The 116349-nt window shown below is 43.9% G+C and overlaps 1 protein-coding gene across 8 annotated transcripts; it reads right to left on the bottom strand.

Annotated features, from left to right (window-relative positions):
- Nucleotides 1-2707: 2707 nt before the first annotated feature.
- On the bottom strand, nucleotides 2708-96383 carry zmiz1a (zinc finger, MIZ-type containing 1a). Of its 8 annotated transcripts, none has more exons than XM_035531657.1 (25): nucleotides 96251-96383; nucleotides 72500-72618; nucleotides 60995-61069; nucleotides 34189-34308; nucleotides 29410-29523; nucleotides 25742-25847; nucleotides 16854-16889; nucleotides 10030-10165; nucleotides 9190-9304; nucleotides 8851-9068; nucleotides 8254-8449; nucleotides 7853-8143; nucleotides 7482-7664; nucleotides 7322-7390; nucleotides 7029-7197; nucleotides 6498-6639; nucleotides 6167-6377; nucleotides 5832-5937; nucleotides 5527-5687; nucleotides 5151-5218; nucleotides 4983-5051; nucleotides 4567-4817; nucleotides 4148-4314; nucleotides 3408-3668; nucleotides 2708-3054 (listed from the first exon to the last, which is right to left on the bottom strand). In XM_035531657.1, the coding sequence occupies exons 4-25, from the start codon at nucleotides 34255-34257 to the stop codon at nucleotides 2947-2949; spliced, it is 3246 nt and encodes a 1081-aa protein (XP_035387550.1). In that variant the 5' UTR covers nucleotides 34258-34308; nucleotides 60995-61069; nucleotides 72500-72618; nucleotides 96251-96383; the 3' UTR covers nucleotides 2708-2946. The 8 variants fall into 8 exon arrangements, with proteins under 8 accessions (XP_035387550.1, XP_035387552.1, XP_035387551.1 ...); XM_035531659.1 differs by having other exon boundaries at nucleotides 4573-4817; XM_035531658.1 differs by having other exon boundaries at nucleotides 7322-7387.
- Nucleotides 96384-116349: the final 19966 nt, after the last annotated feature.

Below are 116349 nucleotides of genomic sequence, written 5' to 3'. Positions count from 1 at the left end.
CATTATCTTTTTTAGCACCTTATATAGTACACAGGTAATGGAGCAATACACATAAGCTAAATATTACACAAAGGTAAAACAAATGTGTCTCTTCCCCCACCCCCACCCCCACCCCCCAATTCCCCTGATAAAGGGGGTTGAAAATATTTTACATAACTGAAGAAAAAAAAATGGCGAGAAGTTCCACAGACGCTAACAAACACAGATTCATTTTTACCCAATTCGAGTCTGATAGGAGGATGCAAGCTTTACAAATTCTAAATACACAATGCACATTCCCCTGGGGAAAATGAATACATTTCTGTTAACGGTTCTCTATTTGTCATTTACATATGTACATGCATCCCTTATGTCCCCTTCTCCCTGCTCCCTTCAACACCACTTCCTATCATGACCTGTGGCTGAGTAGGGGACAGGCCACGTCCACATCTTTTCACTGTAACCAGCTCCTCTGCTTACACTATCTCCTCAGTGACTGTACAGCTACAGTAAGTGACAGGTATAAAACATGGACTAAGCTCAACTTGCAGTGTGGCCCAAGTGTAAGTAGAGATTTCAACTCAGTTCACCTGTAGAAGTCTACAAAGTGGGAACAAAGATGTGGCAGTGCATTAGTTTAACAACAATAACCAAAAAAAAAAAAAAAAAAAAACACCAACAAAAAAAAAAAAGGAAACTACAAAGCAACTGGAGATATAGGTTAATCCACATGTTCCTGTTTGGAAGGACTTAAAATGTGTCAGTGACAAACACAGTATATGTACATAACTGAACACTAAAAAGGTCTGTAATACAAAATAAATTAAAGTTTTTAAAAGGGGGTAAATATGCATTCAAAAATATATTGCAAATGGTAATCAATTAAAAACTCAAACAAATAATCATAATCATATTGTTCCAGCACAAACTAAAATATTCTGAAAACAATGAGAACAATTTTGATTATTACCAGAGGGTTATAAATTACAGACAGACATGGGGAGCAATGAATATTATTTTTCAGTTATTACTATATTGAATAGTACGTTACATAATATAACTGTTAAACAGTCATCTGATTATATTTAGTGTGATGTGTTAAGTGATTTCTTTCAGGATGAGGCAAGCTGTTGGGCCCATTTTGTAAGTACATGGATCAATTTCTTAGACTCCTTTTGTAGGTTAAACCTTTTTGCACTGAGGTTTAAGTGTGCAGTTAAATAATTTTTTCTGAAGGTTTAGAGCCAACGAAATAATTACATATACATGTTCATGAACACAGACAAGTAACATCTAGAAGCAAGGACCTTCCTGTAAATGTCACTGAATCATACAATACCATACTGTAAATATATTGTCATGTTAATGCAATGATGGAAAAGAAGATGTCACATGTTTAACCATCATGGAATCTGGACATTACTTTGCTAGAATGTTACCTTGATTTGGGCCACCTCCTCCAATCACTACACAGAACTTTGGTAATACATGGCCATTTTGCAATAAACGCACATACATTGTACATTTAGAGAGTTACAACAACATGGGAAAAACAGTAATCATACCATGAACAATATATTGTGCATAACAAACATAGTTCTTTTACATGACCATAGCTCATGTTGGAAATGTTGACTAAAATAAAACAGAGGAACACATCTGAAAGCACTGATAAAAATAATTTTAAAAAGTCAGTCTACACTTGGTTTCCTCAATAAAACTAGTAGGGGTGATTGGCACAACTGCACATTAAACATACTGTATGCAGTCTTGTAGTGAGGGGCCAAAGACATAAGAAGCCTGGGAGAGGCTACACTCATGCATTAACTGTGAAAGACCCCCAGAAGACACAACTGATGGAAGGGTCGGATGTTACAACCCTCATCTTTCAAAAGTAACTGCAATCTTATTTTACAAAATGTATTGCCTAGGCCATTGAGTTTAATCCCACAGCACTCTGAGATGGAGAGACTTCTGATGGAGGCACAGTGCTGGCTTTTGATGCACATTATCACATGAACAATAGTAACATTTGCTGTTCCTATCCAAAAATCAAAATAACATTTATAAAAAATGAAAAAGAATTGTCACAATGCTCTCTGGGACTTGTTTTGCTTTTTGAATATTATATTCATGAGTATTTATGATGGACCAAACGGGAGTGATGATACAACATGATGTGCAGAGCTGAGGGGCTTCTTAGGAAGGGACCCATGATCACATGGTCCACATATGAGGGGCTAAGGGGTTCAGAGGCCCAGTCTTTGAGATGGGAGTACCAGATCACTGTGATGCTAATCCTCTCCAGGGCTGTGATGAGAGCATTCATCCCTTTGATGTTTCCTTTGCAGTCTTCTTGTTGCAGTTTGACAAATTGTGCTTTTTCCAAGGGACTCTGACAACCGCTGCGGACATCCAGTGGAGAACACTAGTCGGGGATTTGGGAAGTCTTGGTGGTAAAGCTTGGAAGAACAAACTTCAAAGAGCTTGTGGGCACACACAAGCCAGTACAGGAAGATTTTTTTTTCCTATTCAGGTCTTGCTTTTCACGAAAGAAAAAAATCTGATTAAAAAAATGCTACAACACTTTCCTAGTGAGCACACATACAGTTCTTCTGTGTGACACACACACACACACACACACACACACACTTTTATATATATATATATATATATATATATATATATATATATATATATATATATATATATATATTTCATATGAACTGATTATAGCTGCACAGTTTTTCATATTAGTATCGAAAGGTATCACTGTAGTGCCAACCAACATGGCTACCTTACATGGGTGGAAAAGGATGTTCATAAAAGAGTGAGATATTTACACAAGAAAAGAGGCAGGAGAAACAGTGTTGCGTGCTTGAAAAGCACTGAATTGGTGCTCAGGGTACATCTTGACTCCTAACGGCCAAACACATCAGTGCCTCTGGTAAAGGTGGATTAGGACAGTCAGTTGTTCTCAAACAGCGAGAGCAGATCATCATTGCTGTTGCTCGGGAGGTCAGGAGGGTCTAAATATGACAGTAACTCATCTGGGTTTGCCAGCTCTGGTAGCAGCTGCAGAGGACAAGACATACATTAGAAAGCAGGAAGGTAATGGACATGTGTCACGTCTACCGGTTTCTCGTGCATGAAGTAACAGCACATACTCTTCAGGTCTGTAGAGTTCATATTTAGTTTACATACACACCTACAGGCTATCCTTTACCGTCACGCTGCATTTGCTCCTTCCAAATGAACTGAAATCTAACTTCACCTTATATTTTCTTCCTTTTTCCCTTTGTTTGAAGTGAGCAAAGCATGTAAGCCGATCATGACTTGTTCCCAGCAACAATGTTCCCAGCATGCAACGTCATACAGAGCAGAGAGATGAGTAAAGCAGAAGTGCATTATGTGATGTGAGTACTCACGTCCAGAGAGGGCTCGGGCATGTCTGCCGGTCCCTGGCTGCCCACCTGGCCCTCGCCAGCAGGGTTGAAGGTCATGTCGCTGTGTGGGTGGCTGTTGGGGCCAGGTTGCTGCTGTGTGGGCGGGGCTTGGCGTGGGGGCTGGGAGGATGGGGGGCCACTGTGATGTAATGGCTGTGCTGATTGGCTGTTGGGGTGGGGGGATGCGTGCATGCCTTGTTGCATGGAAGCATGGGACTGCTCAGCACTCACTGGATGGGGCATCTAAAGGGGGAGGAGAGAGAGTGGCAGTGAGGTGCTGTGCATGGGTGGAGCATGGGCCAGCGCCCAGGTGACAGCCAGAACACCCATACCATTCAGAGTGTTGCAAGTGCCATGCAGATGACCTAAAAGCATAAAACTACACTCTGGGAGGCACAGCCTCCACAGTTTTAATGAAGACTTTACCAATTTCCATCTTCAAAAATGCCCTAGATATGAACATTCCCCCATATAAATGAGAAAATGGCAAAAGAAAGATTTGTAGGTTTCTAGGTTTCTAAAGAAAACTCCAAAGAGCCTGCTGTTGGAAGGTAAAACGTGTACAGACAACGTAGTGGAAGGGTTTGGTTCACTGTTCATGTTTGAATTAAAAACACAGATGCTGAATGTCTAATGTAAACACTGCAGAAATGAGAGCAGTGAGGTTCCAGATGGCTGGCTGAAGCAGACTTCTGAAGTGGCTCCAGGTTTCTGTCTCTTACCGAATCGGGCATGCCATGGCCGAGGGCTTTGTCTGGCCCCATAAGGCTGTTGGGCACGTCCGGTGGGTGGGAGAGCTGCGGCCCGTGCATGAAGTCATTCATGGGAGCTCCTCCACCAGTGTTACCATGGGGAAAGTCAAAGTTTCCATGGCCCTGGTAACTGTTGCCTGGCAGATATAAAGAGAGAAGAGCAATAAAAAGCCATGCCCTGAGGACAAGCCAGCCAGGAGGATGGAGAGAACAGAGAGGTGCTCGGGTCAGCCATTTAAAAGCCCACAAGCATAAGTCTATATGACTGTTAAGACTAAGAATCAAAGAGCTGAACTAGGCAGAGCCAAATAAGAGAATCTTGTAAAACATTTAAAGCCATTTCCCTCAGGCAGGCGAAGTGGCAGGCCGGAGCTGGCCAGGCTGCTGACCTCTACCTTGGCCTCCGTACTCGCCGCTGTTCCCTGCATGCTGGGGAGGGATGGAGGTGTAGGGCGAGGGACCTGGTCCGAGCTGCGCGATCATGTCCATCACGTTGGGCATGATCATCTGACTGGGACTCATTGTCTTAAAGCGCTTGGCCAGAGGACCATCCGGGTCCTCCTTTATGAGCAGATCTGACTTTATGGGCACCGGCCGCCAGCTACACGTGGGGTCAATGGTGACCTCTTCGAACTCTGAACTAAAGAGGAACATCAACACATTTGTGCCATGTGAGAACATGAACAAAACAAACAGAAACATGGAGAGAAGATGGTGGTTCTGAGGCTAAATACTTTCTATGGGTGGGCGCTACTCAGTACTAAATGAGTCAGTCCTCAAGGTTGTTTATTTGGCCCATACGTACTTTTGGATGGCATTGAGAATTCCCCACATGTACTGGTCCACTTCCAGACCCTCCAATAATGCGGTTTTACTGGGGACAGAGAAAGCTGTATGAAAGCATGTCTACAAGGAAAAAAACACCCACTCAGACCAGCACTCAGAAAAAGTATGGTTGAGGATTACAACATACTTGCATACAGGACATCGCCACGTTCCTCTCTCACAGTTCAGCTGCAAATAGGACTCCAGGTCAAAACACTGTGAAACATTCAGCATAAGCATGAGGGAAACATACAGGACACAGAAATGAGCTCTGATGTGAGGAGTAAAAGATCATAGCAAAACATCAAACTAAGTGCTTATAAAGAACCTCTGGGGAAAATAAAATGATAAGAAATGGGAGGTTTTGTACAAGCCTATATATTTTTTGGCAGATGATATTTTGATGTCATGTTTTTCTCAATTTTTTTTACTTAAGTCAGAACACCTTAGAACCCTAATTCCCCTCACATTCAGGTGTTTTGACCTGTTTGACATGTTTCTGAGCTGTTCAGTCTCTGGCCCACCTGTACGTGTTTGCAGTCATGACCTCGGGCAGGAAGCTGGATCCGCCGGAATGTGATGGGACACTTGAGGGACACTTTGATGGCCGTCTGCTCCACGCCATCCTCCCCGTTCAGTGGGGCATTCCCAGAAGATGCTGCCACACTGCTGAAGTTTCGCTTTACTGTGCACAGAGATGATGAGTCAGACAGCAGTGGGCCAAAGGAAAGAAGGGCATGGACGAGCTAAGCGTCCGGATCTAACTGGGTATGGGAATTAGCCCAGGAGGGCAGTGAGCATACAGTGGCATGGTGGAGGGCGCTCTTACTTTTGGTGATGCAGTGTTCTGCGGGTAGGAGTCTCTTCTTGAGCAGGCCCTGCAGAACAGACCTCACCGACGGCCTGTGCACCAGCTGCAGCACGAACAAGTGTGACTGCAACGAGAGCAGATCCTGGGTTAAGGCCAACGATGATGGGGTAACAACGTGTCCGCTGATGGCTTTTCCCATGGAATGCTGGGACAGCGATGCGGAGGGCACATGCAGAACTGCAGCCTACCACATGGCTGTTCGCTGTTAGTGTTAGTATCGCATGTTTTGCCAGAGAGATCCCAGGCTGCTATTAAACATGTGTGTCTGTTAGCATTGGTGCAGAGGGACTTACACAGCAGCAGGCTGTGACTGTGATCTGGATGGTGTTCCTCCCCGGCTGACACACATGCTTCAGGTGCAGGGGTTTGTGGGAGGTCTTGTTATCACCCCTCTCGATGGTGAGCGGAGTGGCATTGACGCTGACCTGCACCGACGCCGGCCAGTTGGTGTTCATCTGCCGGTCCTCGTGGTGGTAGCACTTAAACTGAAGCTCCAGGTCTGACCTGCCATGGCCAACAGCAGTCACCTGGTTAGCATGCTAGCACATGAGCTCTGTTATCATACCACACCTCTGTTATCACACCATGCTAGAAGTAATGTTGTGCAGTATGTGGGATACACACCGCCACATGAGGGTCTGGTGGACGGAGGGCCGCAGATGGAAGACATGGTTACTGACAGCCAGGTTGTGTTCCAGGCGGAAAGGCTCCAGCACCACGCCGTCCCGCACGGGAAAGGTCAACCGCAGTTCCTCGTTGGGGTTAGCTAAAGGCAACACAAGCTTTTAGCTCATGTGGCATTAGCACACTCAGCGTTAGCTCACACGGTGTTAGCAGACAGAGAGTTAGCAGATGGAGCATTTGCTCATATGGTGTTAGGACACACAGAATTAGCATTTAGAACTTTGCTTTCAGGGTCACATGGTTTCAACCCTCCCAGTGAAATGTATGCATTATGAATGCACTGTGAATGGATAATGAAAAATGAATGCTGTAAGATAAATGTGCAGTGGGATTTTCCCCCACCTAACCTGAAGGTGTTGAGAGGATCAAAGAGTTCTGTAATGTTCACTGCTCACAGACTGACTGGGTTCTTAATAAAAACACTAGTAGTAGGATGGAACAGATTTGCAGTGCTGCATCTGGGGCACTTACCGGGTGGTGGAGGTAGGGACGTCATGTTTGGTTTCATATCAGGAGGAAATGGCGGCTTGACGTCTTGGTTGGGAGATAGGTATGGAGGGATACTACTTCCTGGAGTCATGGGTGGTGTGGGGTTCCCAGGAACTGGCGAGTGAGGATAGTTCACAACCTGCCGCGGAGGCTATGAATAGGAAGAAAAGACATCTGTATTACACGTTACATAATGAACAGATCATGCCCTGACTCATCATTCAATGAATAACAAGAGGCATAATAAGATAATGTTAATAAGTGGGACTACCTACCCCATTGCCTTGATTGTAGGCATAACCACCTGCAGAGAAATTGCTGTTTTGACCATTAAATGGCTCCTGCTGGTGAAACAGAGTAAGACATTCAGTTTTGCAGTCTGAAGTATTAAATTGGTTTCTGATTTAATGAGCTCTTGAAATCTTGTAGTAGTACCTTGTAGTACTGGCCCATGGGCACCCCTGAAGGGGGATACTGGCCGGAGCCCTGCTGGCCTGGCATCCTTTGTGCCGGGTAGTTGGGTGAGGGCAGGGCTCTGGATGCATTTGGGTTAGGATACTGTCCTTGCTGGTTGGGAAACTGTCCATTTGGTCCAAACTGCTGACCCCCATAGTTAGGCTGAACAGAGAGGTTGTACCAAATGAATGAAAAAGCTAAAACACAATCAAATAGAAATATGAAGCTGGTGGAAAGTTATTCAGATGCAATAGCAATAACAAAATGCAAATAATGCCAGAGATATGTGTACTGTCAGTGATGACAGTAACAACTAACCCTAATCTTGCTGACTGAGAGTCAGTTCTCACCTCTCCAGGATAAGGTCTCTTGGTGCCTGGCATGGGCATGGATTGGGGCCTGGGCCCTGGATAGCCCTGCTGGGGCATTCTCTGGCCATGGCCCCCAAAGGGACCCATCCCTGGAGCTCGGGGCTGGTTCAAGCCCATGGGTGGGCCGCTGAGGTTGGAGCTGTTTATGCTCCCACCCATTCCGCCCGGGTTCATTCCGCCTGCCATGGCAGGCGGGCCACGGGGTCCGGGCTGATTCATGAACTGGTTGTTATAGCCCTGCGTGGGTCCCATCTGAAATGAGGAGCACATCTAGAATAGAGAGCAAGAGGTGATTAGTGGACAATGGAGCAGATGGATTTGACAGCGCTGTTGCGGTGCGGCTGGGGGGAGGGGGTTGGCAGGCAGCTGGCGTCACCCACCTGCCCGTACTGGTTCATGTCCTTGTTGGTCTCCTGCAGCGCGGCTACAGTGGCCGTGGCAGTGGCCGTTGCTGTGGCGGCGGCGGCAGCGACGGCAGCTGCAGCAGCTGCAGCGGCAGGCTGGGTGAAGTCCGATGGCGGCCGGGTGTGGGGGGGCATGCCTATTCCACCTGGAGCATTCGGACCACCTGGGTAACTGTAAATCCGCAAAGCAACATCATCATCCCTCAAGTTACTGGCAGCTCAAACAGTAAATATTTGCAACATTTTGGAATGCCTCCTTTTAGACTGAAAACAACTACAGCTGACGTCACTGAATCTGCATTTTGGGTCATTTATTTTCTTGACCGTTATTCTCTCTTTGTCTGCTTGGCACAATGTGAAGGTGATATCATCTCTTTTGAGAAAACTCCTGGAAGACTAACTTCCCTGAGCTAAGTGTTTGCTTGGCATTATAATCATATATCAAATATCACTAATGGACACATTGCCCAAGCTTATTGAATTTCTCAGGGAATCAAGCATGGAAAGGCCCCACACTTCGTCTAGTATCTTCCCATCAGTGTTTCTGCGACTGACTGGGATGTGCTCGTTCACCTGCCACTGAAACCTGCAGTTCCAGGATGCCCTGTTCGCCCATACATGCCCTGCTGCATGTAGGCCTGGTTGGAGCCCCCTTTGCCTGAAAACTGCTGTTGTTGTCCGGGGAACTGAGGGGAGTTGATCCCTTGGTTGCTGGCTGATATGCCCGACCCTATTCCATTGCCTCCAGGGTTCATAGGGTTGTTGGTGTTGGCCATGGGGTTACCCAAAACCTGATTTAAAGGCAACAGCATTTACAAATCCTTCAGCTGTCTGTGTTCCTAATAGTGCCACAGAAGCATTCCAAAGGGAATGTTTAATGTATAAGTGCATGTTTTTTCTTGTCTGCCTCACCTGACTTTGTGATGTATTGGTAACCCCCCACACCGTTGTCACCACTGACAATGAGCCGGGAGCCTGGTTGGTATTTTGTTGCCAGGGAACAGTGTCATATGGAAAGGACCCATCACTGCAAAAAATGACCAATGACATCACATCAGCAACCTGGCGTACAAATCCCATACTGTATTCAAAATGTCTGAGGAAGGAAATTAATATCCAAGCTCCATAAAGTGGGGTCTGGAGCATTATGGGGTGGCTACACAGAGGTTTGCTGACTCTGAGGAAGAATTCTCTCCTGAATAGAGCACATTGTTTCCCATAGAACCGAAGCTGTAGGATTCGCCAGGGAAACTTCCCAGGCAACCAATCAGAGCCCAGGCCTGAGCCCTGAGTACAGAATGTTCTATTAAACATAACTCTGTGGAGCCAGTGCTTCTCTCTGGCTTGGACCCCCCAGAGACCCTTTCTTCCCTCTACTAACAAACAACTCTAAAGCCTCAAGTCCTTAATACAGAGAAAAGTTTAAACGAAGATTTCAAATATTTTTTCTGTGACTCAGAGACTTGAAGTCATAGGCTATGGCTATCAAAGATATCTTGCAGCAATGTAATGGTTACACAGCTCGGCAGGTGAGATTTGGATCACTGGCATCTTAGACAAACCTGGTGCAAGAAACCTGGTTAGCAGCCTGGTGAAATGGGTGGCCATTACAGTGTACTCTATCAGGATGGCTCATCTTGGACAAGAATTGGAGCTAGAGAGGCAACAGGGTGAGAGTGGCGGTTTGCGTAGGGCTTGACATGGTGTCAGGCAGGGTCAGACGGTGCTTTTGTCTGGCCTGTGCGCATTGACCTGTGGGAGAGCGCTGGCTTCATGGAGTTCATGGGCGCCTGCATGGGCACCTTGCCCTGGGGCTCACTCTGCCGATTCTTCTGGTGCCGCAGCAGGAGCAGCCGGCCCAGCTCCTCACACCACGATGACAGTAGAGCTACAGAGAGAGAGAGAGAGAGAGAGAGAGAGAGTGGGGGGGAGACAGGTATAAAGAGATAAAGAGAAAGACAGAGAGAGAGGGAGACAGATAGAATGGGAAGCTGACATTAATCTATTCTGCCAGGTCTCAGGAAATAGCTGAAATGCAAACTAATATAACACCACAGTCCTATTATAAACCTTGATAAAAAAAAAAGTTTACCATTTTAAAATGTTTTTTATTTTAATTTTTTTATATAGTATTTACAAAACTAAGAAAAATACTGAAACATAAAAAAATGATGTTACAAAATTGCAAGGAAGGGGTGATATATGAGACAAGCACAGCCATGCCAAGACAACTGCAAAGAAATCAATTAAAATACAATGAACATCAGAGCCATCTTTTACTAACGAGGACAAGCCTTCTCAAAACCTCAATCTGCAGTTTCAGCCTTTACCACTGGAGGGCACTGCAGTCCTGTATTTCCACAAACAGGGCCATGGCACCATGCCTCTCTCAAGATCATATCATTTTCATCTGCAGTGAATTGTAAGCAGTGATCCTACTACAAAGGGGTGCTCTTCCCTTCTCATGCTGGGTGGATGAAAAGGGGAAGAAAGAAGAAAAGCGAGGGATGAGAGATGGGAATCAGTGGTGAGGATGGTGCATCGTGGGTGCAATGAGCCGTGGCAGTACTCTGGTCCGGGTGGGGTGTGTGGTGGGAGTGGAGCTGAACCTCTTGCCATGGCAATTGAACAAATTCAGAATGGCAGGTGCTGGCATGGAGCCAGGTCTGCCTCCTCTGACCAACCCCATCCTAACCCCACGCTTCCATACCTCACACTCCACTAAGTGCCCCTCTAGCTTTCAAGAATGGTTTCTGGTCTCCTTCTCTCTCAGAATGCTCACACACAGAGACAGACAGACAGACGCACACACAGACAAACACACACACACACACAAACACAAGTCGAGAGGGTGAGAGAAAGAAAACATAAGATACACATTCTCTCTAGCACTGTACCACACAACTAGAGGATGAACAAAAGCCAGGAACTGCTGCATTGATGCTGTCTCACTCCCCATCAAACAGATTCTGCAAGGGACCATATAAAATATTCCCTTTAACACAAAATGAGTTCATCCTTTGGAACAATACCCTTCTTTTTTCCTGAGACCCCTCTACAGAGACAGCAGAGAGAGAATAAATGCCCTGTGCGCTTTTGTCAACACAGGGGGTGGTGTTAAAGGAGTCTTTTTCTCCTTGTCTGGGAGACTGCAGCTCTGACGTGAGTGGCTGAGTGCTCACTCTCTCTCCCTCTCCCCTCTCTGTCTCTGTCTCCCTCTCCCTCTCATGCAGAGACAGACGTCTGCCTTTCCTCCCTGTATCGATCAGCCAGTAATGACTAATAAGACTGCTCAGCTGTCTCCAGTGCCCTTAGTGCTTGGGGAATGTAAACGAGCAAATACACGGCTGACAAGCAGAGAGAAGCATGCGCACAGAGCACATTTTCACCTCCATCTCAGCTTTATCACACACGGGGCTGCCTTTCAACTGATGAAGAGACACTACACACACACACACACACACACACACACACACACACACACACACACACACACACACACAGAGAGAGAGAGAGAGAGTGAGAATGTGTATTAACAAAGGTTGCATGTGTATTAACATCATTGTAGAGCACCTTTATTCATTATATTTCAGGTGATTCTCATTATTCGTTGTTCCAATAGTGCCTGACTCACTCTCTCCAGGTTCAAACACTCAATTACAGTGAGAACATGTACATGTACACATATCAAAGGGCTCTGCTTGAAAGGGAGCAGTGCTCACCACATGACAGGCGTGAAAGCCATCCCAGCAGGTTTGGAGCAAGAGGCTGGAATCACCCACCTACTTAAATGAGAATTATTCCACCCTGCCATTACAGAGAGCTTATCTCCCTGCTAAATCACCACCTCTGCATGCTGGCAACTGCTATTTTCTCACAAAAGACCAACTTAGAACTCATATGACAGGTTACAGCCAGCCACTGCCTGCCAATTCCCCTGTGCAGTCCCCTGCCTAGCATGCCTCCTACACCTAACAAAGACTGGAGTACTACTGGCTGCAATTCAACTCATGCATTCACAACAACCCACTCTCGGGTTAATCAGCCCAGTGCTTTTCGTCAGCAAGCAGCAACACCCTCTCCTATTTGAATAAAGCTTCTATTTTCCCTACGAAACAGAGTCTGTTTCTCCTCAAACCTCCTCCAGTGGGCTTTCATTTGCACTGTGCTGCTACCGTGACAATGGCACAACCTGGTAAGTCTTGCATTAAGCAGATCTCTCACAAAGCATGCCTGTTTTCACCTCCATTTGTTCCTCATCCCTCTTTCCTCTCCTCTCCTCTCCTGGCACTCCCCTCTCCCTCCCTCTCTCTGCCACACACACCTGTTCCAGTGCGAGCTGGGGCATGAAGTGTTCGCTGGCAGCGGGTTGTGTGGCTCTTCACTAGCCTGTGAGTGCTACTCTTTGCTGGCTCCGTGACAGGGCACCAGCCCATTCCTTCTGCGGCGTAACGGTTACTTGCGCGAGCACCACAGCATTCTGCAGCGTGGCGGTGGAACTCTGGGATGGCGGGGGCTGGCACGCCCGAGCCTGCTCCAGCCAGAGACAGGCGCAGCGGGGGTGGATGGAGCAGACACGGAGCAGAGGGCTCACTGGGCCCAGCGCATGCTATGCAGACGCGGTCACTGAGCCTCTACTAACACCCAGTCCCACTGCAGCCATCAGCATGAGCTTCTGCTATGCTAAACTACTGCTGAGAAAACCTTCTACCTGCATATTCAGAAAACCAAAGGAAAATAGCATTGTGCCACAATTAGATCCATAGCACACAGGCAGTAGAAACTGGCCAATACCAATTTAAATTTTTCATTACAATATTTTAATGATCATCAACACACATGCATGTACAATTTTAAGTGGTGCAAAAAATTTAACATTTAGAAGGCGGCACACAGACATTATGGGTGTACACATATGAATGTTTGCCGCAACACACTTATCATTTAATGAGCCCTCACGGTTCTTAATGAGTGAGCAAAAGGTTTTACTTTCAAGGCAATGGACTTTTGTATTCACTAAACTAATGAGAAAAACCTGATCAAGAGCAAAACTCTACAGACATAATCCTCAACCCGAAGCCATTTCCGACATGAATGCCTGAAATGTTTTCAGCATTACTACATAGGCAAAATATTAACAACATGAACAATTAATGCCTTTAATTTCATTTTAGTTCCAAAATATAGTTCAGAGTACTTCACATATAATAGATTAAACATCAAATATTTTGACAACAAATTGATCAATTTGACACTGTCTCTTCATGATACGTCTTCAGAATCACGCTCCGTTGTTCCTACAGGTGCAGGGCAGGACCAGATTTGCGCGCCAAGCCTAGCTTGCGCTCTCCACCCACCCAGCATAGCCCGCCATGGAACCAGACGCCGCCGGCTCGCCAGCCCACTCCCCTGTGCTCGCCCTCTGCCCAGCTAAGAGGCTCTGCGCCGTGGCTTAGCGGGCTGATGGCTGTCCATCCCTCCCGTTGGCCGGGGTAAATCCCCCCAACAAGCGCGTCCGCAGAGGTCCGGGTCACCCTGGTTACACAAATCGCTTCCAAATCTGCCCAAAGTATGTGCGCCTCCTCTGGGCCTGCAGGCTGTTCAGCTCCACCCCTGCCAGCACGACGTGGCTGCCCCGCCTGCCACCACAGACGCTCCCTTGTAGCGTGCTTGCCACCCGCTTCGGAGCTTTTTCACTACGATGTGGCCTTTCCGTCACTAATAAAACAGACGCGACAACAAACGCACAGTGGCGCAGCAGAAAAGGGGCCAAAAAGAACAAAGCCATCAAAGTACAGGACTCCAGTTGCCTCTAATCACAGTCTGGCCATATCAGATAGCAAACTTCCCCCTGGCCCAGAAACCCAGCCCTGCACGCCAAACCCAGCTGAGCACCTTGGCCTTGGCCTGTGCTTATTCACTGAATGCACTCACTGAATTGGGTACCAAGAGCAGAGAGCTTTATAAAGTGATAAGGCTTTGGCTAGCTACCCTGCAAGCAGTTCCATCACCAGGTAGGTAGGCCAACCTGCAAGTTACTTTGTAAGTTCATACCATAAATAGCATTCGGGGTAAAGTTCACACATCACACAAATGGGTGTGTTTATACTCTTTTGCATTCACTAAATAAATGAAAGCAGCCTGGATTTTCTAATTAACGCAAAGTTTCTCCTGAGACACACAATATGCATTACAATGCCAGACTTGACTTTTCTACACAGCCCAAACTGACATATTCTGACATTCAAAACAACGAGCATATTCTCAAATCCTTCTCCAGAAATGTGCGTCTCTCTCTCTCTTCCATCCCTCCCCCCTCCCTTTCTCTCTCTCTCCTGGTGAAGAAGTGCTCATCCAGACAGCTGCCTTACTGTTGAGTGTTTAAAGGTTGCTGCTGAGCACATCCTGCTCCCTCATCATATGAAGCCAGCCACAGTGAGGCTGCTCTCACTCCCTTTCGCCCCACCGTCCTGCCCTCCCAACTCTTGCCCCTTCTCATTCCCCCACTACAATGAAATCACTCCAGTTCTTCACACCCACATGTCCTGCTAATGGATTAAATCCCATAAAACATTCATCAATAATATGATGGAAATGTTCTCACATAAAGACGGCTTCCATTATGTTGGGGTGCTGTTTTCACCCAGCTGTGATTAGAGTAATATACTGAGCTGCTGACTTTTTGTGACTCATAAGTAAAGCAGGTCAGTACACACAGTTTAGTTTGTGTAAATAAACAGCAGAAGACTTGAGAGCAGGATTCAGTTCACAAAATAATCTGAAAGATCCTTTTTAGATTTTTAAAATAGTATGTGTGCCTATTTTGGAAAACTCACCCTGAAATCCCTGAAACTTCAAAACTTAGCAGTCTGTTAATACAGGTTTTGTAATCCCTGGAAGCCCATACTAAGAGTGCGCGATTTGGCTAAATAATTGTATAAATATTCTAGTTAAAATCTTAAACATGTTTTGGTGGTTTAGTATTAGTATTTAGTATAGTATTTGTGCTATTCCAAATCTTTAAATCTAATTTTAAATGTTTTCAATGTTAAAATTTAAAATCTCATCTACGGAAACTACTATCACATAAGCCATTTCAGATAGCAATGTTAATTTTAATACAGCCTTCCAGAGAGAGGTGCCAGGAGCCGTGCAGCACAGTAACTCGCTTGGACACTTGGTGGTTTGTTGAAGGCTTGTTTAGATGCAAAAACCTGACTTACAGACACCAATTGCAATCCCATTGAGCAGTCTAACTACTGTGGTGAATTACTGGTAAAATACTGTACCAATGCCAAATACTTAACAGCGTCGGAGGCCAGAGCTGTTGCCATGATGCACCTCAGCACCTCATGGGCCTGTTCCGTGAGCTCTGACTCACAATAGCAGTGTCTGCTGGCCGTCCAGGCTGGCTGTAGAAGAGCCAGGCGGCAGAGCTCAGGCAGGCCTCCATGTGCGATGTTGCAGGGGAAGGCTGCTCCCAGGGACACACTGCTATTACCTAATGACAGTGTGCAGGACCTGCGTTAGCAGAAAAGCCTACATACTAATCAAGGGCAGGGCTTGTGCTGAGTGCAGGCTGCACATGCGCCACACAACCTATTCACCTCAGGCGGAGACTGGGGGGGGGTCATACAGTAGCCTCCTCTACACACAATGATAGAACAGCTCCTGCCAGAACTGCCCAGCAGCAAGCAACACTCTCATTCCCAAACCCACCCACCACCACCCCCATCACACACACACACACACACACACACACACACACACACACATACACACGGGAAAGTGCCTGATGGCTTCTTAGAGTTCAAAGTTTTAAACAAACATGCGATTCAGAATTTGGTGGACATGGGGGCTGTTTAGTTCCTAACCTGAACAGAAGAAATGCCCTGGCTGGTGCCAGCAACAGATATTGTTATATTAGCTGTGCTAACATCCTTACAGTACAGCCATAGTGATGGGCTTTCTTTCTGAGTGCATGGGGGGAATCAGTTTGATACCAGTTGATTTGACACAGAACACAGTACAGATTGCATTACTGCTACATCAGCTAGTACAGTGGGAGTGAACAGTTAGGATGGAATAAGACTCTCAGAAACAAAGGCATTACCCAGCGCATGAACATAACACGCCAGCTTCGGAAGTGACGCACAAATGAATGGAGGCGTTGCTTAAATGTACGCGCTAATAAGTAACACTGTAATAAAATAAACAGACAATCCCTTATGACTGGTCCTAAAAAGCGCTTTATAAAAGTGTCATATTGGGTGAGTGACGAGAGCCTCTCGAAAACATGATAAAATCATAATTGCGCAGCACATGCTTCTGTGACACAGGTATGGACGCCTATAGAGCAGCCAATGAGCCACAAAAACACCCCTGCAAGAGGGGCAAGCACAGCGAGCATGGGCACTGACTCAGGTCCTGAGACTGCTCACAGATGAAGGAAACAAAGACAGAAACAGAATGAATGTCCGGGGTGACAATGGCAGGAGAGAGAAGGGGAGCGGTAGGAAGGACTCTCCACTGGATGTGTCACACAAGCCAAATGATGCTAGAACACAGAAGAGTACCTGAGTCACTTTGACATCTCCTGCAGGTGTTGGTTTCTGTAGGGTTCAAATTCAACATTTTACTCAGGGGGGCAAAGCAGCGTCAACACAACAATGCAGCATTAAGAAGAACGCAGTTCACTGATGAGTGAATCGCTGAGGCATCGATGGCCCTTGTGCACAGCGAGGAAGCCCTAGGCAGTTTTATGGGGAAATACCAAGTTTGGTTCTGCCAGAGCTACTAAAACAGATCAAAATTTACTGAAATATTCCAGGTTGCTTGCACATTTGTCATATATTCTAAACATTGCCACAAATATGAATGGTTGTGAAAATTTTCAAACACAGTCTGTCTGCTATATCAGTATATTTACTGCATGTAATAATAGTACTGAACAATAGGACACAACCCCTTCAAAAATCGTTCTCAGTTCTCAAAATGAATACCAGCAGAGAAGCACCAGGGGCTTTTGGCCCTCACTTCAAAAGCTACTCTGATAAATGCAAAAGGTTTGCACTTCCTGTGTATGTAATACACATATTGCTCTCTTTGTAACATTTGGAAAACCTTTCTGAGCCACTTTATTTTTTAATATACAATATTTCCAACACACAGAACTACAATAATTTACAGTAAGATAATGTGCCAGTGTATTATGCAAATGCATGATTACTTAGAGTACCTCACAATGTAAATCAAATGTTTTCAAATGATAAAATGCAACATAGATTTTTTTTATTCATGTATAGAGTTCAATTGCTGTTATTTTCAAACTTTTGAACATAAAATGGCGTCCAAGTACAAGAGGTTAAGGATCAAGCATTACTCTTTGATCCAAAGAAGAATGAAACATGGAGGGTGCTGCCATTCTGCAAAATAAGGCATGAGACCCATGAGACCCTTGTATCTGTTCCAGGGTCTCTGCCAAAGCTGCCAAACAGCCAAAGCTGACTTGACCTGTGCTCAAACAGCCATGAAAAAAAAATTAAAAATCAGCTTTTCTTTGGCTCCAGAAACCCAGTGTTGAATATGGTCCATCTAAGAACCGAGAGAAACCCAATCTGCAATTGAGAGCTGGTCTGCAAGTGCAAGCTCTAAAAGATCAGCGCTATTAACCGCACCTTGCTAAGGAGGAAGCTTCGCTTGCAAACAGCAGGATCCTGATTACAGAAAACCACACTTCATTTCACCGTTCTGTCTGCTAATATCCAAACCTGCACTCTGTGCATTAATGTGAGTAAAGCAGCAGAGGAACACATTCACTTCTTCACTGAACAGGTTATGACCCTTGTAGTCTTGCATGCAAATTATATAACTGTTTCTGTGAATTACAGTTGCGCTTTGCTACCAAAGCCTCGACAGTAGCCCAGGCTTCTATACATGTCGCAGAAGGACTCTGGACAGTGCAGTGCTACTGGCGGGCCTGGGTGTGCGAAAGAGGGCCATGTTTTGGCTTCACCGCTGTCTCTCTCTGCATGCAGTGGAGAGTGGAATGACAACCCTGGCCAGTATGAGCCAGACTGGGCCTGCTTCAGCATGTGGTGTAGAATCTGAGATCAATCACATCATATCCCCTTCAGAATGAACACTGCCTCCCAAAAAAAGAGAAGGCCCTTATTCTTAGGGTGTAATATAATTTAAGCATATATCATTCACTAACACCATCCTTACTGTTACACTGTCACACATAAATAACACACTTTGTCCATAACACACTCCTTAGTACTGATATCACAACAAAGGAGACATTTGCCGGTGCTGTTATTGTAGCTCAGACAGTGAGGGGAGGGGTACTGGACCCAGGCCATTGTGATGCTAATGGCTGCCCTCCATACTCCCTGTTACAAATCGAACTTTCAGGACAGGAGTTGTACGGTTTATGCCTCTCCACATTCAGTTACCTCCACAGGGTTTGCATATTTCAATCTTCCAATTTCCAAGAGGCTTTGAACATGCTGGGATTCTCTGGCTAGCTGAAACAGAACATCATTTAGTCATGTGAAGACCTCAAAGCACAGCAACATACTGATAAGGTGGCTTCCCTAACCTTTGCCTTTTTTGGGAACTAGCTGTAAATATCTATTCTTTCAACTCTGATCCTTTCAAAGTAGACTAAAAAACACGGTCTTCTGTACTTTGAAGGAGCTTGCACCGGACTTGTGCTGAGGATAACAGACATCATCTTTGCCAGGTCCATTATAGAATACATAAACTACAAAACCCCCTCTTTCAAAACACAAACAGTCAACGCTCCACAAATGTCTCATCCTTTTCACAGACAGTGGCATGGAAACAGCAAACAGCCTTCAAACACTGGTCCTCCAGCTCTCGATAAGTGCCGACAGTTTGCCTTCTGCCGCGCCTACACAGAGGCAGCCCCTGTGCCCATTAGTGAGTGGAGCTGTGTGGCTGGGCCATGAGAAGCTGCACTGCTGCTCTCTGTGGAGCTTGGTGAGTAGTACCGTGCTGCCTTGTGGGCCCTGTCAAACGGCTGAAGGACTAGCACAAAAAAAAGGCCTCAAGTAGGTCAGCTCTTGCTAAGTCCTGGAGATAATCAAGCCCATTCGGACCCTCTGAGAGTGTGTGTGTGTTTGTGCGCGCGCATGTGTGTGTGTGTGATGTGGGTGGGTGTGTGTCGGCAGGAAGTAGGTCAAACGTAGTCAGCTGTTACAGCTCTATCATGTTCAGCACGAAGAGCTTCAGTCACGCTTTCCGAGTTCGCTTACATTAGTTAAAGGCGCAGCAGGGGAGCCCCCCGCCGGCCCTACCAAGCCCACGGCTGCCTGATGAGAGGCTACGGTCAACAGATCTCTGCAGCCCACGCGGATACCACCCTGCCAGCCGCCCGCTCCAGAGGGAGCTGAGCAACTACGCACACAGATGCACACGCGCACGCGCACACACAGGCACGCCTCTCTTCAGACACTACTGACACGCACTCAGCTACAAACGGACTCACCAATGGCCGAGCGTCGTCTCCACGCGTCTCATCCCATTCTCCTCACTGCTCGGAGAGATGGGGCTCGAGCGACTGGAAAGCAACTCCTGAGAAATCTTCAGGCTTTCTGGTCTCTCCCTGTCCTTCCCTCCCCGTCTCTCCCGCCCCACACCCCCTCCACCACAGCTCTGTCTCTCCCTCTCCCTCTCTCTCTTCCTCTCTCTTTCGTGTTTGTCTGTTTCTCAGGGCACCATGACTCTGTTTTCTCTCTCCTTTGCCTGTCCAGCGACTGCATGATACACATCAATTATTCAGCAGCGCTCTGGATTTCCACGGCAAAGCCAATCACAGATGGAGCTGTGTGCTAATGGGCTCCTGCTGTACCTGCCGCTGGCTCCTGTGGGCTCCAAGCAGCTGGCCCTCGGGGAATCAGGTTAAGCCCTTCAAAACTTCACACATGCTCATACACACACAGCACTCTCACTGAGACACACATACATACAGCATACAGACACACCAACATGGCTGGGAGAGTGACCGCATGCCTGTAATTCATCTGCAGTGCAAAGCCACAAATGAACAGGAAACTCTCTCTGGTTTCAAACGGGTTAAAAGGAAGCGAGAGAGAAGGGGGGAGGAAGAGAGAGAGAGAGAGAGAGAGAGAGAGAGAGAGAGAGAGAGAGAGAGAAAAGCAAGACCTATCTCACCTTGGATGTATGGTGGTATAATTGATGTCCCCAGTCTCTGTCTAGTGATCCATCACACCTTTGCCTAATGCCCCAATCACACAAAGAAGGACAGACAGGCACATACATGAATGTGGACAAGCACAGTCACACTTGCTTGTATGCGGGTGCACACACACACAAACACACACACACCGTGTGCCACAGCCACTTTGCCAGAAGGGAGGAAGGGGGAAATATGCAGCCGGCTCACATTTCAAACTTGCAAAGGGGGGTGGTGCCTAACGTGGCAGACAGTCTGGTACTTGGCCCATGGCCAAAGCATCCAGAGAGAGAGAGAGAGAGAGAGAGAGAGAGTCGCATAGAGAAAAAAAATCCAGACCAACAAACTCTAATCAATTCAGTCAAAGCCATGTTTGAAACGAGTGATCACTGTTATCAAAGCAGGGAAATCCTGCCCATTGCTGAAGCTAATTGGTCGGCTCTTCTGCGACTGCGCCTGACACTGGTGACTGAATCCACCAAAACGTGCAGGCTAATTAAGGCCAGGCCTGTGTGGCTGGCTCACTGAACACCGTCATCGGCATATCAGAGCAGGGTAATGGGAAAATTGTTCGTTTTTAACACAAGTGCCTATCATGACAACAGACTCCAGTAACACTGCTAATTACTTCCATCTAAAGTGTTAAATTTTGGAAACAGATCCAGCTCCACATCGGGCTGTCAATAGTTTGTCTCCATTAATGTATTAATAAGTAGCTGAATGGCTGTTGACTCTACATCAGCACCTTTGTTCTTTAAAAGCAGTGTCTCAGAAGTGGTTTTTGCTTTCCACAGTTAACCATCCTGTATCTAGCATTGCCATGATTATCACTGTCATCATATTAGGAACAATTAATTTGTTTAAACAACCACAGAGACTTACAGTGTAGCTGCTAGCGCCAGTGGCTGGCTAGCCACCATGCCCAGCGCTCCGTGACCAGATTCGACAGGTACGACAGAGACCTTCAGTATCGCCTCTCCGGAGGGTGAAACAACTCAGCGAGATGAAAGAACACGACAAGGCTCTAAGCTCTGTTACAGAGGGGAAGGAGCTGAAGCTGCCTCATACAGGAACTGGTGGCTTCCTCTCACTCTTACTGCAAAGCAATGAGTCACAGCCGGTCGCCACCACCACGGCACCTACAGCCCGCTGTTGTTCGTGGACGCAAAGCGCTCGCCCAATTCTCCTCATGCCACCCAGGTTACCCACGAAGCTTTTGATCACGGTAATGCTCAGTGGAGAATTTCGGTTGACCATCACGTGACACAACCAAAGACACAAATGCCTTTTTTTCTCCCCTTTTTCTTTTACAGAGTGTTTCAATAGGTACATATAGCCTACAATATAGCGACTGTACTCCATCTGAACTGTTGCCGAGTGATTTCATCAGCTTTAGACAAGTGCTGGAGACTGTGTCAAAACTGTGGTCTGGCCTCGGGCAAAAGTAGCCCTGTTCATTAATTCAGACTGCTGCCTCTCCTACTGCAGCACAATGACTGCAGGGCTTGATTAACACCAGTGATGCAGCCTTACTAATTACGTATCATTAGAGGTCAAACATGCATGGACAGAAACTGAGACAGTGGATTCTGATGCAGTAAATGGGGAGTGCATGGTTTGTGGTGTGTGGGTACGTGTGTGTGTGTGTGTGTGTGTGTGTGTGTGAGACTGCGTGTGGTGGGAGGTCTCTGGACTTGGGTTTCCTGTGTATTTGCACTCATGTCTGCTCTGTAATCTGCGTGTGAACATGACATGTGAATTACTGCAGGGCCCGGCAACGCGATCCGTCACCAGCAGCACGGCGGAACGGTTGCTCTCCTGACATCGCCTTCCAGCCGGCCTGATTTATTGGCACGCTGACAGACCTCCTGTGCCGGGCAGGAGCAATCTTTACGTTTGCATGGGAGGAGGCAGGCGTGCCTCACGACACAGGCTCCACCGCCACCCTCCTTTGTGCAAAGCATAGCTGAACAGCCCATGACTGCGGCAACCTGAAAGACCGGCTCTGTCTGTGCCGGATGCAACTCCTCGCTGTGGACCAAGAGGACTGAGAGGCTGAAGAGCTGTGCGGCTGAAACGCAGCGGGGCTCGGCAAGGCGTGGGCGGCGTCACTCTTGGAAATGGCTTCTACACGTAAGACAACATGGCAGCTCCTGCTCCGTAACCGAGGGCAGCGCACACTCAAAAAAGCACCGGGCTGATGTAGGGAGTAAAATCACAAGATGAACCAGATCCATCTTCTCCCCACTGGGGAGTCTTTGCAAGCAGTCAACACATCATTTAGAAGCCCAAGCCCCCTCACCACAGCACCTCTCAGCAGCCTCTCCAGTTGATCTGTGTGTGTTGTGTGATGGAGCTGACAGTGAGGCAATATGGTGGCAGTAGTGCGAATGACAAAGGAGCACCATTATTCACCAAAAACAGGGCAAAATTCTTTACTTGTCTTACTACACTCACACACACACTTCTCTTATGAGCGCCCAAGTAAAGGGGCTCATGCCGTTCATCTGTTAAATTTTGAAACCAAATGTGCCGTGAAGGAACTAAAGAGAAGCATTGGGCAATGTGAGTGGGTGAAGGCTGCAGACACTTTACACACGCACTGAATATGTAAACAAAGAATTGTTCCATTTCCAGTTGCAAGAGCTGTCTGTGCCTCATGCCAAAACTAGTCAAAGCCATTTAACAGACACTTGGACAGCGGTGCACCTTGCAATTAGCCTGTCGAAACACCTCACAAAAAAGCAACAAAAAATATAAAAAAAACAAAAAACAAAAAACAATGGAGTACTATCTCTGCACGAGCATGCAAGCAGAAACGGGTCTTGTGGAGATGCTTTTTGTATGGAAATGTGTAAACAATGGCAGGCCATCTGAATGGGGGTGTATGAATGAGAGACACATGCTGCCAGACAAACACATTAGCTGTCACTCTCCATCCTAATGTGCTTTCTATTAAATGTCAGCATGACATGCTCTAAGGGAAGAACAAGCTGTTGATCTAAGACAGCTGACTGCTACCACTGACAACATAATGTTCAAATGAAAACAACCATGGTGGTAAAATATGTACATTTTACAGATATAAATGCACTTTAGATGGGGAAATAATTAAACAACTCATTGGTTTGTAAGAAAAACTGCAGTGGAAGTGTAGAATACACATAAATACTAGCATGAAAGAGAAGAGCGGCTTCTGACTAAACAATTATCTTATTGGCTTGCCAGTGGGGTGCCTACCACAGCCTGGGTAAGAAGTCTGCCTGTAGCATGTAAGATGTGTGGCTCAGACTCCAGAGGCGCACACACACACACCCACACACAGTAGATAGACAGATACTGTAATCACATATTAATATGGGAGGATAATCCTACTGATGGAGAGGTCAGCATCACATCCTGCCTGTACCTGACATACTATCCTTTGCCCATACTCAAACACACACACACACACACACACACACACACCTTGAAGATCAGCTTTCGATAGGAAATTATAGGCTTGCGTGATTTGCACTGATAACATCTTTCTTATGTGTGAATGATTGTCTGTTCACTATGCGAATGGATATTTCACTTTGGGTACTGCCAAGTGTGAAAATGACAAACGTCACCTAAGAATCCCCCCCCCCCCCCCCCCCCCCCCCAACTTTCTGGGGAATGACAAAGAGCAGAGATTAGAAGTATATATAGTGAAGTGACGTTGTACATCTCCTCAGGCAAAGTGCTGGGATGCTTTGAGGACTTTCACAAGCGAGCTACTTTTGGCGAGCTAGGGTGGTGTCATGTACAGGGGGTGGGGTGGAGCAGCACGTGGCTGTGTGTCTGATGGGGGCATTGATCGCACAGCTACTCAGAGCTCCGGTGACTGGTGTCGGGTAGCCGACCCTCTGTCGCCATCCTGCCTGTCACCGGCTTTCTGCTGGTGCAGCAATTTCTCACCAGAGCCCTATCCCAACATGCAATGAGTGTTTGTGTGTGTGCGCGTGTGTGTGTGTGTGTGTGTGTGTGTGTGTGTGGGAGGGAGGGAGAGAGACAAATAAAGAGGTAGACAGAGAGAGACAAGCAGCAAACAAGGAAGAAAGTGAGAGAGGAGAGTAGGAGATGAAGCCAGGCACAGAAGGAGCGGGTGTTTATGAGTGTTTGCCATCGTCATCTCACTGTCTGGCGCGGCAGACGCCCTTGTGACAGAGCTAAGATAGATGTCTCTATGATAGCCTGAAAGGAGGGAACCCACAGCCATATTGGTTTCTAAACCATTTCTTTATGTCCACACTTCAGAATGCTGTCAATGCTTAGGGACTCTCTTTTTGAGGTCACAAAGACATCATGCGCCAAGGACTTGAAAGTGAGCCACACAGCTTCCCACAACGTAAGGAGGTACCGGAGTACCATCCATGTGAGTGAATATCAAACGCTCCCTCCCCCTGTGCACTGGGCTGTTTACCATCCACAGGAAAAGCAAGAGCCAATCGCTTCTTCTGGGTGCCTCCCACTGTCCAGACGTAACCGCGGTTAATCTGCACAGCTCTAAAACATCCGTTTATCTTCATCCCCAACAGCTTGCCATGTCGGGCCTTTTCCAAATGAAGTGTAGACACTCACAGCAGACAAACATACAAACACAGACACACACACACAGCCCTCAGTTCAAGCACTCCATGGCTATCTATCTCTGTTGCGCTGTTCGCGGTTCACTTTGACAAATGTACAAGACCAGGACACTTCAGGAGAGCTGCAGATGGGCCGAGCAGCCCCAGACCTCAGCCAGAGCTGCTCACAAATGGCCTCTGCTCTCTTTCACGGATTTACACAGCATCTAGGACACGAACCTCGATGACGATTAGAGTTATTCATTTTCTTTCTTTCTCCCCCCCCTTCGCATGCATGCACGGTCATGCTGAGAACCATACTGGTAAAGGTGGCAGTGCAGAAAGCCTCAGAGAGTTACAACATCCTCCTATAGAAACATGAGTGAGTGGTGATGTGATCTATCAAATTGAACAAACAAAAACAAAAAGCACTACTGCATGCATGGATAAGCCGGCTGGTTGCACGAGGCAACGATTCCCAGGATTCCTGCCAACCAGTGTGCATGTGAAAGGTAGAGGTACTGCAGGAGGACCTGCTCCCAAGCAGACCACTCCTGCTGCACTGCACTGCATGGTGGGGGAGGAGGAGGAGGAGGAGGAGGAGGAGGAATAGGGGGACCATTGGAGGGAACCTGAGCAGACGCCTCACCTGCCGATTTTGGGGTGAACTTGTCCCGGTTGGCAGCGCACACAGCCAGGAGCCGGTAACCCAGGTCCAGGTCGAACCCTTGCTGAGCAGCGACACGGCTTACAACCTGCAGGGAAAAACCAGGACTTGTCGTTAAATCCAGTTCAGTGTCTGCTTGTGTGTGTGTGTGTGTGTGTGTGTGTGAACGACTGTGTGCATCTTTCTGGATGTGTGGATGTACGAGAAAAAGAAAAAGCAAGCTCTTCTGTGAGTAAGAACTCCACTCAGCAGAGGAGAATAAATGCACACAAGATTGTCCCGCTGCCATCCTGAGGGGTGCTGTTCTGAACTCTTCTAAACTCACTCCTGCAGCTGCTGAAGTTCTCCCTCGACATGACAAATGTGCAATTAAGCTCTCCTGAAATGCCACTCTAGACCCCTCTGAGAGCCAGGAGCGTGTTAGCATCACATCCTCCATGCCACTCCTATATCCCTCATGCACAAAATCTCTCTACAAGCCACCTGTAGTAGAGAAATCGTCCCCTTCTAACGCAATCATATGAAATATTTATCTCTTTGCATGAATAATGTATTGTGAACGGAAGCAGCCCCCTCCTCTTATGTGATACAGTGTTACGGCTGCGTTGATATTCGCATGGCAGGACCGATGGAGTTCCCCTGGGCATACGGTAGACTACTGCACCAAAGGCCTTGTCTGTTCTCTGTGTGTTCTGGTCTGCTGAGACCTGAGCCTAGGCTTGGGACACCAAACTCCAGCTTCACAGCCCTTTCAGTGCATGCCTTGATCTGTAGCACACACACGCAAAAAAGCTCAAAGTAAGGACCACAAAAGTTAGGGTGCAATATGAAAAACCTAGTGCAGACAACACTCAGTCAAAGACAGTTCTCTAACCAAGACTTTAAAAGACACAATCTTTTATCACTGACTGCTACAGTGCATGACTCTGAGCTCCTGTGGTTTCAGCTTCCATTTCTAAAATATACACTGCTGTTAGTTTGACACTGCGGCAGAAAGACAGAGCCAGAGTTAGTGGCTTTCTACCCTGTAAATTCTAGAAATACACAGACAAACAAACCTGCCATTGATCAGCAGTATTCCACTACCTGGCCTATCAGTTAAAAGACGGCGTCTCTCACAGAGACCACAGATAACATATGGTAAATCATACACTGCTGGATCAGTTATGCAGTAGAATAAATCACTTATTAACTCGACTCAGCTGAACCCTTTGCTTCCTATTGCATTTTATTTTTTTATTTCAGTGTTTGATTTTCAAAGAAAAACAAGGGAAAAAAGGCACCTCCAGTGCTGGAAACCCAGTTTGATTTTTGATTTTTTTTTGAAGTGACAAGCTAACCTGTATGAACAGCTTTTTATTTGTTGTTTAATAATCAAACTCTACACTGATGGCTTAACAAGTTTTTGAGATCTGATGAATAGCATTTCTTATAATGAAAACCCAGAGATTTTTTTATCCTGCAGTTTGCAGGGTTTCTGGGCTAGCAGAAATGTCAAGTCTCTGCCAAACTTTAATTTCCCTTCTGCAAGTGCAGCTGCCAAGCGTATGAACCAGGCACAGAGCCACTCAGACTAGCGCACATTCAAAGGGGATTTAGAAATGTTCCCTCTCTTAAGCCTTTCCTCAGAATCGCAATTCTCAGTCCGATGGCCCAAAAATATTAGTTGATTCAACAGCAAAATTTCACGTGAGCGAACCCAGCACGTGCCAGTCTACTGTTGTGGCATCTCGCTGCAAGGAGAGAGGCATGGCAGTGCTGGCACAAACAGCGTCAGCAGAGGAAGAGGAGCACGAAGACAAAACACCCCTCACATTCCCTTTAAGAATGCAAGAGGCAAAGGAACGCAACCAATCACTGGGCCCGCAGTGCCGTGGATATGCGCAGGCTGACAAGCAAAGTCTGTGAAGGAGCACGCACCCAGCTAGCTGTCGCTGGTGCAGCCCCCGACAGGCTGCATGTGTCATTTATCATTTGGCAGAGTGCTGAGGGGGAGAGTATGTGGTGGGGAGACGCTGGAGGCGCGGCCCACGTGCTGGGAGCGGGAACGGCGGTGGTGGGGGGTGGGAGCGTACTACCTGCTGCCTGAGGGGTGCTCGTGTAAGACACATTCACATCTGTCAGGAGACATTCTTATCGGCTCCTCACCTTCATCTCCCCATCGCCACAGCCAGGGCTTGGGGAGGGGGCGGAGGCAAGGGAAGGGTGTAGCCACGGTCCCCACTAATGCTCTAGTTCTGGGCAAGCAGACCTCCACATACGCACGAACAAATCCAATGGGCCGTATGAAAATAACGAATGCACGAACTGCACACACACTGTACGGTGAACACATGAACTGCATAGCCATTAATTTAGCCCAGCCACAGATTAAACAGAGTCAGTGCTATCGGCAAGATATACCCGCAGCCGCACATGTATGGCCAACTGTGTGAGGTGCAGCATCACTGGGAAAATGGCTCCTGGAGCTCTGTGCTATGGGTGGTCTTGTCACAAGATCAAAGGCTAAGGGAGCTTCTTCCTCTACTTCAGGTTCACACTTGTTGTGACACTCGCTTGCAATCTCTGCTGTCATCTTCATTGTTCACTTAGCCTTTGATGACACATGATGCAGTCACTACAGCTATGCATGAAATTCCAACCTTTATGTGGTTCTGCTCTATGGGGTTTTCTGGATGTGCCTCACTGTTACTGCAAATATTGAAACAGGGATGTGGAAGACCTAGGAAATGGAATTGTTCTCTACACAAACCATTGGTAGAAAAATTTACTGTAATTAATTAAATGGCAAAAGGCCATATCAGAGGGTTAAGAATGTGGCTGGATTCTTAGGGGTTTAATCTGGGTTTTAAGGGCTTTAAGGCCTTATTTAAAGAATAATGATTATGTTGTTGTTTACTCAATGCTCTTTCAGTTTGCCATTAAGGCCTATAATCTCTCACCATAAGCTGAAGATTCACTGACGGTATTTCCTACAGCTGCTCAGACAAAAAAAAAGAAGACTTTGTTCAATCACTAAACGCAGCTGTTGATAAGACATTCATTTTCCAGTACAGTGTTCAGTAAATCATTATCTGAAGAATTGAGATTGATCACAGACAGAGTGGAAACTTCCCTGCTGGAAATCAATGGGAGGGATGGCCTTACAGGCGTGCAAAATGCCTGCTCTGGAGGCCAGGGTGCGGCTGGAGGTGCTAGGCACTGGCCTCCTGCCATAATCGATGAGGAGCAGCAGCAATCGGTCGGAGGGCTGACTGCTGTTCTGTGACCTGTGCTTAAGTACCAATGTCTTATCAGAGCAAAGGGGAGAGGGACAGAGTGAGAGGTAGACCAAAGTGTGTGTGTGTGTGTGTGTGAGTGAGACAGAGAGAGAGAGAGGAGGATTTTTGTGAGGGTGTCTCAATGAAATGAGGGGCAGTAGGAAAAAAAAAACAGGAACTGAGAAAAAGAAAAAAGCCAGATGGGAGAGACAGAAAGAGAGTGTTAGTGAGAGAGACAGAGTGAGCAAGAGATAGAGTGTTAGCGAGAGAGAGAGAGAGAGAGAGAGAGAGAGAGAGCTAGACAGACGGGGATGTGAAGCATGGCTTCTGCTTTAACCTCCATCACTGGCCCCTGATAGGGGGACAGGAGGGAAACAGCTGCTGTCTTACCGTCAGACATCCCATCAGGCTCTGCTCAAAGGGCCTCTGGAAGGCCCTCGGGTCACCACACCAGTCGAGCAGCTCTGTAGCCGCTGTCTGAAAATTGGCCGGGTTCTGTAAGTGCTGTTGGGGGAAAAGAGAAAGCAATGTAGTTCAGAAAACACATAATTCAAATTTGTGCACATTACAAAATGATCACACTATGAAACCACCCTCGTACAAAAACTGGAGAAGGACCTTTTTCAGTTTTGATTCTGGCTTTATATGTAGATATACTAATGAGATACAAAAAGAAAAAAAAAATACATCACTATTTTATTCAAGGTTAAAAATTTGGTTTTCTTCTGGCTTTTTCTGTCATTGTAGATCAATGTGTTCTCAAAGAGACAGAAACTTTAATTCTTGATTTATTACACTGAATTATGACAAGCAAACATCGGAAAATTCAGTATACAACTGGGTCTTTGCACATCTGTTCAGATATGAGGGCAGAGACATATCTCTCCAAACCAATGTCAACCAATATCAGCACACAATGAATGTTGTCCATACCATTAGCTCAAAAGTAACAGCAGACACGAGAGTGAATTCAACCACTCCCTAGCAGTTCACCCCTGTTCACCAGGTCTTTCCTGCCAAATCTGCTCTTCATGGAAAGATGACAATATGAGGCTTTACAGCATTCTAGAATGAAAGGTCTTTGAAGTAAGGAGCAGCTATCATTTCCGAGACCGCTAAGAGCCTCTGCTCCTCCTGCCTTGTCTTTGCTCAACCTCTCCTGCATCTCTGCGATCCTGTCAGGAACCCATCACTAAACCCAAGGCCTCCTGGCCTGAGAGCAGCTGTGAATTCGGGGACACCCCCCAACCCCCAACTCCATCCCCCAGTTAACAAAGAGCTCAATGCACTTCTAGGCCTCCTCACACCACCCCAGTGGGTCCTAATCCGTCCCCCTCATCATCTTTTGTCCTCTAAGATGTAACAGATCCTCAACACTGAAAGCAGTAGCCAAGCGGGCTGGCAAACAAAGAGCATGCAAGTGGGAAGCTCCGCGGCAGGGCTAAATAACGAGAGGACTTATTCTCTTTTTCTCTGATTTTTATTGAGCCCTGAAATTGTTTATCCCCCCCCCGGCCCCCTCTGCGTTTCCCCTCCCCTACCAGGTTGCTGCTCACACGACTTGATGAGTATAAACAAGCGAATGAGCCGCCCACCAGAGCTCTCGCGTGAAAGACTGGCCTGCCGCTGCTCGGCTACGACGGGAGGGGAGACCAAGCATGGCCTGAAGACTGCCATTATGCTTGGTGACAGGCACCTCCTCTTCCCGGCTCACAGCGAGGAAGCCGCATTGTCTCGGGGGGGGCAGCAGAGGTCGCCATTTGAATGAGCGGCTTTGGTGTCCACTGACAAAGCGCTCGTGTGACAAAAGGTCTGTGTCTGCTGTGACACAGCCTCACTGAGTAAATCCTGCCCCACATACGGCGCTGTGCGGGACGGCAACACTCTCCTCCTGCCACAAAGCTGGCAGAGAAGAAATTGCATTTTTGAGGCGAGTAATTCTTTGATTTACTGGCTATTCTGCGACGTAATGTGTAAGCGAGCGAGATGGGGGAGGGAACGCATGGTGAGGCAGAAGACAGAGAGGAGAGGGAAAGGGTGTGTGCGAAAGAGAGAGAAACATAATTCAGGCTTGCTGATGTGATGGCGGTCACATTATACTGAGAGCCAGGGAAGCGGCATTGTTGGCACGGTTACAGCACAGGTGCTCCAAGAGCCCTGGCTAAACCTCAGCGCTCCACCTTTCCCACACCATGCCGCCGCTGTCCAAACACGACGTCTCCCCTGCAGGGCGACTCTTCGCCCAGCTGTTTGTCACATCTGAAGTGTAGCACCTCACGCCGTTTCTCCTGTGTCACGATCCACCGCAGCAAACGTGCTTTTACCCGTGGCCCAATAAGACACATCGCCCAGCAGCTCTCTCTGACAGATGGCAAAACTCAGTGTGCTCTGGAATACATATCTGCAGGCATCTCTAATCTGATGAGAAGCTTCTATCATCACCCGCTCTGTGCACCTCCCAGAGAAGGCACTCATCTTGTCACTCGAGCACATGAACCACGCACATCTGCCACCTCCAATAGCAGCACCACACATTTGTATTCCTGTGGCATGAGAATAGTAATTCATTGCTGCTCCAGAACATCAGAAAGGCTTTCTAATTAAAATGGACCTGCCCTGACATGCTCCCCTAATGTTTCCCTAATCATTTCCAATCATTGAAATTCCTTCATATGGTTTTGAAGGTGAACAGGCCAAACTGTATGCTGTGATAGTCCAATTTACTATTTCTCAACATATGTGATGCGTCCCAGGGAGACCAGTGAAATGGGGAATGGAAGTTTGCTCTATGAAACACCTTATTGGGGGCCAGCAGAAGTAATGGTGAGCCTGGCCTAGCTGCTGGAGAATTGCAGATGGGATTTGATACTGTGAATGCAACTATAAGGCTATAAGCTGTGGAGCTGATTGTGACGCAAGGCATATTCAGCAAGAAAGATCTCCTCTCAGGTGACTGACACCACACTCTGCCGGGCGTGCAGGTTTAAGCTCGGACCACACAGCCAGTGAGGAGGAAGTGTAGGAATGTGGTACGAAGGCCTGTGAAAAGGAAACTCAGAGGAGAAAGCGAGAGGCTTGATGCACATACACAGGGAAAGTCGAGGCCATACTATCCCCAGTGTGAGAAAAACAGCAACACAGAGTAGACGATTAGAGACTGGAGTATGGAGAACACTGCAGAGCAAATGCAAAGCAGCAGCTAAAGATTTATTACAGACAGTAAGGAATTTGTTCATATGAATTTCCAATGAGTCAAACACCCTTGAGATGCTTCATACCAGAAATGCCACTTTCTAAACAATGCAACCAAATCACTTGCTGCTTAATCTCATTGATTTCTTGCAGTCAGATACCTCGATGATGTTCAGAAGGAACTCCCTTCCCTTTTGTGTTTTAAAAAATCAATGCCAGTATTGATACTCTTTTGTTCCTAAATCCACAACCCTGACTTTAATTGACCAGTTGCCAAAGTATTTCAAAAATTTTTTTTTTACATTCTTTTAGTGTATATGTATCTCTTCACACCATCACACTATAAAATCACACTATAAATTTCCAGCTAAAATTCACAGCTAGCTGCCTCAGAACTGACTCTGAACAGGAGAGGGACAAGAGAAATGATGAGGTTCAAGTGACAGGGAAGTGTCTTCAAAAGCAACCTCGCAGTGATTAGATGCCCTTGTGCCCAGGATCACACTGTACCTGTGCACTGCTGCATAGGGTCAGAGGCAACAAAACACAGCACAAGGCCCTAGACCTCACCCCCCTTCTGAAATCAAAACACAGCACAAGGCCCTAGACCTCACCCCCCTTCTGAAATCAAAACACAGCACAGGGCCCTAGACCTCACCCCCCTTCTGAAATCAAAACACAGCACAAGGCCCTAGACCTCACCCCCCTTCTGAAATCAAAACACAGCACAAGGCCCTAGACCTCACCCCCCTTCTGAAATCAAAACACAGCACAAGGCCCTAGACCTCACCCCCCTTCTGAAATCAAAACACAGCACAAGGCCCTAGACCTCACCCCCCTTCTGAAATCAAAACACAGCACAGGGCCCTAGACTCCACTCCCATTCTGAAACAAAACACAACACAGGGCCCTAGACATCATCCCCCTTCTTAAATCAAAACGTGGCATGCAAATGCATTCAGCCACTAAGCTATACTGCCTGTCAGGCCTGATACACTACAAGCTCGCCACACCTCAAATGTGCCATTTCAATTTGATTAACAAGCTTCAATCGATTGCGTTTTGTCTTTAGGGTTAATCAGCCAATCTGGCGTGCATAATAAATAAAGTCATGTCATTTGTTATGAATTAGGTGAGCAAAACGCTTCTGCTGAAGTGCATAAATGTGGCAGGTATGTGTGGTGGGAGCAGGGGAAACAAAAGGCAGAAGAAGAGCGTGAATGTCTGCGCTACCATACACACACACACACACACACACACACACAGAGTCATGTGCTACTCTTCCAAAAAGCTTTCAAGATACACAAGCAGTCACACCCATGCACCTAACAAACTGAAAGGCAATTAACAATGTCTAGAATCTTAAAATCTAGCCGTGGGTCATCAGCACCTGTGTGCTTTCAGTATGTGGCATGTGTGTGCATTCTCAGTAGAAGGTCTAGCGCTGATTCAACAGTGCTGAATCAACTTGTACGTTGCACCTCTGTGTCTACATGCTTGTCTCTTTGCACGTATACTCGTCACTACAACAGTCAAGCAAAGTGTTATGTAGGCGTGTGCACAGGGGCCCACGGGAATACCCAGGAGGGCAGCAGGAGTCAGGGCTCAGGCTTTCAGTCCCGTCCCCGCTCCGCAACCCGATCCGTACACAGCCAATGGGAAGGCTTGCCCAACACCATTTAAGGCAGGCCAAAGCACGGTCCCGAGCGGGTCAAGCAGGAGCGAACGCTCAGCTAGTGCCTGCACAAGAGTGCCTCTGCTCCAGCTATATTTGTAGGAGGGCTTTAAGATTGCAGTACAAGAGACCAGCACCGATGAGTGTTGCGCACTGCTGTTTAGACAGGACTCGAGGCTGCAGTGAGCCGTCGTCACTGCACAGGTAGCCCTTTGCAGCTGGTGAGCTCACTGGAGCTACATGTAGGATGTTGTGTAACTGAGACGTGGTTGTGAAAAATGGCTGTTGGAGTTGGGGCTCACCTGTTTGATGCACAGCAGTCGGTCATTGGTCTGCTGTATGTGCCTGTCCATTGAAGGAATAGAGTTCATCTTGATTGCTGTCTCTTTCTCTCTACCTGGAAGCCATTAAAGTTCTTCTCTCTGAGAAACAAACAAAGAGAGGAGTGTGTCAGAGAGAAAGAGAGAGAGAGAGAGAGAGAGAGAGAGAGAGATTGAGCACTTCAGAACAGAGCGGTGAACTCTTTACTGCCTCAACAAGGCCCTGAAAGACAACGAGTGTTCCAGGGACTCTTTTTCCTCTTTCCCCCTTCGAGGATAAGACTTTGACATGTCTCATCCATCATTTCACCTGGCCAGAACATGAGAGCGCATGTGAGGCCGCACTGATGCAGGGGACACTGCAGGAGTTATGACAAAAATGGTGTGTTTATGTAAATTTACACACACACACACACACACACACACACACACACACACACACACAAACACACACACAAAACCACACACAACCACATACAGCACACATTGCCAGTTCTACTGGAGACAGGCCGTATCAGCACAGGATCAGTTGAAAGGGAACAGAGTCACCTTACTGTTTGCATAGCTCAGAAGTTAGGTCATCATGGTTTACTAGGCTGCAGCCCTCTGTCACAGATACGCCAATCACACATCCTTAAAGTCAAGCCCAGAGCTGTGCAGAAATGCATGCGCTCACCTGCACCATCTAAACACACACACCGCCGGACTGGGGGTATGCATCGGAGCATCAAGGGAGTGCGTTCAACACAACAAAGCCTCTCATCAGCATGTCTATTACATGCTGTTAAAGGTATCATGCCTTACAATCATGGTCATCAGTTTTGCCTTGATGGATAATTTACAACTACATGCAGCAATGAATAAATCCCAAGCCCCTGGCTTATGCTGTAACTCATGTACCCGTGGTAGCGTCTGGGTGGGGGGCAGAGGCAGTCACGCATGCCGATTAATAGGTGCTGAGTGCGGGAGGCAGGACTTCACCCCTCATCTGCCCAATTTATCGCCATCACTCCCACAAATGGGGCCGTCAGAACAGGCCGGGGTGGAGAGAATGCCCCAGCATGCAACACACGCTCCCTGATGAAGCTCGTTTCACACACCTCCATCGAGTGGGGAGCAGCCAATCAGGGCACTCGGTGTGTGCTGGAATGCACGGTATTTAAGGCTGTTAAGGAGAAATGGCTATCACTGTCCCGATGCACTCATTAATGAACAAGCAGACTTATAAGGTAATGTAGAATGCCCCTGCTGTATTACAGTGGTTCTTTAATAGTCTAGCAGGTCACGCAAAAGCAAAATAAACTCTACATTTGTTCTGGATTCTCAGCATTTGCTGCAGCTTGATAAATGTAGCTGAGTTAACCTAAAAGCACCAAAAGCCAAGCTGGCATTTAAAGCCAGCCCAGTCAGCTCCTTTCCGGGCCAGCGAGGCTGCAGGGACACAAAGTCACCAGCAGGTGTCTCCCTCCCACACTGCAGTGGCGCCACAGATCCGCCGCGTGCTGCTTTAAGCCTTTACAAGTGCTACAAATCCTCTGCTCCAGCCCACTGACAGGACCCTCTCAAACGCGCACCTTGCCCGCCTGACCTTGCGGCGATTGATTCACTACTGCCCAACGACCCCTGCTGCCTCTCTCGCCCCCAGCGAACAGTCCAGGCTGCCGAACCAGGTGAGAAAGAGTGTTGGACACAGCAGGTGAGAAAGGAAGCTACAGAGATGAGCTTTTCTCTCCGTCTTTCTCCCACTGCGGCCCTGGGTCTCGTGTGCCATACAGAAGCAGGTTCACCCACGGAGGTTTGAATGCAGCGGCTGACGCGCAGGTTGGCGGAGAAGCAGGACTCGGGGGGCCAGCATTCTGGCCCCAGCCAGCTCCTCCATGGCTCCTCTCTACCTCTCCTCCTCTCCTGCTCATGCCAGGGCTGTAAAAACATCAGTTATATAGCACATCAAACATCTCAACGAAAACAAGTCCACGTCCTAATTATCCTGAGAGGACCAGATGCTAGTCATGAAGTCATTCCAAATGCAGCCGGGCATATTTCACGGCACATACATACATACATCCAGCACAAAATTCCTCTGGCCCCTGGTATAAAACAAATGTGGTATTTGGTAGCATTTGTCCTTCAGGAAGCCTCTGTAATATTGGACCCTGCAATGACATGCTCCTTTGTATCAGGCCATATGAATCGCATCAGACGGTACACAATTAGAAGAGATGATACTCTGGGATTACACAACAAAACCATCTGGGCATGAAACGACCCTCTGAAGCGGAAGGAAGATTAATCATATCAGAGGAGTGGGTCTGCTAATACTGCATACCGCCAGGGCAAGAAACAAAAGCCAGGAAGTGGGGCAAAAAAATGACTGTGAGGAAAGGCGCTCGGTGAGACTGAGGAACAGAGAGAAGAGGGAGATAGATAGAGGGGAGTTGAGAGAGTGACGGAGAGAAAGAGAGAAATTATCTCTTTGTAATCAGACACATGCCGCATGAGTGACTTCTATATTTCTGCTCACAAATTAATACCTTTTCAAGCTCTTGCTCTCAAAATAGCATCAGCCACTCTCCCAGGTTAAGGACACAGTTTCAAAGAGACTGATATCAGCTTGTAATGCCATTCTGTGGAAAGGAAGTGTGAGCCTAAAAGACTGATCATAATTACAGCTCACACAGAGAGCTCCGACAGCAGCCCCGAGCAGCCCCACACGCCCAGTGCGCCATTATTTCCTGTGCTGAGATCCTGTCCGGCACAGGGTGAGCTGGTTTAGTGCAGCCTGTTGGGACCGTCCCTCATCACCACCACTGCTGGAAGATGTGAAGATGAAGGGGTGGAGCCTGCCAGTAATAGGTGGAGCCTACCAGGGCGGAGCTTCCAGGTCTCTGTACCTGTTAGTGGGAGGCACGGCCCCTTTGGTAAGGGCTACCGTTTGCCACTGCGCTCCGCCAGCTGCTCCGACTGATCAGTCTGAGGATGAACAGCTGCACCATCACACGGTAGGTGTGATACAGGCTGAGGCCAGCCGAACCACTTCCCCGCTGGACACAGAAGGTATGGAGGCCTGACCGACACAATCATCACTATTTAAAGAGGACACAGAAAGAGTGGTTTATCTCACCGGCCACCGAATGTCTGAATGTTATTAAAGCATTTTCCAAATATAACTCCCTATCCACAGTATACAAAACAGTGTGAAATACTGAGACAGTGAAAATGTAATAGCAGGGACTTCTGTGAGGCATCTCCAGTGTGGAGGTTGCCTCGACTGTCTTTTTCCAGCACAGTGGGCAGCAGTGCAGTGCTGGCGCAGATGCACACAGCCCCGGCCTGTGGCCCCTGCACCTAGCACAAAGCAGCGCTTGTTGTGTGCAGAGAGCTGGGCTGGCTAAAGGCACTCTGCTGCTTGCCATTGTCCTGCCCCAAAATGTGCCATAATCCCCTGAGCAGTCTCTCCCACTCAGTGTGTGTGTGTGTGTGTGTGTGTGTGTGTGTGTGTCCTGGCCTCCTCCTGCCCCCACCTCTCCCTTTTCTTCTCTCCTCCATTCCCTCCTGCCACTCACTCACCCCTCCCCTCTATGTTTCTCTCCGCCTTGCTCTCTCTCCCTCTCCCCCAAGTGCAGGGAGCATGCTGCTTTAACAGGCTGGGGAATGGATTCATTTCATCTAATGTGGTTTGGTCTGCAGCAGAGCCACTCACCCTGAGCAAGAGGCTCCCCACTGCAGTCATGTGTTTTCATACAAGCCAATCAACACGCTCGCACCGGTCTGGCCTCTATCCCTCCCACAATCTCTCTCCCTCCCCCCTCCCTCCATCACTCTCTTCCTCTCATGCTCTCTAGTCCTTTCACTCACTCTACCTTCCCTTTACACTCAGGCACTCCCTCTCTCTCCCACCCTTGCCTTTCTTCTCCTGTCTTTCTCGCTCCCGCTCTACATCTGCCTATAGGGTTCTGCATTCCCCTCTGTCTAGCAGGCATGCACTGACTTCTATCGCCTTTGCCCTCTCCGGTTTGAGTCCCTCTTTAAACTTGAACCTGAGTCACCTCCCACTGGGACAGGGTCTTTGCCACCTCTAGGCCTCCATATGCGTCGTCACTTCTTTATTGCCACAAACAGGCAGACAAGGGCCCAAGGGCAGCAGAGTCTTCAGTCTCTACAAACGTGCAGGGCTTAAAACAGTTATGGAAAAAATCGAAACCAGGAGACATCTAAAACTGCCATTACTGCTGACAGTAGTAAAACTGGCCACTACTATGCAGTATCTGTTCATATTAACATCAACACTGCTGGGTTATTTATTTATTTTTTGTGGACCACCTCTTCCCCGGGGAGACTGATAAGGAAGGATATTATGCAGCCAGTTCTTCACTAATGCTTAATCCTGGCCAGAGCTGCGTAAGGCAGTGTGTGGTGCTGCTGTCTCTGAGATGAGACAACATGAGGCCACAGAGCGGCAGTAACACTGAACAAAAGCCCTGACACACAAGCCCAGGCTAACGAGCACGGCGGCTTAGAGAAGGGTGGGGGGGGGGGTGTACGTTTGCAGCGAAGAATCGAGCTGCGTTTCGAGACGGAAATGGCTGAACCCCTCTGCTTTGTCCCTATCTTAAAACTGACACCTGAAATCATCAGGGAATATCATATAATATTTCATTTTATTCATAAATGAAAAAAGGGTAAAAGGTAAAACATGATCGTAAATATAAATAATCAGAACACTGTTTTCACGTGTTTACCCCACCGCCAAGACCCAGTGACCTCGGTGTCCATCACCTTGCACCCAGTCGAGGTGAATAAGCAGTGATGAAAAGTCCATCGCTAACAGAGGGACCCTCTGGCTGCCATGAAAATAATGTCAAGCCAGCGTTTCCTGCACTCCAACATCCAAAGGGGTCCTGGCCCCACGCCGCTGGACTGGTGGCAGGAGCTCAGAAAATATCCACTTTAATTTCTCACCTGAGGGGAGGCACTGAGGAAGGAGCCAGGGGTTAGGCCCCTTGTGCGGGCAGTGCTGCCGTGCTGGGCAGCTGACTCCGCCAGCACACCACCCTACCAGTCGCGGCGCGCAGGATGGCCACGGGAACATGTAAGGCATCTCCCTTTTAAACGCGCTAATTAGTCAATGAAGAGAGTAATTAAAAGCAAACGAGCTGTTTTACACAGGGAGCGCTGGCGTGGTCCGAGGCCGCGTGCCTCCCCAGTACGGTACGCCCAGCTCAGAAATTGAGAGCAGCTGTTTAACAATCTGATATTTGAGAGCACTTGGCGGCTATAAATATTGAACAGCAGCGTGGTGCCAGAGGTCCCTACAATGGCAGGTATGTGCAACCAGATAGCCCAGGGACAATCCCCTCATGCCATGAATGTGTAGAGGGGAGCAGGCCCCGAGTGAGCCGGGGCTCTGTGATTGAGCGCCAGGAGGGCTGGAGGGGGGCTGTGCAGAGGCTGTGAAAAACTCCAGCCAGCACAGATAAGAGCTTGCCGGCACAGGGTGGCAGCCAGCCTGCTAGCCCCAACACAACCACAAATCACTAAGCACACAAGTCACAATTTAACTCCTCACTCTTATCGACGTGCCGGCCAGGACTGGACAGGCAGAGTAAGAGAGTGAATGAGTGCATGCGCGTGTGTGTGTGTGAGTGTGTGTGTACGTGCATGTGTATGTGGCAGCAAAAGCATGTCCAGCATTCCAGACAATCTCCCTTCACCCACTTTTGACTCATCCCTGAGGTTCTCTCTCATTTGTCAGAGGCCACCAGCTGCACGGGGCTAGCAGTAATAAAGCAGAGGTTGCTGTGGCCACGTGGTGATATGAGGGGGATGTGGCGTGGTGGCATGCAGCGGGGACGCCAGCACCAGAGTTCCAGCACCACGCTGCTGCTTATCTCTGCCTGCAAAGAGCAGGCCGCTTCGCCACACCACACTGCAGCCTTCAGCCCTTCAGCCCGCGTTAAGGGCGGAACTGAACGCAGATCAATCGGTGGGGATGCATGAGTTATACTTTTCACTTCACCCCACTCCCCCAACGCAGTCTAGTCTGAGGTTATCGGTGGAAGGAAGAAGTGGTGAACAGCATTTGAATGTTTGAAAAATCAGGTCACAGAGAGGCTCATGACCGCCAGCAAGTCTCTCATGTGCTGCTCCGATCTAAAAATAGAGCTCAATGCACATCACGGCCAGGCAACCACTAAGCATCTCACGGCGCATGAAAGGAGCTTCCAAGAAGACTGAGGCACAACGGCAGTGATGGGAGAAAACAGAAAACTTCAGAATGCCTCCTTAGGCTCTGAACAGAGAGTTTCCATATGCTTGCATACCAGTTTAAAAGGGACAGGCTACTGAACACACTGCATCTTAACTGATGCGCCATGTTATCAGAGGAATGGTAGTGGGTTAAGGTTCGAATGCCTGCCCAGCGCAAAATGTACTTCTACTTTCATAAGGAGGTTTAAATCTTAGGACTGCTAATTTAGGATGACAGCAGAAAGGAGGGTTTCCAGGCCTCGACTTTTTTCTGGAAAAGCCATAATTTACATTCTTGCCGAGATCGTAAGTATGGAAGGCTGCATTTCAGGGCGGGCGACTGAGACTGAGCCTTTATCTCGTTGGCCTGAGGCTCGGCGAGGCGACGTGGCCCAGACAGGGCACTGCTGTTAACCTGAGCTGGCAGGCATGCCACCAGCTCAGGGTCAGTGCGCTCCCAGAGGCAGGTGCTGCTGAATAGGTAAGCGGAAAAATTCCAGGGGCTTCCGTTTCAGGGTCATCCAAAAAGTGCTGAAGAATCAGTCGGAAGAGCCTGCACTTGGCAGGGAGCTCGACAGCTCCCACGGCGGCAGAAAGAGGGAGAGAGAGAGAGAGCCCGGCCCAGAGTATATAGTGCTGCCAGGCACTGCGCAAATGCAGCACGCAAAACACCAGCATGCATATGTATTCACTCACATGATCACATGGCCTCCAGACAGATGTGAACTGCAAATGAGGGTATGTGTGTACTGTAGACAAGGGCTACACAAAACATATGAAAAAGAGGCACACAAGCAGAAATAAAAGGGAGCGCACACATATGCACACATGCACCCACGCACACACAAAATGCCTCCTCCTGGCAATCTCGCCAGACAAAGCTGCAGCGTCTCCTTTAGGAGCTGTTGCACGGCGACCTCCTGTGCGGCAGCTCCTGCTGCGCCCAAGATTTTCTCCTGTTTTATGGGACAAATGTAATTAGCAAGAAAACTCCAACTAATTGAAAGGAAAACAATTAGAGGCAAAAGATAGGATCCTTGAATAGTGGATGTCAACGGGGTGCTATTCCGTCACATTCGGTCTCCATACCGTTAAAAAACCCTGCGCGTCTGATTAACCCAGTGCACAGCAAACAAGGCTCCTCTCTGATAATTAAAGGGATTCATCAATAGCTGAGCACGCGCCTCGTAGCCCTGATTACTGTAGGGCCCGGGTGTGCTCTGTGGGCACTCTCCAGTGCAAAAGGGTAGACAGGGTGGGGTGGGCGGGGGTCGCTCTCTCCTGCAGCTCGGCTCACTCAGCTCTTGGCTTGGGCAGAGAGCTAATGAGATTAGCCAGTAATGGACTGGGAGTAAACTCACAATTAACACGAGCTCAACAGTCTAGACCCAGGCCAGACCCGGGCCAGAACCAGGCGTGAGTAGCGCTCTGGCAGCCTGCTGCTGACTGACTGGGGTGTTGGTCCCCAGTGTGAGGGGCGATTCCACCAGGCCAGACACGGGGGAGGAGGGGGTGGGATAGGGGCCCGACCTGGCCCTGCAAACAGGCATGGCTCTGTGCTCACACTGAGGGGGTTCATTCACGCATACTTACACCTCCTGGACTTCCCCTCAGAGAAGGAGAGAGGGAGAGAGAGAGTGTGTGAGTGAGTGAGTGAGTGGGTGAGTAAGTGAGAGGCAAAGAGAGAAAGAGTGTGACAGAGAAAGAGGTTGTCTGAGTGAGAGAGAGAGTGAGTGTAAGTGAGTGTGTATGATGTGTGAGAGAGCAATGGAGAGAGTGAGTGAGAGGGTGTGTGTGAGAGAGAGAGAGAGAGAGAGAGAGAGAGTGTGAGTGTGAGTGTGTGAGTGAGAGAAAACGGAAAAACGCCCTGCAGGCAGGCGTGGGCGCTACTAAATATTTGTCAGCAGGAATTTAACTGCTGAGTACATATCTAGACTAGGCAGAATTGTGTCTACTTCACATTTAAAATTTTCACTAGCATTTAAAACAAGGGTAAACGAAGTAATCATTTTTGCTATCAAGTTTTAAAGGGATTTACTTTTACATGAGAAAGGCATGCCTGTGTTTCCACACAGCAGGCTCACACAGCAGCCATGCGGCAGCCATGCATACAGCAGTGTGAGTAATAGTAAACCACAGCCACAGTGCTGAGAGAAGTACAAGCTTTTCCTTTGGGAGGGGAGGCCAGTGCCACTCGGCCCTTTAGCAGGATATAGGGGGAGCTCACGCAGAGAGCACCGCCATTACTGCCATGGAAGCTGGGCCGTGAAATGGTCATAGAGGGGTAAGGCACTGCTTTCATCAGCAGCACCCCAGCCGGGTGGCCGGCTATCACGGAGCTATCAGCCCAGTGGCCAGCTAGTGTGGTCACGGAGCGGGCGGTCGTCCACTGGCCGGCTGGAAATCAATCCGGCCCACTGCCACTCAGCCCCTGTGGATTAAGATTTAAATTGGAGCCCATCTATGCTGTCACTAAAATGGATATTGTATCCTTCTTGCAGGAAGTGGGGAATTACTGCGCCTTCTCTGATTCCCCCTGCTACCACTACCCCGCTCACTGCTCTTGACAGATAAGTGGTGCAAGCAAACCTGCGTGGTGCAAACTCTGCTGCTCCCAGCCCAGCAGCAGCCTTCATCTAGGCAAAGGCAAACAGAGCCGGGGACGGCTGGCGCGCCGAGTGACACGCTATTGCTTTCAAAAACCTCACACGCTGTGTGCCGAGCTCAAATAAAAAACACCCAAAGGCAGTTCTCAGTCAGATAAACCTTTTCAGATAAAAATATAAGTCAAAACCAAGCCAAGAAATGCCAGCGCCACAGTGCTTGCAGTACTTATTCTTTATTTCCTTTCTTCCCCTCTCCTGTCATAGTCTCCTCTCTCCTCTCCTCGGCAGGGATGTCTGGTACAGCTTAAAGGTCAGTGGTGGGTAATTTGTTTTTAGCCACACAGACAGCCTCAGAGCGGACGCGGGCAGGTAAACCAATTACGCCCTGACATGAATCACCATGACGAAGAGTGGCTGGACGCAGGCTCTGCAGGCCATTAGGTGCCATGCTCCTGATCTCCAGTGCTGCTGCGGCCCTGACACCCAGGTTGCCTCCCTGTGCCTCCCTCATTAGCTAACCCAGAAGATCATTTACCAAGGGAAGCCTGCAGCTACCGTGCCGGCTGGCTTCTGTTTACTAACTAGCAGTATTTTGACCAGTGAGTGGAAGGTCACGCACAGACGCCGTGCAGCTAAGTGTGACTGCTGTTTAAACAGCAATGACAATAATTTCAGCAAGTGACCGTGTTTATTACTCTGTGGTGCGCAAATAAACAAGTGAGAGGTGCAACAAGCTGTGTCCTGGCCTTAATGGCATCAACAGCGATGCCGCTCAGAAGAAACTATTAGGGCCTGGCTCTCCGGGCAACCCCAGACCGCCGGTGCTCCCTGATGTGGCTGGAGACCTAACATCCTTTCACTCTTCCTCACACAGACCAAGATGAGTGAGAAAACAGCCAGGATTCCATGGCTTTTGTGAGCCAGCAAGCGATATGAGTGCACTTTTATTTTTCTTTAATAAATGTTGTCGAAGGCTCTGCCGCATGCTAGGTTTTGGGGGTTCAGTGTCCAGCACCACCTTGCAAAAACAGCTGCTTCCCTGCCATTCATTAGCCATGCTGCAGAGGAGAGTAGCAGTGAGCGCTGGCAGCAATGACTTTATGGACGCGGGCGATTTCAGCCGCACCTGGTTGTGGGGTGGCATGTCCTCCCCTGTGCTTTTAATCAAACCAACTCCCTCATCTACCTACAGTAAGTACAGCTCCTTCTTTGCACCCCACACAGGCAAGCACACGCGCGCACACACACACACACACACACACACACACACACATAATACCTTTTTCCATTTGACTTGCAGCTAGCCTATGGGCAGAGCGCACACATCTCCTAAGTATCCATGTTAAATATGCCACCTTGTTCCACCCCCCCCGCCCCTCCCTGAAATGAATTCTGCCAGAGAGCAGCACTTTTCCCCTCTCTAACTGGTCTTTTCTGCCGTCTGCCTCGCCAGGCACTTTTGCTCATCCACTGTACTCCATTCGCTGGCCCTAAAGCAGCCCTCGGCCTCTGCTGGCTGTTACTATGGCAACAGTGTTCTTTCAGCACTTGCAAAATAATGAAGACAATGTGTTTTCCATTTAGATTAGTTTTTGGCGCGGTGGAGATACAGAGTGTCCATCTTAGCACCTCTTTCATGGCTGATACAATGCAATAAAAATGGCTCCCCCAGCCTCAAATGCAGGTTAAGGTTTGCTATCAGGGAGATGGCTGGCAGGAGAAGCATGTGTTTTATGGGGAACTGCTGCAGAAAAGTTTAATTACCCGACTAAGAGAAGGGAAGCTATCCCACAGTGCACAGAATAAATAAAATGGAATATCTTTAACACCTTCAGGCAGGTTAGCAAAAAACATATTAAACAAAACATTTGCTGGCTACTGAATGACAGGAGGGAATAAATCAATTGCGTTTTTTTTTTTCCCTTAAGCTATGAATTCTATACAATGACATCTCTGTCTTCCAGATAAATTATTACATGTAAATATTGACATATCTGTGTATTCTCTTCTTTTCATGTACAGCTTTTACACTTTAAAAGAAATGCCAAAGCAAAAGAACCCGATCTAGCTCAGACAGGGCAAGAGAACCTAACTTGGTTGCTACACTAAACAACTATTTGAAATCGATGCTTGTTTTGTCCAGCAAGCTCTGATCAAGCAGAAGGTCCATACCCCAATGGCATCATGGCACAGTCTAACCAAAGCAGCTGTGATGAGACCGGCCTATAGCGCCAGACACTGCCACCTCAACCAGAGCTCAGGTCCTGAACCAACCTCCCCCAACCCCCTTCTGACGTTCCACTTCAACAAGCAGAACAAGTAATAGTTCATGCTGGGGACACACAAGCCCACTCACAATAGCTTACGATCCTCTCTCTCATGAGTTAACTCTTAGCATTACTGATGTAGAGTCAAAACAAAGTTCTTTCCGGGAAAGTCGTTTCCCTGAATACAGCCCAGCCCCAGCAGAAGCCCACGGCACTCAATGGAAAGAGCTCAAGCACGTGTTTACAGTGGAAACAGTGAGTCTGGGACATTTTCTTCAAGTCCCTTTTCCACTGTTTATAGAGAGAGGAGAAGAACACTTCCTGAAAGGAAAGCCAGTTTTCCAAGGCCAAATCATATCCAAGGTTTTCAACAAATTTGCAGACAAGACAGCACTCTGCATCCAATTTTTGCTTTTTACTTACTGGTCAGTAAGCACAATTCCTGTCCCTCAAACACACACACACACACACACACACACACACACACACACACACACACACACACACAAAACACAGAAGAGATTTCCCTTTTATTCTAATGGAAAGAACATAAAGCTCCTTGTTTGTGTGTTTACTAGTTTCAGTGGGTTTTTGTCATGCAAAAGCTTCATAATTAATGAGTTAGCAACAGTTTAACCATAACAAGCCACTTCTTAGATCTCTTCTTGCCTAAAGTAACCAAGTCGCACATGGCACAGCTTTGATTGTTTCTCACAGTATCTCTGGCATGATTTAAATAGAAATGCACTGGAAGGGCACACTCCTCCTTAATTACATGCAGATAAGACCATTAATGAAGAAGAGCTGTTTCGTAACTCCTCCTGCACAAAACACTGTTATCTGACTTTGTGATCTAATTCAAGTCTGTTAATCTCCACCTAATTCAAATAAGTTCAGGGAGCAGGTGAACCAACAGAATACACTTGTGTGGCACAGATGTCATTATGAATGTTTGACCAGCACGCAGGTAGTGCTCAAGCATCTAATCATGAAACAGGCAGGACAAGGCATGTAAACATGGTTTATTCAGCTCAGATGAGGCTGTGGTATCAGAGTAGCGTGGGTTATGTCAGAAACACATGCTGCAGTGATGCCTCACACTGAAGGAAATGCCACTCCCCCACAACGTACACAAGACTCGTCTCATTCTACATCGTCTTGTGTGCCTGCTCCATTCACACACACACACACACACACACACACACACACACACACACAATAGCACAGCCAGACTGCAGTGTGAATGGGCAATGGCAGAGACGTGAAATCCCACCCAAACAGAGGAAGCGGCAGCAGGCTACGGTGATAGTGCAAACGCCAAGCAATTATTAGCGATCGAACATGGCCCCAGCTAATTGGCTAGCTCAGCTCAATACACAGCATGTATATTTAATGAGCCACTGGTGTTCATCTGATCCAAAAAAGATCACAAGGGAATCAGTGCTCAATTTCACATGGAGTAAATAATCATTTATGATGATGTGTTGCTAATGTTTCATTTCACAATGATTAAGCTTTTCTTGTTGCGATAGCTTTCTGGTCCTCGACACTGCTGACTACAGATAGTTGACTATGATGATGTACATATGTAATATATAGTAGTACTACTATATGTTCTAGTGTAGTGTAACTGAAAAATATAATTTTAAGAGTCCTACAAGAAATTTGTCAAGCAAGAAATACCAAAATGTCATGAAACTGGAAATTCTGATTCATGTCAAAGTGTTAACACATTCCAGCAGCTGTTAAAAGTGCTTACTTAAAGCAGTCTACACTAATGCAAGTACAGGGCCCCACTAAGTACCCAATTATGTGTTCAGTGACCTTAAAAGGAAGTGTCACTAACACCAGTATAAGAGAGCCAAAAGCAGTTAAGACAGCGGTGCAGGGCAAAGGCCTGCCATGTTAAGTACATTAAAGAGCCTAAGTCCACTTTAGCCCTCACAGATAGCCTCTGGGTTGTCAGGGCAGAAACAGGTTTGTCTCTCCCCTTTCTAAGAACATTAAACACCTACTACATAAGTGTAGAGACACTGCAGGCTTTAGCCGTGAAATGGCCACCGTGTTTGAAAGTGTCGACCACGCTGTCTGTGTGTATTCTCCGTTCGAGGAGCCCTGTTAAAAGGCCCATTGTTCCGAGCGACAGGCCTGGTGGGGAATATGTAAAGAGGGAGAGAGAGCGGGAGCGCCGGGGAGAGGGAGAGAGGCAGGTGGAGAGGTTTGATTAATGTGGCCCTGGCTGCTGCCTCCTGCCACACGCTGCCTGGGACAGGCTGGTGGGAGACCCCCACAGTGCAGGCTGCCAGCCCTCACAGAGACCACCAGGTGAGCACCATTCATCATCCCCCAACAACAGGGCCAAGCCCACGCCGGGCCAACCTGCTCTGCTCATCCCGCCCCCTTTACCCCCTCACTCCCCCAGTCGCCCGCCCACTCCCTGCCTGGGCCCACGCAGCTCAAGATGGGGCATCTGCTCACACAGGGAGTACACCACAGAAATACAGGGGGGGGGGGTTGAGGGGGTGAAGCACCCACCTTCCTCCCATACTCCTGAAAACAGAGGGGAAAGATTACCCCACCAGGCGGGTGGCAGTAAGACAGGTTGGGTTCTGGAGGACCAAGGGGCCACGCGCATGGCCAAGCTGAGCGGAGTCTGGTGCCACCCGCCCTCATTAAAATGCCACGCCTCCGAGAGGAAAAGCTCTGTCTGATGTCATAGGGTCTGCGCTGCCATAAGGTCATACTATATCCCATGCCAGGTGATTTACATAAACGCAACAAAGGCGATTGCGGTGGGATCCAGGGTGGGTGTATGTGCTGAACCATGCATGACGGCAAGCAAACATGGATAAAGCCCTGTTCAATGGACAAAACATGGTGTCATGACAAGGGCCTGAATCCTTGTTACGTGATTAAAGCTGTATGAAGCAATTTATTCACTTGTGTTCAGCTGTATGAACACTGACTCCCCATTCTGGTATAATAAAGTCAGAGAAACTGTTTCCTTGTAATATTAACCACTGGGCAGACTATGTTATAGGATGACAACTGCTGTAAATGTTGTTGATATACCACTAGGCTTTTAACTAATTATCAGTCAATTCTTTGCTCACAAACACAAACGAAGTATGCTGATAGCTTTTTGAACTCAATTTTAAATTGATTTGAAGCCACAGCACTGATTTCACTTCATACTATGTCTTCAGCAAACACACAGACATCCAGATTATGCCCAGAGGGGGTTTATTTCTTTAAAATTCATCTTATCTGCTTCAGTTTCTTATTTCAAGGCTTCCTTCTACTTGTGCCTGCTCTCCACTGCTTTCTTTCATCAAACATATTCTAATGAACACAAGCTTTTGGCTCCTTTGCCATTTAATCAATAAATTAGTTTAATAAGTATTGACAGTTTCCATTCAAAACAATATAGCACACAGGCTCGTTTAGCTGCTTTAATTGGTTTTCGGAATGAATGAATCAATTCTGTGTCCAGAGGTAGTGCAGAGAGAGCTCCATACCCCATTCTGATCCAGTGAGGTCAATAGTGTCAGAAATGGGTGCGTGGAAAGGTACAAGCTGAAGGCCATGTCATGGTGTTCAACAACCAGGAATGATTACCTGAAGATGTGCTTTGGCTGTTTGCGAGACACTGGACGAGAGCTAGCAGGACTAACCGGGCAGCGCTAGGCAAGGCCAGGCTCTCCGCACAAACACAGAAGCTCACTGTGAACTGCTCGACTGCCAGCCACATTCCAGACACATCAACTGAGAAAAAGCCTCTAGATTACCTAAATGAAATCTATTTTCTGACAGTAGACAGACTGAGGACTTCAAGAGCAACAATAATCATTCTCTTTTTATTAATCTGTATCAATTCTGAGTGATTTTAAAAAAGGAACACCTGCATAATGGCGAAAAGCCTGATGATGTCCTGCAGACTGGACCCAAATTGGCTGCCGTTTACATCCACACACAACATCACAGAGCTGACCTCTGCATTACGGCAGCATTAGTGCTATGGCAGCCTAGGGAGAAATAAAACGGGACTGTAGAATATCCTCTTTTGCACCTTCAGGTCTGTAAGCAGGTTACTGGACGGTGCAAGCAGGAGGACACAAACAAGTCGGCATAGAGTTTTTGTATAGTTTTATTGTGGCAACACGGAATCTGCTGGGTGTTGGTTTACAGGCGGGGAAAAGCTGGAGTTGTGTGTTCTCCACAATGCAGATAATGGCAGTAGGTTGGCTGGTGCAGAAAGAGAGAGAAAGGTAGGTAAAGATGGAAAAAAAAAAAAATCAAGCATTGATTTTGCACACTGCCCCTCTCTCTATTACAAGAAGCTGATCAATATGCCTGACACTGTGCAGCAGAGGAATACTGCTAAAGCTGCATATCTGGAGTGAACATGTGGCCTGTCTGGTAATCAGTCTTTTCTTATTGCTTCTCCCCCAGCACTCAGTTCCGTTTAAGTGTCTAAACACCCTGTACACACACACGCGCGCGCGCGCACAAAGAAAACAAAAAAAACATGATGTGTGCCATGTGCAACCATGTTTAATGACACATGTGCACACATTCACAATCACACACAAATGTACACAGTTGTGTGCCTCCACTCTAATGAAAAACAGGAACCACACAAATATCATGTTTATAGGGTATATATGTACAATTGGTACATAAACATACACGACCTTAAACCATACATATCTGCCTGTAGTAACCTGTTGGTGTGACAGCCCTGGGATGACGCAGAGTGTAAAAGGTGTGTGGTTGTGAGTGTACAGAACACATACCGATCAATAAAGTTCAGGCTCTGGAGTGAATATCTACTGGCTGGAGCACTGCAGGTCAAGCAGCCTAGAGCAGAGATCTCTAACCTGTTCTCTCTCTCTCTTCCTCTCTCTTTAAATCCATGACCACACACACCAGCTATAATCAGAGTGATCCACAAACACTCATCCATGCGTCCGTGGTCTGCTGTCTGCTGTTGTGTGTGCCTAGTGCATGGTGCTTTTGAACAGTTAATGACAGTTAATAACATCTGGGGTGTTCATTTGCTGAAAAAAGCATCATCTTCATTTCAAGGATCAATTATGCAGTTCAAACATCGGTCTGTGCTACTGGGCGGGAAGAAGGCGGCGGAGTGTGCGAGGCGTCTGGAGGGGTGGGGTCCTGCCAGAGCTTTCGCCCACGTCAGCAGGCTGATGTTATGATAGTGGCATGCAGGTATTACTGCTGGCACGCCACACTCCCGCCCGGCTACAGGCTTCACAGAGCGTCACAGCAGCCTCCAAATCGTCTACTAGCGCGACACCTGATGCTGGCTGAGTGTAAAATAACCAGCATCTCCAGAGCTGAGTCAAACATGGAGCCGAAGACAGGAAACGAAGTGCTTCCTGTTAGCACAGCAGGTCTGGGCTGGAGGGAGGGGGTCCGCACTAACCCACCAGGCTATAACTACTTCACCTGGATAAGTGCGGGAACGCTTTCTAACGCCTAAAGCAGCACTTAATTACAGCGCAATAAGAACAAAATAAACATGGCTGCTGACTACAAACCGGTACGTAGCTGCTTTTCCTAAGCGGCTTCTTCAACGTGGACAACCTCCATCAGCAGTGGCCAGTCACTTAGGGGTCCTGCTGTATTTCGCAGAGCCAGTGTGGCGGCCATGTGTCCGCTCTTGTTTCTGTGGTAATGATTTTCGTGCTGGCGGTCTGGCTGCGCTCGCGTCTGCCTCTTCAGCCGCGTCTGCATAGCTGCGGTGCAGGGCTGCCTAGTACAGGTCAGGCCCCACAGCTCTCCTTTTCTGCAGACAGCGGGCTAGAGCTGAGCATTAGCCAGACATGCTCCCAACGCTCCCACCCGCCTCCGATCAAAATTCATACCCTCTTCATTATGATTTAATGCCCCACACAAGATTCTCTAAATGAATCCTACACAAATAACACGGCCATTAGGTCATTTAATATCCTGAGTCTAAACGCGTGGGGCCCCTGGGATTCCTCTCCTGTCTAGACATATGGAAGCACTCACGAATGCACACACACACACTCACACGCACGTGCGTGCACACACACACACTCAAAGTGAGCCATGCAGTGAGCAGGGGTCCCCCAGGGCCAGGAAAAGCAAAAGGACCTGTCGAGAGAGACCTGGGCAGCAAAATAACCAGTGACCAGAGATGTGACGCATTTAACAACCTGAACAGAAAACCAGCGAATGCCCATCTGCCCACTCTGCCATCACCAAGGCTCATCTCCCCTGGCAATATTTCCTTGGTTACAGAGGAGGTTCTTAAGAGGTTAAGAGGAGGGAAAACAAAAGGCTTTGCTGACAGACGTGTGCGAAGCTGGGGCCCCTGAACTGGCCCTCCTCCTCCATCTCCCCCTCCTGCCTCACAAGTGTGACCTCTGAACTCTGCCGGGGGCCCTGAGCACAGGGCCCCAGCACAAGCTGAAACTTAAACTCCTGTGTTGCCATTCCATTCAGCCCACAACCGGTCAGAGAACCCCTCCACCAGAACGGCCAACGGATCCTTGAAGACTCTGCCACGGCAGTCACACGCGATGGGTCACCCCATCGAAGAGTGGTGAGTCGGGCGCTGCACAAGCAGCAAAGCTCCACGCGGTCACAGCCATCGCGTGATCTTGCCGCCATACGCCGCTCAGACGGTGACCACAAATATAAGGGAAGACATGGCCACACATGAAAGAAAAGCTCCTCTCTTTTCACACCTCCATAATAAGCTGCCTGATGCTTTGTTAGAAGATGAGCAGATTTAGGCGGACAGAGAGTGAGGGGGGGAGGCGCAGGGGGAGGCGCAGGGGGAGGAGTGACAGTCGAATGTGTTCGCAGCACAGGGCTACATTAGGAGACACGACGTCCTGGCTTGGTGTGTGTCGCTCGCGACAGCAAAATGCCGCGTGTCAGCTCACGGGCTGAGTGTGCTCAGGAACAAAGGCTCAGTGAAGGGGGCTGGTAATGATCTGAGAGACCTGCACAATGTCTGCAGAAATTCCCTCCGACGCTGACGCCAACCACCCAGAGCAGGCCCCTGAGTGCAGGACTAGACCAAGTAATCTGTCTCACGCTCACAGAGACACAGACAGAGAGAAAGAATGTTGAAAGTCTGTTGAGTGGGTGGTTTCTAATGCTACAAAAGATGACATACAAAGTGTTTCTACCAACAATAAAAAACATCAATTGTCTCCAGAGTGTTTGCCTATATACCATAAATAGTAGTTCACAAATATTTCCAAAAAAAGCAGAAAGAAAGAATGTAAAGATGGCTGGTAATTCAAGAATATGAAGATATGAAGATGCCTCCCAATTACCTCACAGTGTGACCCTTTCTACAAACAAACAAGGGCTTTAGTGTGATGTCCAAGGACAGCATGGCTGGTGCAGGAGGGTGGGGTGGTGGGTGTAGCCAGGCAAAGTTGGTACCAGGGTCACCACCCCAACTGCAGAACACTTCATGGCTGGTTTGGCGGTGCCACAGTTCCCGTGCTAGGTGGAACACTATAACTAATAGGCAACTAGACGTGACGGCAACACATTAGAGGCGGAAGCATACGACAATGAGGTGAATGGCATCTCAGACATTGGGCTGCATGCACAGACTAAATTCATAGTCAAATAAGTTGATTAAGGTGGCAGCAAACACCAGGCTGACTGAAGGGACAGGGCTGAACTGAGGCTCAGTGTCTGCTTGGGGAGACAGTAATCTTTCAGCAGGCCATCATCTCTGCTCCCTCCATGCCCAATTGAAATCACACCTCTACCTGCTTATCTGCCTCCACCCGTCGGGGGCGTTGGATGGTGGGGGGGCATAGGAAGCAAGTCCTGTGCTCGTGGTAATGAGGAAGCGAGGTGCTGTCTGCGACCAGCGGAGCAATTAAACTCCCACGCGGCTGCTGGAGATGGGGGGGAGCGTTGGTTCTCTCCCGAGAGCAGCGGCCAGGCCGCATGGGCCTGGGGGACACTAACAGATGAGGCCCTGTCATTGAAAAGGAGCCCCTGCCTGGCAGGAAGGTGGCTTTAAGCACTGAAAACTAATCTGTGAAGGAAGACAGGGCCATCACTGAGCTTGCCACACACACACACACACACACACACACACACACACACACACACACACACACACACACATTCACTGCATGTGAACAATGTTCTATTTGTGTAGTCAGAGCCTTTGTCTTCTCACAGCTGGGGTGAATGTAGGGAAACTAATATTGTATCTACATTTTATTCAGAAAAAGATCATTTCAGCAAACAGCCTCTACAGAACTGCCTCTGATACGAGTGCTGTTGTACACCGTTTCCTCTATGGAGAACTGAGCATGTGGTAGGTCATATGAATCTTGCCCTTTCCAGCTGTCCATGTATCTATGTATACATAGTGGAAAATAGGTTCCATTACATTCACAAAGGCTTTATAGGGAGCAGCTGCACCCTTAATAATTAAAAACTGTGTGTGGAATCTAGATTAAACTAACATTGCAAAATATACTAGGATCTTTAAAAAAAATCACCAAATCAATATGCCCGTGTAACCTACCATAATCTACTAATATATACTAACCACATGATATGCTCATAAATATATTTGACTTCACAAAAAACAAATTATATGCATTACATAGAGCAGTGTGATAGAGCAACTGTGTGTCACTGACAAACCTTAAAAGAAGATTCTCCCTGTCCCTGTCTGAACAGAACGGCTTCCATCACAGGGATCTGGTTTATCAGGAGGCTGAGTATGTCCATATCTGGGAGCTGATAGAGCATTAGCACTCACAGATCATTTTCCATGTACAAGTCTGCTTTAGCAGGACATGCAGACAGAACAGCAGCTGGCAGGCCAAACATGCCGGCATCCTGGAGAGGGAGGGGGGCACCATCCAGCGGCCCCCTCCCCCAGCACAGGACCCTGCCTTGGGCCTTCCTTCCGCAGTTGCTTGGCCAGCTGAGCAATCAGGTCAGCCGTTTCTTCCTGCGTCGCCCCTGGTCAATTGTTCGCCCACTATGCCTCGCGTGCGGACCTGCAGCTGTAGCGCACTGATGTCACAACCAGGCGGAGTGCGGCCTGGCGTGAACTCCCGGTGAAGGCCGCGGTGATTCCGCCAGAAGGCTGCGAGATGGAGTCAGTTACGCCAACATTTCTGATGACCTCAGCACTTTCTTGCAGGAAAAGGAAAACTTTTTTTTTCTTTTTTTTTTACAAGTGCTGTGACGAGCAGCATTGTCATCTCACTTCCTTCAGTTTCTGCATCAAGCAACACCTACGGCTGCAGAATAGGAAGATTCTTTCGATTCCGGTTTGGTTCTATTTGTGCTTTCTCTTTAGAGGAATGAGACAAATATTACTGCTCCAATCAATATACTCTCTCGGAGGACAGGGTATTGGGCTGCTGCCTGCATTAGCAGCAGCAGGGCCATAGTGCAGCCATTATATTCACTGAATCATTTCTCTAAGACATGCTCCAGACATTAAATAGGCTTGGGAGCATCTAAACTAGCAGACAAGCAGCTATTTGTAGTCTGTTTCATCATGCAACTAAAGATGCAATGCAATATCTATAAACTCTCCACCACAGAGTTAAGAGAACTCAAACTCCAATAATGCAACTCTAACAGCAGAAAATGTAAGACAGCTCCCCTGGCACCTGGGGTGATTACCATGCTCCTCACCAGACAACTGATTCCAAATGAATAATTCAGCACTTCAGAACACGAGAGGCTTCCTAAAACACAAAAGAAAACAGTTGCATGCTGCAGTACAGGCTGAGGGCTTCCAGCGACCAGTGTGAGCCCATTCACGCTATCCCCTCAGCCTGGGGGAGTGGGCTTCTGGGTAAGGGAAGGGGGACTCCCGGAGCACGGCCCAAATGAATGGAGTGCGGGTGGGTTTTTTCACATGTGGGTGCGGAGCATATAAACAAGCAGGTGATTTGATTAAGTGTGTAAGCAAGTGAGAAGCGAGGCCCAAGCACTTTGCATTCACATAGAGCAGCTCACCAGGCCACTAATGAGGGACCTTCTCACAGAGTGCGTTCAGAGCACAGGGCACACTCCCTAATACACACACACACACACACACACACACACACACACACACAAATAAACACACACTAACACACACACGCATGCACGCAGAGGCATACATGTAGTTCCACAAGTAGTTCCATACAAGTCTACCAAATACATGTGAAAATCACCAAACATCTATATATAATTCCATTACCATCGAAAAAATATCTTGACCTGTAAGACACACACACATGTATGTTTATTTGCATGTTGCATGTATAATTATTTAAATATAACATGCCAAGGACTTTGGCATTGCAAATGTCATGACAGACATGAACTTGAACCTTGCTCTGAAATGGAGAAAATGCCTAATGAAAAGCCCTGAATATCTATGCACTTCTGTCCTTATAAAACATGTCTGAGCTTTTGTTACTGCTTCCTCGGAGTTAACGACTGACAGGAGCATGGTTTTATCCCAGTGTTTATCTGATGTCTACGTAAAGGCGAGGCAGAAATCCAGAATGCACCCACTTATAACTGAGCAAACATGAATGCTCCAATACGAATTACACACACTCTTTCAACTGCTTTCTTTAGCAGCTTTGAGCTGGGCCCCTGCACACCCTTTTTATAAACACTGCAGATTCTCTTATGCCACATGTCCTTGGAGCACAGCTGCACAGCTCTGAAAGGTCTTGTTCAAATCGAGTCGCATTAGTTTCCACTTACATCTCATGTAGAACTCCATGGCAATCACCTTCATATCACAGAGGTATCAAATAAAAGTGCAATGGTAATTTAATGAATGTTAACAGGGGCAAACATGACAGACTACAAGGCTGTAATTTAGATAATGCCTGCTGCTCTGAATTTGAGACAACTGAAATCAAAAGAGCAGAGGCTCTAACAAAATCCTTAAAAAGCACTACTCCAGCCCACTGGGGAAACACAGAAAATAAAGCAAGGACAGGTCACAAACTGTACTGTGTATGTGGCACCGATTTCCAGATCTTTCTCCATAGATAGCTTATGCACAATCAGCCAGCAAAACTCTGAAGGGGATGGGCTTCTTTTATCCTGGTGACAACACAGTAAAACAGGATCTTCTATGTAAATATCTATGCAAACTACACTTCTATGGAAACTATTGTTCTAATGAGCCAATAATACTGATTACCACAAAACTAGCATGTATAGTTTGATATTGATATTGCACTTATTTTCTGATACAGAGCTTATACTTGTTACCCACTTCTATGCATCAGCACTTATTCCTGTATTTCAGCAGTATTCTAGTTCAGTGGTATCTTGAACTCTAACCTGCTGTACTAGCTAGGATACATTCTGTGCGTACATGACAAAGCACTTTTAAAAGTCATTCTGGATAAGAGTGTCTGCTAAATGCCAAAAATGTAAATGTAGTGAAAACCCAGTCTTACTAGTATTTCTTTAAAAGCTCATTTGTTGTGATTACGCTAATTAGGCGTTTAAATGAGTGATGTCATGACATGAAATCACACAAAAATTCTAACTCATAGTCATGCACTGATTAATAAAGGCTATGCAATATGAAAACATCCACAAACACACATGCCAGGAACTATTTCACATATTTATGTGATCTAAATAATCACATTTTTTGTTTTTAAATTTGTCTTTGTAAACTGCCACAGAACTTTTTTGAATACACCAAAAAAGATTTTAGAATACAACAAAAACTGGAAGCCTCTGGACTAAATTATGCCCTCCTCACTTGACCTTTATCTGAGGTTCATACACACAGAGGTAATAATATGTGCAAAAGCCAAACCAACATAACGGATGGTGGGGACAGGGGACGGGGGCTCTTTTGCCATCATGTCTTTGCATGTCTTTCTAATGAGACTCATTTTCCCTTCTTTCTTTCTTTCTTTCTTTCTTTGTGCTTTAAAAAACCCCAAAACAAAACGGCAAAATGCATCAACACACAGATCAGCAGTTTACACAGCATTACAATGCATCTTTCTTTCCTTCACATATATGTCTCATTCAGTCTTTGATGAACAATGCCCGGTTTGTGCACCTCATTCCTGCCTGGGTCAGAGAAGCTTTAATGAGCCGATAAGAGCGCACTGTGATTTACATCTGCAGAGCTTGCGCCTACATGCGATGCCCTGGCGGAAGTGGATGAGATCATGTCTCGGCCTGCTCTGAAGTCACAAATATTTACTGCGATTGCTCGACAGCAGTTGCACATCACGCAAACTCGTATTCACATCAGGTCCAGCCTCAGTTTGTGAATGGTTCCTTGACAGTAGCTTCGCAAACCCCAAAACCAATACTGAGAGCTAATCTTGTATGTTTTACAGAGGCTATGTCACTGTGTAGGTCAACCACAACTAAAAGAAAATTGAAACAAAAATCCAAAATGGCGGTGAATGTTATGATTCATCTCAAATGAGATCAGTCAGATCAATTTCCTTCATGGTTAGCTACCTGCATGGCTGTGTGCTAACAGATCCAGGGCCTCCCTCTGACTCTGATCCGGTTTTCCACACTAATGCCATTTGTCTCTGCTCGCTAGCCTCAATCCGCTTTGAATGGTAGACTCAAGTTCTCATTTGTCTGTGTGTGCAAGGTTAAAAGTACATGGATATGGCAGTGGCTGAAGCTCAGGAGCACACACCAAGCCCAGCAAATTCATACATGTTATTTATGATCCAGGTGGCTATCGATCACACCCACTTACTACAGGCCAGAGCACATAAGGTGCACATTCAAAGGCACCACTCCCAAGAGGGAAGTTCTCAATGACAAGGGCCACTTTGCTATAGTCCCACGAAAGGCTTCATCGTGCCATTTTCCATTGTCGTACCAGAGTGTCAAGGACGTGTTAGCCAGTATGTTAAGAAGAGGTGGGAGGGTATCTCTGCAGTGAAAGAGTCATGCACGGACAAGGTAGAACTTTTCAAAAACTGCTGTATCCAGACTTGGGAAAAGTGTGCTGGTGCAGAATTTTTTTCTATTTGATTTGTGCTCTCTGAAAGGGAGAAGGAAAAAACTAATCCTCTTAAATTTTGTTCCCATAATCTGATTTGTTTGGGTTGTTGGGTTTGTTCGGTGATGCCACTCATGGGCTGCCCACAGTGATTTTACACCCACTTCCTCTTCCTGAGGTCAGCACGGTATGCCAGCAAAACAAATCCCAAACCACAAATGAGGATTAGAATAAAATTATGATTAAAACATGACAGGCCTCTACCCCTGTGCATGGTCCAGATCAATGACCTACATAAATTGTTCAAAAAACAGGAAACTATTGAGAAGTTTAAACCACTACTCCAATACTTGTATATACTTGATTAGTCAGAAAGCAGGGACTATGGGTTATTAAAACAAAAGGTTAACACATGCATATCCAATCAAAAGGAAACAGCCACAATACACTGATTCCATGGTTCTTTCTCCCGCACATCTGCTTTAATGGGGTGTGCTGGTGCTTTTAGGTTTTAACTGTAGCCCACCGTCCCAGCCTGGCCTCTGATGGCTGAGGGTTAAAGCTATTTAAAGGAGCCCTAAAGCCCTGAGCAAGCCCCCCAAACACACCACCACTGTACAACAGCAGCTCCCAGACAGCTGAAGAATGGCTCCATTATTCATGGACACACACACACGCACACAGACAGACAGACAGACAGACAGACAGACAGACAGACAGACAGACAGACAGACAGACAGACACACACACACAGACACACACACACACAGACACACACACACACAGACACACACACACACAGACACACACAGACACAGACACACACAGACACAGACACACACAGACACAGACACACACAGACACACACAGACACACACACACACACACACACACACACACACACACACACACACACACATACGAGTGGCACAAACACTACTGACCTGCTCCTGGTGTAACCCATTTCTCTCCCTTTGCCTACTGGAAATTCCCCTGCTCTGGAGATGTCGGCATTAAACAGTAAGCACTGTGATATTACAGGACTTCTTTGCTGATATAAGATATAGCCGCATGTAAGTTCTTAATTTTCAATAATGCTGAAAAATCTCTAATTAGTATCTCAAACCTTTGAGGACTACACACTCCATCTACACTCAGACATACATAAATGAATGTAGCACTTAACAAAGCATGGATAAATTTAATCATGTTTTATCCCCCAATCATTTATTCTGCTCCGAACAGTAGGGTACATATGATTACTAGGCTAATTGGTTTATAATCTTTAGCAATCTTACAGTCTGACAAAATAATCAACCTCTGCAATGTGCATGGGCAGGGCAAAATTTCCTTAAGTTCAGTTTAAAGTTATTTTAGAGGAAATCCAACTATGGTCCAAAATAAATTCACAAATTTGCCATCACAGGTACTACAGCAGTTATAGCAGTGAGACACAACCAGCGACGGATGAGTTTTGTATATTTCAGAGGATCAGCAATTTACACCCTGAATGGCCACAGCTGGAAGGTCACACTGTAAACCATACGTTCGGTGTGTTGGGCTGGAACAGCACTCAGTTAAAAACTTGATAAAATACAGTACATTCATCTGCACCCTCTGATATAAGAGTGACTCCAAACTAAAGCCTCCTTCGTTTGTCTGCTCTGCCATGGCCACTGCCATGAAATGAACAGACTGTGTGGTTGTGTGCATGTGCGTACGTGTATGTGCTTTTGCACATACATGTGTGTGGTTGTGTGTGTGTGCGCGCATGTGTGGGGTTGTGCGTGCATATGAGCGTGTTTATGAAATATCAGGAAATACCAAGGCAGGCATTCCAGCGTGTCAGCACCTCTGTCTCTCATGTGACTGGAGACACACAGCCCAGATTGTGCACAAGTTTGCTCATGGAGCATGATAAGGGAATTTGGTAAACTGAGAGAGTGGCCTAGGAAGGGGGCGGGGGGATAATCTGAAATGCGTGACACGAGGTTTTTCTCAGCTTCTCCCTTTCTTTCTTTTCTCTGGCAGGGTTCACAGTTCGCATCCATAATTAACAGAATGGGTCTCTGTCCTGGCTCATGCAGGTCCACTGTCCTGCACTCTTTAACACTATGTAGAAGCCACCAAAACCCTTGCACCTACTACCGCTCAACACCTTCAGCAGTACACAAGCCTGCGCCATGGATGGGGCTTACATGCCTAAAGAGGCTCCAGCTAAAACAACGAAGATGCTATATGAGCTGTTGATGCAACACTGGTTGTGTTTTTACAGAAAACCTCTCATCTCAGTAATTGGGCCTGATGGTATTGATCATGTAGAAAAACTGACACTGGCTTTGTGAGAAAGAACAACAAAGCCATGGAGTGATTTGAGAGGCCCTGCTGCTAATTATGACTCGTGTCATACACTGTGTTCTGTCGAGGCTCAACAAACGCAAAATAAAAATCGGCATTTGCCAGCACTTAGGAAATACGATTGCCTTTCACAAACAGAATCCAGGCGTTCCTGTGTTTAGCCGCAATTACACAATTTCACAGAGGTCAGAAAGCAATCACGCCGTGCAATGACCATGTAGGATCGTAAATTTGTGATCGGGGCAAGAGCCATTAGGAGAAATGAGCAGTGAAGGGTCATCAATCAAGCACCTTACCAGAGGATGCAGTAGGTTTCTTTGTTTAGTGTTTAGCAAATCCACTCTTTTGTCCTCATCAATCATAGAGCTAATCTGGAATGGAGAACAAAAATGAGATGTGTAAATACAGCAGCCAGTGTGAAAGAACATTATGCTACATAAGGTCACTTAAAAATTCTAGGATGTTTGATTAGTGATATAAAAAACCTGCTAATTAACATCACATTTAACATAAAATGCATGAGATAATGTAGCATCTTATACATCATCTATGAAAATAGACAAATGCATATTATGTTTTAATTATTTGCCCAACAATACAAAGTACAAGGTTTGTCAGGTTCCAGAAAAACAAGTGTGAGGCAGCTAACAAAAACACATTTTATTGTTATGGTTACAGTAACAAATACAATCACTGATGACTTTAAATAGACAAAACAGACTAATCTAATTTCAAGAAACAGCTAGCCTCTTGCTATATTCTGTATTTATAACCAACGAACTAGAATACAAGTTGTAGCAGGGTTACACAATGTACCATTTGTTAACTGGCAATCCAATATTCAGGCAACATGATACCACGAAACAAGGAAAAAGACATACAAGTACTTAAAAAACTCAAATATATCTACCAAATGCTGTGTGAGCACTCTTACAAATCTTAAACATTACTCAGTTAGGGTTCTCACAAATCACTGCCTTTCACATACCCAATGCGCAAAATATTTTGTCAAAAACATGCAAATGAATCTTCATCCATGTTACACATGGGGAGTCATACGAATTATCACATTCGAAATATGCAGTGTAACCAAAGTACAAAATGCCTTCCGTATCTTCTAGTCTTAAGTCAAAGTGTGTGCCATAGCGGTGGCTTGTGATCTGTTCTCCCTAGCAGAACTCTCTTATCCACATGCAAAGGCAAACAATATGCACAAACCCTATATACTACTAAATTAGCATGTTGAGCTACACTCCAAAAGTTTAGGGATACTAATTGCCATTGCCAAGTATAGCTGTTCATCAATCCTTACAGTTACAGCATGCCATAGTAATAGATAGCAATCGCAAAAACAGGCAGAAATGCAGTCTTCCAGATGAGAAGGCTGTGTTAACTGAGCAAAGAGCTTTTATAGTGTGTTTATTTCTTGAATGCCTACTATCACCCTCTTCAGACCCACACAGCTTTAATTACATATGAATATTTCAAGTCAGCCTTTGGATAAGTGAAACTGCTGATATTCTAATGGGCTCATGCTTGGACTATTAATGGCCCTGTTACAGCGACTATAATTTTAACTCGTTGGTGCTCCAGCATTTGAGGATGTCTTCTGATATTCTCCTAGAATTTATGCTCGCTCTTACATCGCAGAGTCAGGCACACATTAAAATAAATAAAGAAAACTCTTTCTTGTATGTATTAATGCATTATTGCACACTCCTCCTCATTTAATTACAGTTAAATCTGTCTGGTTAAATGTGACCCTTTCATATATTTCCCAGTGTTTGAGCCAAATTGAATTGGACATATCTCTTTAATTAAGTAAATGTTATCCAGTTTTGCTATCACATACTCAAACAGAAGGAAAATGTGAAGAATATGACAGTGTCCTTCTCTGGAGAATGTCTACAGGCTTTATTCAGTATACCACAGCCTCAGGACTTACTGAAAATAACATTTAGGCGCAAGAATGATGCACTTATTCCTGAAGGACAACTGCTGCTCCAGATTTCAGCCACCACTGCTTTAATGGGTCCAGTTAGGTTCATTAAGATGACTTCTGGTGTCTTGACCTGCAATATCTCTCAGCGTCTAGACGTAATCAAAAACGCTTCAGTTTAGAAGGAGAAAGCAAGCAAAGGAGGATAACACGGCAGTTTGCGCACCCGCATATTTGCTCACCCGATGGAGCATCCCGCACGGCGCAAAGACACGGTGCTGTGAGAGACGGGAGGAAAGCAAGAACACGCTGATGATAAAAGGGGAAAAGCAGGCAGCAGGAAGAAAAGGCGCACACTGCTACGGCCTGATTAGCCACACTCTCGCGCTCACTGAACACAAAGTGAGAGACATCTAAGACAGACCTCCCCCAGTTCTTGGATGGCGCGGGCGCTCAGATGGGCTCTTGGATTGGACTGCATTGTCTGTGCTCCACACTCATTAGCTGAGTCAAGGAGGGACTTACTGGGGTGTTTAGCTTGCCGGGCTTGTGTGTCTGCTCAACAAGCTCTCCCAGCTGGAGCACGGCACTCTCATCACAGCTGCACACATACAATTAGTGCAGGTGCAACCAAGGGGCGAGCAGACATAACACACACACACACACACACACACACACACACACACACACACACACACTCATACACTCACGAGTGCATGCGCACGCACGTGCACGCGCACGCACACACACGCGCGCCCGCACGCACATGCCGTGCACACCTCACACTTCTCACTGACCATCAATGCTGATGGTTTCTGTGCTCTGTATTTCAACAACATTAAATATAGGTATGTGTTAATTCACAATGATTAATTCTAGATGTTTTTTTCTGCTCCATCAACGAAAGGTCTCATATTGATAGAGTCCGAGTGTGCAATCTAGTGCATCATCTTCCAATAGAATGAAGTAATGAAGTATTCCACAGACATTAGCCAAGCTTGGCACTCTGTTCCATCATGAGGCTAAATTAATCTGAATGAGAAACAGGATTTAACTTACTAGCTGCAACTCAAACATCCAGTAAGAAAAATGGAATGTGGGCATATGCTTTTTTCTCCTGGCTCAATATTGATGCTAAGAGCTCTGCTTACAAAACATTATCACGAAGCTGCATGCAACAGCAAATTACACAGCAGAAGCAGGCACTGACTCGCGAGTTGTTTATTTAGGGGCCTCTAGAGGTGAAATAAATTCTGCCTGTTTAGGCTTTGTCTCTCTGCCACACAGAGTAAAGGCAAAGAGGGGAGACTCTCAGTGGAATATCTCTCATGCTGTGATCATCTTACATCAGGATTAATCTCCAGCGGATGCCATTAAGCAGAGCGGCCAGCAAAACACGCAACACGCAGATCTGAATCCTTCGTTTTTGGTGCAATTCACTAGAGGGACTTGATTTTTCTAGTCTACTTGTGCATGCATCAACATTAATAGTGGAATGTACATTTTGCTAACATGGGCAAGAAGGAGGTGGTTCTGAGAGGGGCCATTCTGCAGAAACACTGCACACTAATTAGCAAGCAGGTGCCTTTGTGTGTGGCGAAAACCTTTGTTTACCGTCCCGTGCGGCAGGGCGTGAAAGCGTGGGTTCACAGAGAGCACATGCCCATCCTCAGCTGATTGAGCCTCCTGCAAAGGCATAGTGGAACAAGTCACACACCGCCGCAACTTAACCCACTGCTGCAGCTCACAGGAGCGGGACGCAGGACCCAGTGGGAGAAAGCGGCCCTTCCACACACAGTGTTCAGGGCTCAGCTGAGTGCCAAAATGAGGGGGAAAAGCAACACAACAAGGGTCATCAATGAAAGAATAGCAGCTATCGCCAGCACACTGTGTAAAACGTAGCACTGGCATTTTGCTGGGATTACATTTGAATTTCAATCAGCCGGGGTGGAGGAAAAGCACAAGACGACACACTCATGATCTCATGCACATGTAAGTCCCCAGGGAGGGGATAAATCTGTTCTCTTCAGCTATGGATCAAACTGGTTTATGTTGGTGCGAGAGAGCAAGCGACAGGAGGATGCAAACACATCAAACATGACAGAGAAGCATTCTTCACTGTGAATAGGCTTAACTGAGTCTAAGATCTCATGTTGCAAATGTATACATGTAAAACAGAAGCTGTGAGCCAAATACAATACTAGCATTTACATTGCCAGTGCTGCTAAATATATGCTGCGAAATATATGAGCAAATAGTCCTGCTCACTTATTCTCAATTATCATCTACTAATTAAACACCCAATGCATTGCCAACAATTTGGGTCCTGTAATTCTTGGATTTTCATCATCGAAAGAATATATATGTGGGAATTTTTAATTACTTAGTTTGGCAGCTGGAAAATGCCATAGTAGCCCACAAGTTCACAAGGGCCCTTTCATTCAAACTCCAGTGAGAGAGGCGAGTTGCCAAGCATACCAACCGGCAGCACTGGGCCAAGCCTCCAAGCCCTGGGCCAAGCCCAGCAGACAGGCCCAGACATGCGTGCGGCCAGGGAGACGGACAGGCTTCCACGAGCTCAACACCAGGATGAGGCACACGTGCAGCCGTGGCAGCTCTGCCTCCACACCAGTGCCCAAACGCAGCTAACAATTACCACGCCTATTTTCTCAACCGTGCCAAAGCCCTGTTTATTGGCATCTGGTTGTCAAAGGCCCTGTGTGCTGGTGCTCATCGGCAGGCTCCTCCACAGCAGTCAGTGAGGTGAAGCTAAAGCCTAAGTTGACAAAAATGACCAGGACTCCAGCTCAGGTGGTAGCGTTCTTCTGGCTGGCTTCCAATAGTTGGTAGAAGGCTGCTTGTGAAGGGATTAAAACAACTCCAACTCCCTGAGGGAAGGTGCTTCTTGAGTCCTGGGCAGAAGCTTGTGACTTCTCCAGTACCAAGTTCCATAGGAATAGATTTGTTTTAAAGTGCACACAGTGAACATTTTCTTAATGTTTTCTAAAAGAACACAATATATTCAGTAGCAAACGTATGAGCAAGGAGCACATGAATGCAAAGCAATTTGAAAAATAAATTGACGGGCTCCAAATGGCAGTGCAGCAGAACTGAACGTAACAAAGGAGCTTTACTTGCATGCAAACTTCACAATCTGGAGGGTGAAAATAATGACAAAAGGCACCGTAAGCAAGGCAGTAGCAAACAGCTACTGCTGGAGCCGGGTCACCGGTGCATGCACACAAAATAATTTGGTGCTTTTGGAAAGCAGCTTCCTCCATAGTTTCATCACCTCCTTCTCCCTTTGTTAGTGTTCGGAAATGCCTCGAGTGAGGAATGAAAATAATGGCATGTCCCTGCAGCTCCAGGAGAGAGCGTGAGCGAGTGAGGGTTTCTGCAGCTGTACTGCACTCCCAGCTCATCAGAGGGGTCAGAACCCTCCCCACACATAGCCATATTAACTTAAAGACTACAAATTGACATGCTGTGTTTCAAAGTCCAAGTCACAAGGGTTATGGGAAGATCTTTAGAAACCAAACACATCATCCATCACCTATCACACATCAGTTCACATCAGGATAAGGGTAAAATGGCTGTCAGTTCTGAGTTTTTTCCACATTTTCCACTCCTATTTAACTGAAAACAAGGCATTTCCAGAATTCAGTGGCAAAAGGCAAGCGTTAGCGCAAGATGTCAAGTGTGTAACAAAACAGTCGAGCCATTAGTCCAACCCTGTGCACAAAAGAGGCATCAGCAGCTGTGACGAAAATCTCCCCCTCTGCTGCTTCCCTGTGTATTCTATTCCCACAGTTCAGGTGTCACTGATACTCATTACATTCAGTGCTGCGAGTCCGCATGCAGCGGCATTCCTTTGTCAGTGCTGTGAGCGGCACCAGCCCCGCCCCACAGCCAAACACACATTCATCCACACCAACGAGACAGGCCTCCTTACAAATGGTGCTGAGAGTAGTGCCAATGTTAAACATCCGATACTGATCAAACAAGACAAGCTTATGGTGACGCTACAAAACTGCTTCATCCTCAAAAACTGAAAACAAATCCTGCCAAAAACAAAACAAAACAAATCCCAGCAACAACAAATCCCCATCACATATAACTGCAGCTCCCTGAGCCACAGCGCATGCTGTTATCATGACCTTCCTGTTATCGCTCTGTGCTTTCCCATTAAGAACACACTCCCAGGAATTCTGGATGAGTGAAACTGCCTTTGTGATGCACTCCAGCAAGGCCTGGGCTGCACCATTGGCACATGGTGTACCGAAAGCACACACCGTAGCACTGGCACACCCTGGTACTCGAGCCTTTGTAGTCAACACCAGTGGTGTGGCCGTCATGACATCGAGATGACCTACTTGGAAGCCATAGGCCACACTAAGGAGACAGAAATCACTCCCCCTGACAGATGGGTATACATGATGACACACGTGCATCTGTCCCACTGGCCCAGTCTCTCTTCCTTGTCTTCATTCTTTCTTTCTTTCTCTCTCTCTTTCTTTCTCCTTTGCTCACTCACTCACTCTCGCTTTCTCTCAGCATAAGCACATTAGCTTTTTGTCTGCGGTTGACGTGAGAGGTCATACCAACAGCATGAGCATGTGGGTTGGATGAGGCTGGAGTCATGGCTGGAGCCTACCCCATAACCCCAGGACTGCCTCAGATACTCTCAATTAAACAGGTCGCAGTGCAGAGAATAATTCACTCTCAGCTATTTTGGTCTGGGGGCGCAACAGTGCACTGCAACTCACCCTGCAACGCAACTATTTGCTTCTCAAAACAGCAGAATTGATTTATTTGTGCATCTCTGCATTTCTACGCATGTGCTTGTATGTTGAGTGTGTATTCAACTGTGTCATTAGATAGCCATTACGGTAAATAAACAGTATGGCAAGCATTGATACCTGGCATGCTTTCACAATTCACATCAGGAAGACAATAGGAGCTAAAACTCAATTGACTGTGATACTAAACATAAACATGGACCTCCCGAAGTTTACATCAAACAGACACAGTGCCTACTCTCCTCCTTCCTGTATTCCTTAAGGCCTAAACATTCAGCAGATAGTGTTAACAGCCAGTATCTGATATCACACATTAGAGGCCCATTCTCTGGCCCTGTGGTCCATAAAGCCATGGGCCTCAGACCCAGACCGGGCTCTTTTCAAACTCCCTTCCTCTGGATTCAGATAAGTTAAAGGAGGCCTCCTCATTAATAAAATCATTTCCACTCAGATTTGGAATCTCCTGCTCCTTTTACAATGCTCATTGCATTCCTCAACACACAGCTTCTATGGACCAACCGGCACACGCCTCAGCCACCTGTTTGGGGGGCTCTTACTGAGGCGCTGGACATGTGGACATGGCCAGGCTGACGTTCAGTGCAGAGAGGCCCCACCCCAACTGGGAGGAGCCAAAGGAGTGCACATCTGTCTCTTTTTATAGAGTTCATAAAGAACCCACGCCTGAAAATGGGGAATGAAAATATATGACTGGCAGAGCCTGGAGTGGATGCAGGGTAGAATGCATCAGGCCCACAGCTGTCAGATACCAGCAAAGCAGAGCTTCATCAAGACAGAAATCGAGTGCATTGCATGCTACGCATTATGCATAAAAATTAGAAGTGCAATAAATACACATTGTAATGCAAGTCTGGGCTGAATCATTATGGGCTCAAGCTTTCCGTCCTAAAGACCAAATCTATAAATCACCTATAGCCAGACAGTAATACCTATATCTCACATTACCTCAATCATTAGTAAATAAATGGGAGAAATTCACATAATCTGTTTATCTGAGAAAAGCAGCATGTTCTGATAGCGTTCAAGTTTTATTAAGGCTCAGGTGGACACGAACAACACAGAGCTTCACTCTAACCAACCCCTCACAATCTGTTTGATAGTCTCAATTCTGAAATTATGCTCCAATTATACTATCCAGATTGCTCCGTTCCGAATGCATGCTGAACTGCTTAGGGAATATGAAAATATCAATCTTTTCCTAGGAACAACATCGTCTGACTGTGATACTATCTGCCGAAATATTCAGATAAGTAATTCACATATCCTGTGTAGATGAATCGTACACAGGTTTGTAATTGTGTGAACAGGAGTGATTTATTTCTCCCCAGCCAGGCCCTGAGGGCTGGCACCTTTCACTCAGCACAGCCTGGGAGTGCCAGGAACCACACCATTTGTGATATTATTCAAATGAGCACATTGTTTTCCTGTTTACTGACATGAATGGGGGAGACGCAACACAACAAGATTAGATCGTTCAGAAACAATCAGCCTCTGTGCACAAGCAGCATTCTAAGTGTATCGTTCAAATTATAGAGGCCCATTAATGAGTGTGTCCCCTCCTCATGCACAGCATATTACATTCATTCATCATGGCTGCATGGCCTGACAGGCCAACAGAAAACATCTTTTGTAATCATATAACTTCATGTCAAGGGCGGCATATATTTGCGACCATTTAATGGTTCAAATGTTATTTTCCACTCATGAGTAATTGACAAAGGAAGACTATTCCCTACTTTCAGATCCAATATGTTTTCAAGTATATCAAATATATCTTATAAATATAAGTGCAGATTTAAGGCTGTCTTTCTAAAGCAAGTCTAAAGGATTACACATTAAGAGCTGGACTTTAGGAATGAATCAGATATGTTCTTACCTCCCCTGGACTACCCACATCAATGCATTTGATTTTACAATGACCCAGTAAAGCCCAGGCCCACAGAATGCTGGCGGCCCATTTCAAAAACAGCAATGAGCATGCATCCTTGGCCCGGTCTCAGGATGGCGTCTGCTGCAAACTCTGACCCCTTTCAGACATCTCTCCCAGCTCCCTAGGTACGCCTGTCATTTGCATAAAGAAGGCACAGATGCAGTGTCCTAAAGGATGCCTTTCTCAGCCCTCTCATCAAGTGTACTGAAGGACATCCAAGGAAAGTGAGTGCTCACTGCACTGCCTGTCAGATGGCATAGCTTCAGAGGAACCACCACATCTGGACCATGCTGCAGAATTAATGCTCGTAAAGCATGAGGTAATTTGGCTTGGGAAGAAGGAATTAATTACTTTATTTCTCTCTGGGTCTAAGGTCATGTCCCAAGAAAGAAAAGAATCACTTGTGGGCAACAGGAGGGCAAGGATCTGAATACTCAAAGAACAAAAATCACTAGAAGAGCATTGCTGTGCTGGTTAACGGCTATTCCTTGTTTTTATTTGTTAAATAATGTAACCAATATCTACTATTTGCATTAGAGCAGTTTCAAGGATGGTCTGTACACAATCTGAATAATCCTTTACTCCTGTGTAACACTCAAAGTCAGAGCCTACATTCCCACAAACTTGTGGAAACGAGAAGAAGAATAGAAATTGTAGCTTTCTTTGCCTCAGATGAACACATTCTTCTTCCAATAAGCGTCATGTGGAAGTTAGAGATCCAACAGGAGTCAGCTGCTGGATGCAGGACTCACTGGTACACTGATGTTAATTCCTGTCAATCCTGACATGCTCCTGGGTGCAGAACTAGCTGGTACACTGATGTTAATTCCTGTCAATCCTGACATGCTCCTGTGTGCAGAGCTAGCTGGTACGTTGATGTTAATTCTTGTCAGTGCTCACATGCTCTCACTTTATCGTGTCCACCATGTGGCACAAACACACTCCCAGAAAGAACTTTCCTGTCAAGTTAATTTCTCCCTGCATAGCATGGGTGCCTGGGCAAAAGCTGCTCCTCACCATGAATCCAGAGAATCTGTGTATCCTCCAATCCTAAACATCACACTGAGCGAATGCCAAAGAGAAGCAGCAGGCTGCACTTGGCTTCATTTATGACCACAAACTATTATGGCTCATTTCAGGTTGTCCGAAAGGTAAACGGTGTGGTCAAAGATAATGATCTGGGTGTGAGCAGCCATACAGTGTGAGAGGGTAATTGAACACTGAACACTGGAGGCTGCGTGTCTGAAGAACAGATGGGGCCTCCGTACATTGCACACATTGCTCATACTGTACAACTACACACTGTGCCTGCCACTACTAGAGATGGTTCAGGATTTGGAGGAGGGGGGAGGGGGGAGAATACAGAGATTGAATGAGAGGCAGAGGGAAAAATGAAAGAAACAGCAAGAGAAACCCCTGACAGGAAATCTCACCCCTCCTTCCCTTTAATGAGGTTAACTGTGAAAGCCTGTGCAGGATACAGTCTCCTCTTGCGAGTCACAGCGGAAGGATTTCTTCTACCTTAAAAGAGGCCCACTCTGAGTGCAAAGGATGTGTAAAATTACAATTATACCCTAATGAACACCACATTTCATTACATACTTTTCAATTAATAAACTACACTTCTGACACAAAAAAGCAGCTGCGATAAGCATCTGTTATCCTATCCAGATTGTTCGATCTTCAGTGCTACGTGTTGCTTTGTTGCAAGGGCGGAGCAGAGCGCGGCTCCAGATCGGTATCAGAGTAGTTAGCATTGCGTTCGCAAGGTGTGTGGTGGCTGCCAGCGGAGACGCACCTCTCTCTGTGTGTGTCAGTGTTCCAGGTGGAGTGTGGGCGGAGAGCCTGACGCTCAGGCTTTGGGAGCGAGCGCCAGTCTCCACAGGCTGATGCTAGTACGCTAATCGCTTTAGCTGATCCTGCTCGGCTGTGTGAGGCAGATGTTTGTCAGGCTACGGCACTGCTCAGCATTCACACTGCACTAAGCAAGATTAACAGCCACCACCCTTGTTTATTTATTTATTTTCCCTCCCTCTGGCTGGCCCAATTCTTAATCCCTTACTAAAAAGCTAGAAAAAAAATTAAATAAATATATTCTTTTGTGTCTTTGTGTAAGGCACTGATCAGTCATTTCAAAGAATTTCATTTTTAGGCACAGCATACCAGACAGTGGCGAAAACTAGCCAAAGAAAAAAAACCTCTGCCACAATGAAATGAATGTTTATTAAACAACAACAAGGTTGTTCAGTACCATCAATGCCCCCTATCAGATCAATATGTTTTCCTGGTGAAAGTCAAAAACAAGAAAAGCTTGCAGTGAGAAACCAAAGCCTGTGTCATCCGACTCCCCCTCTTGCCCCCTCTTATTTGCCCTCTCCTTTTCTCTCTGTTGTTCCATTATGCAGGTGCTGGGGCCCCGAGGGCCCGAGGCGTCCACAGACATGAGCCAGGCTCAGATGCAGGGAGCAGCCCCTGCACGGAAACACTACCAGATGCCTCAGACCAGCCTCCACACATTACTCACAGCCCTCCAGGTTGCACAGATTAACCAGGCGCTTCCTCTGTCATGCGCCCAGCTTTGTGGCCACAAACTTCTCAGACGCGCAGACATTTCACAACATATAGCACAGAAGCCTGCCAGGCAGTACCTTGCTACAGTTTTTTTAAAGGCTTAGACTCCAGTCAGAAATTGGATCTGAACACAGGTCGAATTTTTGATTGTTAGTAAAATAACTTGGACAGACTGATCAGTTAGTGCACAGAATACCCATGTTTTGTGATACAGTAACACAGAAACATCTAACACCAATTATCATCAATTTGAACAGCTACTGGCTCTGCTGAAGGAGATAAACAGGACTCCACTATGGCACACATTAATACAAGACAACTGTGGAGGAAAATATCAAAAGAGAAAGAAAGGAAAGAATGAAGAAATGTTGATGTTGATGTTAGGGTTAGTTGGAACGAGGAACTGCAGTAAATAATGGTAAATGATGTAGAGAGACGTGCATCCAAACTGCAGATAAAGATTTTTTTTTTTTATGTAACAACAACCCCCTCCCACCATATAAGTAAATAAACAAGAAATCTGGAGCTCCAGAAAATGTCCAACCTGTTTGCGCTGCAGTCTTGTTGTCTTGTAAGCAGCCCCCCCTCCCCCTCCCCTCCCTTCATATAGTCCGTGGGGAAGGTCCCGTTCCCTGCTCAGCTCTACTCTGGGCTCCACCGCACCTGCAACGAGATAAAGGACGTGTTACACTCAGCCCCGAAATTAAAGTATCCTCCCAGGGCCGCTCTGCAGCTCTTGTGCATCCATGTCTTGTCTGCACCGCACCAGGAGCTCCAAGTTAAAAGTGACAAGAGACGCGGCCATCTAACGGCAAGCAGCTGGGCCGGCACGGTGGCGACCGGCTGCATGGCCCCCCTGCTTCTGTACAGTGTCCTTCCAAAAGGTTATCACAGAGCCGCTTTGTCGCTTCTAATCCAAAATTCATTACATATAGCAGTTACCACAGTTTAATACGATACATTTTCTGAACGCCTGGGTAAGCTCCTTCACAGTTCACTGCAAGGTAAGGGCAGCAGAAGCAATAGTGGATGAGAGCAAGAACGAGGGCAATACTTTATGAAACTGTGGGAGAGCCATAAACATGTGTGGTGGTACATGTCATCGCCAAATCTAATTTGCTGATCTCACAACTCACAGCACATTGACAGGTAAGCCTATTAAGTGGCTATTAACTGTGTATAAGTGATGGCTGTGGAGACCCTTAAGTTTGTTGGCATGAGTGTGTGCCCCAAGGCTAGGTTCTGGGGTCCCTCAGAGAGCGACAGCATACAGAAGGTCAAGAAGTACAGTGTAAGAGGAATCTGCAGGTGATAATGATGGCTCTCGTCACTGGGCCAGGCTTAGATAGCTGTTAAGTGGATTCAATGGCCCACTGCCTCAGTTTTCACAGTATGAGACACATGCATCCACCTCAGACAGGAGAGCAAATGCACAGCAGAAATGTGCTGCACTACCGTGATCATGCCATATGGAGCAGCGCATCTGATAGACATTTCACACGTCTTCATGACATCAGAATTATATTTAAAATGAAACTGCTACAGAAAAACACATTTCTGTATATTTGAATGAGTTTTAACCTATATCAATAATTGATTGATTTTAATGGGCTTTTATTTTACTAATAGAGAAACTAGATAAAAAGACATATTTTCATGAGAAGAAGTTTCTGCTAAGAGGACGACAGGCTGAGTACCTTCACCTCAAAGCTTAGATCAAACACCAGTGTGAATCATCAAACAGGATCCTCTAGCATTTTATCTTAATGCAAAATAGCACTATTAACCTACCAGTCTTAGTGCAAGTGGAACAATTGACTATTTTAAAGAAACACAATTAGAGTGACTAAAATTAGTGCATGCTTCACTCAAGGGGAGAGCAACATTTCTGAATCAACCAGAAAGCAATCACTGAAACATGCAAACATTCATGAGGAAATCAATGTAGTAGAAAATTTGGTGCAGATCAGCAATTGCATTTAAAGGGAAAAGTCTGGGTACCAAAAAGTGAAACTACACAGCATGACCATTTTTTTCTTTTCTGAATATTAATTATAGAGTCAACAGCTTTAAAAAATTGAGAATCTGTTTGGAGGAACAGGGTGTGTTTTGACAGATTATCCAGAATGTATGCTCAAGTCAACACCCTTTGCTTGAGTTAGGAAAGTGCACCCATCTCTTGTGCTCTTTTCTCTTGTGGTGTGTGAAGAGCAACATTTAACATGCACAATTAGCTTTCTCCACTCATGTGGCTGTGATAATATTACTGCTACACATATCCAGCAGTACTCTCTCCCTAGGCCAGATTTCTGCAGGGCCTCCGTTATGCTGGCTGCGTTTGGAGCATCCCACTGGCAGAAACTGGCCGAGGCCGGACCAATGCTGGCTGAAATTTGGTCAGGTGGGCCAGCTTTTGCTTTTTAGACTCGGACCAGGCCAGATCAATTTGCTGAAGCTGGCTAGAGAAAGACAAACGAAAGAGGACTCACTCACATGCCTTACATTCACTTATTACTTGAGGCAGGTGAACCAGCTGAACCAACTGGTGACAGCGAAAATAAAACCACCCAAAAATATTTATTAGCATGCTTTCAAAATCCCCTTTTTTCTGGAGAAGCATAGATGGCATATTGAGCATACCTTAATAAAGTTAATACAGACCTCTTTTGCCTTCTGTCAAAAATAGCATGCTAATCTTAGCTATGTTTCAATGATTTCTTTTCTTTTATAAATGTCTTTTTTTTCCATTCACATTAGGCACATAGACAAACAAAGGTGATCTTATGCATCAGTTCTACTTGGAGATGGCTAAACATAACCAGTGAAGACTGACAATGATAGACCAATTTATACTATAAAAATCAGCATCTACCATTTTTCAAACTTCCAATTTCATCACTATAATATACCAGTATATCTGACTTATGTAATCTATTATTTCTCTCATACTGTGGATCCCCTCTTATCGTTCACCTCTAATCCAAATCACTTCAGGTGAAGTGTTTGGTAGTAAAGCTGTAGTCTCACTCCACAGCATTATTCTGTATGACATGTCCAGGAATTGAGAAGAACCTTTAAGTACACCTTACTCATAAGTAAGTATTACTTACTCTGTCGCTCTTCAATTAAAAAAAAAACAGACTTAATGCAGAGACATGCAGAAAAAAATCAATGTAGCCAACGGAGCAAACAGTTGGTAATTGCAGCTGGAGAGGGAAGTACTAAAATGATTTGTTAAGGTGAAATAACACAGCTCCCTCTAACAGCGCTCTCTCGTTCGAGACAGAAGTATAGTGGCAGAGCCCTGCCAAAAGCAGTAATTGATAATTTACATGCAAATAGAAAAGCCAAAAAATGGGTGCAATTTTAAAAAGCACTGAGCTCTTTCAGATGCTGTGTGGCACCAGCTTCCTGCAAAATCAATTCACACTCTGAAGAAACCATTTTCTTCAGCTGGAGATAAAGTGTCTGACTATGAGCTGTCAGATACTTATCAAAGGGAAATTAGCAAAGGAATACCATTTCCCCAAACAAACAGGTTAAGTGTTCCACCTAGTCCTGCTGTCTCGCTTTCAAATAAATGATATCATCATCAGTTATTTCCTGTGGAGCTGCACTATAAATGTCAACAATAAAATGTTTGGAGCATGTTTCCCTCAAACAGGTCATTTCTAATAAAATCCTGGAGATATTATACCACCTGAATGTCACATTGTAAAGGGGATGATACTGTTGCCTTTTAAATGCTTATGAGACAAACTCCAGTAACAGTACCTGTGCCTATACTGGCAACAACCAACCTTCAAATCTCCAGTGCAGACCTTACAGAAACTATATATTTATTCCTTCATTTCTCTTTGGTACGCACCTACCCACCTACCTGCACTAAATGTCATGCTGCAAGACAAAATAATTTTTGAGCTGATAAACTTTTCTGTTGACCCAGAGTCCGATGTCCAGCAGTGTTCTCCTTCTCAGCAGATAGTACGCCAACGTCAGTCGCCTCTCAGAGCAGGCCCTTAGGGCCCAGGATCAGTTATGAAGTAGGAACTTAACCGCAAGCCACTTTCCTTTTTGTTTCAGATGAAACGTGTACATTCCTGGTACCAAATGTGAGCACCCATCAAGGAAATGCCTGATCGAACTCTGGCAAAGAAGTTTCAGTCCTAACCTTTTGGTAACTAATGTCTCATTGAAGCAATCATTCCTTAACATGCAACAATGTGACAGAGTTTTCAAACCAAGCCAGGAGAATTATGATGTCATTTCAGTCACTCCCTGTCATGTATAAATAGCAAGTGTTAACTGCAACCCAGAGCTCACTGTCCCTAAAATGACACAGGCTCAGCCTGTTCAGCCTTCTTATTTTCATTACCTTTGCATTTAACCCATGTCATCTACACTACACATCCTGTGCTGACATGTTAGGATAATCCCAGAGATGTCTCCGTTTTCCAAAATTAAACCTTCAAAAGGCAACTTGTTTTTTAAAAGGAATTACTTCGGAAACAGCATACTGCAGCAGAAACCAGTTTGAGAGTGCAGACTGTTGAGTCTGAAAGTCTGTCATTGGCCAGATTTCCATCCTTATTCCTTGTTCTTTTTTTAAAATCTACACAGAACAGATTTTGCTTAGCCCTCAATACTGCTGTCTGTAAAGTTACAGTATAGGGTTACAGAGTAAATTCTACGCTGCTGTTTTTGCATAATAACATTAAATGCCACAATTAATGTATACATAAGAATGATAATTAGCTTAGATTTAATCGAATTGTGATAAAACATCAAAATAGATATAAGATTAATAGGCTTATATGGTAATAGCATATCTTCCAAGCAAATTTCTATGCATACAGTACTCAGTTATTAAGGTTAAGATAAGGCGATGGCTTGTGAGTATGATGAAGTTACGAAACAACCGAAAATCCACACTGCCACATACCATAGACTTTTAGTTGGTTTAGCACTGAAATGCAAATGTTGTTTTCACAAATAAATATAAATACATTAACTGTCTCGGTAAGTTGAGTTGTAATTTTTATATTTTTAGTTTTATGTAAACCAGTAAGGTTACAAAATATACAAACATTTTGCATTTGGAGATGCCAAAGGAGAATATTGGGTCTCAAAGCTGTTAACTGTGTTCTTAATGTATTCCCTTGGCTCATCAGAACCAAACAGCAGTTCACATCAACACCTGTCCTTCTATCTACAGTCAGATGAAGGAGATTTTCTGATTCTAAGGAGAAATTGCTCCGACCAAAGGCTGCATGTAGCTACCAGAGAGCAGAGTTCTGAGGTTTAAGCAAATAAAAACAAACATGACAAAAATATAAAATTATTACTCCATTTTAGCCCTGTCATTCTCTCAGTTCCATTTAGCTCCTTCCCACCGACTGGCTGTTTACCATGGCGTAATTAACACAGGCCCTTTTCTACCAGAGGATCTGCCAAGCAGTAAAGGTAAATTATGCAGAGTTTTGCTATGCTAATCCAGGTAATTTGCTTCATGCTGAGCACACTTCCCCAGTCTCTTGATTAACGATTCATTTTACTGCATTAGTCATTCGATCATGATATGACACATTGCACCATGCATGCTGCATAGCACTGCTAAAAGACACTGATTTGGTTGCAGATTTTTAATGAGCCAGCAAACAGGGCACGATCCAATGACCAATCAGACAGCCATCTAGCAAATATAAATCCCTTTTAAGACAATGCCTGGCCAAATCATTCATTCATGTGTGGAGACATCATTCCTTGCGCTGGATTAGAGCAAGGCCTAGCATCTACATGTGTGCCAGAAGTATCTTAAATGCAACGTCCCTCAACAACATGGTGGAAATGGCTTTGTGTTGGTTCACACTAACCTGCACATGAATAACATTTTAGGGGGATGTCAGAGGTCTTATCAAGGGCAGGCTGACTGATGGTGACAGCAAGAGCTCCTTATTACATGACCTGAGACATAAAGACATAAAGAGCAGCAGGCTGTTATATGGAGTAAAGCTCAAGCAATAGCCCCAGCCAAGCTTGCTCCTCCCTAAAAGGGGTCTGAGAATACCAAATTTTCGAATGTAAGCCATTCTCAAGAATCTGACCATATTCTTCAAGCGTGCCGATGACAGCTTGCTTACAGCATAGAAGGCTGTGCTGCTGTCTAGAGAATCCTGTCGCTTGATGCACTCATTTATACACCTGTCACAGCGAGCGGTGGAAATATCTCATTTTGCCCTGAACCAATACTTCATCAGTCACCAGTAACAAAAGGTCAGAAACATTACAGCAGTCTCACTCAGTGCATCCACACCAACTATTGCTTGTCTGAGATGAAGTACATTGAAACCCAAAATGGTAAATGCAATCCACACATAAAAATATTTTTCTTAGTCTAATACACAAGGAATAAGCCTTTGATTAGTTATACCATGCAAACCAATGCATTACAATAAAAAGGATATTTCAACATTGCACCACTAAAGCCTGCAAAATGTCACATGCCCAGAAATTTCAAACAACAAATGAGATCAAGAATCTATTTTTGAGAGGACGAATGCTGTTGTTTTTTTCCAGTGACCAAATGCAGCTGAATGCTGGGGCGTAAGAGAGCCCTCATCAGGCGAGGAGATGCTAATTATGGCAATGATGCAAGTCCAGACCTCAGGCCGAACCACACTGATGCACAAAGCAAAGGGGGCCTCATGCAACAGTGTCTGTGATTACATCTCACATGTGACGGCTCCCTGCTCCCCACACGGCCATGACACACACCATAACAGCAGTGGGCTTTTAAATCTAAACCTGTCAGCCACAGGGGCAATTTAAAGTTGAAGGATAAATATAGGTTCATTCAATATAAGTTAGTCGATAACTGACTGGAATATATTTACCAAGCAGGATGCATTTCAATCTGTGGCCTTTTATTTAATATGATAGAGCTGAAATGGCCACCATTAACCAAAATGGAAAAACTGACGGCTTTCAAAGGACACATGCAAAGGACATTGGAGCATGGACACTATCCCTGATAAAATCTAAAAGTTGTTGCGCTGGGAACATTTTTTATTTTATGTGGCTCCCTGCTAAATTACCACAGTCAGCGCAGAGGTAAAACATTTAACTGCACTGAGGTCAGTAAGAATGCACCTCCTTCTGCACAGCAATAAGCACAGGGCACAGATTACACAGGTGCTCAGCAGAGCCTACATAACTGAAGGCGATAGGGCGAGTGCGGGCAGGGCAGCTCTGGCTGGGCTGAAAAATGTATGCAGCAAACGGGCGGCGCTTCAGGGCCACTCTCCAGCACTAAAGACCAACAATATCAATTACCCGGTAGAGATGTTTCTCAGCGCAACAGTGAACGGCACCTTAATGAGAGAGGTTTCCATTACCTCCATAAAAGGCCTAAGTGAGGCACACTGATGAAGCGGGCCTGTAATAGCCTTCCTCTCTCTCCCTCCCTAATGACACTGCAAGTGGATTATGCCGCCAATCCCACCGTCCGCTGTGTTTATCATTTATGTAAATAACATAAGAAGTGCTGGCACAATGCGGGTAGGAGAGGTGGAGGAGACTATATGTGGGCTTGGTAAAAGAGCACAGAGGCACCTTGTGATGTAAGGAGTGAAAAAGCAGATCAAAGTGTGTTCCTCAATTAAAACTGAATCCTAATGGTAACCATGTTTATGTTCATCCTAAATTTGCCTTGGGAAGAGTTCCTATGTGAAAACAGCTTTTGCATGGCAGAAAAGAGCAAAAGCTTCCCTCCTCTGCATCAACCTGGTTATTCTAATATTCACAACCTGGCAGCAAGGAATAAAAAAAAAAATACATCAGCAGAAATATACAAAAAGTGGTAATAATCCTCTGGCCCCTGACACTTAGGCCACACAATAAGCAAACTGAGTTTATCAGTCCCAGCCACAGCTCCTTTTAATAGCCACTGCGATGGCTGACATTTCAGGCAAGTTTCACTTCCTGCTTTTAAAGGAGCCCTCGTGTGTGCTAGCATGTGTTCCCATGTGTGTACACAGTATGTATATTTAGGTGTGTGTGTTTAACACGTAGCTCTCTTCTCTGAGTGGTCCACAAGTAAAGACTGAGTGCACAAGCATTTGAACTGACTCAGTATCTTGGAGTGAGCAGCTGAAGTGAGCGCACAGCACATTAATGCATTCATACTCCTGCACACTCCTTGTGGCCTTAAATTAGAGTTGTGCAGCACTTCGATATGTGAGGCTTTTTATCATATAAAGCACCGTGCACTGTATACTACACCAGTGCTAAATGCACTGTGAATGGAAAAGACACATGTTATGAATTTAAAATGACAAAAACTAATAAACTTCACTGTTATCTGCTGCAAAGCCCCAGAGGCTATAGAGAATGCTAAATCTCTGCCATTCGATTTTTTAAAAGGTCCCATGATTTGCCAGATCACAGGACAAACTGACAATTCCCTCTGGATCACAGCTAAGGCAATTTTGATAAGTGTCAAAACAGTCCGACACTTTCTGCAAGTTTTGGGCGACAACTTCCTACAACTCCAAGGGCTGAGTTTACATTTCAAATCAAGCAGTGTTCACACATTTGTAGCTCTACAGCAACACAGCCACGCAAAACTACACAGAAAAGGTCTGGCCAAGCTAAACACAAACTGAACTGATTTTCACATCAGGAAGTATGGTGACTCGCCACTACATCAGCCGAGCTTGAAAGGTCAGCCACACTATTTCAAGGTCTGTTTCATGAGTCAGGCCTAAGTGCCACTCTCAGTGTTAAAATTAATCACCATCTGTAAATCTAACCACACAGCATACGGATGTACAAGTTACCGAAGCCATGTGAGAGGGAAAGGATTATGTAAATATCAGTTGTTGACACAAGAGTGTGACTATATTTCAGCAGCGACAAGACGAGCTGATCAGAGCCACACGATAATAAAGTCAGCAGTGGCCACTAACATCAAATGATGTAAATTATCCGTCCTCCCTGCTGCCAACAGCTATAGTTCACTTCCTCTCTTGCAGACACAATGCAGTGGGCACCATTCCTCCTGCAAACCACATGCAAGGCCAACCATGCATAATATGACATCATCATGAAAAGTGTCCAGAAAAAGAAAGCTGTCAGTGTCTGCATTGCAGTAACTCAATAAATAGTAAAAACAATCTTCGCTGCACAGCTTCACTTTTCCAGAAACTTCACCACAGCAGGCTTCGCTTTTTCAGAAATACTTGGACATAGAAATGTTATGTATATGCCTTTAGTTAGTGCTGTGTGCTTAATGGGAGGCCATGAGTGTGACGCTCCAGCACACACGCCAATGCGTAATCAGGTTCAAAGCATGGAAAAATGGAGACTTCTGCTCTACATCTGTTCAGCTGGACAACACCGGGGAAGCAGCAGGCCCAATACTGCTGCAGTCTCTCTGCATCACTATGGATCAGCCACACTGTGGTACATCACAGAACCCTGTCATGAAATGTTAGTATACATCAGTCAGCCACTGTTTTACTGTGGCTTTATATTCACGACCTCATCATCGTCGTCGTCTCCCCCCACCCCCCAAACACATACACACACATGCATGCACACAAATTGCTCTGCCATTTCAGGCTAACAGTCAGGCAGACCTTGCTGTGCTCTTCAGTGGAATGTTCTAGAGTCTGCCCCAAGGCCGCTCAGGGCATTATCATGAGAACTCAGAGGAAAGGCCATTGTGTTTACAAGAGGCAATTTCCTCTCTCAGATCTCTTTGTGTTTCCATGTTAATGCAAATAGATGGGCCACAACGCCTACCCGCAAGAGGCAGAGAGGAAAGGGGATCCAAAGGATTAACGGCAAGGACTCCAGCTTGCGCAGAACAGAACACAGAAAGGTGTTCGACAAAGATCACAATCAGTGGGCAGAACAGTAAAAACCACCTGTGTGTTCTGTTTGACAAGTCAAGAGATCTCTTTAACTCAGGGCTCTTAGTGACTACTCACAGAAACAAGACAAAACAAACCCAAACATCAGCATGTAACTGGGAACATTTCTCTCCAGTTCTTCAAAAGGTAAAGGTCAAACTGTCACCGTACTGTCAGTGGTGAAAGCTATCACAGTGAGCTGATGATCATGCCTCTCAGTAAACTATGTGAAAGTTGGGAGTGCTTAGCAACATGGCGTGGTATGACTATGTTAAGAGAACATATTTCATGTCACATTCTTCTGAGACTTTAAATATTCCACCAAGGTTAATTATGCAGGTCTATTCGTAACTGCAACAATGTATTCATGACGCAGTACTTCAGACATTGATTTGTAAAGGCTCTTTTTTTTTAATCAAACCTCTTATATATGCTCATCTGCTATGAAACACTGATGAGGAGAAAACTAATATGTCTCACCATGGGCAAAATTTACTTTTTTAGGGGGGGGTGGGGGGTTACTACAAACTTCTAATTCCTCTGACAGATATTATCATCTTGAGATTTCAAATTGGTGACTGATATTTCATGTGCCACCAAAATACAGAAAGTGCTTTGAATTATTGATAACCTGGGAGCAGGACGATTTTAAGCAGCTCTGCTCTTTTTATCAATCATTCATGTGGTTTCCATCGAAAACACTTCACTCCTTCAAGTATCGAATCTCACTTGAAGGTGGAGGACCTACACTTAGAGGTCTCACTTAATTTGAAGGGCCAAAGCACACTCACCAAGAAATTAAGAAATATTATCTTAAAAAATAACATCCATGCTATGCTGAGGAACAACACTGATGTTGAACAATTGACATCAAAGTCCTCTGAATGATAATATCTGATGGGATGTCAACAGATACCTCCTCTGAGCATAGTATAAAAGTACATACTATTACAGCAAAAGGAAAAGGCAAATGTGCTAAGTTCTCAAACCTTAACTAATATATTAAAAGCTTGACTACTATTGTTTTCAAAACAATCGATAGTTCTCTTAAAAAGTACCATTACGTCCTAAACCTCTGAGCAAATGGAGTTTCCAAATGGATGAACATGTTCTACTAGGTCATGCCTTCAGCAGACAGTGAGCATAATCAGCTGGATGGTGCCCCTCATTCATTCTCCATGTAATGGAACACAGAGTGCTTCCTTTGGTGGCACTCTCCCAATTAGGGGCTGGATGCGAGTGTTTTTTGCCCTGGCATCATGACATCAAACGCCAGAAGCCCAAGGGTGACAAAATCAAGCTCTTAGTACCAGACTAAGCCATTGTCTAGCCTCCAGGAGATATTGAGGCCTACAAACATAGCATTCTTCTCTTAGCGAACAGAAGAGAGCTGCATATTTCTATATTAGATAATCACAGTCAATCTCCCTATTTTCTCTGAGCAGTTGGGTTTTGCAACAAGCCATCATGAGGTTAAAAATATTCTTGCCCTATCTACTGTTAAAATATAGTATATCCTGTAACTCTGGGCTTAGCAGAGCAATCCGTTTTCATCATACTCTCTGGAGCCTTCATAACCAGGTGCCTTCCCTCTCCCGCCTCCCACAAAATCATTTTTGTTGTTCTATTCCAGCTCCCTACACAACTGGGCAAGTTAATCACAAGCAAAAGAATATCGATTACCTAATTCAGGAATGCTAAGAGACAAAAGAAACATCGAAACTGAGGACTGGGTTGAGAACTTTCAACCTAATGCATGAATAACACAGCAGCCATCTATTGCATAGACATGTAATAGAAAACTCCTGAGGTATGGTGGAACAGGTTAAAGTTCCAGGGTGGAATGATTTAGGGAATCCCTTCAGAGGTCAAGACTTTACTCAGATATCTGAGTAATCCTGACTACTGGGACTCTGAGTAGGCTTGGATACTCTGTCTGCCAGACCATTGACCCTCTTTGCACCCAGTGATTTTGCCTACTGTTCAAAATGACATCTAAACCTCTTATTGCCTCTTTTTTTTCCCCTCTCCAAATACCACATGACCTTTCGTTCAGGATAATGGGTAAGAGCACTTCTGTACAGCTTCAGTGTCAACTTTGTTGAGATCCTATCAGCACATACCTAACATTTCAGAGCCCGCCAAGGATTACAAGGAAGGAGATTTGGTAACATTTTCAAGCAGATTGATTTAAAGGTCAACTTGGTTAATAATGCAATCACATCTCATACACATGGAAGAACTATGCTGAGAATTATCAAACATCCCACAAGTGCTCATAAGATATTCATAACTTCACATTTCTGCAACAAACAGAGGAAATGAAGATTAGGAGTAGGTGTCCTGTTAAGGCCTCTCCCCCTTCTCAAGAGTGTTGCATGATCAAAAACCAATAACAGCCCCTGACTCACCATATCAAAAACATCCTTGCAACTGATACCGTTTAAGGAGAGTAAATTCTCTCTGGAGGTCTGTGACATATTAATCCCATCTTGGGGTAAACGTGCATATTTCAAATCATTCACAGAGAACGAGGAGCATTTATTAACTAAATCACAGGAAACTTAGATTATAATATTTTATCTTTAGTAATAAATTTACTATAACTCATTACACACCCTCCAGACAAAAGCAGGTCAAAGCAATGCCTTCATAAATGTAGCTTTAAAAAGCTAAATTAGCAATGATAGAGCACTACTAATTATGCTCCAAGATGTTTTTGACAGCAATCCCTATGCCAGTAATGTCTGTCTTGGCTCCCAGCCAGGCCCATTTATTTATTTGATTTCAGTCACAGTCAAATGTAGGGTATAATAGAGGTAGCAGTCACTGCATAAGTAAGAGAGAAAAACCAAGTAACCCTTTCCCACTTCATTTATTGATCCTGCTTATCTGCTGTGGTACATTCCTTTAGTTAGAACTACAAAAGCATCAATTCCAAAGAACAGTCCAAAAATACCATTATGGAAAATTCCATTTAGGCCAGGTTTATACAGACAATAAATTCATTTTTAATTTCTTCAATTAAATTATATGTAAAGCTAAGATATTACACAAAACATTATACAGACAAACTGCCTAACATTTAGGAATAGCAAATACTTTTAAACTTGATACATATTACCTGTATTCAGTGATACAGCAATAAACTGCTATTAACAGAGAGACTTCAGCTGCTGCATTAAACAGTAGACATAAATTTGTGCATTTTAGGTACTTAGCAAAGAGCATGTGCAAACATACAATATTGATCTTCCAGCTCTATTCTAAAAGCCATCTATAATTATTTCAGAATCCATCAGGACATAGGCCTCTTGCCAAACTAATGTCATAACTTAATTAGTTATATGAATGTGAAAAGACTGCACTTCTGAGTGACAGGCCTAAGTGTAACCCGTCAGTGCAACTTTTCACTCTGCCATACCTCATAAGAAACTAAACAAACAGTGAAATAATTCACAAAAACAGTGACAGACTCAACAAATCTCATACTCCACCTCCTACTGAGATGAAGGCCACATCTGTTTGGTCAGCAAAGCTAGAGAGCTATTTGCATGTCTGGAATTTATCAAGTCTATAATAGCAGACTTTATGCCTTAATCACCTGTTAAGCTAGATGAAGTTAGTTATAGATGTACTGCAATACATACTGCAAATGTTGTTAAAACAGCAAAAAGAACTGTAATTCTTTATGGGGTCAGTTGATGATAAATATTGGAATATCTTAGCAGTGAAAATGAAAAGTCCAATGTTACAACTATATTCTTCTCAACAAACCACTTGTAAATGTGGTTCTAGCTGCATTTTTACAAAGCCAAACATCATGAATAGAAACCCTTCTACATAGTGACAGTTTACTCACTGCCTCCAAACCCAATATTTTGAAGAACCGAGGTTTTAACTCAGCTTACTACAAGCAACACTTCTTTCACGCAGGAAACAGTGAAGAATTCCTGCACACCTCTTCATACTGCTAGATCAGCACTACCCAGTGGCGTATGGCCTTCCAGAAACCCACAACCAGCCCCAATTAGCAGAGTAACACAAGGGCCATGATCACAAAACTGAATGCAGAATGCTGAAGACTTTTAAAAACACAGTTCACTTACTTTCCTCTGCTCTAAGTGACAAAATATCAACACGGGGTGGCAAATTGCTGGTCCCATGCATGATGCTAGACACACGTGGTACAGGAGAGGAAAAAGGAGTTCACAGATGTTTATCAGACAACAAACAGAACTGATCATCAGTACATGGTGTACTTTGTCATGTTTCTGTCAGCCAAATACCAGTTTGGCCAGAAAGTGACACTCTGACGTAGACATTTCACATACACTGATATTCACGCCAGTTGACTCAAAGTAGAACAATTTACCTATGTGTGATTTAATGTTAAAAAAATCCAATAATTTGTCCTACAATAGAATCGGTATAGAAAACATTTGACATAAATGCATGTTAGTTAGATCTGTTTGTTATACCACTATGAATTGCTTTCATTATAACCATTTCTTTTGGTGAATTAGATGAAATACAAACCACAGAAATGCATTCTAATTAGAAATTAGATTTGCATAAAAAGTCTTAATGTCTCAGTAAAAGGAGCAAAATAAAAAATTCCCAGCCTTTCTTTAAACAAACAATTTAGAAATGGTCTTCAAAAAGGTAATAGCATCTTTACCAAAGTCACTAAGTAAGAAACAAACAAAAATATAATTGCTCAGGAGAGCAACAACCCCCTCCCACCACCACCTTAAATTAAATAAAAAGGCTTTTAGCTATCATAACGATTTACAAAGTGACGAGTCAAACAGATTTACGGTGACAGCCTGAAAGGAACCCAACACAAATACAATTACTGCTCATGTGACTGCCACTGCTAGCCCCCACCCCCCACGACTCTCAAAACCAAAAGATTGGCAAATGCACAACTAATGCAACTAAATCAAACCCTTCAAAAGAAGAGTCAACACCAAACAGGGGCAGAAGCTGCTACTGTGAAAGTTCATTTTAGTGACAAGAACCTTGGAACAGTGCTTAAGATATACAGAAGGTTTACTAAAATGCAGTCACTATCATTACTCAGTATCAGCTGAGCTGATGAACCATGGCCAGAAGGCAGTCACGTGTGGTAATTCTTTAGACGCCAGCTGCAGCTAACAACGCAGGGTACGCTGCTTCATTATAAGGGTCAAATCTCAACAAAACAGTGTTATTCCTTTGACTAAATAAACAAGTTTTTTTTCTCAATATAGACACAAATAATATAATTGACAACAGCAAAAAACAAAACAAAACAAAACAAAAAAAACAACACCTACTTAGAGGCGAATTGCTGTAGGAAAGTAAGTAAGTAAGTAAGTAAGAAAGAAAGATTCAGGCAGACTTCAAAATTAGGAATATCAAACGATCAGAGGGAAAAATCACAATAAAGATTTCTTAATTTTGCCAGCAATTTTTGGTTGTTTCTTTGCTTTATTGTCTCATTGCTGACTTGGTGGCCAGTAACAGTGACTCATATTCCCAGGGGTCACTGGAAAGACTCAGCACGTATTCATCATCCCCTTCACCCAATCATACCCCTCTCACCCATTCTGTCACCAGAATATTGAACTGTTTCACCTGTCTCTTATTTCCCGTTTAATCAGCAGGGGGATTTAAGTTTGGATTTTTGTTCATTTAATTGCAAAGTATTGCCAACATTATCTGTGGTTTACTAAGTGTTTTCTTCTTATATTAGCTGTCTTGTGTATGATGCTGTTCATGTTTTGACCCTCTCTTTGATTATTACCTTTACTTGTCTGCCTGTTACCTTCTGTATTTCAGGATTTCGACCTTGGTCTGTTTTGATGTCGCCTTTTGGAATTGCCCCTCCAAGAAAGAAAAAAATGCAAGCAAATACAGAATGTATTTTTCTGGTTTGTTTTTCTCAGCATTACACTGTTTTTGGGGGGAGAGTGGGGCTTCTTCTATATAAAAAGTCTACTTTGTGATTGCTAAAAATATACTTTAAAAATTGCACAATAATACCATGTAAAAGTAGCTGCATAAATAGCAAAACAAATAGCAAAAATAGCTGCAAAGTTTTGTAAGACACAGTACTGTCCCCTTGCTTAATTAAGAAGGCAGCCTGTGTCAATGAAAAGCCCACTAGGATAGACTTAAATAAATAAACATGTACATTGCCTCTCTTTGTTAGCACTGCTTTCATGCTAATTAGTGGTGGTGTAGACACATGAGAAGTGGCCCCTGTGCACATATATTCCACTAGCTTTAGTCTTCCCACTTCAGCACTAATAAATTAGGAGACTTGCCTGTTGAGGTTGTCAATGGCAGTGGCATGACACAAGCTCACGGTTTGCTTCTATCCTTAAAATAAGACCTACAGAAATGTTTGTGTGGGTGTTGGAAGTTATCTGGGTGGGAATTGTTGAGCAGAAGAACCCCTCAGGGCACTCCAGATTGAGTTTCTCCTATTCCAGCGTTCCAAAGTCAAAAAGAATTCCAGAGAAAATCAGAGAGACAACCGTGCACATGAAGATAGCTCTCATAAGTCAGTACAGAGCTGGAATAGGCGAGCTGGCTTCAATAACATTCAATTATATTGGATAAATGCTCTAGATGCTCCAAAAAAGGCACTTTGCTTTTCCATAATCTGTATTGGAGGGCAAAAGGAGTATCTGGCCTTTATTCCTGCTCAGGCTCTATATCGTCTGACGGCTGCAGTGTACATTCAGCTGGCGTGTGCCTGCGTCCCTGGTGACCACTTACTGCAGATGCAGAGTCAGGAGCTCGGAGCTGTCTTTGGAGCACATGCACCCACAGCACTGGCTCACGTACTCCAACACAAAGAAATAACAGCTACCTCCATGGCTTCTAATGTCACTCTAGCTCAGAAAGCCTGAAAGACTGCACCCATGCAGTCTTTCTGATGAGCACATTAGCATGGGGTTAATATGCAAAACCCCTTACATAAACAATATCTAATGTTTAATTAAATCAACGAGTTCTCAAACAGATATACATCATAGATCATTTAGGCAACAAAACATTCAGTTAGAAGTAATTTTTTTCTAAAGAAGCACTCTTGCTGCCGGTCAACAGTTAATCAAAAAGAGAAAGAATGGCCTATTTTCTTTCTTTATGAATGTTTAGATGGGTCTTCAAGAATCACACAGTTTATCGTTGTTGGCTCTGGAACACACGCATTTAGTTCAACTACAATAAAGCACTGTTTTGTATATTATGCACATGTGAAAATATTTAAGTTGGGGTGGCTAAGTCATATCAATGTTTTTAAGAAATAGCCTCTTTACAACTGCCTAGAGTTAGGCAATGCCTTTGAATTTTTTGCTGCTTTCAATCACTGTATCCATCAAACACTGCATCCATCCACAATACCAGAGTAATACTGTATGTAATATGGAATGCAATGACACATTCTAAAAATATATCTGGCAATGAGTTTAAAATGATACAGAAATATAAAAGTCAGAAAATTAATTAACTTTTTTTTTAAAATACAGTCAGTCAAATAATCAGCCTATTCTGATAGGATCTTCTTAAGGTTCTAGGAACAATGAGTATAATAACGCATTAATATATGTAAACAAGCTGTTAATCATGTGTTTTGGCCTTGGATATGTGGTAAATTCAATGGTTTACATTATTAGTGCTGGTCAGCTGGAGATGATGATATCAAACACAAACACAAGAATTTGTGTTAAGAAGTTTACAAATACTGTCCCTGTGATGCAGCCTAATTACATCACAGTTACAGAACAGACAATAATAAATAATATCTTAATACACTGCAAGTATCTGCTTATACAGAAATGAATTTACTGACATCAGCTAACTCATCTCAATGGCCAATGACTAAAGTTAATCATTAATAGCTAATGCACACATGCTAGGCATTAAACATCTGTGCAGAAAATGCAAAGATCACATGCATGAAAGCGTAATAGTTCAAGTGAAGAGCTTGCACTGTGGGACATATATCTGAATAGCTGTACTGAATTGAGAAGTTTCTCAAAACCACATCTAGTTGCATTCCCTGCGAGAGTCAGTAGAGAACAGTCCCTCACTCCCCTGACACCAAGTGACAATCAAGTACATGTTTGCAAAGAGGGGCCAACTACACGCACCCAGACTGGAGACACTACTGTACAAGAGAAGAGTAACCTGCCCTTCTAGAACCCAGCCTGCTGCTAAATACATTAAAAAAAACTTGTTTAGAAAGATGACTAAGCAGAGATGTTTTTCCATCCTGTTTGCATGAAGAAAAATCAAAAACTGAGAGATCCCAAAATCTATTGGACATTAGATCAGCACCCAACTCCACTTCAGCTCATCAGAAACTCCTACACCAGACATTCAATTTTATAATAGTTTCACACTGGGGTTCCAAATGTGGCTCTTTATCTGAAAAGGACAGTCTAAACAATGAAAAGACATGCGCTTATAAGAGTGTGAACCAGTCTGGCTGCACTGGCAGGTGAAAGGGCACCAACAGGCCCTGAAGGCCTGGGCTATGGAGCAGTCATTAAGATACAACGGATCCAACTTACCTGAGAAATGGTCCTTGTGACTGCATACCAATTTCCAAGCACAAATACACACTGACATGTTGCTGGGCTTGTCACTCAATATCTGCTGCTGAGAGGCCACTAGGTCTCCATGTATATCTCTCCGTTTCATATAGCTGTCACCTCATGAGTGCTGCTCAGATGATGTGATGCATTAACTGCACTTGGGCAGAAAGTATGTATGTATATTCTCAGACCGGTTTCTTTTAAAGTTAATAACCACTAATGTAAATCCAAAATGCAATGTTTCTCTTATTTCAGTTTTTTGTATTGAATGTGCTCTGAATTTCATTTACTAGAATCCATCTGTCACATGTTTTGGTTACACCTTTTGACTGCTTTCCTTTCAGCTTCCATTTTGCCGCACCTTGTGCTAATGTCTAAGCCACCTTAGTGAGGTGTGTGTTCTAATTTTCTTGAAAATGGATCTGTTAAATTTGGATCGGGAACAACAGAATATTCTTATTTATTTATTTATTTATTTGTAAATTCGAGTTAATTTGCTTTGTCAGAGATGGAAGGCCATAAGGCCATTTTGAAAGTAACTGTACGTCCGTCGCAGTGTCTCTGTCATTGCTTGTAGGAATGGAGAAAATCTAACACTCTCACACAGAGACAGACAGCTCAGACACAGTGACAGGGTCCATGCTTTCCACATGATGGAATACACTGTGATTTTTCAATACATCAAATGAATGGAAGAGTATGAGCAGCAGTTGGTGCTTTTGTGAGCTGCATGAATAAATGCATACAGATTTAACACTTGTTAAAAAACCCAATACAGAGTTGTAATATTTTCACATATATTTTCCACATTTGAATAGCTTCTCTAGAAACAGCCCGCCTATTTTAGTGTGAAATCTTAAATGATTCCCTCTAGGGCTTAAAGATGTGTGGGATATTTTCAGATCATTCCATCTTCTGCCTAGACATTATTGGTGGACATTATTGTTAAATAAATTGTCTAAAGAGGAAGTTAAAAAGTCTTTGACAAAGTTGCCCATGCAGTTTTGCAACTGAGTCAGAATGAGGTATTGCTTCATGTCTTAACATAAATAAATTGTCCAGCCAATGCTGGAAAGAAGATCACACCTAAATTGACACATATGAAACAAAACCTTTTAAATTTGATCTAGAAATGACTGAGAATGTGAAGTTTTAAGATAATGACCTCCTGAAAAGAGGGTAATTGGAGTCACATGTTCCAGTCATTTCAGGTGTGGTTTTAATCTGCCATATAAAAATCGACAGGGTTTTGGTTACCTTCTCTTTACAACAGAATGTCTATTCAAATACAAAATGGTCCAAACAAAATTCATTTTAAAAGACAGCGGGTTAAAAAGGAATCCATTTGTCAGTTTACAGTTTACAAATGGAAGAAATTTAGCACCGTAGCTGCTGTCCTTTGGAGTGGGCATCTTACAAAGATCAGTACCAGGACATGCTGTGAAATCCTCTACCCAATGATGGAGAACCCTGGGGTGATAACTCAGGTTCTGTAGACATTCCCTGCACTGATAATGCCCGTGTTCGTGAGTCTGATATCAGAAAACACTGAAAACAAGTGATGTTAATGGGAGGAACGATATGAAGAAGGCAAGATATCAAGCAAGATATCCAAAAAAAACATACATGAACATGCATGAAATGTTTTGTGTAAATAAATGGGCCGGAATATCTCATGTTGCTGTGTAGGACAGATCAGCAAACATGGAAAACTGTTGATGTTGCAGCCAGTAAAGGAGGCTCTACAGGTTACTAAATATAAGGGTTTATATACTCTTTCCATCAATGACTGTTTGTTCAATAAAGATATGATTACTTTAAAACTTGTGTGTGCTGTTTGTAAAATTTCATTTATTATTATGACTTAAATGAGGATCAGATCATATTTTATGTACACCACAGGGTGCAAAAGCCTTTTTATCTCACAACTATAAATATTAGGGACACATGGTTCACAAAAGATAACGGCCAATTTGCTCTAGGTCTGGGCCCACAAAGGATTTAGAGACCTGCATTACATTTCCTAATTTCTATGCTGTAAACATAGTTGAGATGCAATCAAGTTCAATGGTGAGCTATCAAGACCAATGGACAATTCATATAATGCAATCACTAAGACCTTCATATATTTCTACATTTAGAGCTGATCTCCAGCAATCCTCATCGAGGGCAGAGCTTGCAGCTCGTGAGCATGAACGCAATCTCACAGCTGTCTATTATATGAGCCTAAATAGAACATCAGGACAAACAGTTTGACATGGATCATGAGACTCCCTGAATGAGTACTAATTTGCTGTAGTCAAAAGAAAACAGTTTGAGGACAATATGTTTGTTTTACTCAAGCTGGATTTGCAAGATACCCAGCAGTCAGACATCAAAGCACAATAAGCTTTCATCAGCCCCAAAAAGTGAAGGCAATTGCTTGTGATCAAGCAAAATCTTGAGTGCGGCGGGAACATTTTGTCCTCCAATGCCGAATTTCAACCTCACATTTTGTGCCTGAATAGCTGGGTGTCGTTTACAATTCAGGGTCCTTGCTCTTTTGCTGACAGAAATGGGATACAGTCATTGTGACATCTTCAGCATTCATTTTTCAAAGAGCGTCAAATCAAACATGCATGAGCTCATGACAGCATGAGCCTGGAAGTCCCTATCTGAGGGCGAAGCACTTAGAGTGGCACAAGCTAGCTGATGCTTTGCACATCACATCCTAATGCCTCTGTGGTCACATTGTCAGACTGACAGCTGGAGGCAGCCTTCAGCAAGCCACTCTTATGGGGACATGAACTACAGAACACACCCCACCCCCACCACCACCAGGCTCTTCTTCAGATGTTTGATTAAAAAGGAAAAAGGGTAGCCCCAGCCTCTTTTCTTCTGCAAGGTCATGAATAGGACAACAATCATGTAAGCTGCACAAGGTTGAAAGATTCACTGATGCATTTAGGCTAGCAGTTTAAATACACTTTGCTACTGGTAGGTGTAAAAACATGCTTTGGGGAAGTTTCCTGTGATAATTTCTCTCATTATGAAAAAAGATCTTCATAACACTTGTGAGAAACAATCAGTTGCTTAGTAAGAGCAGCTGATTTCACATGTTGAAGTAAATGAACACTGCTATGCACATCCACAGGGGACCACGTGGACACAGACACAAAGGCTGACTTATGTTTGAGAGTGGGTGTATACAGCTGGTGATGAGAAGGCTGTTCAACTCTGTGATGAATAAACGTGGGCCAAGTATTTCACAACTCTCCACAATACTGCACTAACAGTTAAATGTCAACCCATCAAAACACTGATTAGTGTTCAGCAGAGTTAAAATACTAACAGGTATCTTACTAAAACTACACGCATAGAGGCAATGAGAAGTGCAGCAAATGAACATGAGAAGAAGTAATCAGCATGTTTGACACTGAATTGCACCATAAGACAGTGAGATACATCTCATTCCTCTCACCTTTCAGATCAAATCAGCAAGATTTAAGGTTTGTTTTGTAGAAACTAAGCTGTCACATACGACAAGAACTTTTGTGTTTAAAGCAATCATGCAGTCTTTGCTCCTTAGCTGTACATGTGTGGTACATGTTAGACAATTACTTTGTAATTCCTAATCACTGTGTAAATATCTAGCATAGTCTATAACCTGCACAATCAACTGCAGAAGGCAGTTATTTGAGATAAATAAGTGGCTTCTTCACAGACTTACCAGAGGCTATGTATTACTGTATCAATTCCTAAAAGACCAATAAAACTGCTTTAAGGGTTTACCAGGAGGTCAACGAGTTACTATGTATTAATATGACACACAGTGATCCCTTTAAAATCTAAATTGGCATCACAAGCACAAATGGGCCCCTGAAACTAAAGACTGCACTTTCAGTTCAACTCCAAATATGTTCTCTAAAACCACTTTTTCTTAGTGTCCTTAACAAAGTGCCTAGTGCTCTCTATGCTCTCACATGAGAATGGCATCGGAGTGCTTGTGCTTCCCCCCTTACTAAAGCTGATCCTCACCCTAAGGCCCCTGTCTGGAGTGGTGAGTAAAGAAAACTTCTCTCCTTGGCACATTCTCCATTTCTGACTCACACAAATTAAGCTACTCACTGTGTACATCACTTTGCTCAGCAGTTTTGAAATACAAACTGATAGAGAAGACAATGGTTTGAAATCTGTTTCAAAACTATTCCTGACTTTAAAAACGATATTTTTTAAATCAAACTTCACATACATTTTTCTTTTACCTCCTAAATTCTGAATGAGATGCACAACTAAACAACAAAAAACTACTAATTACCTTTCACCTTTGAACCAAAGGCAACTCACTCTGAAGTAAAGGGAAGCTTTTACTTTATCAGTATCCACACAATCGTGTAAACACTGCCTGAGATTGTGCAGTGCTTAGTAGCCAATCAGAAAGAAAGAAAAGTATGCAAAGGACAACAGTAGGCCTATATTCAAACTGTGTACTAACAGCCTACACATTTCCTAGGATGAAACATTGCTGCTTGTTAAATTGTTTTGAATTAAAGTGTTAACTTTCACAATAATAAATCAAATGGAATAACAGCAGCTGAAGACAAACCCTTGTCAGTGTGCAACTATCTTGTTACACGATGCTAACCCTGTGCCCTAAAATCTCGATTTCATCATATCTGAACATGACGAGTTTTTTATTACATTGGGTACTAAATGCGACAATAACTGAAAAATAAAATCCCTGAAAAATATTGTTAGGTTTCTTTAAGGTATAGCTTGCTGTTGTTAGCCTAGTCTCCCTATCCCTTTTTGCTCTCATCACAGGTGAAAGTCATATTTCCCTAAAGTCTACTACAATCCCACTAACGAGGGTGGAAGGGGCGTTATGTTCTCCTTCAGTTTGTAGACCCCTCAAGTTGACTGTTCTTCAACTAACTATTCGAATGTAGGCTACTGCAAGGCAACCCGGATTTGATCCTTCCCTGCGGACATATCAACTGACTTCAGTTGCAAGAATCGAACATATTGCTACAGTGTTTAAACGTACAACTTATCGCATTGCAAAGCAGCAACATAGTGCCAGAGGAAACGATGCTAGGCTACTGTAGCGCAGTATGGTACACGGAGTTGCCGCAAGAAACATCACATTTTCTTCACATGGTTTTGAACATCGTCGTTAGCTTTGTTACAAGTTAAATATCAAGTTGTAGAAACGTAGTAGGGTCGATAAGCTGTTAACTTTATGTACAAAGAAGCATACTATATCATATTGTATCATAAGTACAGTGAACAGGATATAAAAGTCATACATGTCTGAACGACGAGGCTCTGATTTTCTACAATTCGAGAAATGCCCAAGGTAATGCCGACCAACCGTTCACCGCATGACAGTGTGCCTATCTTATACGAACAATGCAATACAACAAAACATGCTATATACGGGGAAAGTGAACTGCTGCGAATGGCATAGGTGCATGCACCACAAAAGCCAAATTCCGCGTTTCTCATAAAAACCAAGTGTCCAGAAAAAATTCTCAATCGCGATCTGTTGTTTTACCTCAAAAACATCACACCGTGTAAGTCCGACTAGGGGTCGAAACCATCAATTAAGAGAGAACAATAAACATAACATTTTTCTTAGCACATTTCAAATGTTATAGTTAAGTGAATCTTTTAGTGACTGCTCCATTGTTAGCTGAGATCGGAGCTAGCTTGCAGGCTACAAATACATTCAATGCAATGCACAAAAACCTTTCCCAGACATGGGCGCGAGGTGTGAAAATGATTCGGGAACACACAACTTACTTTCAGATCCAACCAAAGCGCGCCGCTGAAAAAAATCCTCCTAAACTCAAGTCGCGTATTATTTTCTCCTTTATACTTTGCAAACACTAAAAAAGCGCACAACGTTTCGCCAGAGTGTGACTGCCTGAATCAACTAACGTAGTGCACGGCAAGTTGAAGTGTCAAATTACATTGGCTATTCTATTACCACAGAGCCATGCTTGGTGGTTGCTAACAAAATGTGTCCCAGAGTCGCGTAGAGTACCATTGGAATACACCGGGTAGGACATTTATCGGACTGTATCCAGATTGAACGGACTGGATTTAAAGGGTTTCGGTGTTACGTTTTGTATTTTATTGCTCTATTCATTGCGCCTTTACGATAACGTTGGTTGGTAAAATTATTTTGTGTAACAAGAAAACCACCTCACATGCCGATTTCCATTTTTAACAAACCAATAGTAGGCTACTGGTTTGTAACCTATAATCGACCTACCACGCATTATAAATTGGATCACATTTTTTCAGTTATAATGGGAGAATTATAATTATTTGTTATCTGTAGTCGTGTGTTTTATGTTAATATATTAACAGTTTTTTTTTTAATGCGTGTGTTACATTTTGCGTTTACTAACTATAATAATTACTGTTCGACCAAACGGCTCATTACCTATACATTTTATTCTTCCGTTCATTATCATTTTCCTCAAACCGTCTAGTAACCTACGCGTAATCCCCGTCTGTGGCTGTTTCACCGCTGCACAAATAAAGGGAATACCTCGTTCCGTATTTTGCGATTCGCCAGTCCGCGTTAGAAAGCTCTGAATAACAAAGACATGTTTGAGAGCAGCAGCGGCAGGCTTGGCTGAGTGCTGACGTCAAGGAACAATGACTCTCCCAACGGTGCCGAGACACAAGCGCGCACTGCCTCCTCATCCAATGCTGCACGACTGAACTGCCCAGGGGGAGGCCACGCAGTTCCGAGTCTCTAGGAGTGCATCAGATAGAATCACTCGCTTCACATGCTGCGATTGAGTCTGTCCAGTACAGCCCGAAATTTCCATTACACCTTTTTGGGGGGAAAGGTTCTCTTGGGTGCAAATTATGACATGCGCATGCAGCTGATAACAAATGGCACCTTATCATACTTTTGTTAACATAACACTCATCCAATTCAATTAAGAAAACAAATTAATGTGTTCATTTTATATAAGGTGTTGATCTCAGTGTCTGCACTTTCTGCCTCCTTTTTGGTGTATTTCTTCAAGATCTGCCGGTACGTTCCAAAAAAAAAAATCTTTTTTAATTAGCGGCATCTTCTCAACAGTGTCCTTAGCTTTTCCACTGAAAGGCTTTTGACACTAATGCATAGAGCTGATTCTCTGTGCACTCTGTCTCAAGGACACAAGCTCCAGTACTGTTATCTAAGTTGGCAGGGATAAATCTGGCACATGACATCATTGGTCTCAGGCACTCATTCATTTTTATTTCTGTCCTGTTCTTAGAAGATGGTGATGTTCCAAATGACAAAAGAGGTGCCATGGTCAATGTCGAAGCACTTTTTTTATTAGATCAATACTTTCTCCCTTACATTACTTGAATGTATTATTCTTATTTTTTTCTTGTTATAATGAGATTTTTTTGCTGTCAGTGTTTGCTAGTATGTTAAATTCCTTTGTTTCAACTTATTGAAGTATAGAACTTCATTCTCTTGATGAGAGTTGGTGAAAGTAACTTAAGTGCTGAATATGTAGACATATTTGCACAGACAAAGTCTGGTACATTATTTTGTGAAGATGGACATACCCTGGTATCGGTATCAAAGCATGACTGGTGGTGGCAAATAACCCAGCATCTATTATCATATACCTTTCAGGCTGCTCATAATTTCCTGTGTTATGGATCATTAATCATGTTTTTGTGAAGTTGCTCAAAGTCGCCAGGGTTCAGCACATCACGATTAGAGATGGGGGTGGGGTGGTGGTAGTTGGATGCAAGCAGTCAGTGAGCACACTTCAGTTCAAAGTCAGTTGTTGTATGAGCTCCTGGTGTTCATGGGTAGGCCCTTAACTCTTGCATTCTGAAACAATATGGCCAGATGGCTGCCAAGAAGATGGATGGACTATAGGTGGAGTGACTTTAGCTTGACTGAATTGCTGTACAATTTTATACATATACACAGATGTGAAGACCAGAAGTGGAGTTTGTATTTGTATTATGATTTAGTAAATGAGTAAATGGGTGCTTTAGGAACAATGCATTACGTGATTCATGTTATTTTTAGGTTATTGGTGCTACAATAATGGAACATTTATTATTGTTCTGATGGTGTTTTATGGTGTATGTGTCTCTGTAATAGTCCTCTCCATCCTGTATTTTTAAGAAGTCACTTGCAGAGTGTATTCCAAATTCACCACACTAACATGTATTTCAGCCTGGAGTGAGGCAACCCAGACTGCCACGGTACACCTCAGCACAGCTAATTCCCTGACAATCACAGGGGAAATGATTGATGCTGCTGGGGCTTCAATGGTACATGATGGAAGGAGAGTTTCAGTTCTGCTGACATAAGCTTTCACACACAGACTGAGCTTTCCCAGATTATTTACAGCTCCTATCTGCTTTACACAGTACACCATCGCCATTCGCAGACCTCCTCGGAGGAAATACAGGCCACTCTGCTCTACTGCCATTAACATGGTAGGTGGCGAGGATATTATGAAAATGTGTAACAAAACAAGACAAAAAACACAGATAAAGGATAAGTGAGTGGGTGCCTGTGAGATGTTACAGGAGTGCACAAAGATTGGCCCTGCAGAAAGGCAGAGGTGCGCAACGTATTTGACAACAAGGCACAAGAGAAATCCGTTTAAGTAGACCATTGATCCTCTTTGGAGCACAGCCACCGAGAGTAGAGGCAAGAGAGAGATAGATAGAGAGAGATATAGAAAGAGAGGGAAATAGAAAGCGGGATGCATCTGGCCAACTATTTGCAGGAGTGGAAGCGGAACTCTCTTGAAGACTCTCTCCCCCTCTTTTATTTCAGTAAAAAATGTGAGCTGCGGTAGATAAAGCAGACAGCCTGTACCCCATGCTGACTGGCTCGGCTGGCTTTGGAGAGGGTAGAGGCAATCAATGTGTGCTCACAATAGAGCAAGAGCATTGAGAGAGCTAACTGCTCCCTCAGGCCATGCACGAAGGAGAGAAAAGGGGGAGGGAGAAGTTGCAAAAGGGGCTGAAGAGACAGAGAGTGAGTTAAGGTTCATTTTGAACTTCTTAATGAAGCACTATGGGTGGAGCTTGTTTATTTTCCTCCCTGTTCTCTAACAAATTGTAGATTAATTTCAGCCCAGACACTTCCAACAGATTTGTCTGATGACTCATTCATAATGATACAGCTACCCTACTACATGGTTGTGTTGCTCTAGAACTCTATTGTTTACATTAAACTGGATTTATTAAATAGCAATGTAAATTATACTGCAACTATGTTAATAATAAATCACATGGAGTAACAAGAACATTAGTATGTTTTCTGGCTGCATCTAGTTAATAAAAATGTCTTTTGCAATAAATTTATGTAATTTCAATTTTACCTCATTTCATTTAAATATGATGCAAAGAATGACATCCTGGGGTAACAGTCAAAATCACATTTTGTTTGCGATAGACATCTCAGTTGAATGATTAATCACTTTTACAATTGTTTTATGCAGTCCTGCCTCTCACAGAACAGGGACTAAATGGCTCACAGCAAGAAAAAAATCTATAAAGCTGGATCTTACAAAAATGTGTATGACAAGCTTTCAAAACTACTCCCAGAGACACAAAAATGTACAAACATAACTTACTGCATGAATCGAAAAGGATAATCTGTCCTGACATGATACTGAAGATGTTCTATATTATTTAGAATGGCATTAAAAATATTACTTTGGTGCAGTCATCAGTTTTGTTTTGCTTTGTACAACCTTACAACCGTAAATCTGTCAGTGCTTAACTCAGGTTTCTGCAGCATTTATAAGTAGTGCATGTAGCTTTTTTGGAAGCATTATTATTATGCTATGCTTTTGAGTTACTATCTGTCATGTATGTGAATTTTTGAGAACAGATATTCTAGAATTGATCAAAATGCAGATTTTAAAAAATGATGTTTCTAGTGCTCCTGTTTATTCATGTTAAACAAAATACACATAAAGTCATGAAAACTCATTTATTTTACTGAAAACTAGCAGTAATACCATGTAGTACCATGTACTGAATCTCCTCTCTAAGAAATAAAAAAGCTCTCATCTGAGAATGACCAGCATTTTCTCGAAGCCTTTGGATGTGGATCATATTACTGAATTGCTAGAATGAATGAACAGGTTTGACCTGAGGAATGCCTTTCAGAGAATGACATCATGTTGTTAGCATATCTCTGGCAGATAATAAAACCTCAATTTAAGCATTTACTCTCAGTATATGAGATTTGTGAACATATACATAGATCTATATTGGACTTTTGAACATTTGATTTGAGATATTCATCTATTAATCTGAGAATGCTGCTGCTGAGCTTCTTCTCTGCACTTGTTGCTCATGGGAACAAATGTCAACATTACACTAAACGGGAAAATTAATTTTGCCTGTGATCAATACATCTCATGTCAACAAGGAAATCGGGTCAAAGGAGATTTCACCCTCTAGCTTTAAACCTGATATTTTACCAGCTTCAACAGTTCAGTTCACTGAAGCCAGAAATATTTGGAGTTTGACGAAAGCACATCATGAAATTGTCAGACATCTTCAGTTCTGGGAGTCTAAGCATGTTTCACCAGCACAACAAGTGGCTGTTTCAATTGGGCAATTAGTAGACGAGTGGCATGAAAACATGCTAATGAAGTTAATCCTTCAAAGGACTGATGGCTCTCAGGCTCTGATGATTCAATGACAGCGATGCTAATGCCTCCTACCAACTAGGCTTGGTGGAGAGGGGGGTGCACAATAGGCTGTTAGGCAGCCTTGGAGATTGTGTCATTGTGTGGGATGAAATTAACTCGCACTCAGTTGCCAGTGAGGGTGGTCTTCCCTCTGTGCTCAGCACATACAGAAAAAGTCTGCCTCCAAGATCTTACATCATCATGAATGAAAAGTTGTGTAAAGGCAGAGAGAGATGACAGAGAGATGGTCTGAATGCATTATCTGTATCTTCCAGAGCCTGAAATATGTGTCTGGGTGAGAAATTATTAATTGTGTATGTCCACAAATTTAAAAATGAAGCATTTAAAAACACATTTTGGTTCAGAACTTGTGTATGTGTGTGCAGTAAAAGTAATCTGGCCAAATAGTCCTGCAGCAAAGTAAATCAATAGGGAGTGTGACTGCTATCAGCTATTGTGTGTTTATTGCAGGAATATAGTTTCCATTAGGCCTGCTCCAGAGATGAGTGTGTCTGTTGCTATTTATTTATCATCACTGTATTCTCTGCTGGATTTATATGTTGATTATACATTGGTGCTTTAAATGAAAAGTGTGTCTCAAGTGTAACATGTACTTAATAACATTATAATGAGTGCCTATGTATGCTGTTGAGTCCAATCTAGTGTAATCACTCACTTAGAGAGTTTTATCTCACACTTAAATGATCGCCTAACCTCATGTTTTACCCTTGGGCCTTTCCATCTCCCTCCAGGGCAATGGTATTTGGCACTAGGCACTGATACTACAGAGAAGACTGACATCTGCTGGCTGAGCATCACCCAGCTTTCTTGTTGCTACAGGTTAAGGTTCAGGAGTAATGGTCAGCATCTCATGATAGATGGAATAGGCACTTTTTGAGGCATAGGTATTATTCAGCTTTGGAACACAGATAATGTTATAGGAGCATTACATACACACTCAAATATACACACACATGAACCAAATGCATGCAAAAAATATGCACACACACACAAGCATGCACACAAATACACACATATTTCAATTGACTTGTGCAATACTGTCATAAAAAAAATAAAAAAAATAAAAAAAACTAACCTTAATCAAGTGCTACAAACAATAAGGAAATGTATTTGTATTTTGTATACTGTATTAAGCTGCACTTATTTATTTATTTTGCAAAAATATGCACATATTACATTGGTGCCCAATGGAATGACACCAAATTAAACAAAAATGGGTGCTTATGTTTGTACTGGACCTAAAGCAATGGTCTGGAGAAAAATAAAAAAATTCAGATTTTATTTACTTTAAAATGTAATTGATCAACAAAGACAATTATACTGGAGTCAAGAGGCTAAAGTGGCTATTAAATAGTTAAAAGAACTTGTGACTGACTGCTTGCGCAAAACATCACAGTTTCCACGGATGACACTGATAGGCTATACCATTTGTAACAATTCCATAACATAGCAAACCAAATCTGTACAATTAAAAAAAATAATCTGGATTTAAGATGACTGTAACTACAGTTTTAAATCTATGCTTGGAATGTTTGTTAAATTTGATAAATAACAAATAATATACAGTGTCACATATCATGGGCAAGACTTTTTTAATTGACCTGACAACTAATTTTGAGACAGGTTTGTGATTATTTTTCAACTGTGATGATATTTCCATGAAAGTAAGCTTGAGGAAGCTAAAAAAACCAAAGCAAAACAAAAAAATAATAAATCTGTTTTCAATCACAAGAATAAACTGTGGCTAGCCAATTCTCCCAATGTTTAATTCAATCTACCACATATGGTTCTCTCTCTGTGCTCATGTGGCTTGTCATATGGCATGTGGCTGCATATGCAACAAATGTAACTTTTGGTTGTTGGTCCTTCCATCACTGGCAGTAAATGGGGAGGGGTTTAGCCTTACCCCGAGGCCCTCCTCTCAGAGGGGCCACAACACAGCAGCATATAATTGGTCCATGGTGCCATGGTTGATATCCTACCGAATTCTGCAACACGTTCTGTGCCTACACCAGATTGTCACAGTACAAACAAAATAACAGCTGTAATGTCAGTAATGTCATGTCAAGATTATGAATGGCTAGCATCAACCACTTGCTGTTTTTTGACACAAGGAAGCCAGGACTGGTTCAGCGATCAATATAACGCTCCACAAGCCTCCAGTGATGTAATTAATTAAAAGCCTCCCAGTCATGGCAGTGCAAGGGGTGGAGCAAGCTCTAGCACACAAGCCACGTTAGGATTTGAATCAAGGCTGTTTGTTTATGTTTATGAAGCGTTGGATATTTCCGACTCAACACTGCTCATCAGGAAACATTCTATATGATTGGTACTGAGTGTATAATGTGAGTAAACAGCTAATAGTGTGTGGCTTGGCTTACAGCAAATGTCTTTAAAAAATCAATGTCTTTGAGACATGTCTAGCCTATGTAGCATTCAGTAACCCCATGTGGCCTGAGTGCTTAAAGAAAAATAAATGTGTCACAACATGAAATAAGGACATTTTATGACACTAGCCAAACAGGTCTATTACACTTTCCTCTCATGATAATAGGTTCCAGCAGTAGCTCCTTAAGCCCTCACCTTAATGCTCGCTATGTTTTCACTTGCAATCATTGGATTCCATTAGGCTGTTGTATATGCTACAGTGGTAAGCTTCCTTTTGTGCCAAAAGGCCAGCGTCCATTTTAGGCTGTTCCTGTGCTGAGAGGAAGCTAGCCGTATAATCAATGGGTAGACTAATCCATTTATGTTTCTGATTTATTTATATCTTTATACTGTCAAGATAAACTATGCTAAAGGTAAGACAGAGGTTCACAACCATGTGCTGTTCCATACTATTTAAATGTAAATAAATGAAGTAAAGAATGCAGCTAGGATTGGGGAAAAAATGTAATACAGCATTTAAGTATCAGAAATTAGAAATCAGTCATTTTTATGGTATTTTTGTCAATACAGGCAAACACTGAAAAGTATTCTTTGGGACTTGGTATGGGTCATAATACTACTTGACAAAGAGCATCTTTGAAAGGAGAGTGGAAATCTCTAGTATGAAGTACTTTAGTGTTCTAGTCTCACTTCCTTTCGTTATTCATACAATTGTCACAAATTATTGTTATGTGACAAAGTGATATGTTCTTATCACTTTCAGTTTCCACAACCTTTGAGTTTTGTGAACATTGAATGAGATTTTTATTCACTTAATTATATTCTGCATAGCTGTTAAGTGAGCAAATATTTATCAAATACATTGTTAAATCAGATTAATTAGATATTTAGACTAATTAGAATTAGTAGTGTTTAGGTTAAATATACCAACACATTATGACATACCCAATAACAGGTGTATACTACATTATTTCATTTAGCACTCAAATCTGGTTTCAAATTTGGTGGAGACCAAACTGATTTAAAAGTGCCAGAAAACTGCTAGTACATCATGAGGATTCATAAAAAGTATTTTTGTTCAATCAGAATATCAATAACATCAAATCATGGCTGGGGGTGCATGTAATATAGTACTTGATGAGCATGGAATTCAGCAAAAGAAAGAAAAGAAAAACACACACAAATGTTTTATTAAATTGGTTCATCTGACAAGGGATTGGAATGGTCAAAGTTTAAGCCCTGCAAAGACCTTGACTGATATGGGACAGTGGAGGAAGCTCTGGGGAGGACATCTCCTTGCCCCATCCACTCATTGCTCTCGGTGCTGCTAAGAATGTGTTGCCTGGTAACAGCCACAGCAAACACCACACCTGGCAGCCCCAGTGTTCCAACAGGAAACCACAGCATTCGGGACCCCTAGCCCACTGCACACACATCCCTTTGTCAAAGATCCAGAGAGCTACTGTGTACAAGCGCACTTAGTTCCTCATTTAAACAGCTTGGAGTATGGTCACTTCTAAATGCAAATCGAAGTGTTTTCTCTCATATGTGCACCTAGCTGTCTTTAGTCACTGTTGCTTTCCTTCTGCATTTTGGAAGCCTGCACACAAAATTAACACACCCTAATTTATGGCAGTTACCAATGAGGAGTGTAACATTTTGTCCATTATGGCAGTTCCCCTGGCTCCCTCTCTCTCACTCGACCATCAATTTATTGTTATTGTTGGCAGTTCAGCTTGAAGCTTCTGTATTGATTTCTCACCCTAAGAGAAGATAAGGTGGAGAATCGAGATGGATTCCATATCTATTATCTAATGGAATTCCTCCTCTTAGAAAGGCTATGGATTTTCTGCCATTGAACCTCTGCAAAAGAGAGTGGGGGACAGAGTAGCTACTGCAGCCCAGAATAACTCCCCATCGGACGGATTAATGTGTGCAGTACAATGCAGCTGAAAAAGACCAGGAGGCTGGTCCATACTGGGACTGTAACATTTTCAAAGAGGACACTCCACTTGTCATAAATGTTTAGTAACTTTAGAAGTTCCAGTGTTCCAGCTAGTGCATATACAAGTATTTTGTATGCCTTTGCTATCAATGTTAATGTTTAATCTTATATTACTTGTTGTAACAGTAGGTGACATCAACAGTCACATCAACTGATGAAAAGTATTTAACTTGATTCCAAATCTTTAGGCTTTATAAACAACCCTATGGGAAACTTTTGTGGAAATCCTGTTGTAATTTTGATATTACAGTGACAAAATAAAGTTGGTTTCTCTAAGTATGCACAAAAGAACATAAAAATATTTCTACTCATCTGACAGTGAATGTGAGGGAAAAGGAGAGTGGAAGACGTTCTTCACATTCTTCTTATGGAAGCTAGCAATGATAAACAGCTCTCTCCATCAGAGCTTCAGTTTGACCTGCTTTAAAAGCAACCTCTCAGGATTCAGAGGCTGTCCAGAGAGTCCCTCACGGTGGGTGAAAGATAAGCAGTGTGGCTGAAGCTCACTTTCACCATCCACAAGACCACTCTTGAAATCATACTTGTGACATGCTGTTTTAGTATAGTATCAGGGAGGCCTCAGAGATCTTCTTTTCTTAATCATGAACAGATCAGTATTGGCTGACCCTGTACAGCAAATGGCTCTGTATTTCATTTTCAATATCCACAAGGCAGTAAGTAGTATTTCATCCACAAAAAGAAGCATTTCAAAAAGTAACTGGCGCCATCTTTTATAACCTGCCTTATACTCTAGTTTGTGTGTAACGCAATATCTCCCACTGGAGTGCTAAATCCTTACCAATAAATGCTATATTTAGTTTCTGTATGATAAAGAGGTTATCCTAAGTTTAACAGCAACAGTTTTTACATGTGGGATTTTCTTTAATGACCTTTTATGATCATTGGATGACAAGCAGCCTTTCAGGATCCTTTCAGAGTTCAGATCTTAGATAATATTTTCATTGCTCTATTATACTAAGACTAGATTTTTTGAAAAGCAAATCTAATAGGTAAACTAAGGTAATATTGGTGTAGTGATTGAGGTTCTCCACGGTGGACACCAGAAAGGTGTGGGGTCAATTCCCCAGAAGCACAGGGATGAATTCAAGTCTTGTGCTATATAAATACATTTACCACTTACTTGGGCTGATGACAATAATTAAACCCTAGTTGTAAAATGAAATACCGTCATTTTTATTCTATGATTTACTACAGAATTATACATTTGTTAAAAAACTAATATACAGAACTTGTTACCCATAAGGTTTGTTTGATGCTCTAGTGTGCCATTTTTTTATGTCTATTTTCTTAATAGATCTATTGGAAATCGCATTATCCCATTTCAATGTATAAAAAATAAACTAATAACACTTGCATCAAATATTCCATAAACTCTAAATTTAAAATAATGGTTTTGGATTACAATACACATAACTACTCAACACAATTCACTAATGAAGCAAACCTCTAGTAACCTATAGTGAGATGATAAAGAAAGGTTTCATTATAAGGTGCTGCCATAAAGAGGTAAAAGTATTAACCTTGATATATATAAATCCAGACAATGGAGTCTTATACTGTACGCACCACTGCAACAGATAAGACAGCGTAATCTTTCCAGAGCACAGGTGCACAGATACTCTAGGATTGGCATCCAGAAAGACTAGTGATAACAAGCAGGCTTTTCACTTCCTCCATAGACTGGTGTGGAATGATCTGTCTTTGCCTTGCAGTGTGACTGTGAGTTATATTATGTTTCTACTGTTTCAAGTTAAAAAGATCGAAAGGTTAAAAAATTACAAGTCTCATATTGTTCACCATTTTTATGTTCCAGTATCCAATAAATGTGACTGTATGCTCAAAACTGGAAGCATAGCACATATTGCAGTCAAATATAATAATATCCCCAAGACAAATAATTCAGTATTTCCTATTTAGAAACCCTTTTATATTTCCTTTTTCCTTTTAGGAATATCACTGTTAGCAGTCAAGGTCAAAAAGAATCATTAGCCTTACCGAAAGCATTTAAAGCGAACTGTATTCCTTCATATTTACGGCCCATATTTAACCTCCCATGCCATTGGTATTAGTAGTATAAATACTATTTGAAGCACTACTCAATGCCCTAAGCCTCAGCACAGCCTGTGCCTACTTACAGGTGAGTCAGTGTGTGGGTGAGAATGTGGGGACAAGGTGTGGAAGATTTATGACAAAGCTGCCACAGCTGCTCACTGTGCCCCATGACGTGTGTCTGATAAGAGTGGCCTGTGTCCTTTGTAATGCACCACCTAGAGTGACAAATGAAACAATAGCGCTAGGCTCCTGCTCCCCCACCCCACCCATGCAGCCTCTCAGACAGGACTTCTCTAATGGAGAATGAGGTACCCTTACTTGGTAAATGAATGTCAAATGCAATTAAAGGTTCCCAATAATAATGGTGAGCAGACAGCCAAAAGCAGAGGCAGGTCACAGGTTGCACATGTATCACCAGGATTAGAGCCACGAAGACTCCACATTGCAAGCAAGGACATCCTGAGGGCACAGACAGAACACACTCTCCAGAGACGACATGCAGTGAACTAGCTAATGTTCAGAGCACTGCGTCACTAAAGAGTTAGTGGCCAGTGATTCCATATCTTTGCATCTTTATTAACACTACATTATTTTATATTCTAATTGTATATGGTATTTTATTCTCAGCACAATGAGAATTGTGCAATACAAATTCATTACTACATTTACATTTAGCTACAGCACTGAAGAGCTAGTAGTTATGATGAGACAAAATGCTCTACCACCTTTTGACAAAGTCTTTTGGAATTTTGCAACTATGTCTCTTACAGATGGAAAAAAAAAAACCACAACAGCTATAGATAGACAGCACTAGAAAGCAAGTCAATACATGTAAAAGGACTAAGTACTGAACTAGGTAACATGACACTATGATAGTTATGGGAAAGACGGTATTCTAATTACAGTTGTTTTAAAGAAGTAAAAAGAACAGTCAGCTTGGAGGCATCAGTTGTAGAACTCAACACTTTTATACCACATTTTATACCATTCAGCAGACTGAAAGCTATCGAAGTCAGTATGAATGACATCATAGTTTAGCTTGATCTCTGAAGTATTTCCTATGAATCATACCAGGTAGCTACATTATTTTGTTCAAGTACAGGTGTTCTAGATGTGTTGTAGTGCTGGAAGTGATACTATAACTTTTATTTTATCAGTGGCTCTCTAAGACACTATAATTTAATAACACTGCTCTAACCATTTGATGGGAAAATGATTTAGCTTTAAACACTGTTCAGAAGGACACTTTAATCAAAATATCTACTCTAAGTATCTTTTTTGCTAATAGTTAACATTCAGAAATTCCAGGTGCTATTAAACCACTGTACACTAAGAAAATTCATTACACTTACATTAGTCCTAAAGAGGGCAGACACAGTGTACATTTGGCCTTCATCATTTCTCACTCCTTTATTTTTGCAACCTGGAAGGAAAAGGATGCTAAGATTAATTGGCAGGACACCTTAACAGCAAAGCTCTGCTGCATGAAGGTATGGCTGTTTCAGTGCAACAGCCTCTTATACACAAACACACTGAATTAGTCAGGCTAATGTGTACATGTGCCAATTCTTTATTCTTATGGGCATATACAAATAGGATTTCATGCCTGCCAGTTTGTCGGTAGGTTAGGACACGGTTGGTTTCTACTTCATAGAAAATCCAACACATCAGACTACAGAACAGTCACTAGGAATTCTTCATGAAAATGTTTTTTATATTCTAGGCTAGTGCCTTAAATCAGGTGTCTGCCTCTAGCACTGCCTCTTGTTTGCTTCTTGGAGAGAGAGAGAGAAGCGTGTGTTGGCACGTATTGAACGGTTTGATTCAGACGCAGGTCTCCTGGGCCCAGGGCTGATCCATTACCCACTCTTCTGCAGTACAGGAAAGGACAAGAGGCTAAGAGTGAGCTGCTGCTTTCTAAAACTCTCTAGCCTGGTTTCCCTAACAACACAACAGCACTCAGTGTTCCACCAGTCTTTTGTAAATGTACCTCACTACCCTTATCTTTTCCCAGGGATTGTCAAACAAGAAATGGGTCAAACCATAACATTTAAAAGGGTCTCTTTAATGCATTTAATTCATCATATAATAATGTAAATATTCAATTTCCATTGATGTTTAGGGGTCATTTTAGTTAACCATTGTGTCTAATTGCTCGCCATAAAACACAACAAAGATTAACATGCTAAGTTAAGAAAAGTGCAATATTCCTACTTGACAGAGACTTACTTATACACAATTAAATTCAAACTCTGCTTTTTGTAATGGATTGATTTATGAAATATTTTCTTTCATTCCTGTGTTGCTAAAGGCCATGTAATACTGAGGTCTGGGACAGTCCTCATTGTTCATACATTTAAATGCCTCAGCTCAGTATGACATTGAAATTAATAAGACTTAATCATCACATTGCAAATTCCTACAAACTGCAACATAGTGACCTGAATTGAAATAGAACACTGTAGCAATTAATCAACCATTGCCACCTATTGTTGGAATTATATAATAAAAAAAATATTTTGAAGTAATGACTAATTCATTATGACTAATTTACTCCAGTGTTGAATACACATTTGAAAACAGTAAAAAATCTTTAATTATATTTGAAAATAAATATTGATTTTGGAGATTTAAAATAATGGACCCTAGGCAGTTCTATATGTGTTTTGGTCCTATAAAAGCCCACTGATTGTAAGCTTTCCCCAGCAACCCTCACAAGTTTCCACAGCAACTGTGTGTCTTGCGATGGCATTAGAGTGGAATAGTGAGGACTCCTCCCTGCAGTCTGTTCAGCCTGTGAGCTCTGAGCTCTCCTGATGCTAACTCTCTGCCTGTGGTGAGCCTATAGGAAATGTTACAAGGTGTTCCTTCACAAAGCAAACTGTTACATCATGCCTTTTTGGCTCAATCGCAGGGGAACATCTGGGTTTATTATGAGGCTTTGGAATACCCCTGCTGGTAGAGGCCATTCTGGCTCACCCACTCATGCACTCCAGGCTCATGCTGGGGCTTCTGGGTGTGGAAGATGATGTGTTTGTCACACTGCTTTCTTCTGCTTTCCTTTATTTCTCAAAGATTAAAGTCTGTTCGTAAAACTAAACACTGTTTCATCATTCTCTTTATAGCTTGTTTTTATTCAAGACTGAAATGAGCTCTCAGTTCATTAAGACCCCTCAACAGGCACCAGAGGTCTAGCAGCATTTTGGTCTACTCTATCTTGTAGCATGCTATGTGTTTAAGGGATTAGCACTGAATGTTAACTTTATGTCAGAATATTGGCTCACGTCAGCATAATAGTTAAATGTGTTATGCTTTAATCATCCATAAGAATCTATGACAGTATCAAATATGAACACCCCCCCCCCCCCCCCCCGCAAAAATATGCTCAATTCATATTTTAAGGGAGACTGAAATTGGATAGTTAATGTAATGAGGGTATAATACATTGATATTTTTAATAGCTACATCAAGCACTTCTTCAAAAACAAAGTCAACTTGAAAACACACTTTAGAGGTCAAAGGTATTTTGATTCTAGTGATTGTAAGCATTTTACTTATAAAAATGCTTATATACATACCTAGTAAGGGCTAGCTGCTGCCTTTGGTGCAGAAACAGAGGCAGTCAAGATGGAGGCAGAAAGGGAAAGCATACCACTGCAGCCTATGCAGTCCTGAAGGCTGTGAAGTCCCTGCCAGACTGAGCCTGCAGGGTTATAATGCAAGTCTTTCATTTTTTGCCCTCTCCTTCATAACCCAAATTAGACCACAGTCAGCTCTTTTAGCTGACTGACATAGCCACAGTGCAGACCCATAGTGAAGCACGGATACTTTCCACTGGCAGTGATAAGAGATGGGGAAGTTCTGTTGAGGTAGTGCTCAGTTGTGGCTCATGGGCAGCAGTAAGATGTATTTTTGTTTAGTTTTTGTCTTTACTGTAAGCCCAGGTTACAGTTGTGAAAGGGAATAAGATTGTTCTGTAGATGCAATACTTCGGTCCACATCTGGATCAGATGATGATAAGACAGCATATGACTCAGTGATTAAAAGATACATCACTTATCTATGAAACCAAATCTATTTTGCATTAACATAACTTTTAAAACACTAGACTCATTGGTTTGGAAAATGTGAGTTGGACACCAAAAAACAAATTGCATCATGGGTGCATTGCAAATATATTGTAATTAAACAAATAAACAAAAATAATCAACAGTGCATTGTATTGGTCTTTGTAATTATTGCATTACCACCTTGAAACATCTGAAAAGCAAAAACAAAGTAAAGCAATTTTGCTATAATATTGTTACATAGTACACATTCATCTTAGCCAATACTTAAGTCCATATGTCTGCTTGGTTGCATCAGAAATAATCTGAAATTGGAATAATCTGAATATACTGAACAACCTTTATATTGTTGGGAACAAGTGACATGTGAAGTGTATGGCACTGCAGTAACAAAAACTGCCAGCAACAAATTTAATTTACAAACAAGTGGCTATGGTAGTGTCATACCATATTGTATACAGTGTATATGATGGAAACAGCAGTCTTATCTTTATTTTAAAGCAGGACAGAATCAGTTTAAAATATACCAAGACCCCGCTGACCTACAGAACCTATGCTGTCAAATGTAACAAATGAACCCAGGAAAAAAAAAATCCCACAAATTCTTTGTGAGGTTGCTTCAGTTTAAACAGCATGCCATGCACAGAGTTTTCTTAGCCCTTGTAAAACATTGTGCTTAAGAAGCTAGAATCAGGTCAGGGACACTCAGCAATGTTTGACTTTTTGTTAATTGGCTGCTCCAGTCCTGCTTTGGGAGTCTGCTTAGGTCCATTGTTGTCAGTCTTGAACGATAACCCTCCTTGCCAGACTCGGGTTTTTGGCACTGGGTGGCAAGTTGCTTTCGAGAACTCAACTGTAGTTTTTCTACATTTAGCTTCCTTCCTGTCCTCACAAGTCTCCTAATGCCTACTGAAGATGAACACCTTACTCTGCAAATGACAAGGGGTATATTACACCTGTAAGTGCGCTTTGCCAAACAAGTGACCAAAAGAGAGAGAGAGGTGGTAGTAAAGAAAAGCTCTGCAGTAAGCCTGTGGCAGCTTCTCTATATGAGACCCATAAGTGGAAACACAAATGTGTCTTGTGTAGTCCCAGTCCAGTGATCAATCCTGGCAGGTAGAGCTCCAACAGGAGTGTAATGCATTCTGGCTAATTAAAACGTGCCAGCGGGGAACTCCAGAACTCTGCTATTAAAACAGATACTTTTAAATGCAGTGCAATTAAATTTCCCATTGGCACACATGGCCCTGAGACCATCTGCAGCAGTACTAGAGTGCTCACCCTCACTAAGTAATTTCAAGTTGTGATCTAGAAATCAAGCTGAACCCCACAACCTAGTGTTTTCAAGAAAGAGTTCTGCTCTAATTATGTCATGATACTTTGCTTCTGTTTAAGGAAATTTCTGTGTGAGGTCTTTTGATTATTTTGGCATAGAGCACTTTGCTAAACACGAAATCTGGATATCAATAATCTGATAAGCAACTGTACAAGGATGAAGCAGGGTAAGATGAATACATTTCGTACTGACTCTCCTTCCACTTTCTAAGAGTGACTTCTAAATTACTGTGTCAAATGTTAGCATTTCACAACTCAGGGGGAAAAAATGAAATCGGTCCTGCAGTTGTCTCACCCAGCTTTGTTTAGCTGGTGATCCAAATTAAAGTACAGTAAGCCATGCTGCATAGAGGAGATAAGAAAGGCTCGATGCTTACGACAGCTCTGATGTACACAACAATACGCTGCTCTGAATCAGACACAACTGGAAACAGCACATCTCAGGCAAAGCCTACATGGATTTCTTTTTTCCTTCTTTCTTTGAAGAATTACTGCTATGTGTAAGTATAAAATTGTGCATTTCATTGATTTCACATGCATTTTAATGAATGCCTGGAAAATTAACATATCCTCACATCCAATATGTTTGTTAACATATATTCATATACAGTACCAAAGATCAATCACCCTGAGAACTGCATATCTGTTGTTTATTTCATCTTGGAAAAATAATTAAAAAAAACAGAGAACATAATTTTATGTCTAAGGTGAGTTACTTTCATTGACAGGGTGGACATATCAATTCTACTGTTTTCTCTCTTTTCAGGTGTTAAATGAACAGGGGCTTGAATAATCATTAAATGTCTCAGAAAATCACAGGTTTTATTTTGATGTTTGCTATCTTTATGGCATGGACTAATGTCCCATTATTTCTTAGCAGTGACATTTTAAAGTTTAGATAATCCTCATTTAATTTATGGCCATTTGTTAAAATTTTAGGCAAAGGAATATCAATTTGGCAAGTATAATAAATGTACAATCAAGGTCTAGATTAAGTATAATACATATATAATACATTATAAGCCATTGTTGGTGGAGACTTTGATAGTAAAGCTATACCCTGCTGTTTCTGCTGTACAGCTGCCCGGCAGTGGTCTCACAACAGATCGCTTCTGACCCACAAGCCCCTGCCAGCCAATTTACATAAATCACACTCCAGATCTGACAGTTACTAGGCAGCACGGGCAAATAGCAACTCATCTCCAAATGGAAATCAGGCCACCAACCCAGAGAACATCAGGCCTTCTACAGTGACAAATATGGCAAGAAGGGAGTTTAACTGTTTCCCGCTTCTGTGTCTGTGCTTGATTTCTCACATCAAAGGTTTGCTATATTTTAGTGTACACTTTGTAGCAAACATTACATCAATCTTACTACCTCAAAAACTGAGGTTAACTATGTTAGTGTGTTTCTTACTTATGGGTAAGCAATGATCACAAGAAACTGGAATACAAAATTAGAGTATTGTAACACTGAGGATATTTTTCCAAAAATGTAAAGTTCACTGTTAAATATGTTTTAATATTACATTTTGTATTAGTGCTTGGAAGGGTAACTTGGTAGTGCCACTGGTGTTTGAGATGTGCATTTGGATTAAAATGACTTATTCTGAATAAAATACATAGTTGTCATTAGCACATCTTTCAGATGAGATATACATCTTTATTCACAGTATGATCAGTGAAGATAAGGCGCTAATGTTAGAGAGGTATATGCAAAAAAGTTAACTGCTTTTATTCATCAAATTCTTTTTTTTTTCAAAAGTTGATCAAATTGACTTTTTTATCATTTAAAACAGAATATTATTAGCCATATCAAATGAACATACTTTTGCACTTTTCATAGGACAAGGAGCCTAAAGAGAAGATGTGTTATGACATTATAATCCCTTAAGCAAGAGAGAATTAATCAGGGAAGTAGCGGTGTTGATATAAAAGCTCTGAACCATGGCTGAAAGGTAAGGCTGAGATTTTCAATACACCCAGTCTCTGCAGTGGAGATGTGACCCAGGGAAGTGGGGGTCATATTTCCCTCAGCTACTTTAATTGGTATTTTAAGGATATCTCACCCCTACACCAGCTCTCCTGTTGAAGTCTTTGAAGTGGAACATTGCAATTACACAGAGGAGAAGATTTTACCCAGCTAATAGAGATTGAGGCATTTCCTCCTAGTTGTACTCGCCTGGTGTAATATGATGACTAATGTGGTGATAGCCATTGTTTGTATTCATGTGGGAACAGTTTGGGAGATTGGTTTCTGAAAAATACATTGCACAATCTTTTAGGAATATACCCTCAAAGTAAACAAATGAATTTAATGTGACTGAAAAGGAAACACTTAATATCCTACCAAAAAAGACAAAAGCAAGCGTTTTGTGGTTATCTTAGTCAATAAATAAATGGCTTTGTTGCAGGAAATGTCTTAATGAGTTTTGTTTCAATTCAACCCTAAAAAAAGGACAGAAACAGATGCTGATATAATGGCTGTATAATAAAAGCATATTGCTCTGTAAGTGCTAATAGACAATAAGGATTGCTTGATCTATTGGCATGTGAACTCCAACTGCTTTCAAATTAATGATCTTTGGAATCATGCTGATTATGTGTATTATACTTAAGGAAAATATCAAATAACTATTGACTTCTAATGTGTAAATTAAATATTTCTTAACAATTCACCCACATTCAGATCAAGCTTTTTGTTTGTTTGTTTTTTACCAAATGCCATTTTGCTTATAGTTTATAAGACACCTCAATATAGAAGAACTGACCATGTAAATATGAAAGCGTGTAAGGAGACACTGTACTGCTGTTTTAATGTTATCTTAACGGGAGTACAGTCCTTCGTTTGGAATCTGTACTGAAGCAGAGAGGATAGTCATCACAGATTATCCTAGCTGCCATTTTTGAGAAAGCTGAGCTGGTGCTCTCTGTGAAGCCACAATTTTTTGTACTCTCTCTCTCTCTCTGTATGTGTGTGTGTGTGTATAATAAGACTTCCTCTTTTTGGTAATGCAGAGAGAGTCACATGCATACACCCCTGGCACTGTGCCCCTCACTGACTCCACAGCTGTTTATATGCCTGTCCCTTGTGTGCTGCTCAACCACCCTTACCTGCTTACATAACATTCTGTGTGTGTGTGTGTGTGTGTGTGTGTGTGTGTGTTTATGTGTGGGGCAGTAGATAAACATGAACAAATCACTGAATAATGCACTGAAACCATCTACACATAAATATGTGACCCAACAGATAGCCTTCCTGATTACCAAGGGCTCTCTTTCATCAACTTATGGAATAAGCAGAAAAATA

This window comes from Electrophorus electricus, chromosome 11 (assembly GCF_013358815.1).
Source record: "Electrophorus electricus isolate fEleEle1 chromosome 11, fEleEle1.pri, whole genome shotgun sequence".
Lineage (NCBI taxonomy): Eukaryota > Metazoa > Chordata > Actinopteri > Gymnotiformes > Gymnotidae > Electrophorus > Electrophorus electricus.
This window is presented reverse-complemented; position numbering and strand designations above follow the sequence as displayed.

Bases quoted from the DNA above. Each gene is read 5' to 3' on its own strand.
- zmiz1a (XM_035531657.1), bottom strand. From the start codon at position 34,257: ATGAACTCTATTCCTTCAATGGACAGGCACATACAGCAGACCAATGAC. The intron at 10,166-16,853 runs GTACTCTTCTGT...CTCTCTCTGTAG, and splicing joins GAGATGTCAAAGTGACTCAG to CTCTACTGTCATCGTGGTGT. The intron at 3,055-3,407 runs GTGAGTACTCAC...TGTCCTCTGCAG, and splicing joins TGCCCGAGCCCTCTCTGGAC to CTGCTACCAGAGCTGGCAAA.